At 48.9% G+C, this 118,611-nt stretch overlaps 7 protein-coding genes and 2 long non-coding RNA genes across 14 annotated transcripts; 5 read left to right on the top strand and 4 right to left on the bottom strand.

The window, feature by feature from the left end:
* Positions 1 to 35,562: 35,562 nt before the first annotated feature.
* LOC142839492 (uncharacterized) lies at positions 35,563 to 39,468 on the top strand. The gene is made up of 3 exons (XR_012908764.1): positions 35,563 to 35,768; positions 35,895 to 36,190; positions 38,738 to 39,468. It is a non-coding gene; the product is annotated as an uncharacterized LOC142839492 (long non-coding RNA).
* Positions 39,469 to 39,759: 291 nt separating this feature from the next.
* Positions 39,760 to 56,931, bottom strand: Tcf23 (transcription factor 23). Of its 2 annotated transcripts, none has more exons than XM_075955638.1 (3): positions 56,543 to 56,931; positions 55,233 to 55,475; positions 39,760 to 40,446 (listed from the first exon to the last, which is right to left on the bottom strand). In XM_075955638.1, exons 1-3 carry the CDS (start codon positions 56,759 to 56,761, stop codon positions 40,282 to 40,284), a joined length of 627 nt encoding a protein of 208 aa, XP_075811753.1. In that variant the 5' UTR covers positions 56,762 to 56,931; the 3' UTR covers positions 39,760 to 40,281. The 2 variants fall into 2 exon arrangements, with proteins under 2 accessions (XP_075811753.1, XP_075811752.1); XM_075955637.1 differs by lacking the exon at positions 39,760 to 40,446 and adding an exon at positions 46,889 to 53,063 and having other exon boundaries at positions 56,543 to 56,927.
* An 8,924-nt stretch (positions 56,932 to 65,855) lies between these two features.
* On the top strand, positions 65,856 to 67,425 carry Prr30 (proline rich 30). The gene is given in 2 exon segments (XM_075955636.1): positions 65,856 to 66,963; positions 66,966 to 67,425. Coding segments are annotated over 2 exon segments (1,182 nt in total). The 5' UTR covers positions 65,856 to 66,039; the 3' UTR covers positions 67,224 to 67,425.
* Positions 67,426 to 68,750: 1,325 nt separating this feature from the next.
* Preb (prolactin regulatory element binding) lies at positions 68,751 to 72,735 on the top strand. The gene is made up of 9 exons (XM_075955634.1): positions 68,751 to 69,078; positions 69,635 to 69,824; positions 70,112 to 70,332; positions 70,655 to 70,735; positions 70,849 to 70,976; positions 71,162 to 71,335; positions 71,459 to 71,531; positions 71,706 to 71,865; positions 72,044 to 72,735. Exons 1-9 carry the CDS (start codon positions 68,944 to 68,946, stop codon positions 72,136 to 72,138), a joined length of 1,257 nt encoding a protein of 418 aa, XP_075811749.1. The 5' UTR covers positions 68,751 to 68,943; the 3' UTR covers positions 72,139 to 72,735.
* On the bottom strand, positions 72,627 to 77,718 carry Abhd1 (abhydrolase domain containing 1). Its single transcript, XM_075955635.1, has 9 exons — positions 77,523 to 77,718; positions 74,754 to 74,914; positions 74,267 to 74,449; positions 74,084 to 74,129; positions 73,794 to 73,906; positions 73,515 to 73,688; positions 73,327 to 73,375; positions 73,071 to 73,236; positions 72,627 to 72,965 (listed from the first exon to the last, which is right to left on the bottom strand). The coding sequence occupies exons 1-9, from the start codon at positions 77,634 to 77,636 to the stop codon at positions 72,754 to 72,756; spliced, it is 1,218 nt and encodes a 405-aa protein (XP_075811750.1). The 5' UTR covers positions 77,637 to 77,718; the 3' UTR covers positions 72,627 to 72,753.
* A 94-nt stretch (positions 77,719 to 77,812) lies between these two features.
* Positions 77,813 to 79,385, top strand: LOC142839493 (uncharacterized). The gene is made up of 3 exons (XR_012908765.1): positions 77,813 to 77,911; positions 78,410 to 78,462; positions 79,274 to 79,385. It is a non-coding gene; the product is annotated as an uncharacterized LOC142839493 (long non-coding RNA).
* Positions 79,386 to 82,561: 3,176 nt separating this feature from the next.
* Cgref1 (cell growth regulator with EF-hand domain 1) lies at positions 82,562 to 95,570 on the top strand. Its single transcript, XM_075955582.1, has 6 exons — positions 82,562 to 82,811; positions 92,670 to 92,772; positions 94,107 to 94,172; positions 94,266 to 94,336; positions 94,449 to 94,570; positions 94,717 to 95,570. The coding sequence occupies exons 1-6, from the start codon at positions 82,562 to 82,564 to the stop codon at positions 95,218 to 95,220; spliced, it is 1,116 nt and encodes a 371-aa protein (XP_075811697.1). The 3' UTR covers positions 95,221 to 95,570.
* A 1,355-nt stretch (positions 95,571 to 96,925) lies between these two features.
* Positions 96,926 to 107,217, bottom strand: Khk (ketohexokinase). Of its 5 annotated transcripts, XM_075955466.1 has the most exons (9): positions 106,734 to 107,197; positions 103,739 to 103,855; positions 101,748 to 101,882; positions 101,421 to 101,555; positions 99,768 to 99,840; positions 98,603 to 98,749; positions 97,544 to 97,632; positions 97,308 to 97,465; positions 96,926 to 97,221 (listed from the first exon to the last, which is right to left on the bottom strand). In XM_075955466.1, exons 1-9 carry the CDS (start codon positions 106,823 to 106,825, stop codon positions 97,136 to 97,138), a joined length of 1,032 nt encoding a protein of 343 aa, XP_075811581.1. In that variant the 5' UTR covers positions 106,826 to 107,197; the 3' UTR covers positions 96,926 to 97,135. The 5 variants fall into 5 exon arrangements, with proteins under 5 accessions (XP_075811581.1, XP_075811578.1, XP_075811576.1 ...); XM_075955463.1 differs by lacking the exon at positions 101,421 to 101,555 and having other exon boundaries at positions 106,734 to 107,217; XM_075955461.1 differs by lacking the exon at positions 101,421 to 101,555 and having other exon boundaries at positions 101,748 to 101,964.
* A 227-nt stretch (positions 107,218 to 107,444) lies between these two features.
* On the bottom strand, positions 107,445 to 114,974 carry Emilin1 (elastin microfibril interfacer 1). Its single transcript, XM_075955252.1, has 8 exons — positions 114,352 to 114,974; positions 113,351 to 113,476; positions 112,765 to 112,985; positions 109,710 to 111,635; positions 109,207 to 109,323; positions 108,764 to 108,781; positions 108,501 to 108,638; positions 107,445 to 108,140 (listed from the first exon to the last, which is right to left on the bottom strand). Exons 1-8 carry the CDS (start codon positions 114,519 to 114,521, stop codon positions 107,803 to 107,805), a joined length of 3,054 nt encoding a protein of 1,017 aa, XP_075811367.1. The 5' UTR covers positions 114,522 to 114,974; the 3' UTR covers positions 107,445 to 107,802.
* Between the last annotated feature and the right edge of the window lie 3,637 nt (positions 114,975 to 118,611).

Here is a 118,611-nt window from a genome sequence, read left to right as displayed (position 1 = left end):
GTACTAACCTTGCTTTTTGGCTTCTGCAGTTCTGCTTCTGACCAACTGTTCTTGTTAACTGAAGTGAGTCAAACCAGAATTATTTTTTCTTTCTTTCTCTCTCTCTCTCTCTCTCTCTCTCTCTCTCTCTCTCTCTCTCTCTCTCTCTCTCTCTCTCTCTCTCTTGTGCTTACATGTTTACCCAGAGAAAGGCTCAGGGCTACACTGGGATCCTGAACATCCAGTGCAGTCACTGGCTGACTAATAAAGACTTTTTTATTGTCTCAAATCCTTGTCCATGTCCTACTCTGGTGCACACCCCATAACACCTTCGGTCTATTTTCTTTTGGAAAGGATCTTTCTTCACCTCTCCAAAGCTATGGGCCTAGAGACTTTCTACTATAATATGGCCTGGCTACAGTACCTCTCGACAACAGCTGGGCAGTGTGTTTCAGTTCCCCATTCAGATGGATTTTACATTAACACAATGGAATGTGGTCCACAGGTTTCCCGCATTCAAGCTTTACTCTTCCTCTACTTCGGCCTTGCTCCCTTGTCTTCCCTTTGTCTTCTGTCTCTCCTTCCAGGTCCTCTGCATTAAACCTCTCTCATCTGCCTCTAATCCCAGCATTCGGGAGACAGACGCAGGCGGCTCTCTGTGAGTTCGAGGCCAGCCTGGTCTACAGAGCTAGTTCCAGGACAGGCTCCAAAGCTATACAGAGAAACGCTGTCTCGAAAAACAAGCAAAACAAACAAACAAACAAAAAAAAAACTAAGAAGCCTAGCCAATCAAATAAAACTGTGAGGTCAGACCCTAGCCAATGGGGACAAGACAGTCACCATCTGAGTTAGAACAAAAACCAAGTGCACTTCTTTTTTTTTTTTTTTTGGTTTTTTTTTTTTTTTTTGGTTTTTCGAGACAGGGTTTCTCTGTGGCTTTGGAGCCTGTCCTGGAACTCGCTCTTGTAGACCAGGCTGGTCTTGAACTCACAGAGATCTGCCTGCCTCTGCCTCCCGAGTGCTGGGATTAAAGGCGCGCCACCACTGCCCGGCTTTCTTTTGTTTTTTTAAGGTTTTTCAAGACTGGGTTTCTCTGTAGCTTTGGAACCTGTCCTGGAACTCGCTCTTATAGACCAACCAGGCTGGTCTCGAACTCACAGAGACCTGCCTGCCTCTGCCTCCCAAATGCTGGGATTCCAGGTGTGCACCACCACCTCAGCTCAAGTGCACTTCTTGTCCTCCAGTCTGTGTCCTCTCATCTGAGCACACCCTCCTGGTAACGCTGTTGCTCTGTCCACAAACTTCAGCTAGGGTGGTGCTCTCTGACTTTGTGACCCTGCACTTATTCCTAACAATTTAGGGGGCTTCTCTGGGATCCTAGCTCACGAGAGGGAGTGACTCCTCCCAGGGGGCAACTCATCCTACCAGCTTGTTTTTTCCTTTGGAGGCCCAAGGGCTCGCTGGGCCTCTGGCATTCTCAAGCTCAAGATTGCAGTGTTTGGAAGTCTCTGACAACGGAGGGAGGGCTGAGCCAAGGAAATGGCTGTGATCACCAGGAATGCTCTGTGCACAAGCCAAAGGTAAGAGATGCTGTGGGAACAGCGAAGTATCCCATTGGTTGTTGAGCCACACTGGGGCTTGACTGTGTCTTGACAAGTGCAGGAAACCTCCATTCAAAGGGAGCTGAAAAGCAATAAACAAGGATGGGGAAATAGCCTATGTAAAAAGAGCTCCAAAAACAAACAACAACAAAAGCTCCATTAAAGTCTGGGGTTAGCTCTTTAGTTTAATAGAAAGGGATTACCTCACCCCTTAGGGCTTAATGGCCCCAGGGAGTTTATAGGTGTTACCATTTTGGTTTATGCCATGTTATTATATTATCTAAGATGGTGATGAAGTCAAATTTACCGTCATTATTTCATTAGCCAATATAGGGCCAAATCCTGTGTTTGCCTCGATCTTAATGATGCCACCAGCCAAGATGGAGGTGAAGCACATCCATGAGCTCAGCTTCATACATAGTAAAGCAAACCCATCCTCTATCAAGATACAAATTCCGCTGGGCAATGGTGGTGCACACCTTTAATTCCAGCAGTCAGGTGGCAGAGGCAGGTGGGTCTCTGTGAGTTCAAGAACAGCCTGGTCTACAAAGCCAGTTCCAGGACAGGACAGGCTGCATAGAGAAACCCTGTCTCAGAAAAAAAAAAAGAAAGAAAAAAAAGAGTACATTTAAAAAAAATACCAGTCCCTGTGGGATATACACACAACTTAAACATAAACAATTTTACTCATTTCTTTAAAAAAAGACACCTTAGTTAGGTTAGTATCAACATAGAAGATGGTACCTATGGCCTAGGAATGTTTACCTCAAATAGCAAAGAAACAGGAAGGAATTCGTGGTCTTAACTCAAGAAGGACGAGTCTATACGACTTGCCACACCAACTGCGGCTGCGAACAGAGTCGTCATCTGGATCTTTCTTAACCTCTCCACTGTCCCCAAGGAAACGCTGCTGCTGAGAGGAACAGATGAAGGAAGCAGAAGATTGGAGCAGTGTGCCCAGCGCCCACAGAGGGGCTCTGCCTGTGCCCAGCACCGATGGAGGAATTAAATGTTTTATGCCACCTGAGCATGGACAATGGGCTGGGATCAGATGGATCTGTGACTTTCCATGCTTCCTGGGATTTTTTTTTTTTTTTGAGACAGAGTTTCTCTGTGTAACAACCCCGGCTGTCCTGGAACTCGCTCTGTAGACCAGGCTGGCCTCAAACTCACAGAGATCCGCCTGGCTCTGCTTCCTGAGTCCTGGGATTAAAGGTGTGCACCACCACCTGGCCTGCTGACTGGGCTTTAGGATCTTTGAATACCAATTTATTTTTAATTTTTAATTTTATGTGCATTTGTGTTTTCCCTGCATGTATGTCTGTGTGAGGGTGTCATATCTTGGAGTTACAGTTGTGAGCTGCCATGTAGGTGCTGGGAATTGAACCCAGATCCTTTGGAAGAACAGCTGAGCCATCTCTTCCAGCCCTGAATACCAATTAGGATAGTTAATACTAGTTTAAAACCTCAGAAGCCTTGTGTGGAACTTTCACCTGGTTAGAAAATCGTCAAATCATCAGCCAGGTGGCATCATCCAAGGCATGTGAGACTTAACTATACTAAGAGACTGCCTTTGTCCCATCCACCAGATCAGGTCCAAGGTCTCCCAGGCTCTCTGAGGGAAGTGGGTGAAAGGGGAAAGAAGGGAGAATCCTGTGCCCAGAGAGGGAGAAGATAGATAGCTGGGCCTTGTGAGGCAAGAGGGAAATTTAATTCAACACAACTTAGTTAGCCGGTGCCGGTTCAAACTTATAGAGTCTGACCTGGGCAATTTATTTTAGACATATTTAAGAGCAGTAGAGTTAGCCGGGCGGTGGTGGCTCATGCCTTTAATCCCAGCACTTAGGAGGCAGAGGCAGGTGGATCTCTGTGAGTTCGAGGCCAACCTGGTCTACATAGAGCTAGTTCCAGGACAGGCTCCAAAGCTACAGAGAAATTCTATCTTGAAATACAAAAACAAACAAACAAACAAAAAGAGCGGTACAGTTTTTTTGTTGTTTTTTTTGTCGGGGGGGGGGGTTTCCTGGTAACAACTATCTCAATTCCATGTGCACACTAAAGCTTAGATGTGACTACATCCAAACTTCTGCAAAGTACACGTGAACTCTACCATGACAAAGTCTCTATAGCTGAGCCTGGGATCTGGTGTGGTCTTGTTCATGTAAACAGTATAGAGGTCTCCAGGCTACAAAGTACATGTGACAGCTCCCCTAAGGATGGGATTTATTGACTAAGCAACAAAGCTCAAGATAAAGGTCTAGGAAGGGAGAGTCATCTTGGATATGGGATAAACATAACGATCTGGGAGATGTGGGTGTGGCTTGGTCCTACAGATAGCACAGATCATCAGAGTGTTAGCTGCGCGTGTCCACTCCCAGCATTCTGAGTGGAAAACAAGGCATGCATCTCCCTTGCAGAGAGAAGTCTGTGAGCTCAACGTTCCTGGTTTCCCTAGTGCTTATCTGTGAGCACAAAGACCTTTTCCCTTTACACCTTGACAGGTGCCAGAGATGACCTTTGACCCAGTTTCTAAATGACTTCATGGTTATCTCTTTAGGGAGGTAGAATGGTGAAGCAGCAATGGAATTCTGTTAAGAAAAAATCATGAGTTTGAAGAAAAGAATGCTTAAAACTAAGGAGAGATTTGTATGAAGCATTAAATATGAGCTTTTTCTAACCAATACTATAAAGCTTGTGTTAGGAACAAGGAATTCGGATCTTTTATTTATTTATTTTTTTACTGAAAAAAAAAAAGTTCTGCCTCCTCCCAGCCTCCCATTTCCCTCCCTCTCCTCCCGCCCCTCTCCCCCTACCCCCACTCCTCTCTCCCTCCCTCTCCAGTCCAAAGAGCAGTCAGGGTTCCCTGCCCTGTGGAAAGTCCAAGGTCCTTCCCCCTCCATCCAGGTCTAGGAAGAATTCGGATCTTTTAATCGTCCCCCCAAAGATTTCTATGCACATGTTTTCATTCTCAGCACTTCTGCCTTTGTTTGCACAAAGACCCTCTGCTACACTCCAGGAATTTGATGTTCGAGCTCTGAACCCTTTCCTTTTCCTTCATTTCTTGAGCACCAATTATTTTAGGACTAGGCAATCAGCTGGAGGGTGGTGGCGTGCGCCTTCAATCCCAGCACTTGGGAGGCCAAGGCAGGTGGATCTCTGTGAGTGTGAGTGCAGCCTGATCTACAAGAGCTATGCAGAGAAACCCTGTCTCAAAACAAAGATTAGCCAATCAAATAAGACTGTGAAGCCAGACCCCAGCCAATGAGAAAAAGACACAGTCACCACTTCCTGTCCCTGTGCGTTTTCTGTTCTAGCAGTGTCCCAGTCAAGAGCGATGTTTGCTTTGTCCAGACATTTCAGTTGAAGTCATGCTCGCTCTCTCTCTCTCTCTCTCTCTCGTTGCCACCCCAAACTCGTTTCTATCACTTAGCCAGATCCTCCTCCTAATTTGTCCCACACTCATGTTTGTTTTCACGCCACAAACACTCCCTTCTCTGCTGACTGTTAGGAATGTTTCTTAGAGGAGCCTCTCCATAGACACACATAATTCCAATCAGACCAAATTAGACCAAATAAAAGATGCATGTTTAATGCAGTGCTCCCAGGTGGCCCGGGAAAGCATGGCAAAGGAAAGAGAGCAGGGAAGACCATGCAAAACCCGGAGACCATGTGTTCCTATTCTGGGTGGCAGCCTAAATAGCCCGTGGGAGTGGTCCTGACCCTCTCTGGGGAGGGGTCAGTGTCTGGAGAGCTTTCCTGGAGGTGGAGTCTGGACCAAGACAAGTCCCAGGGGAGGGGTCTTGAGATGGAGCTTTCTGCTCCAATCCTGCTCCATTCCAAAGATGGGTGCCAGGGCCTGGGGTGATGCTCTCCCCAAACATCCCAGGCTCCTTGAATAAAGGGGCATCAGCTCAAGTCTGGCTACTTCCTGCAGACACGGGGCGGCATTGGAGAGGAGAGAGCTGGGAGTTGGGTTGGTGCTCATGCTCAGCAAGGTGTGGCTGGAGCGGCATCCGGTTTGCTGTCACTCTGGAGTCCCTGTTTCTTGAGGGAGATGAGAGAGAAGGCAAGTGGCTAGGAGAAAAAATATTGTTATTATTGGCCTTATGAATGAGGCTAGCCATGGGATGTCATTAACTGCTAAAAAGAATGGGACAGAGACGTGCCCTGGTTGTACAGGTGAGGCTCAGGTATATAACTGGGACACAATAGCAGATAAAACCAGATTTTAGTTGGTAGGTGTCCTTGAGCCAGGAGAGTTGGTGCCAATGGTGAAGTCCCAGGACCTAGTGCAGGTGTTGGTGTTGTCTGGAGAATGCTTTATGAGCTGGTCTTGGCCCAGACAGCAGGGGTGAACTGTAAAATATGTTTGAAACTGGGTGGGGTTAAAACAGGCTCTGGGGGCTGTTAGTCTTTACCAGACCAGATTTTCTGATAGCACAGCAGAACTTTTTCCCAGAACAGATATCCAGGTATCTTAAAGACACCTGTAGGTATCTGTAAGACAACTGGAACAGATTTACTTCTTGGTGTCATAGCAAAAGGCTATTGCTTTAGATTAAAAGGTATGAACATTTTAGAAGACAATTAAAGGAAATTGGGAACTCTGAATTTTTAAGATACACCTGAAACCTGTTAATCCTGGACTATGAAGCCTTTGAAAGAGGCACACCTGTCTGTATTTTTAGCAGAAACTTAACACGTGAAGTAATGAGCTACCAGTATCTTAAGTCATCAAATGCCATTAGACAGCTCTAAGGGGATAAATAAGCAAAAATGAGACATCTTTTTTTAGCTATGCAGGCAATCCCCAGTCTCTCCTTAGTCCTTGGAAAACATCAGCCGAGAAGCAGTGCTTGCTGTTAGCTGCTGAGTACAAGAGGCCCAAAGATTTTCCTGTGGGGGGGAAGATTTAGTCTACCTGTCTTGGCAGGATGAGAAGATGGATTCCCTGGGTGCCATCCAGGGAGCTGAAGAGGTGAAAGGCTGCTTTTTACTGTGTGCCAAACCCAAAGGCAAGCCTCAAGGCAAAACATTTTCTGTAACCACGCATCTTCTTGGAGGAGCTATCGGATGCTGTGGGAGCTGGCATTTCTCTGTGGTAGAAGCTCTTTTGTTAAATGCCATACTCTCAGATCTGTAAAGGCACTTGAGAATTTGGTACTATTACCTGTTATTTTAAACTGGGCATATAAGTTAAATTTAGGCATGTATTTTAATCCAATCAGTTACAGTTTAGCAATGCTAGTAAATGTAAGAAGTTTGAAAGGAATATTTTAATAAGTCAAAGAATACTAGCACATGTGGGTACTCTTACCCAAGATGGCAGTGAGGTCAAAATGGCAACTACCCATGTGTTTGTATTTTTCCAGAGCTGTTATAGTCTGGAGTTATAAATTTTACTGATCTTAAAACAAGTACATATGCACACAGAAACATAAGTCAAGCATGCTATGAAAACACACCCACATATTCACACAGACATACTGTGGCCACATTATTCTAACAGACAAATAAAACACTTTTAGAAACCTTGTCAGCTGACCAACTTAAAAATCCTGGTGTAGACAGGTGGCAGAAGCCGGGGAAGCACGGAGGTGGTCCCGTCAAGGACCAGATTAGCAGGCGCTGCAAGGGGAAACAAAAACAAAGGATGAAAGAGGTATACAGTTTTAGAGTAAAAGGACAGGGGAAACAGATCCGTTTTAGAGAATCCCAGTGTGAGACAAACCGCAAACAGCTAGGAGCAGGTGGGGGGAGCAGTTGCTCCAACAAGAACCCATTTAAAAATCTGTGCCAAGCCGGGCGGTGGTGGCGCACGCCTTTAATCCCAGCACTCGGGAGGCAGAGGCAGGTGGATCTCTGTGAGTTCGAGACCAGCCTGGTCTACAAGAGTTAGTTCCAGGAGAGGCTCCAAAACCACAGAGAAACCCTGTCTCGAAAAACAAAAAAAAAAACAAAAAAAAAAACAAAAAAAAAAAAAAATCTGTGCCAAATTGTGGGACTCGAGTCTCTCACAGTGCATCCACCAGGACACCTCTTGGGTGTTCATGAGAAATGAGTGGCAGATGTCTCTGAACACCCAAGTCTCATCTGAGCGAGGCCTGGCTGCCGTGTGGGTTGGACTTTCACGGCACGATTGCCACTTCAACAGAAAGCTCGAAAATTGACAAAACTAAACGCGAATGGGTCCCCTAGCCCTACTGGCATAAAGCAAAAAAGGGGAACTCACCGAGAGGAAGCCGATCTGAGCCCAGCAGAGAGCAAGCGAGAAGGGCGTCTTCCAGCTGGCCCTGTGGGAAAAACAGACCCCCTTAGTGGGAACCTCCATATATTAGGACTATTTCTTAAGACAAGCCTCTCCACCGACACAAATAATTCCAATCAGACCAAATTAGACCAAATAAAAGATGCATGTTTAATGCAGTGCTCCCAGGTGGCCCAGGAAAGCAGGGCAAAGGAAAGAGAGCAGGGAAGACCATGCAAAACCCGGAGACCATGTGTTTCTTTTCTGGGCCACAGCCTAAATAGCCTGTGGGAGTGGTCCTGACCCTCTCTGGGGAGGGGTCAGCGTTTGGAGGGCTTTCCTGGAGGTGGAGTCTGGACCAAGGCAAGTCCCAGGGGAGGGGGCTTGAAATGGTGCTTCCTGCTCTATTCCTGCTCCATTGGCGTCCAAGGATGGGTGCCAGGGGCTGGGGTGACGCTTTCACCCAACTATTTACTGTTATCTAAAACCCGCCAGTAAAGACCGCTCCAGAAAAGCCTCTTTCCCCTATGAAGGAGGGCAGCTGCTGTTTTGAGCGACTTTCCTTCCCCCTAACAAACTCAGGCAGGTGCTTTGTTCTCCGACTTCTCCAGCTCTGACACGTGCTGGCTTATGGCTGCTACCCATCTGCCTTCTGACTGCTTCAATGCTAGATTGTCCTACCTAATGCTGCAGGGGCCATTGCCCTCCTTATGAGCCTGTGTGGACCTGCATCCACAGCATCCCACCAGACTTCTGCCTGGGTTCCTCTGTCCAGACTTCTTACTCAAAGCAAGTTCCACGTTTTCAGCCCTCAATCAGTAGTAAGTCTATCTTCACAGTGTGCGCCCTGAGGAACACCATCCTTGGTACTGATTGCCTGAGTTATATTGGTGGTTGCTGTTTTCTGAGACAAGATTTCTCTATGTAGCCTGGGCTGTCCCTGCACTCGTGATGTAGACCAGGCTGGTCTTGAATTTACTGAGATCTGCCTGCCTCTGCTTCCCGAGTGCTGGGATTAAAGACATGCACCACCACCGCCTGGCTAGATTCTTTTACTTTAAATATAACATAAAACAAATAAGATACATCAAGTTGTAACATTTATACTAAAATTCAAATTTTGTTTTAAAGGTCCTTCTCTTCAGTGCATTGGAGAAAGCCACCATTTACTATTTTGAGCTATACAGGGAAAGATGCCTCTTGCCTATGTAGTATATTGGTAAATTGTATGTGCTGCTCAAGCTTTCTGAGAAGCTCAGAGGCCTCTCACTTCAGACCCAGTATCTCAGTGTCCCCCAAACCACCCAGCCGTGGGTTAGACCGACTGACTCTGTAACAAGAGTAAATGAGGATAAAAGAACAGCCTAAAGTAAAAATGCTATACTTTAAACAGCTAACAGGCAAACTGTTTCTGTTTCCTATTTCCTTTTTTTTTTTTTAATAGACAGGGTCTCTTTATGCAGCCCTGGCTGGCCTGGAACTCACTGTGTAGATCAGGCTATCCCCAAACTCTAAGGTTCCTGCCCTTGCCTCCCAATTGCTGGGATTAAAGGTGCATATAGTCAGGTTGACGCCTTTGGTGGGAATGACTAACAGGAAGCTTTCTCTGGACAGGACTCTGCCTAAGAATCCTCAATCATTAACTCTTGCGCCATAGGGCTTCCTTAGTTAATCTCCACTAGAAGTTGTAAGCCTCAATTCGATAATGTTTTGCTTCTCTCTGTCTGCTACAGGTACTCATTTCAAACAAAGAGCGTGGTTGTGTGCTAGAACATTTGGGGGCCTTGCAAAACGCAAAAAGATTTTTAAGAGGTAGGAGACAAGATTTGGATATGCTAATCAAGACGTGTTTAAAAGTCCCGTAGACTTTCTCTAGATATTATGGAGTAGTTAAAAGTACTAGACTGGTGTACTAACCTGGGTGTTCAATAACCACGTTTAGAGGACTCTCCTGAGGTAGACAGAGGAATTAAAAGAGACAATGTTGCCCTTTGTCCTCCAAGGTCAACCAGGTCTCACAGAATTGTGGGGATCTCTCAAAAGTCCTATAGCCCTGGTGAGCCGCCTGTCCTTTTGTTTGTCCTTTTGTTCAGGAAGGCAATGGGCACCACACTGTGTGGGCTCTGACCAGCGCCAACCCACAAAGAGAAAGTTCAACACAGCAAATTTTCTTCTATGCTTCCAGGTAAAGCTAGAGCCAAGCAGGGCCTTTGTCTTATCCTCATGTAAAAGTGAGGTGAGAGGGGCAAGGAACTCCTCCCAATCCCAAGTGACACCCGAGGTCCAGACCCTTAACTGATGCAAGAATAAAAAGTAAAAAGACTCCATCTTCTCCTCTGGGGTCTAGCCTGATAAGTGTAGTTCGCACTCCTCATCAAGAAAACTTCTCTTTGCAATAGATGAAGACCACTGTAGAAAACCATAATCAAAACGCAGAGTTGTGGAAACCAGTCCTAGTGGCTAAATTTATAAAACATTCCTGGCACTTGGGAGGCAGAGGCAGGCAAATCTCTGTGAGTTCGAGGCCAGCCTGGTCTACAAGAGCTAGTTCCAGAACAGGCTCCAAAGTTACAGAGAAACCCTGTCTTGAAAAACTAATAATAATAATGATAATAATAATAATAAATAAAACATTCCCGTACCAAAGGCTCAAGGAACACTGAGGGAGAGGGCGTAAAAAGATTGAAAGAGCCAGAGGATCAGGAGTTGCTGTGAGAGTGTCTTCTAGGAATGTCAGAAGCTACACCCTTAAGGTCTCACTGACGAGACCACCCAAACATGAGCTGATCATGGACAGTAGACATGCCAAGGTGGATGGGAGTTGGGGACACAGAGGACAACCCCATGAGTCCTCAACCCTACACAAAGAGCTGGAGGCAGCTAAGGAAAGCTGATGGCCTTGCTGTGTGTTAGTGGGTGCCGGGGATTTGAATTCAGCTCCTCATGCTTGTGATGCCGCTCTCTTACCCTGTGCCCAGACTTAACAGCTTCAGTCTTAATGGAACCGTAGCCCAGAGGATGATCAGCGTGGCAGACCAAGAGGGGACTGGGACCCAAAGAGGTGGTGGCACACAACTTTAAAGCCAGCACTCAGGAGGCAGAGGCAGGCGGATCTCTGCGATTGAGGCCAGCCTGGTCTACAGAGTGAGTTTCAGGACAGCCAGGGCTACACAGAGAAACCCTGTCTTGAAAAACCAGAAAACCAACGTCAAAAAAAAAAAAAAAAACTACATGAAGACTTTCTTTAGAGACACGGGTGTAGGGAGAAAAAAAAATCCCTGGAAAATCATGTTTGCCTTAGTCAACAAGTTGAATGTGGTTTGAAAAGAATAGTGAAATTCATCAGCTCTGGCGAAAAAAAAAAAGGCACAAATATTTAATTCTAGAAATGAAAAGACACACAGTCACAGATATAATTGACACCAAAGTACTAATAAAATATAGACAGCTTTTGCCAATTAATTCTGAACCTTTAGATAAAATAGATTAAGTTCTAGAAAAATATCACTTGGTGAAATAAAATATAAGAAATAATAAAGTATCTGAACTCAAAGGTCAGAAGGTAAGACGAGGGAACATGATTTAAGATAGTGCAAGCATTTGTTCTGGAAAGAAGCAAGCAGAGCAGAGCTGGGGGAGGGGGGGAGATTGAAAAACGTCCCGCTTCTGGCCTGAGATTGGTCATTGCTAGGAGTAAAGAGGAATAGTGAATAAAAAAATGTCAGGTGACAGCATCTCCTGTGGCCAGCCATTAGTGAAGGCTTGCAGGGAGGGTGGGGTGGCCGGAATCTAGGCTTTAGTTCTGGAATGCTAATTACTCTGGTTTCTGGAACTGTCACCGCATAACCAACATGAAAGAGCTTTTCAAAAATGGCCTGTCATGGCGAATGTGAGCAGTTCCGGTTCCACCAAAGAAGCAGAAATAGTAGAAGATAATCTAAGCTTTCAGCCGCGGCTGCCGTCTTCCCGTAACTCGGCAAAACAGCGAACACGGTGGGAAGGAGAAAGGGTACTTGCTACATGTTCTCCAGGCCTTTTAGGAAGCACGGAGTTGTCCCTTTGACCATGTACATGCAAATCTACGAGAAGGGTGATATTGTAGACATCAAGGAAATGGGCACTGTTCAAAAAGGAACGCCTCATAAGTGTTACCATGGCAAAACCGGAAGAGGCTACCATGTTACCCAGCATGCCTTGCACATCACTGTAAACAAGCAAGTTAAGGACAGATTAATTCTAGATTTACATGTATGACATAAGAGTGAGCATGGAATAAAGCCCCTTCCTAAATGTGCTTCGTAAGTACCAGCAACATTAGCTGGGCGCGGTGGTGCACACCTGTAATCCCAGCATTTGAGAGGCAGGAGCAGAAGGATCAGGAGTTCAAAGTTATCCTCAGCTAATTCTGAGGCCAGTCAGGGCTATGTGGGACCCATGTCAAAAACCCAACCAATCAAACAAAACTAGCAACAAGTATTTAAATTATGAAAATTTAAGGTATGTTTTTGTAAGAGCATTAACCAAAGACCAGAGGGAGTATACCTGAGGACCTGACTTTGCAAACTCTGTTTTGAAGAAGAGGCTTCATGTTAATTCATATAGTGAGCTGGGAGGAGAGCAGATCTCAGCTCCAGAAATGTGCTGTGATCGCAGAATTTGAACAGATGCCCTGAAAATAGCCAATTAAGGAGCTAGGGACAGGGTCATAAAATGAAAGAGGTCCGTACGTTCCTCGGAGGCATCCTGTCCCTAAATATACCTTGTCAGTAATTAATGGCTCTTTGTTAGGGTTTTCATGCCCCAAAACTGACCAATGGCTTCAGAAACGTTTCCTCTTTGAAAGTTCTATCCTTCCAGGGCCCTGCCACACTGTCTGCACCATGCTGGGTGCTGGAAAGGTGTTGGTTCAAACTTGAGTTTGAATATTAAAACCCTCATGTAATTTGCATCAGAAATCCGGCTCTGTGAATTCATCTGGGGACCAGAAACTTGGGCATAACAAGTTTAAAGTTCAGCTGGTCTTGGTGTCACATGTTTATATCGCCAGCATTCAGGACCGGGGCAAGATGATTATGAATTTGAGGCCAGTCTAGGATAGCCAGTGGATTTCAGGCTAACCTGGGCTACATAATCAAGACTCTCAGAAAGAGCCAGTAATGAAAGTATAGGCTAATCTAACTCAGGAGCATAGATTAGAAAACATTTTTTTTTTGATACAGTGCTTTACCCTTTGTAGCCCAGGCTTGCTTAGAACTTAGTATGCAGCTCAGTCCAGCCTGAATAGCTACATGGAAATTTTCCTGCCTTAGCCTCTTAAGTGTGGGGATTACAGGTATAAACCCCAGTGCTTAACTCAAAAATCATAAAACATTAAGACAGACTATAGCACTGTATTACAAAATAAATTTACTATAATGATATATGTATTAGTTATATTCTCACTTGGTAATATCATAATAAGAAGTGAAAACTGCTTTAACAATATACATTCAAATAGTACATTACTGTCAACAGCTCTTGGGCTGGTGTCTTAGTTATTGTTCTATTGCTGTGAAGAGACACCATGACCAAGGCAACATATAGAAAAAAGAATCCAGGGGGTCTTGCTGACAGTCTAAGAGGGTTCATGATTGGCATGTGAGGAGCATGGCTGTAGGCGGGCAGGCACGGTGCTGATGAAGTGTTGGACAGCTCACATCTGATCTGAAAGTTGCAGGCAGAGAGAGAGAGAGACTGGGCCTGGCATGGGCTTTTGAAACTTCAAAAGCCAGTAACACACTGCCTCCAACAAGGAGGCCACACCTTCTCATCCTTCCCAAACAGTTCCACTAACTGGGGGCCAAACATCCAATGAGCCTATGGGGGGGGCATTCTCACTCAAACCACCATGGTTGAATTTCTTTTCTCTGTCTATTAAAGAAATAGGTAGGAGATAAATTAGAGTCACAGCAAGCAAGCAAGTTTTATTAAAAGCAAAAGTAGCCTTATAGACTCCTCAAATGGGGAGGGGACTTGGAAACCACAATCTTTCCCTCTGGAAGACTGGGAGTTCCACTTTTTTGTTGTTGTTCACTTGTTTGTTTTGGTAGCTTAGAACAGGACTACTTCCTCTTGTTTTGGATTGGTCTTCGTAAACAAAGGAGGAGCTTGATTGGTCCACAGAGTGTCCAGGGTCTGCCTATGACATGCCCAGGCGTGTCAACTGAAGTCAGGGAAGGGCATGGTACAGAGAAGAATCATACCAAGTCTTTGTTCTGAGAGAAGCTGGAAGCATGCCACCTTCTTGTTTCCCTGTGATTGCTGGTCCTAGCTGTCTGCCAGGGCCCATCTGACACCGATATTTCCTCATTGCTCTGTGTCAGAGGTCACATTAACTGCTGTTGGGACTTGGGGGCGAAGACCGCTCTGGCTGCTTCCTGCTGACAACATGGGCGATGTGGGGAGAGAAAGCAGTAAAATCGACTCTGGAGCGGATTGAACTAAGTGGCCACGGTAGCCCCTAGTTGATGGCGGATCGCCAGGGCGAAGGACAGCCACTTGACAACAGCGTACCTCCTTGGGGTCTGCTATGAGGGTGAGATAGCACCTGTAACATAGGTAAACCGAGACGATTAGCGCCACTATAAATCCCACTGAGAGAATAGTTAAGAAGAAAATCGGAGCAAGGTTGCCCTGGTTGGAGGATGACAACAGACGAGAATACCCCCCGAAGAGCCCTTCGCGCGACTTGTTATCAGCATCACCGAGGCTGATCACATGCTTTCCGCTGCTGTCCACCACCAAGCGTACGCTGTAGAGCCCCTTGGTTTGATTCAAGAGCTCAAGTAGTCTTCCATCAGCCAATTTAAGTTCAGAAGTTGGCCACTGCGTCTCTTCCAACACAACCTCCTCGTGAGGAACGCCAGGAGGTAGCGTTAGTGAGAATTCTTCTACAGCGTGATTAACGTAAGTCTTGTTTAAGAGAATGAAGTGCAATCGTGCAGTTGGCTTGACTGTGCACCAGGGTCCTGCAGAAGGGAGGGAGTGCTTAGAAACCTCACATGAGAAGTCAGTGAGAGCTACGGTGTCGTTAGCCGTGCCCTCCCAACAAAATATACCCTTTCCCATATACCAGATGGAGTTCTCGGTGGGGGTGGGTACCAAAGGCCATGCCTGTGTGAAATCTGGGACCCATTTTTGTTGAGGGCAGAGCCAGATACCATTTTTCAATTGACAATCTGATAGGGAGATGTAATCCCACTGGGTTTTGTTCCATAGAATTGCCCAGCGATGTCCCATGGGCACAATACGGGTGTTTTGGATAATTTCTCCTAGCCCTGTGAGTTTGACAACAGGGTATCTGGTTGCCCCATTCAGTCGGGGAACGTGGGCAATTAAGGCACAGGTTGTCTCATTACAGTTATGAGAGACCATTTTCCAGAGATGAGGCATACCATAGGTGGCAAAAACATTGTGAGATTTGGCCTCGGCGTTTAGGAGTGTGGGCCATTGCCCCGTGGCCAGCTCAGATCCCATTTGGATTAGGCCGTCCAGCAGACCTTGTTGAGCTTGGATACAAGCTCTTTCCCAGGTTGTGATAGAGGCACGTTCCTGGAGAATCTGCTCTATGGAAGCTATCCATTCCTTTAGACCTGCATCTTCTATCGTGTGGGGAGCCCAGCCCCTCCCTTCCTCTTGGACTAGTAAACCAACCTTATATACCATCTTTGGTCCAGAGACCTTTTCTAGCAAGTGCCTCTTCTCCAAAATGGCCCGTCCTAAGCTCTTTGCATTCCTTGGGCCTGTGTCAGTTTCCCCAAGTAGGACCTTTCTGTTGTGAGGAAGGGCCACAGTTGAGGGGAACCCTTGGCCTGCAGTTCCTGTAGGCCAAGTTTGGGATAGTTCCCAGAGGAACTGGGCTTGTTGGATGGCTGTGGCCCTAGTACAGTTAGGATAGAAATGATGGATCCAGAATCTGGAAATATCCCACTGAAGGATGAGGGTCGTTGGAACAACTCCCAGGTAGGCAAAAGTCTGGGTGTGCCAGAGAGGCTCCCAGATCTGTCCAGCCCTCAAGTTGAGGTTGCTTCGAGGGGGCTTGTGGGTCCCTCTAGTAACACCCGTTGTGGCCTGCAAGGTGAAGTTGGTCCTTTGAGGCCTGCGGGTCCACCAAGTCACTCCAAGCCACTGAGGTTGTTTATCAGGGAACTCCATGAGAATCCCACAAGAGCAGGGCAGGGAGGTCTGGGGACAGTGCTCCATGTTACAATGAACCTTACATAGTTGGTGGGGTTTGTGGACCTTACACACAGACGCCCCTGTCTGGGGGTGAGCTTTACAATCAGTTAGTCGTTCCTGGCCGGGCACACTCATCATATTGATGGTAACACACGCAGGGACCCAGCAGCTTTGGTCCTTAGCACAGGTATCAGCCAGGGAGGGGTTGAGTGGAGTGGCCTTGCTGGGGAGTGGGCCAAGATAGGAGAGTATTCCTGAGAAGGGCTCTCCTTTGTAAAGGTCTAGAGTGGTCCTGTTCCACATCAGAACAACAGGCCCACCCAAGGAGTGAGGAGGGAAGCGGCGGATCTGTGTGTGCCCCTCACCAGGTCCTGGCACTGGAACACACGCCCTGGTAGCGTCAGACTCCGTGAGGTTACAGTGAACATCATTCTCATCAGTCCATTGCCTAGAGTCCGGCTCAAAGAAATCTGGATTCCGGGGAAGGCACTGGGTTATTGTCAGGAGCCAATTTCCTCCTAAAATCATTACAGGAACCATCATCCTGGGGAGTCTGCAGAGAACCCCACACCCCTAATTGTGTTAAGAATGGTTCTATTGACAGAGCCTACCCCACACCCAAATTGGCTGTTAATGAGAGCTATCTGTTAGCGGAACCCACCCCACATTCCAAACTATCTAGGGAGCTAGGTGAGCCAGGCCTACTGTGACTTGACCGAAGATAACCTCCTGCCTACGTGACCAACGAGGACCACGTGACCAACGTGAACCACGCGGCAAGAGCCCAGAACCCTGTGCCCATCCCCCAACTCTTTACTCTATATAAAGCTGTACCCCATCTGTAATAAACGGAGGCTCTGACAAACTTTGCATGGCCTTCTTCCTGTCTCCTAGCCCATATCTTCCAGGTAGTGCCTCTCCGTGACCCTGGAATGACTGAACTGCCAGGCGGGCTACTAACCCTAGACTAAGTGGCCCGCCCGAGGCAATCAACAGTGGCGCCCGAACCAGCGACTCGGAGCACGGTCAACTATCGGACGACAACGCGCAGTCCCGGGACAACAAGAAGAAAACAGAAGGTTCTGCGGCTGTAGAACTCGGACAGATCTGCAGGACAAGGTAGGCGCAGGCTCACCGTCGTCCAAAAAGATATGGGACTTTCAAGGGAAGAGAAATTTATACAGGAATTTAATCAATCACTCAGGGAGAGAGGAGTAAGAGTCAAAAACAGAGATTCATGTGTTTGATTCATATGTTTGCTTTATGTGTTTGCTTGCGGACTCAAAAGGGAGTCCCTCGAGATGCGAGAAGTTAGGGTACAATCCATACAGCTACGCCTGCCAAGCAGGCTGGCTGCTAGGGCTAGAGAGCCTATGTCTTTAACCCCCTGCCATATGGAGCAAAAGCTGACAGGCAGGTTTGCTATAAAGGAATCTAGCCTCAAAAAGCTGCAGCTTCATTCAGGACAGTAAATATGCTTCTTTTCCATTTTAAAAATCTTGCTTCTTGGTCAAAAATCTTTAGTTTGTAGGTATAGAAGTTTATATCTAAGGTAGATTAATTTCAGTACTTTGTTTCTGTAGGAAAGTTTTAAAATCAAAGATTATGATACATTCAGAGGATTTTTAGAATTGTTTAGGCTATCCTGAGTTTTTATTTCTTTCGTATAAGGTTGGAGATTGTTCTTTTGAGTTCTATATTGTTCTTTTGAGTTCTGTAAAAAGTTTTGCTATAATTTTAATGAACATTTACATTAAATCTGTGAGTTCTGTGAGGAATGTTGCTATAATTTTTAATGGACATTTACACTGAATCTGTAAACTGCTTTCAGTGAAATTGTCATTTTTGCTGTGTTTCTTCTGCTTTCCCAAGAAAGTAGGGGATCTTTCAAGATTTAAAGTTCTTATCCTACAAGTTTTTCCATTTGTACGGCCCACTCTTGGGTGGGAGTCGTATTGTTTCAACTTGAGGTCCTTTCCTGCTGCCAGGTGTGGCTTCAAGGTGGTCTGCTGAGACTCAGGCCTCTTAATTAAATTTATCAAGGGCCAGAGTTATACTCTAACAAATGATAATGGTTAAAAATAAAAAACAATTCCGCCTTCACAGGCAGAGATGACAGGACCCAAAACTTCTGTCCTGCTTGCTTAAAGTTACTCCAAGATATTTTGTGGTATTCATGGATATTTAAAAGGATAATGTCTCATTTATCCTAGGTGTAAAAGAGGTACATCTGGGTTATTTTCAGATTCTAGGCTCTGATAAAATGGTTCTGCTATGGGCATGGCTAAACACGTGTCCTTGTGGTATGGTTAAACATCTTTGTATTTAGGCCCAAAAGAAATATTGCTAAATTTTGAGGTAGATATTTGCCTAATTTTAAAAAATAGACAAAATGAGGGTCCCTCAATGCTGGGGAGACTCTCACTTGGGTCTCTGGATGGCAAGGGCCCGGAGACCATCCTTGCTGAGGTCGCACACGTGGCCTTGGTTAGTGGGGGAGGAGTTCGACCCCCAATGACCAGGAGAAAGAATTTTTTGAGGAAAGGGGCCACACCGCAGTGGTCCGGGAGGGTCATAAATTCCAAAAATCCTGTGGTGGTTGCAGAAAGACAGCTCTCCTGCCTCGGGACCACTCCCAATAATCCGCTAGTTCCTAAAACAGTACTGTGATAATTGCAGCTGAAAAACCTGTTTTTCCGAGGTCAAGGCTTTGTCTTCAGCTGGTTCCTAGGGCACGGTCGCTGAAGTGGCTGGCCCTGGATTTTTGATTCTTCTCTTCCTGCTGGGAGAGTCAGGTTTATCCAGGATTTTCAATACTAGGTATGATCCAAAAGTGGCTGTGCCAGTATGCACTTCCAGCACCAGTTTGCACTTCCAGCAATAAAGTTTTTTCTTTACCCACATTTTCTTAAGCATAAATTGTTAACAATAATTTTTAATCTTGGTCATTTTTACAAGGATAAGATAAAATCTCAGAGTTTTGGTTTGCATTTTTCTGAGGGCTAAAGGTTGTTATGTTTGAGCATTTTTAAATCTCTCAGTCATTTTTAAGTTCGTCTGAGAGTTTTCAGTTTAGGTCTATAACAAATATTTTTTGGGATTAAAATTTTTAATAACTAATTTCCTGAGTTCTTCATATATTTTTGGAATGGATTTATGATAAGTAAAGATCTTTTCCCACTATGTAGCCTTGTTATACAAAAGTTTCTCAGTTCAGGAGATTTATGGTTTCTCCAAATGTTTATGCCACTGAGGCTGTGTTTGAGATATGGCAAAGTGTGCTTCAAAAATTTTTCTCTGTGAGATTCAACATAATTTTTATATGCTGAGGCCTTTGGCTCATTTAAACTTAAGTTTTGTACATGGAGATGGATATAGATTTATTTTCATTTTTCTACATGTTGGTGTCTAATGAGGCCAGCATTATTAGTCAAAAAAAATGCTTCATTTTTCCATTTTCCTATCTGCAAGGCAGACTTAAAACTTAAGAGGAGGATAGCTTTAAAACTTTTGGTTGGATGTCCAATGGTTAAAGCTCTAGTTATAATATTCTTATGGAAGACCTTGAGCCGCTAGGTAAAATTCTTACAAAAAACAGTTTCCAATAGAGAGCTTAAAGCTGCCTAACAGGTACTCAAGCAGGTAAAAAATATAAATCAACAGATAAAGTATACAATAATCAACAAACACAGCATATTAATTATAATTCACCTATGACAAATGCGTATATTAAATGTAAAACTTATTCTACAACAGTTTTATAAAAAATGCTGTTTATGGCTAAACCTTCTCAGTTTTGCCAGTTAAGATATTAAACTCTTAATTTAAAACAGCCTGTCTAATACAAAAGGGCAGGACAAAAGCTAAAAAATGGCTTTACAAAATGTTGACTATAATCAATGCTTCTTATACTAAATAATAGATTCATTGATAATTTTAAGATTGATTCCTGGACAATTGTCTTTGCTCAATTCAAAGGCAAAAACAATAATCTTTTCCAAGATCATTGCTACAATTCACACAACCGTATTTTGCTAATGTTATAGCAAAAAAATCCCTTAAAGGATTTTATGCTAAATTTTACAAATGGTTTTTCCAATGAAAGAGCTGCATATATGGATAATAAAAAAAAAATTGTAAAGCGTAACAAGGCTCCTTGAAAGCAACTCATAAAAGGTTGCAAGCAGATCCTAACGCAAATGGATCTGGCGTGATAACACCAAGCTATCCTTTGCTAGGGCAAGGTGGAAAAACCCTTGCAATACATTATAAAAAAAAACCCGACCTATTTATATTTGCGGTCGAGGATATGTTTATGCTTTTTTCACAGAAAGAAAAGAAAAGCTGGATCTGATGCTGTCGAGGCTGCAGACATCCCACAGAGGAGTTCCAGAGGAGACTGGGGAGAGGTCCTTGGTCCGGCCTTTCCTGCCCCCAAGGAGAGGAGTGCCTGATAACACAAGCTGCTACCCCACTCTGCAGGGTGTCAATTCTGCCCCTAGAGAGTCCAGGGAGACCCGCCTGAGATAAGTGCCAGGATGTGCTTCAGATAGCTGAATCCTGCTCACCTCACCCAGGAATCTCACCTGTCCTGAAGCACTAATGCTGAGCTCCTTCTGCAGTTTGATTTCTGGTTTGCTTTGAAACTAAGATGCAGACTAAACATCAGACAGTTTTAATCTTTGGGACACAAAACTGATTTTAATTAAAATATTAACCTCTCTTCACTTAAGAAGGGGAAAGATTAGGGTTCCTGTCACTGTTGCTCAGAGACTGGAACTGGTGGTATTTGATAACAACAATGTATATCATTGTGCTCTTACTGCAATTGATCTAATGATACTTATAACTGCTTATAGATGTTGGGAAAAGTCTGACACACGCTGTAAAATGTTTGGGTTTAATGCATATGTTAAAAAATTTTAGATTTAGATCCCTTTTACACTGCCCTAATTATTGGCAGGCAGCACACATAATTTTATGTGGAGTAGGCATTTAGGAAGGAGGATACCTAAGGCCAGATTAAAAGGTGAATACTGGGTTTGGAAAACGCCCTTTCTTCTTGTCTGGAAGATGGAGTTATTGGTGCCCAAAATTATATCATTATATTTTGTTTGAGGAGCTACTCACAGCCTTTTCATTAATGATAGACACAGGGGCCCAATGACGGGAGTTAGTGTGGATCCTCGCCTGAACAGCACACCATACAGAGGCTGTACTGGCCGGCTCAACATGGCATGGTGCCAGGCACGAGGAGTGCCCTCCACATAGCCTAAGACAGGACTCCCTGTGATCTGTTTACTTTAAATCTCGCTAGATACCTTTCATTTGAGGAGCTCCAAGGACGGGTGACTTGTGGCAGGAAATCCCCCAACCTAAGACAGGATACTGGGAATCCTAAGACGGGTAAGGGGGATAAAGATCTGGTCCCCACTCGACCTAAGAATCATAAGGCACCCCTCTGTTCCCAGGAGAGGTAAATTGCTTCACCATTCGAGAGGAGGGTCTTTCTTTGTCCCAGTCCCTTCTCCTTTAGATCTGACACCTTGGTTGGACTCTGACCTGATGCCCTTCACTTAATAGCGGCCTGTCTTTATAAAAGAAAGGGGGATCTGTCAGGAGCCAATTTCCTCCTAAAATCATTACAGGAACCATCATCCTGGGGAGTCTGCAGAGAACCCCACACCCCTAATTGTGTTAAGAATGGTTCTATTGACAGAGCCTACCCCACACCCAAATTGGCTGTTAATGAGAGCTATCTGTTAGCGGAACCCACCCCACATTCCAAACTATCTAGGGAGCTAGGTGAGCCAGGCCTACTGTGACTTGACCGAAGATAACCTCCTGCCTACGTGACCAACGAGGACCACGTGACCAACGTGAACCACGCGGCAAGAGCCCAGAACCCTGTGCCCATCCCCCAACTCTTTATATAAAGCTGTACCCCATCTGTAATAAACGGAGGCTCTGACAAACTTTGCATGGCCTTCTTCCTGTCTCCTAGCCCATATCTTCCAGGTAGTGCCTCTCCGTGACCCTGGAATGACTGAACTGCCAGGCGGGCTACTAACCCTAGACTAAGTGGCCCGCCAAGGCAATCGACAGGTTATGGAGAGTTCTATCAGAGCTACGAGACAGGTCATCACTGAGAGACACGACACCAGAGAGTATGTCACACCACACATGACAATCAGAGGACAATAACTGTGACAGGCAGGGGGAGATGGAATGCCTCAATAGATAGAACAGCCCAGTCGGGGAGACTTATCTGAGTCTGGCGCTTGAAGAGCAGCTGAGGTCCTCCAGTGGCTCACGGTGTCTCTGGAGAGAGGAGTTTCTGGGGAGTCTGGTAACCTCGGAGCAGCCAGGAGCAGTCCAGCGCTTGGCACCTGTGTGGTATAGCCTCGGAATGGCCAGGAGCAGTCCAACGCCTGACACCTGTGTGGTATAGCCTCGGAACGGCCAGGAGCAGTCCAGCGCTTGACACCTGTGTGGTATAGCCTCGGAACAGCCAGGAGCAGTCCAGCGCTTGACACCTGTGTGGTATAGGCTGGAGCAGCCAGGAGCAGTCCAGTGCGGTGGATTCATGTATCTAATCCCACAACTTGAACTGTCCTGGGTGTGGATAAGGTAACAAGGCATGAGCCCTCCCATAGTGGGTGGGCAAGGCCTTTATGACAAGTAGAATGTCCCCTGGACAGAAAAAGTCAGGTCCTTTTTGTCCCCTGGGAAGTCCTGTCTGGAGCTCTGAAGAAATCTCTTGGAATTTGACTGATTGTTTCAGGGTCATTGGTGAGGGAAGCAACTGCCTCTACAGAGCTTTGGAAGGTAGAGAAGTTTTTATTTTTCTATTTTTGTTTTGTTTTGGGTTTTTGGATTTTTTTTTTTTTTGGATTTTTCGAGACAGGGTTTCTCCGTAGCTTTTGGTTCCTGTCCTGGAACTAGCTCTTGTAGACCAGGCTGGCCTCGAACTCACAGAGATCCGCCTGCCTCTGCCTCCCGAGTGCTGGGATTAAAGGCGTGCACCACCACCGCCTGGCTTGGATTTTTTTGAGACAGATTTTTGTCTGTGTAACAGTCCTGGCTGTCCTGGAACTTGCTTTTTTTTTCTAAAATCTTTTTTTTAACTTATTTTTATTTTTTAAAAAAGAAAACAAACTATCTTTGTTCATTATATATACCAATCTAAGTTCCTATTCTTTCCCCTCTTCCCACCCCCTGGAACTTGCTTTGTAGGCCAGGCTGGCCTCGAACACATAGAGGTTCGCCTGCTTCTGCCTCCCAAGAGCTGGAATTAAAGGGATCAAAGGTGTGCACCACCACAGTACAACTTTTTTTTTTTAAATTTTGTTTTTAAGATGTATTTTTCATTTATACAGTGTTCTGCCTGCGTGTAACCCTGCAGGCCAGAAGAGGGCACCAGATCTCATTACAGATAGTTATGAGCCACCATGTGGTTGCTGGGAATAGAATTTAGGACCTCTGGAAGAGCAGTCAGTGTTCTTAACCTCTGAGCCATCTCTCCAGTCTCACCTGCTTTTTTTAAAAATTAGTTGTTTGTTTGTTTATTCACTTATTAAATTTATTTAGTATGTACACAGTGTTCTGTCTGCATGTATGCCTGCAGGCCAGAAGAGGGCACCAGATCTCACCATAGATGGATGTGAGCCACCATGTGGTTGCTGGGAATTGAACTCAGGACCTCTAGAGGAGCAGTCAGTGCTCTTAACTTCTGAGCCATCTCCCCAGACCAATTCATTTTTTATAATGATTATTTATTTTTATTTTGTTTGCATTGGTGTTTTGCCTCCATGTATGTCTGTGTGAGGATGTCAGATCTTGGAGTTACAGACAGTTGTGAGCTGCCATGTGGGTGCTGGGAATTGAACCCGGGTCCTCTGGAAGAACAGTCAGTGCTCTTAACTGCTGAGCCCTCAAGCCCCTCTTGTAATCTTTTGAGGAAAAGAATGGGGTCTCCTTTTCTTCCTGAAGCATAAGGGATAGCAGGGGACAGCTGGGGGTTACCTTCCTGAAACCCTATTTGACACAGCAAACGAAGTGTGTCCTTGTTTTTCAGAGGTATCTGGATTTCCATCTCGGTGAAGATTTGGGTAGGAACTGTTAGGAATATTGACAGGAACCAATAGCCCCACCCTCCATTGTCTTCCTTTACTCTGTGGGCAGGGAAGAAAGCATTGCCCACTTTGGACAGTGGGAGCCAACACTCTGCTCTTGTCTGAAGTGGTTAGGGTTTGTTCTGAAGATCATTTCCCGGCCCGGGTTAATTCATGTGCCCGATGTCGTTCACTTCTCAGCTCTCCCCTGATGTCGTTCAGTTCTGCCAGGGAAGTGGATGTGTGGACATCTGTGGCTGTTTTCTCCTCCCAACATTTCCTTAAGAGAAGCATCCCCCTTGGGAAGTGGAGCAGGGCGGCATGTCCTTCATTTCTCCTTAGCATTAGCGGGACAAGGCTATTCAGAGCATTGGGATTCAGGACCTTCCAGAGGTTGGGGTACATCCCCCTGTAGGGTGGGGTGTTATCTACTGATAGGATTTTCTCAGATGCGACTTTTTCTTCTACTCTGAGCCCTTTCCATTTCACCCTTCCTGGATTGGAGCACATGCTGCCTAACATTTTGCAAGTTTTGGTGAACTCTGGGTGATCTTATAGGGGGAAAAGGATTTAAAATATAGGGTATTTCAGAGGACTGTCCTTGCTGCCACATGCAAGTGTGATGGGGGATGGCGTTATAGTTGAGAGTGTTCTTTCTGGGTCATTTTCTGTCATCCACGCAGGGGTTGAGAAAAAGACCAGGCGTTCGTTCCTTCTGGGCACTTGGGGGTTAGCTTGCTCTGGATGCTCAGGTGTCCAGCTGGTGCAAAACCTGGAAGATTCTTGGAGGTTTCTAGTCCCACTTGCAAGCTGAAAGCAATAAAGAGAGAGACTGATAGAGGTTCACCTATTCCTCCTGCCATCTCTCAGCCCTAAGTCTGGAGAGGTGGCTCTGCTTTGATGGGGCAGTTGGGGTGGCCTCATCAGATAGATGCCTCTGGATTTGACCGGAGGTCCCATGAAGAGTTTTCTCTGATTTAGTTTCCCTTCGAGTCACACCAAGTTTAGGCCAGTAGGGGGAGCAAGTTAGTCTCTTTTCCCAAGCAGCTGTGGTGAACGATGAACTGATAACCAAATGGCTAATATATTTAAAGAAATTTTGTATATGTTAAGTGATTTGTTAGTGGCCCCCTTCGTTTTGGTTTAGAGAAGGGAGACAGGCACAGCGTGGAAAGACGAGATGCCGACAGAATCCCACTGCTAGTTAGAGAATCCCGCGAGCAACAGAATGAAGGAAAACTCAGTCCCTTCAGGGATGTCTGCCTGGAACCTGCTGTCAGTAACTAACTCCATGAGATCCTTGACTTAAGCCTCCTGGCGGGGGTGGGGGGTGGGGACTCGTCCCAGCAGAGAATGTGGAACTGCACTAAGTGAAAATATTATTTTGCTCTTGGAAACATAAATATGGGAACTAAAATCCTTCCAAAGGAACCCTCCTTTCCAAAGAAAAGAAACAAAATGACCAGCCTAAAGCTCGCAGTGCTAAACTTCCCCTGGGGTGTCCCCATCCCAGAATGGAGAAGAATATGGATAAATTCAACAGCCAAATTTCCACTCTTCCCACCGTGTTCCCTCCTCGTTTCAGGGTTAGTTTGGTTATATTGATCAGTCATTCTTGGGAGAAATCTCAGATGATCATCGCAGAATGCTGCCATCTACACAGCCACCTGCAGGTCTTGGGTTGGGGTTTACTCTGCTGATTAAAGAATGAACAACGGAAGCCGGGTGTGGTGCTGCAGGCCTTTAATCCTAACAATCAGGGGGACAGAGACAGGCGGATCTGAGTTTGAAGCCGGCATGGTGGCTTACGCCTTTAGTCTGAGCACTAGGGAGACAGAGTCAGGTGAATCTCTATGAGTTGAGTCTAGCCTGGGCTACCTAGTAAGACTCTGTCTAAAAAATTAAAAAAAAATCAAGCTTCTGTATTTATGATGATGAAATAAAAGTGGTAAAATAAAAACCTTTAAAAAAAAAAAGCAAAGAAGGAATTAACCACAAAGGCAGGGGAGAGATGACTTCTCCACCGAGAGGCCAGAGCACCGCCTCAGGAGAGGCTGTAAAACACCTTCTAGTTCCTGCTTGGTAGAGGTTCACTGCAACATGACCACTGCCGCAGAGTTTGATTTTGTGGTACTAGGGAGGGATTGGGTTGACCCTTGGGCTGAACACCCAGGCTAGGTAAGAGCTCTACCACTGAACTATATCCTAGGTCCTTTTACATTTTTACATCATTTTTGACTTTGAGATAGAGTCTTCATAACTCTCCCAGGCTGGTCTGATCCCTCAATTTCTTTCTTTCTTTTTAAAAATTTTTAAGGTTAGCCGGGCGATGGTGGCGCACGCCTTTAATCCCAGCACGTGGGAGGCAGAGGTAGGCGGATCTCTGTGAGTTCGAGACCAGCCTGGTCTACAAGAGCTAGTTCCAGGACAGGCTCCAAAGCCACAGAGAAACCCTGTCTCGAAAAACAAAAACAAACAAACAAAAAAAAAATTTTTAAGGTTTTATATTTTATTTCTTATTCTATGTATATGGGTGTTTTGCCTGCATTTATGTCTGTGTACCATGTGTGTGCATTACCCATGGAGGCCTGAAGAGGGTGCTGGTTTCCTTGGGTTTGGAGTTACAGATGGGTGTGTGTGTTTGTGTGTGTTTGTGTGGTGTGGCTTAGCTCTAGCACACATCTTTAGTCCAAGAGCTTTCTGTTTGAATATTGTAAACAGAATTGAATAAAATCAACCATAGGTCAAGAGGCGGAGCAAGCAACCAGAGGACAGGAAGTGAATATAGGTTAAGAAATAAAATCATAGAGAGGAAGAGGGAGTCAGGAGGATGGGAAGGGAGACACACAGGAAGTAGAAGGGAGGGACGTTGAGTTTGAGTTTTTGGGTTGAGATGGTGGGGGAGATCTTTGCAGGGATGACTGTGGAGAAGGAAGGTCACTTGGGTGCTTGCTCTGCCTTTCAGAGCTAGCAGGCTTTCACTCCAGAGTTTGGCTCCCAAGTCTTTAGTGGTGGAATCAAATAATTGGGATTTGGTTAAGCAGTAAAGGGTTGTGCGGAAGATGAGCCGGAGCTCCCGGCCACTCTCCAGCCCTGCTTGGTTTCAGGATTGCAGGCCTTTGCTTCCAGGCCCAGTTCGGCATGCCTCACCAACATTTGCAATATTGTAAATCTACTAATATCATGATGACCATGTATATAGGTCTTACCTCAATATTTTATTAAGAAAAAGTAAGCTGGATCCGATAGTTCAGACTTGCAACCCTACCTAGTTGGGAGACTGAGGCAGGAGGATCACAGATTCAAGGTCTGCCTGGGCTTCAGGGTGAGTTCAATGCCAGCCTAGGCAATTTAATGAGATCATATCTCAAAAATAAGAAAAAATAAGCCGGGCAATGGTGGCGCACGTCTTTAATCCCAGCACTCGGGAGGCAGAGGCAGGTGGATCTCTGTGAGTTCGAGACCAGCCTGGTCTACAGAGCTAGTTCCAGGACAGGCTCCAAAACCACAGAGAAACCCTGTCTCGAAAAACAAAACAAAAAAAAAAAAGAAAAATAAAAAATACATATACTTGTGGAGTATATCTGTAGTCCTGGCACCTGAGAGGCAGAGGCAAGAAGAGCGGAAGTTCAGGGTCATCCTTCACTACATAGGGAGTTTAAGGTCAGCCTGGGCTACAAGAAGAAACAATGTGAAGCTGGGCGGTGGTGGCACACGCCTTTAATCCCAGCACTCGGGAGGCAGAGGCAGGCGGATCTCTGGGAGTTCGAGGCCAGCCTGGTCTACAAGAGCTAGTTCCAGGACAGGCTCCAAAGCCACAGAGAAACCCTGTCTTGAAGAAACAAAAGAGAGGGAGAGAGAAAGACAGAGAGAGAGAGAGAGAGAGAGAGAGAGAGAGAGAGAGAGAGAGAGAGAGAGAGAATGGTACACATCTCTAATCCCAGTACTCTGGAAACTGAGGCAGGAGATTTTTAAAAACTTAGAGGCCAGGTTGGGCTACATAGTCAGTACCAGGCTAGCCAGTCAGTCTGACTCAAAACAACAAAACAGGCCTGGGGTGTTGTTCAGTTAGTATAGTGGTTACATCACATGTACAAAGGCTTGAATTTCATCCCCAGAACCACTGTCAAATAAATAAATGAAAATTACAATATAAAAAGAGCAATGAGGCTGTGACTTGATGGCCTAAAGGTTTCTTTCCTACTGATTGGCTTTCATAGTACCAGAAGGCACTGTGTAGGCTGCTGGGGAAAAATTATTACCAAATGGTGAGCATTGAATGCTAAAAACTGACTTCCTGGGCAAGATGTGCCCACTGGTGTCATAGTGGCGTGATCGTAATGGGGGTAACCAACCGCTGCTTGGATTTGAGGCCTTCTTCACGGGAGAGAATTCACAGCTGGTTTTGTAAATCTAGTCAAAAGCCTATAGCTTAGAAGGTTTTAGGCCTTGCAGGGAACCTACAACTGTTGTGGTTTTACAGAATGGACATTGTACCAAACAACCTTCTAAATACGTTCATACCCATAGACTAGTCTCGGTCTTGGCCAGAGAATCTTCTCTTTGCAGTGCGCAGAGTTAACGCATCGAGTTAGCACCTGGCATCAGTGCTGAGAGCAACGGGTGACCGTTGGGTGCTCAGCCCTAGGCGGGACCTCTGAGCTACCTAGGCAGACAGGGCCTTCCCTCTAAGGGAGAAGCTGTTTTTATCAGTTGTTTGTGTCCACACCACGCTAAAACATTCCTCAGCAGTGGCAGGCTCCCAAAACCACAGTCATCAACGTTCCAGGACTTGTTTCCCTAGATTCCCGTCGCTACCCCCTGCAGACCTCTTACGGGCTCTTACTCACTGCTTCCCAATCTTTGGTCATTCCTAGCAAGGCTGATCTAGGCCAAAGAGGAATCTTGTTTACGTGATTCTGTGTGTGCCTAAGTGAGCTTTTGTGAATCACGTGAATCACGTGCATGCAGGTGCCAGAGGGCTGCAGACCCCCTGGACCTGATGTTATGGGTAGACGTGATCTTCTGGCGTGGCTGCTGGGAATTGAACCTAGGTCCCTGGAAGGAGCAGTAGCCTCTCCTATCTGCTGAGTCATCTTTCCAGCCCTTGGCTCTGATTCTTGTAGAGACCCTCAGAGGCTTTTCCTTTAAATAAAAGCCTTCATTTTTTTTTTCTTTTTGAGACAGGGTTTTTCTGTGTAACAGCCATGGCAGTCCTGGAACTCACACTGTAGACCAGACTGGCCTCACAGAGATCCACTAGCCTCTGCCTCCCAAGTGTTCTCTTTTTAAATTTTTAAAGAATTTTATTTTATGTGGTGGTTTGAATGGACGTGACCCCCACAAGCTCACAGTGAGTGGTACTATGAGGAGGTGTGGCTTTGTGAGGAGGTGTGGCTTTGTGAGGAGGTGAGGCCCTGTGAGGAGGTGTGGCTTTGTGAGGAGGTGTGGCTTTGTGAGGAGGTGTGGCTTTGTGAGGAGGTGAGGCCCTGTGAGGAGGTGTGGCCTTGGAGGAAGCGTGTTATTGTCGAGGTGAACTTTGAGGTCTCATATATGCTCAAACTATGCCCAGTGTGGCACGCACGGACTCCTGCTGCTGCCTGCCAGTCCAGATGTAGAATTCTAAGCTCCTTTTCCAGCACCAAGTCAACCTGCACACCGCCATGTCTGCCTGCACACCACCGTGTCCTGCCATGATAATGTAGTAAACCTCTGAACTGTAAACAAGCCACCGCAATTAAATGCTTTCATTTATAAGAGTTGCCATGGTCACAGTGTCTCTTCACAGCAATAGAAACCCTAACTAAGACAATGTGTGTGGGTGTTTGCTTGCAGGTATGTCTGTGCACATGTATGCCTGCTGCTCAAGGAAGTCAGAAAAGGGCATCCGATCCTCTGGAACTAGAATTTATAGCTAGTTGTGAGCCGCCAACCAACGTGGGTGCTGGAAATCTAACAGGTCAAATTCAAGTCATCGAATTTGACGGCAAATGTCTTTACCCACAGTGCTATCTTGCTTGCCAAAGAATGAGAATTCTTACGTTCCAGTTTGTAGAATTTTGTATGAAAGGGTCTGGAGAGATGGCTCAGTGGCTAAGAGTATTTGCTTTCAGATATGGCTCCCAGCACCTATGCTGTCTCATAACTGCCCCTACCTCCAGTTCCATGAGATCCAACACACTCTTGTGGCCTTGGGCACCTGTATACATGAGGCACACACACACACATACACACACACAAATAAAAAAAATCTTTAAAAAATCTTCTAAGGATTTGGTTAGAAGTATATTATATTTATTGTCTTGAATAATGGCAATTATTCAGGGTAGGAGAGAAACTACCCCTGCACGCACGCACACACGCACGCACACACACACACACACACACACACACACAACTAGACACTGCTTTTTCTGGGTGACCCAGGACCAAGCACAAGTGGCTTTCTTTCTCCTGTGGGAACTTTGCTGGTGGGGTTCTGACAGGCTGTCTCTAAGAGCCCTTGCTCTTTCTGAATTGTCCACAAGGGGTCCCCAATACCAAAGCATGGATGGCACTTACCCTGGACTTCCTTTGTGCTGTAGCTAGGAACTTTCAAGAGGCAAGCAGGCTTAGATTCAGAACTTTTATTTAACTTGCATTATTATTATAAAATGTGTTTCTATTTCTGTGTATGTGCATTTGTGTGAGCATGTGCAGGCGCCCACAGAGGCCAGAAGAGGGCGCTGGATCCCACTGGTGCTGGAGTTAAGAGTGGTTGTGAGCAAGCGGCTACTGAGCGCAGGCCCTCTGAAGGAGAAGCCAGCACACTTGTCCAGGGGCTCCGCACTTTCCCACTTTTCTACAGCTGCTCCCTGACCGCCATCGCTGATCCTAACTCTACAGGCCTGGCTTTCCCTTCCTCTTCTCACTCCTCCCAGCAGCTGTGAACCTCTAGACTGGGTGCCGGGCACGGGTTCACAGCCTCTGAGCCTTCTCTCCAGGTCCAGTGTCCTAGCATTTTACGACACTCTACCAACTGAGCCTATCCTGGCCCTTGGCTGCAACTCTTTTTTTCTCTTTATTTATTTTTACTTTATGTGCATTAGTGTTTTGCCGGCATGTGTGTCTGTGTGAAGGTGTCAGGTCCCCTGAAGCTGCAGTCACAGACAGTTGTGAGCTGTCATGCAGATGCCGGAAATTGAACAGCTAGCTCCTAACCGCTGAGCCATCTCTCCAGCCCTCCACTGCAACACTTACTGGTGCCAGTCCCAGTGATATCTCTTGTGTAGGAACAACTCACTGTAGTCCCTGCTCCTCCAAAACCACAGGGACTGTAGCACCTTTGCCAGCAAAGTGGGGATGTGGGATGTCCTTCTGTATATGTTTTGCTTTTATTGGTTGATGAATAAAACTATTTTGGCTAATGGCTTAGCAGAGTAAAGCCAGGTGGGAAATCCAGAGAGAGAGAGAGAGAGAGAGAGAGAGAGAGAGAGAGAGAGAGAGAGAGAGAGAGAGAAGGTGGAATCAAGAAGACACCATGTAACTGCTGAAGGAGAAAGATACCAGAATATTACCGGTAAGCCATGGCCTTGTGGTGATACATAGATTAATACAAATGGGTTAATTTAAGATGTAAGACCTAGCTAGGAATATGTCTGAGTCATTGGTCATTGTGATTAGTATAGTTTCTGTGTGATTATTCATGTCTGGGCAGCCAGGAAATGAAAGTGCAGTGTCTGTTTACAAAGCGGAAACCCTACCTGGGTTCTTTCTTCCCCTGGGTTCTACTGCTGATTCCAAGAATGACACTGGGTGGAGCCTCAGTGGGAGTGAGCATTATTTGTTCCACCAACATCTGAAGTGTTCATAGCTAGGTGTGATGGTGCTCACCTTTAATCTGAGCACTCAGGAGGCAGAAGCAGACAGATCTCTGTGAGTTTAAGGTCAGCCTGGTCTACATAGTGAGTACCAGGAGAGCAAGGACTATGTAGAGAAACCCTGTCTCAACTCCACCCCCCACCAAACAAAACAAAACAAAATACAACAAAAACATTTGAAGTGTTCAAAAACGAGCAGGCCAGTCTGAAAGCATGGCTTATACCCTCTACATTGTCAATAGGAGTTGGTTAATAGGCTTTTTAAAAAAGATTTGTTTGTATTTATTTGTATGTGTGTTTATCTGTGTGTTTATATGCACTACATGTATGCAGGAGCCCATGGAGGCCAGAAGAGAGCTCCAGTTCTCCTGGGACTGGAGTTCCAGGTGGCTGTGAGGCAACATGGGAACCAAACCCAGGTCCTTTAGAAGAACAACAGAATCTTAATCACTGAGCTGTCTCTCCAGCCCTGGCTTATAGACTATGATGGATCCATTCCATGATATGCTATATATCTTGGGCTGTGGAAACAGGAGGCCTTTCAGCAGGAAAGGGAGCCTGCCAGGAAGCTGGAAAAATCTGAGTTCAGTTCCTGGAACCTACTTGATGAAAGGAGAGGACCAACTTCTGCAGGTTGTCCTCCACACATGCTCCGTGGCCTCTGTACCCACTGCACACACACACACAAACACACACACACACACACACTAAATAAATAAATAAGTAAGCAAATAAATAAATAATAAATAAATGTTTTGCTTTGTTTTTAAAGGGTACTATGCATCCATTTCTCCTCACTCAGCCCAGAAAAAAAATGGAATTATAGATGTAGAAATATAATTCACTTGCCTAGTATGTACCAGGTCCTGGGTTTCATCTTCAGCACTTAAGACAAAACAAACAACAACATTTCAAAAGAGCCATGTATATGAGCATGTTTTTCCAAGCCTACAAAACTCCAGAGCCACACACAAGAAACTGATAACTTCTTGATGCTTCAGAGAAAGAAGACAAAGATGAAGTTACCGGTATGGATTCTGCAAATGTGCGTGTAACCATGACAAACACGTTAAAGTAAAATCACCAGATACATGTCAAAACTGTCTCATTGAACACCTGATCACACCTATCTATGTTTCGAATGTTTAGGAGAAAACTCATCGAGCAGTGGGTGTTGTCCCCACTGTGATCAAAGGCACAGATGCTGTAGATGCTGATGCTATCTCGGGGCCACTGTCCCCAACACCTGGCTAAAGGCCCTTCCTCGTGCACCCACAATTGTTAAATAGCATCCATTTGTCCCATAACATCGGCTGCCTCACTAACACTTCCTGGCACAGCCAGTTCTGTGCTCTAAAGCTGTCAGCGACCTTGAAGACTCAAAACTGTTAACAAAAATAGCTAATCCCTCTGAGGAAGCCTCTCTCTCTCTTCCTCTCTCCTCTCTCGCTGTCCCTCACAGTCTGTGGAGAGTTTCTGTCATTCCTAAAGTGTGAGGAGTTGAGAAAGACCCATTGGGCAGCCGTGGGCCCAGTGGCTCTCACCACGGAACAGTGCTGTGCCTGTGACCAGGGGGCGGTCCTTCGGCAGGGTCTGAGCCCCACCACAGCCATTAGCACCTGCTGCCGGAGCTCCCATTTCCTGTCAGCTGAATCACTCAGGGTGCTGCCAGCCTCGTGAACAGAACGCCCAGCAGAAAGTGATTCCCACAGTGAGGATGTTCATTACGTCACAGAACAAAGTGTCTGGGGAAGGGAACTTCTGAACTGCTGAGTCCAGTTCTGACAGACAGACACCTGGCTTGCTCTGGCTGACTTCATCAGGATTTTCTCTTCCTCGGGACAGATGACCTCTGTTGTTCCGAAGAACACATCTTCACATGAGGTTACCGAAGGCAGGAAGACTCAGTGCTTCCCACAATGTACTAGGCCTCTTCCAGTCTGACTTTCAACAGGAGAAAAATCTTTCTCATTGGGGCTGGAGAGATGGCTCAGAGGTTAAGAGCATTGCCTGCTCTTCCAAAGGTCCTGAGTTCAATTCCAGCAACCACATGGTGATTCACAACCATCTGTAATGAGGTCTGGTGGTGCCCTCTTCTGGCCTGCAGGCATACACACAGACAGAACATCGTATACATAATAATTTTTTTTTTTTTGGCTTTTCGAGACAGGGTTTCTCTGTGGTTTTGGAGCCTGTCCTGGAACTAGCTCTTGTAAACCAGCTGGTCTCGAACTCACAGAGATTCGCCTGCCTCTGCCTCCCAAGTGCTGGGATTAAAGGCGTGCGCCACCACCGCCCGGCCATAATAAATATTTTTAAAAAAATATTTCTCAGAAGCCCCCAGTAGATTTACCCTCAGCTCCAGCTACCTAGATCTGTTACATGGCCACACCCCAGATCCATCCCTGACCAGGTGAGGGTTCTCATATTCGACTTGTTCATAGTTCATTTTTAATGCCTGAGGAATAAGGTTCTCTCCCCTCCCTCCACCTCTCCTCGTCCCTCTCCTTCCTTTCCCTTCTTTTCTTCCTTCCTCTTCTCTCCCCTTGTCTGGCAGGGTTTTGCTATGTTTCATAGGCTGATGTTGAACTCTTGATCCTCCTAAATGCTAGGATCACAGGTGTGCACCTACATGCCCAGTTTGTTTGTTTGTTTGTTTGTTTGTTTCTTCCTTCCTTCCTTTCTTTTTTTTTTTTTTGTAATCTGAAAACAAGTTTTAACTGGATATTCTGTAACCTTTCCCCCCTCTGTGCTGTACTGGGGATCAAACTCAAGGCCTTGTTCCCGCTAGGCAAACCCTCCACAACTGAACTATATCTCCACCCTGTATCCTATATTTTAATGGCTTACTCTGGCAACCCCACCAGGAGACATGTCCAGACTTTCTGAACCCATTATCAGCCCACACTTGACAGTCAGAGCTGTGCTAGCAAGAAGATTGTAGCCCCAGATAGTAATCAATACGGTCTGTCTCATTGCTTCACAAGACTTTCTAAACCATCAGTGAAGGAAGCTCTGGGGTTGGCCAGATAGCGTGGTGGGTAAAAGCACTGTCCACCAAAACTGACCATCTGAGTTCAATCCCCAGGACCCACAGGTGGAAGTAGAGAACTGGTTCCTGGGAGCTGACCTCTGACTGCCACACGTGTCATGGCAAGAGCATGCGTGCCTGCATGCATGCGTGTGCACACACACACGGACACGAGTGAATAAATAAATGTAATTTTAAGAAGGAGAAACTCTGGCCTACAGAGCCCAGCGTTTTCATGAACATAGAGGTGAGCAGAAGAGAGACAGAGAGAGTTAGAGAGAGCAAGGCGCTGAGAAGAGATCCTAAATCACATTTAAAAAAAAGGGGGGGGGGTCTCATTCTGGAGCCCAGGCTAGCCTGGGACTTTCCATGTAGACTAGGTTAACTTCAAACCCTCAGCAGTCTCCTCCTAACTCAGTCTCCCGAGTGCTGGGATCCCACGCGTGCACTGTGACATTTAGCTAAGATCACAGTTTTATATCACAGGATAAAACCCGAGTTCTCAGGGCCAGCTGGCAAGGATGCAGAGCGACAACGTTTTAAAAATAAACCGCGTGCGGTCACGGTGCATCGCAGCTCTCGCTGTGGGATCTGAAGCTTTGGAGATGGTCACTCGGGGTCCTTCAGCCTTGCCCCAGCCGCGGGAGTGAGGTACACAACCACTTCTCCAGACACTGCGAACCCCTCTCCTCTCCCAAGCCTGCTCACTAGAAGATCAAGGTACTCAAGAAATGATGAAGGGGGCAGGGGATGTTTTCTGTGGGAGCTGGTGCCGTTTCAACACTATTTTTATGCTTTTCTTTCCTTTTCATAAGGAGATAATTAGCATGCTGGCTCTGATTACAGATCGTGAATCCTCAGTACTCGGGTGCCACTCACGGACAGATGCAAACCGAGCTCCTTCGTCAAGCTGCCGTCTTTCCACTGTCAGTGAGCAGCCCTGGGAGGGGCAGGGGAAAAACCACTGGTTTGTCAGACTCCGTGAACTCTGGCCCGCAGCCCACGCGGCACTGGGAATTCTGGTTGCCAGATGGGAAACCACGTGACAGTTCTCCTTGAAACGTGTCACCCTGGGGACAGAGGAAAATCTAATGATAAACATCTTTATTTTCTGAGACAGGCCCAAGAACCTGGCTCCACAGGTAACCTTTTTTCTGTTTTCTGTGAGAAAATAGCGTCTGTTCCCTAAACCATGCTCATGACGTAGACCAAAGAAGAGCTTGCGTGAAGTAAAGTGGTGTACGGCTGCTGACCCAGTGTCTGGAGGACAGAGGCAGGAAAATCAGAAGCTCAAGGTCAGCCAGGGCTAAAACAAAACAAAACAAAAATTCGGGCAGCACAATTCGGACTCAATGGATTAGTTTAAAAAAAAAAAAAGACATGAAGTTGAGAGGGGGTGAGGAGGTGAGGGTGGACCTAGGAGGAGTGGGGGGGGATATGGTCAAATACACTGTATATATGAAATTATGAAAGAATAATATTATGTTTGTTAAAATCAGAAATGACGTGTTCTGGTAGTATAACACACATGTGTTGTGTGGTATCCGTTAGAGAAGACTAGGAGAGTGTGGATCTAAGTCTTTATTAACCTGCTGACTACTACTCTGGGTGGTCAGGATCCCAGTGTAGCTCAAGCCTTCTCAGCGTGAGTTTGTAAACACAAAAATCACCTTCTGAGTTGACACACTTCGGTTAACAAGAACAGCTAGCCAGAATCGGAACTACAGAAGCCAAAAGGCAAGGTTAGTACATTTAGAGACTTTCCAAGAACCAAGAATTTCTGACGGAATTAAGTCTTTGTTTTCATTTTGGCTGATGGTATGGGCTACCTGCTGAATCAGGTTTTTGTTGTTATTGTTGTTTTGTTTGCTTGGTTTTGTTCTTTGCTTTCGTTTTGTGTTTTTGGGACAAGGTTTCTTTGTGTAGCCCTGGCTGCTCTGGAACTTACTCTATAGACTGAATTAAACTTGAACTCACAGAGATCCTCCTGCCTCTGCCTCCTGAATGCTGGAATTAAAGATGTGTACCACCACCATCACCAGGGCTATGTGCTGAATTTTGGTACTCCCATTGTGAAGTCTGTTGTGCTAAGGTCTGGAGGCCTACAAGGTTCTGGACCCCTGTTCTACACACTATTTTGTACTTTTTATTAATCAAAAATATCTTAGACATGTTTTTATATTGATCTCACAGTAATATCTAATACCTGTTTTCCCATAGGGCATGTTGTCAAGCTTTCAGGTTTTTTTGTTTGTTTGCTTTTGTTTTTCGAGACAGGGTTTCTCTGTAGCTTTGGAGCCTGTCCTGGGAACTAGTTCTTGTAGACCAGGCTGGCCTTGAACTCACAGTGATCCACCTGCCTCTGCCTCCCAAGTGCTGGGATTAAAGGCATGTGCCACCACCGCCCATCAAGCTTTCAGTATTTTTTTAAAAAAAGATTTAAAAAAAATTACGTGTATGCATATACCACACATAAACAGCTGCCTTCAGAGGCCAGAAGAGAGTGGTGGATCCTAGGACCTTGAGTTACAGTTGTGAGTGGCGTGGTGTGGGTGCTGGGAACCAAACCTGGGCCTCTGCAAGTCCAGTAACCACTGAACCATCTCACCACCCCCAAACTTTCAGATTTTTTTAAAGATTTATTTATTATGTATACAGTATTCTCGGTATTCTTTCTGCATGTATGGCTGTGTGCCTACAGGCCAGAAAAGGGCACCAAACCTCATTACTACAGATGGTTGTGAGCCACCATGTGGTTGCTGGGAACTAAACTCAGGACCTTTGGAAGGGCAGGCAGTGCTCTTAACCACTGAGCCATCTCTCCAGCCCACATTTTTATCCATATGATAGTTCAAGTATTTCACGTATAGGTTGATAGTACTTCGGTGAGGATTTCATAAACATGTCCTGTTATTATGAATAAGCTGGCCCCTCTCTCTTAGTATTTGGAGGCAGAGGCAGAAGGCCAACCTGGTCTACGTATTGAGCTCCAGCACAGTCCTGCCTACATGAGAGCCTGTCTCAAATAGACAAAGGGGAGAAGAGAGGAGCAAACGGTCAGGAGCCATTGTGCCTGGTTCACTTTTCTCCCCTCAACATAATCTTTTTATCAGTTATTTAGAATTTCATACAGTGCACCCCGATGACCCTTGTGTCCCGTTCCTCCCAGTCCACCCTCCCACCCTTGCTCCACCCCCTCCAAAAAAAAAGTACATCAAGTCTAATTTGTGTTGCCCATATACTCACCGGAGCATGGTCGAACTCCTGGTGGCCAGTCCCTTAAAGAAGACGGAGCGGTCAAGCTGTCGTCACCACCCTGACCTCCCTTCCACCAGAGGCCATCAACTGTAAAGAGCCATCTTGAGCATGCTCTATCATGGTTTTAAAGGACTCTCCTCGGCCGGGCGGTGGTGGCGCACGCCTTTAATCCCAGCACTCGGGAGGCAGAGGCAGGCGGATCTCTGTGAGTTCGAGACCAGCCTGGTCTACAAGAGCTAATTGCAGGACAGGCTCCAAAACCACAGAGAAACCCTGTCTCGAAAAACCAAAAATAAATAAATAAATAAATAAAATAAATAAATAAATGAATAAAATAAAGGACTCTCCTTGGTAGCGTCCTGTCTGGACTGTTTCTCTATGGGGGTTAGGGGGAGGTTGTCACAGATGCTCTCGGTGTTTCTCATTCTTAGTTACGAGTCTGTCGCCATCCATATCGCTCTTCAAGAAGCTTCCTTGCCAACCCCAAGGTCCAAATCAGGAGCAGATGGAGAGAGAGCACGAGCAAGGAACTCAGGACCGCAAGGGGTGCACCCACACACTGAGACAATGGGGATGTTCTTTCGGGAACTCACCAAGGCCAGCTGGACTGGGTCTGAAAAAGCCTGGGATAAAACCGGACTCCCTGAACATAGCGGACAATGAGGACTGCTGAGAAGTCAAGAACAATGGCAATGGGTTTTGATCCTGCTGCACGTACTGGCTTTGTGGAAGCCTAGGCTGTTTGGATGCTCACCTTACTAGACCTGGATGGAGGTGGGAGGTCCTTGGACTTCCCACAGGGCAGGGAACCCGTTCTGCTCTTCAGGCTGATGAGAGAGGAGGAGTTGACTGGGGGAGGGGGAGGGATATGGGAGGCGGTGGCGGGGAAGAGACAGGAATCTCTAATAAATAAATTAATTAATTAATTAATTAAAAAAAAAGAAGCTTCCTTGCCCATGGCCGCCAGCAGCAGCAGGCATCATGGACTTCCGCACAGTTCCTGACTGCAGCACAGAACATGACCTCAACATGGCTTCTGTGGCAGCATGGACCACAGACGTCTTTTAAGGAGGGATCTGAATTTCATCCAGAAGATGGACCATTCTCCATCCTGGGAATCTCGTTATTGGTCAGAGTCAGGGTGAGCCTGTGGCTGGGCAGTGCATTGTGGACAGGACCTGTGGGAGCTCCAGGCTGCTGTACCCTCGGCATGGTACCAGCCAGGACCCAAGGCAGTGGGCAGTGCGGTAGCCCCGTGCTCTCCTCCCCCCAGCAGGACAACAGTGACGGCTTCATTGTTGGTTTATTTTTATTATTTTTATACTTATTGGATTTTTTTTTCTTAGACAAGACCTCACTATGTAACCCTGGATAGTCAGGAACTCAGGAATGTTAGACCAGACTGGCTTTGAACTCAGAGAGATTTGGCTATTTCTGCCTCCTGAGTCCTGGGAATAAAGGCATGTACCAATATACATGGCTTTATTGACTTTTTTTGAGACAGGGTCTCATGTCAAGGTTGGCCTTAGACTCACTATATAGTTGAGCTTGGCTTTGAACTCTTGGTCCTCTTGTTTCTACTCCCATGCTAAGACTAGAGGCATGTGCCCCATACCCTGGACATCCTCTGTTGGATAAGTGTGTGGTTTTCATATTTCTTTTTGTGGATATGCACACATGTATTGGGGGTGGAGCATCATACCCTGGCCATGTTCTCATGTGTGTGTGGTATATGTCTGTGTTTGTATGGGTTTGTGAATACATGTACAGGCAGGTTTTTGTGTGTATATATATACATATACATGTGTAAGTGGAGGCCAGACATCAATTCTGGGTGTTTTCCTCCAGCTCGCTCCACCTTATATGTTTGAATGTAGGGAGGAAAAAAATCAAATGATTGCCCAAAGGTGGTAAGCCTTACTTGAGATTTTTAGATTGAGAATTTCAAGGGAGCCAAATGAACAGAGTTTAGTATTCAGGTAAGGTGTGGAGAGAATGGAGCCATGGGGAAGAGACATAGGGATAAAGGTATTTTCTTTTTCTTTTTTCTTTTCCTCTTCCTCTTCCTCTTCCTCTTCCTCTTCCTCTTCCTCTTCTTCTTCTTCTTCTTCTTCTTCTTCTTTTTCGGGACAGGGTTTCCCTGCGTAATCAGGACAAAGGTATTTTCAAAGGAACAACCCCAACTGAACATGGGCTCTGAGATGGGGTCACTGCAGGAAATCCTGGACAGCAGTGCTGGCCTAAGCGAGATGGGAGGCTGAGGGTTAGCGATCAACATGACAGGTCACAACGCTTGAAACAGACATTTTGAAAATGGTGTGGCCATTGGCCATTATGAAGTAAAGGATGCCACCAGGAGAAAGAGGGGGATTGGAAGCTTCATTTCAGGGGTCAGAAGCTGAGAATTATGGTGTTGTAGAAATCAACACTTAGGTGTTGAGACTAACCCAATGGTGACAAAAATAAGGAGAGAAGGGGCAGGGGAAAGGGCTCAGTGGAGAAAGGTGATTGCTGCCAAGCCTGACAATCTGAGTTCAATCCCTGGGTCCCGTATGGTAGAAGAGGAGAACAGACTCCTGCAGGTTATCCTTTGACTGCCACATGTTCACTGTGGTATACATGTGGTGATGGAGGAAGGTCATTGGTTAATTAATAAAGAAACTGCTTGGCCCTGATAGGTTAGAATATAGGTGGGTGGAGTAAACAGAACAGAATGCTGGGAGAAAGAGGATGTGAGCTCAGATGCCAGGCCGCTGCTCTCTGAGGCAGACACGATGAAGCTCCCACCCAGGATGGACGTAGGCTAGAATCGTCCTGGTAAGCGCACCTTGGGGTGCTACACACATTATTAGAAATGGGCTAGTCCAGGTGCGAGAGTTAGCTGAGAAGAGGCTAGATATAATGGGCCAGGCAGTGTTTAAAAGAATACAATTTGTGTGTTGTTATTTCGAGGCATAAGCTAGCCAGGTGGCTGGGAGCAGGGCGGCAGGAATGCAACCCGCAGCTCCTTCAACAATGTGGTTATACACATGTGCACACACATAGACACACCAAATAAAGTGTATATGTAACAAAAGAATATGGGGTGGGAACAGCTGGAAGTCTTCAGTTAGAGACATGGGACGGCTGCTGGACGCCCACATCGTGGATCTCAGACACTCCCAGGCAAGCCAGCACTGCCCTGTTGCTGTCATCGCCTTCCCACCTGGCTGAGAAAGCCAACCCCTCCTGAACAATTGTGACCCCAAGGGACTCATACGGCGCAGCACAAATCCGTTTTGTGACTGGTAATAAAATCCAAAGGTCTTGCCCCGGAACTCCCTGAGGATTGGTACTATTTATAGAAGAAAGCAGTCATTGTCCACAAGCGTCTTGAGAGGAACGGAGAACGCTAAATTCCATCCGATTCTGAGCCGACTTCACCCATTGGCTTGTCACTGTGACACTCGTCATGTTGGGCCCTCCCACCCAGATGGGAATCCAAGTCATCCCCAGTCTCTGCTCCAGCGGCATTTGTCTTGTGTACCGAAGCAATACATCACTTTAATTAAAAGAGAAGGGGTTGATCCATGGACTAGACTAATATAAACCTCTAACAAGAGAGATTGCTGGAGGACAAATCACACAGCACAGACTTTAAAATACCCGAGAAAAAAGGAAAGTAGAGTCATGAGGCACAGGGCATCTGCTCACACCACACCCATCGGAGCTCAGGCTAGCCCCTTTGAAACCACAGAGACTCGGGGCCGGAGGACGGTGATGAGGAAAGTCTTTCTAATGTGCTAATTATCGGCACCAGCTTAGTGTGCTGTGTTGTGCTGTATTGTGCTGTGATGTATTGTGCTGTGCTGTTGTGTTGTGTTATGCTGTGCTGTATTGTGCTGTGCTGTGTTGTGCTGTATTGTGTTTTGCTGTGCTGTGCTGTGTTTTGCTGTTCTGTGTTGTGTTTTGCTATGCAGTGTTGTGTTGTATTGTTCTGTGCTGTGTTGTGTTGTGTTTTGCTGTGCTGTATTGTGTTTTGTTGTGTTGTGTTGTGTTGTGTTGAGACAAAGTTGCTCAGTCCTTCTGCCTCCACCTCCCAAGTACGAGCACAGGCACACACCACCATGCCTACAGGGAATTTTTAATTATTGTAGACATTTATTCTTCACTCCCTTTGGCTCATCTCTTTAGAAACGACTTGCATGAATCATTCAATTTTGTCTTTCTGCTTCAGAGTTAGGTTTTGTTGTTTGTTTGTTTGTTTGTTTGTTTGTTTTATGAGAGAGGGTCTCTCTACTTAGTCCTGACTGTCCTGGAACTCACTCTGTAGAGCAGGTTGGTCTTGAACTCAGAGATCTGCCCGCCTCTGCCTCCCAAGTGCTGGGATTAAAGTTTGTGCCACCACACCTGGTCTTGAGTCATCAAAACAGGCTTCTGGGGTCTCTTAGAGGCCAAGATAACACACTAGAAAACAGAAGATGGGAGCTGGGTAGATGGGAGCTGGGAAGCTCCCCAGTTGTGAGCCCCGGCTGGTTGGGAAAGGGCAGGGAAGGAGGCTTCCCAGGGCTGGGCATGCAAGACAGAGAGCCCGCGAGGTAATTCCCTCCATGTTTTATGTTTTTGCTGTTGTTGTTTTGTTTTTGTTTTTGGTCTTTCGAGACAGGGTTTCTCTGTAGCTTTGGAGCCTGTCCTGGAATTCTCTCTGTAAACCAGGCTGGCCTCGAACTCACAGAGATGCGCTTGCCTCTGCCTCCCCATGTGCGGCAATTAAAGGCGTGTGCCACCACCGCCAGACTGGTTATTACTTTTTAATCAATGTACATGTTTATTACTTACAGTTTATTGTGTGTGTGGGTGTGTGATATGTGCATGGCAGCCGTGTACTCAAGCCATGGCACACATGTGGAGGTCAGGGTAGCTTTGTGAGGCCGGTTCTCTCATTCCATCTTTATGTAAGAGGAGGGGCTCCAGGCTTTCTCTACAAGTGCCTCTATCTGCTGAACCATCTCATTGGCCCTCTTTATTTATTTATTTTTGAAACAAGGTTTCATGTAGCTGACATGGCATTGAGCTCACTGTATAGTCAAAGAGGACTTTCTGATCCTCCTGCCTCTACCTCCTGGGTGCTTATATTATAGGTGTGCACTGCTATGCTTGGTGCATGTGGTACTGAGGAATTGAACCCAGGGCTTTACAGTTTACAGGGCAAGCAGTTTACCACCTGAGCTCCAACTCAAACCCTGTTCATCTGTTTAGAGACTGTGTCTCGCTATGTAGCATAGGCAGGCCCTAATCCCACCATCCCTCTGCCTCGGGCTCCCCAGTGCTATCACACTCATGGTGCTAGCATCTTGAAGGAACGCAATAAAAGCTGATTCTGAGAGTGAGAAAAGACTGGAAACTTGAGCCAAGCGCAGCTGCTGAGGATAAACACCTGTCAGCACTATGACAGTTTGGCGCACCTGCCTTTCTCTTCTAGGTTGCTGGCTTCCTGTAGCGCCCTCTGCTGGTGAAGCCTAACAAAGCGCTCACTGTTCAACCTGAAACCTCCAGAGCTTCTGCAGAGGAACAACCAGTCCATCAATACCTCTAACCAAGCAACAACAAAAGCGCTTGTGGGATCCCACAGCTCCAGAAACCTAGAAAACCAACAGTTTCCAGTCTGGGGCTTTTCCCAGTTTCATTCTGTGATTGAAAAAAAAAAACCTGAGCCGGGCGATGGTGGCGCACGCCTTTAATCCCAGCACTCGGGAGGCAGAGGCAGGCGGATCTCTGTGAGTTCGAGACCAGCCTGGTCTACAGAGCTAGTTCCAGGACAGGCTCCAAAGCCACAGAGAAACCCTGTCTCGAAAAACCAAAAAAAAAAAAAACCTGACAAAAAGCAACTTAGGGGAGAGAGAGGGTTTGTGTTATCTTACAATCCCAGATTGCAGTCCATCGATCGGGAGAAGAAATCAAGGCAGGACCTTCCAACATCTGGTCACATCACATCCACATCACGGTCAGAGAGAAATGAACGTCTAAGGCTCGCTTGCCGGCAGGCTTGCACTCTTTTACAGTCCAGTGCTCCCTGCCTAGGGAATGGTGCTCCCCACAGGAGGCTGAGTCTTCCCATGTCAACTAACTTAAGACAATATGGCGTGCATGCCTTTAACCCCAGCACTCAGGGGCAGAGGAAGGCAGATCTCTGCGAATTTGAGGGCAGCCTGGTCTACAAATCATTGTGTTCTAGGCCAGTCAAGGATACAAAATGAAACTGTCTCAAAATAAACACTTATATTCCCCCATAAACACGCTTACCGGCCAAGCCAGTGTAGACAATCCCTCATTAAGGCTTTCCAGGTGACTCTAGGTTGTGTCCAGGTGATGACTGAAGCCGTCCATCACAGTGAGGTTACAAATAATACCACTAGGAATATTCCTGTAGGTATTTTTTATTAATTTTATTTATTTATTATGTATACAATATTCTGTCTGTGTGTATACCTGCGGGCCAGAAGAGGGCACCAAACCTCATTACAGATGGTTGTGAGCCACCATGTGGTTGCTGGGAATTGAATTCAAGACCTTTGGAAGAGCAGGCAATGCTCTTAACCTCTGAGCCATCTCTCCAGCCCCCTCCTGTAGGTATTTTTAATAACTGGTGAAATCACTTTTGGATTAATAGATACAGATTGTGCTGCATAGTTTTATATCAACCTGACACAGGTTGTAGTCATCTAAAAGGAGGGAACCTCAACTGAGAAAATGTCTCCCTAAGGATGTACTCTGGGCGATGGTGGTGCACGCCTTTAATCCCAGCACTCGGGAGGCAGAGGCAGGCTGATCTCTGTGAGTTTGAGGCCAGCCTGATCTACAGAGTGAGTTCCAGGGCAGGCTCCAAAGCTACAGAGAAACCCTGTCTCAGGAAAAAAAAGGGGGGGGGGGACACAATATTATGATGGAGGGATTTAGGCCTTTGTATGATTCCACAATGAATGATTTGAAAACTGAACAATTTAAAGGATAATCAACTTAGTTGGGATTGGTAGCAATTATTATTTTGGTAATTCTTGTTTTATGCCTAAAAAAGTTGTTTGACATCAGTGCCAAATATGGAAAATTGACTGATAAAATAAAATCCTTAGACAGACTAATGGAACTAAGAAAAATATTCACATACACAGACAGAAGAGTTTAGAGCAGAAGTTTCCACACCATTGCATTATAAACTGGAGAGGAATAGCCCAAGGTTATTAGATAACCAACCTTAAATTCTCCAGTTACCATTCAAATACGACCACCAGATGATAGGCATCCCCAAGGCTATTCAGAAGTTAACTGGAATCCTATAGGAATGTTAGATTTGAAGTGATTTAAGGAAGCAAGAGTTTCATATGGAATGTATTCACCTCTTTATGGGCCACTAAGAACAGAATTATTCCCCAAGACTGGAAAGATTTAGTTACAGCAGCATTGGAAGCTGGTCCTCAGTTACAGTGGAAAGCATGGCAGAGAGACGAAGCTAGGGTCATAGAACAATGAGGTAGGGCTAGAGGTTATGAGACTTCCCAAGATCAAATCCTCGGTGAGGACCATTATGCTGGTTGCAAAGACAGATTACGTCTGATGATCACACCTTGGTTCTACGCCATACAGCAGCTATGAATGCTTGGGACAAGACAGAAGAGTCAGGATCGAGGACTGAGCCATTTACTAAAATTATACAAGGCCCAAAAGAAGCCTTCACTGTTTATATATATATATATGTGTGTGTATATATATATATTTTAACAAAGATTGACTTCAGCTGTAAATAGATCCAGAAATTAGACAAATAGTAATTGAATCTTTGGCTTTTGAAAATGTTAATTCAGAATTCAAAGGCATGATTAGGTCTTTAAAGGCAAGATCAGCACTCATAGATGAATGGATTATAAAACTAATAAGTCTAAGAAATACTTTTCACTTGATCAGATATAACCAGCCAAAAAGAAAAGTCCCCGAAGTTAGGGTTGGGGAAGTATTTTGTTTTTGTCCTTTCAGGAGAATGAAGGCAGCCAACTAAGGAATCTGAAGACAGCTGGACAAAAGAGACATCTGAAGAAAAGGACAAATCATCCGGAGAAAATGCCCCCAAGAAAAAGAGCAAATTGGCCTATTGGTATATTACATTTCCAACAGGATAAAATTTCATAAATCTTCCCTAACATTCGTTTCTGCTGCTCTCTACAGACATATGAGGCAAATGGTCTTTTTGTAGTCCCAGTTCAATTAAAAATATAAGCTGTCTTTGGAGTTGGAGCATGGCTCTCTCCTCTAAACCTAAGCATGCGTGTTAAAGAAAAATCTAAAGTCTCTGTCTCAGGTCAGAAGAACCACCTGGTATGGAACAGAGCTAAAAACAAAATTAAGGGACTGTTCTACAGCCACTAAGCTCATCATCCTTTAGTTTCATCTGCCTCCTCAAAACTTTTCTTAAGGTATCAGTATTATCTCAGGGCTGGACAGGTGGCTCAGTGGTTAAGAGCACTGCCTGCTCTTCCAAAGGTCCTGAGTTCAATTCCCAGCAACCACATGGTGGCTCACAACCATCTGTAATGGGGTCTGGTGCCCTCTTCTGGATAGCAGGCATATATTCAGGCAGAACACTATATACATAGTAAATAAATAACATCTTTTAATAAATAATAAATATTGTTTCAAACTTTATAAGATTAATTACACTTTCTGCTGTGATATTAATGGTCATATAGAGTACTAATTCTAGAAAAAAGCTTAATCTATCCTCCTGTACATGATTTTTGGGCTTGAGCCTCTATCAGGTAACTAGGAATTAAATTTGTGTACCCGGGATGTACTTAACAAATTGTGGTCCTTTAAACTCTCTGAGATCTGCTGCATATGACATTTAAACTATTTAAATTTTCCACAGTGAACTGTGACCATTCCTAGGAGTGCAGATACCTGTAGCTCTTGAGTCAGTCAGGATAGTCATGTGGTTGAACTCCAAGTTCAATGAGAGACTCTCTACTGGGGCTGGAAAGATGGCTCAGTGGTTAAGAGCACTGACTGCTCTTCCTAAGGACCCTAGTTCAGTTCCCAACACCCATATGGCAGCTTACAATGGTCTGTAACTCCAGTTCCAAGGGATCCAATACTTCTTCTGGCCCTGCAGACACTGCACCCTCTTTGTGCACAGACATACACGCAAGCAAAATGCATAAAATTGAAAAAATAATGTGGAAAACAACTGAAAGAGCCACCTGATAGCAACGCCCTGCCTTCACGAACACATGCACTCACATGCTCATGCATGTGTGCATTCATACATTAACATGCACACACATTCACCGCTCTGAGACACATTTGCACAAATATAACAAATCAAAACGTGTTAATCTAGGCACGGTGACAAAGAAGGTATAAGGAGGAAGACCCAGACTTTAAGGCTGTCTTTGGCTACATAGTGATTTGAAGGTCAGCCTGGGCTTCGTGAGACCCTGTCTTAGAAAAAAAAATAGAAAGAAAGAGGGCTGAGGAGATAGCTCACTCTAAAAAGTGCTTACATTATATGCGTAGAGACCCAGGTTCAACTCCGCAGAACCCGTGTAACGAGGTCAACTGTGTAGTGGTGCAAACTTGCATTTCCAATGCTAGGGTTGTCCAGACAGACGCTGGGAGCCAGCAGGTCTAGCCTAGGTTTGGAGAGACCCTGTGGTGGATGGCATTCCTGAGGATGAAGTCCAAGAGCATCCTCTGGCTTTAACATACCACGCGCGCACGTACACACACACACACACACACACACAACACTAACTTTAAGGATAACTTTAACTAGCTAGATAGGGCAAACAGACCGAGGCCAGAGCACGCTGCTGAGCTGGTGAAGGGGCTCAATGGGGAAAGGCTCTTTGCCGCCATGCTCACCTGAGTTCAATCCCGGAGCTCATGTGCCTTTGGTGAGCTGTCTGCTGAGCTCCTGTGTGCCCCAGGGCATGCACAGAAACAAATGTGAAAACCCGCAGGTAAAGAGGGGAGAGAGGGGGATGGGAAGGAAGAGAGGAACAAGGCCTATAGCATCTTGTATTCTTTATTTTCTTTAATGCTAATTTATTTCCCCTTTAATTTTCTTTCTTTTTTTGTTGTTGTTTGTTGTCATTGTTGTTGTTGTTTTTAGAGACAGAGTTTTTGTTGTTGTCTAGAGACAGGGTTTCTCTGTGGCTTCGGAGCCCATACTGGAACTAGCCTTTGTAGACCAGGCTGGCTACGAACTCATAGAGATCCTCCTGCCTCTGCCTCCCGAATGCTGAGATTAAAGGCGTGCGCCACCACCACCAGGCCCCCTTTAATTTTGTATTTTTCTTTGTTTAGGATTTTTTATTTTTATTAATTTTTACGAAATTTTATGTGCATGGGTGTTTTGCCCGTAAGTATGTCTGTGTAGCAGATATACGCCAGCACCCAGAGAGACCAGAAAACGGTGTCGGATCCCCTGAACCCGCAGTTACAGCTGGTTGGGAGCCACTGTGTAGGTGCTGAGATCAAACCTGGATCCTTTGAAAGAACAGCCAGTGCTCTTAAAATGATGAGCCCTGCATCTTGTATTCTTATATTATGAGAATAATTTTAGTCATTTAGACTACTCAGGGTTCCCAGAAACACTTGGAGTACCTATGATGTTTTTGAATTACAAGATGAACAAAGGTCAGAAATGTCCTATACAGTCTGGATAGCCAATGCTCTGGGATCCTCAGTGACTGTCTGAGTTCTTTTCCTTGGCATGAGAAAGACAACCATAATGTTAACAAATGTACAGGCCTGTCCCCAAAAAACTTTATTTATACAAACACACGGAAGCTGGATTTGGCCCACTGGCTCTGGTTTGCCCAGCCTTGAACTAGAACAGAATAAACTTCCAGGGCTTATACTAGGAAAGGGAGAAACGGGTGTTATCTCACTCATCCTAGCCGGCCTCTTCCCAGAAGAGGAAGAAGGATTTACTTCTTAGAAAACATCTTGATCTTACTCTCCACTAATGTTCACACTGATGTGACCGAATTCCGGAGAGAGGCAACGCAATGTAGGAAAGGTTTACTGTGGTCCAAAGTTCCAGAGAATTCAGTCCGTGGACGACATATCCCCAAGCACACAACCCCAGTGAGCAACGTCCTCCAGCCTGTCCACAATTCCATCACTACCCTACAGTCTAATTTTTGTTTTTCTTTTTTTTTTCAATATTTATTTATTATGTATACAGTATTCTGTCTGCATGTATGCCTGCAGGCCAGAAGAGGGCACCAGACCTCATTACAGATGGTTGTGAGCCACCATGTGGTTGCTGGGAATTGAACTCAGGACCTTTGGAAGAGCAGGCAATGCTCTTAACCACTGAGCCATCTCTCCAGCCCCCTAATTTTTGTTTTTCAAGACAAGGTTTCTCTGCATAGCCTTGGCCATTCTGAAACTCGCGCTCTAGACCAAGCTGGCCTTGAATTCATAGATCCGCCTGCCTCTGCCTTCCAAGTGTTGGGATTAAGGACATGCATCTCTACTGCTGCCTGACTCAGTAGTCTAATTTTGTTTTTGAGACAGGATCTCACTGGCTGGCTTCACTGATCTCCAACTCACAGAGATCGGCCTGCCTCTACCTCCCAAGTGCTAGGATTAAAGGTTGTGTGCCACCTTGCCGGGTTTATCAATGCTCTATTTTGAATCTATAAAGGGACTAAGCCATTCAGTTGGTAAAAGTTCTCACAGATAAAGCCAGAGGTACTCCTGACTAGCCCTCAGGCATCTCTCAATCCAGTCAAACTGACAGTCAAGAGTTCCTATCATTCATTCCCAGTTTGGTGAACTCCACGGCCACCGTCATCCTTAACTGTGCCCTTCCAAAGCTCCATCGGAGCCTCAGCCATGGGCTCTTGGAGCACATCCAGCTGGGTGGAGGGAGGCAACAGCGAGGTCTTCCTTCTCACTCTGCCTGCACCTCACCCTGAGAAGGACTGGAAGAAAGCAGAATGGACTAGTTTCACTGGGTGCAGCCGTGCAACTGACGCCTGAACCAGGGAATCTTCACACCGCATGTCACCTTCAATTAGGCATATTCTTCCCTGCGCATGCTTGGTCCTAGGGAATTGCTGTTGATGGAGACAGATTTCAGCTCCTTCTACGGCCTCTAACTGCCCTTATCTGCCATGTCCCCAGCACTGGAGAGCATAGGTCTCCCAGTCAGCAGGTGCTTTTCTTCCTCTGCTGTGGGAACAAAGGGGCTCATTCCTGCTTCTGCTTGGCTTACAGACTCCAGTCCCCAGAGTGCTATTTCCCAAGGGCAGTATTGGGCTCCTTAGAGAGGGTGGAGTCCCAGTCATGCCCTGGGTCTTCCTTTGGCTTTGGCTCCTTTCCCCACTGCAGGGGTGACTGGACCAGATGACTGTCTTAGTCGCCAAGAAAACCATATTCCCTGGAAGCAGCCTTAGAAACATATCCTAGTTGGGCAGAGAGGTAAAGGCCTGTGAGCCCATCATCCCTGCTGAGGCAGAAGAATTTCAAGTTCAAAGCCAGCCTGGGCTACACAGTGAACTATGTAAAAAACAAAACAAATAAAAACAAAAAGTATCTCCTCTTTGATGGGCTTGTTCTTCTTAACCCAATCCTCTACCATCTTCATCCTCTTTGTCTTCTCCACCAGGGCACTGGGAAGTGTTCAGTCCTGAGGGAGTTGTCAAAATGAGGCAAAAGCTTGAGTCTGGGCAGGGTGGACACTCCAGGCTCTAAATCTAACTCTACCCGATCACTGGGAGATGTTCTAGGCTGTGAGGGGACTTCCAGTACATACCCAAAACCAGTCCCTTGCCCTCCCAGAGACCAATTTTATGTCACTGACTGGGAGGAAATCATGGACACATCTTTTTACCACCCTCCAACAACTCAACCAGGGAGATGCTGTATTTGGTTTTAAAAATAGAACCCCCCAGGCTGGACTTTTATGGTCTTGTGAAGAATACTGCTTTTGCCCTCCCACACCTGGTCACTGCCCCTGCCTGGCCCCGTCCAGCTGCCCGCATCAGCTCTGGACAAGTTCTCAGGGTCTCTTAGCAGAAATGCGGGACCGGGCAGATTTATGCGTTTGGCCTTGGCTAAGGCCTTCTGCGATGGCTCCCAGCCACAGCCCAGCTGCTCTCCCACAGCCCATGCAGCTCTGGCTGGGACGTTCTGTGTCTTCTAGCTACACCCCAGCTTGCTGAGTCACCCCCTCAACCCCCTTTCCCCAAATGCCCTGGTCAGCCCAGGAGGAGCAGACCCATCCCTTCCAGCCTGCCTAAGCCTCACTCGGCTCACGATCATCCAGTTAGGACTCTAGTTGGCCTTGGTTACTAAAATTTGACAGGAAGGCTGTTCTTCTGTGTCTAGGCTTCAGGAGCCTTTCTGAAACTCTACTTGACTTGGAAGGCTCGTTGCATTGCGTGCTTTGTCCTCCAATTATTTCTTCAGGGTCAAGGACTAGTGTCACTAAAGCTATAGCAAAATATTGGCACTCTGTCCCACGACTTGGAGCAGGCCTGGGATGTCAATGTCTGTGGGGAGAAGTTGGCCTTGGGAGCTGATTTCTAGAACTGTATAGATTATACCCAAACCAACAAAGCCCCAGTTAGTGATGGCACAGAGGACATGCTTGTCTTGTGTTTTCTTGAGACGAGGTTTCTAATATAACAGAAATGAAGACCATAGTTGTCACCCCCCCGAGAAAGATACACATGCCTTGTCTTAGTCTCTTCCAGGAGACAGCTGAGTGCATGGTGCCAACCTTTTGGAGGCAGGGCTGTGATTGGCTGCCTCATTGAGTGAAAGTAGAGATGCCTTTGGGATAAAACCATCTCCCCCTAGACAGCTGGGAGTTCCCCTGGAATGTAAGCCGTGTAAGTGTGGTGGCTTCATCTCTAGACAGAGCCCGTGCTAAGAAAGTGTGAAAGGATGCAGGGCCTTGGTGGGGGAATGTGGTGATGGGGGCAGCTGGAGAGACCATATCCAGGGACAAGAACCCTAAACTTTTCACTTCCTCTTTGATGTTAGATAAGTATCTTGTAGGGCAATTTAAAAAAAAATCACACTTTATTCTTCAGTTTCCTCTCTGGCTTTGTGACCTTGTGACCTAGAGGTCACACGTACAGCTACCAAAAGCCCTTCCTGTTCCCTGTGTGGCCAAGAGCGCCTGGGGCTAACGCCACCCTAGCCTCCTCCACCTGAGCCTGCAGAGTCATTTCTGTTTTCTCGCAGTGGGAAGAAGCCTAGGGAAGTAAGGGGAGGGTGATTCCCTAGCTTGACTTTAAACCACGTCAAACACTTTGCTCTTTCACTTCCTGCCACTACCCTAGAAGTGCCAGGAATGTCCCCTCCTAAGAGCCAAAGGTGAAGATCTTCATCCTGGGTCCCCTCAGAACTCTCCACCATTGACGTCACCATTGCTTCTTCTGCCTGCCGGAAGCCGAGCCTGAACTTGAAAGTTGAGCCTGAGTCAATTCCAAAGGCTGAGAGTCAGGGGGAAAGACAGGGAGAGCTGTAGAAAATCCGGGTCCTTACGTGAGAGTCACAGTCTGAGAGAAGAGGATGAGGGGCTGGTCATTTGTTACCAAGAGCTGGAGATACTGGATCGGCGACAAGAACATCTGTGGCTACAGAGACTTGGGACCCCACCTCTTCGTCCCTGGTTCTCTGGCTGGCAGCGGTGGCTGTGGTGGAATTGAGGCCAGAGCATCCTAAGCCTCCTGCGTAAAGACGAGATCGCATGGGCCACTTCTGAGAAGACAGAAGACGGGGAATGATTAACACAGCTACTGTGTGGTCCTGAATAGCCTGGAAACAATTAAGACCTTAAGTCTGGCATCCTCTGACATGTCCTCTGGATGTCACAGCTTTAGAGGGTCTCCCTGCTGCCTGGCAGCGGCACAGGAGCCCACTGAGGGCAGTAAGGACCTCAAGAAGAGCAAGACTTGGTTGGAGGAAGGTAGACAGGTGCCCTGGGCAGAGCAGTGCCAGAGGTAGAAGAGGGTGAGGATGGGGCTCAAGGATTTCAAGGCCTTCCTCTCAGGAATAAGGGTGGTTTAAGAAAATGCAAGGATCGCTGGGCCATAGTGGAACACACCTTTAATCCCAGCACTCGGGAGACAGAGGCAGGTGGATCTCTGGGAGTTTGCGGCCAGCCTGGTCTACAAGAGCTAGTTCCAAGACAGCCAAGGACTACACAGAGAGAAATCTTGTCTCGAAAAACAAACGAACAAACAAGGATCACGCCGCTTGGAGCCTGTCCTCTCCATCGCTCCCCCGTCGTTCAGTATCTCTTCACTAATCTGTCAGAGTTCTAGACTAGGCTTTCCTCTCCCTTCCCCTCCTCTTCTCCTCTTCTCTCCCCGCCCCTCCTCTGTTCACTCACCAACATATTTATTTCTCATTTGCTACTCACAGGGCTTTATATTCACCACCATTTTACAGATAAGAACCTTGCTGCTGCTCCATGGCCCTGTATCCAGTGCTACCTTTAGCATTTTAGACTGAACCCCATTTAATCTCGGAAGCCTGCATTTCAGCTATATTCTCAAGAAACAACAAACAAACATTTCAGGACATTTCAGAAGAACAGCATGTACAAGAAAGAGACAATAAAAAGAAGCCATTATAAAAAATAAAGGCGACAGCTAGAGACGTGGTTCAGTTGGTAGAGCACCTGACTAGGATGCTCGAAATCCTGGGTTCAACTCCCAGCCTAGTGTAAACCAAGTGCGGTATGCAGCCTATAATCTGAGCACTGGAAAGGTGAAGGCAGGAGGCCATCACTGGCTACATTTGAGTTTTAGGCCAGCTTGGAATATATGACATCTCGGGGGGGGGGAGGAGATTTTTTAGAGGGCAAAGGTCACCCTTCCTTTATGATATTGCAAACTCTTTTTTGTTTGTTTGTTTTAATTTTAAGATAGAGTCTTGCTACCTTGCCAGACTGACCTGGAACTTGGAACCTCCTGCCTCTGTTTCTTGAGACTGGGACTGAGTGTGGCCCACTATACCTGGCTCACAGCATACTCTCTGCACAGGTTCCTGTGAAGCGCCTGGGGGCCTTTGGTGGAGAGGTCTGTGGCCAGACGCCTGGGTTCGAACTGAACCTGGCCCCTTGCCCTCCCTGCCCTCAGGTCTCCATCTGTAAATCTTCCCTTGCTTGGTTCTCATGAGTCAACAGATGACACTGCCCTAAGTGTGTGTGGGGGCGGGGGGACTGCCCTAAGTGGGGGGGGGCAGGGGGATTGCCCTAAGTGTGGGGGGACGGGGGACTGCCCTAAGTGGGGGGGAGGGGGGACTGCCCTAAGCGGGGGGGCGGGGGGACGGCCCTAAGTGTGGGGGGACTGCCCTAAGTGGGGGGGGGGACTGCCCTAAGTGGGGGTGCAGGGGGACTGCCCTAAGGTTCTCAGCTTGGCCTACAGCTTATCTTCAGCATCCAGTCTTAGTGCATTCTCAAGCTAAGGTTCAGGAAACTGGGTAATGGTTTGCCATGGTGCTTGCTGGAAGACCTCTGACCTACACCGGGTGGCTTGCCTTCCAATGGGTGTTTCCAGAGCACTGGGGAGGGTTTTAGGATGTTGTCCTCCCAGAGACGACCAGATGTCTGCAGCAACAGTAGTCAGAGACCAGAAAGGCAGGCGCCACTCGCTACTCAAGGAGGTGAAATTGCTTGGAAATGGGTGACTCTCCTGGGTCCTGGGCCTTAGAACAGGAACCCACTCCTCTCTTCCCCAGACACTAAGAATCTCAGAGCGTTTCTCTCCTCCTGGAGCAATCCACTCATGCAGACAACACCCAGTCACCGCTCCACCCCAAGAGCCAGCCTCTGTCCCCCTCCTGAGAGAACAGGAGGAAAATGCCCCCAATTCCATTTCCCTCCCCAAGGTTTCCTACCAAGACCCTAGGCCAGCGACCTACCTTGAGGGGGTGTAAGTACCGGAGTCCACGCAGGAAGGGTGGCCAGGCAGGGCCAGGCAACTCGTGGCCGAGCGTTCGGGTGAGGTGGGCTATGTAGCTTGTGGCCAGCACCAGCACATCCAGCTTGGAAAGCTTTGTGTCAGGTGGTACGGCAGGCAAAGCAGCCTGCAGGGCCAAAAAGGCCTGGCGCAGTGTCCTCACCCGGGTCCGCTCCCGTGCTGCGTTCTCAGGGCAGGCTTCACTCTGCAGAGAGGTCCCCCTTGAGTACATCTCACCCTGCCCTCTTGTCAGAGTTCCTATTGTTGGGACGGGGTTTCCTGTAGCCCAGGCTAGACTTGAACTCTCTGCATAGCCCAGGATGACCTGGAATTTGGGATCCTCCTGCTTCTACGTCTCAAGTGCTGGGGCTATAGGAGTTCACCACCACGCCTGGTTGGTCCTGACTTCTAAGGACCCTATTAGTGCCATGTCATCTTATGGAGCTAATGGGCCTCACTGGTTTGAAGCCAGGCTTCATAATAAAATGAAGGAAGGCCTAGACTGGGATCAGATGACAGGAAGGTGACAACACTTGGCTCAGAACCCAAGAGTCCCTTATTCTTTCTATTATGCCATTAACATCTGTTCTACTCCCAATCTAGAGCCTGCTTACCAGGGTACCCTGGGGGCTATAGGAAGCATAGAGCCATGCCCCTGCTCAGCTGACCCTTGACCCAACTAGGTAAAGAGGAAAGGACTCTGCACAAGAGTCAGAACATACAGTCCTGGGCTGCGGATGTAGCTCAGTTGGGGGAATGTTTGCCTAACATGTGTGAGGCCCTGTGCCCGATCCCTATCGCGGCATAAACTGGGTGTTTATGCACATACTCTCAGCGCTTGGAATGTGGGGGCAAAAGGATCAGAAGTCCAGGTTCTAAGCTACAGAGGATGTTTGAGGCTAGCCTGGACTACATGAGTCTCTGACTGGAAGACAGACAGATAGATAGATAGATGAATAAATAAATACAAATAAATAACATATACTCAGTCTAGGTCCGCCACCACTGGCTGCTGTTCAGGGACCTTAGATAGCTCACATCCTCTGGGCCTGAGTTTCTCAGCAGACAGTAGTTAGGTAACCTCTCTGAGCTGTGCTCTCATGGAGTTCTGACCTGTCCTGCCCACCTCCAGCGTGGCACCATGGGCCTAAGGATGCTGCCCTTGGGCGGAGCCATCAAATACCGATTGAGGCTCTGCCCTCAGAAGTGGCATCTCATTGCCCTCAAACCCTGCCTTCCCCAGCTCCCTCCTCTAGTCCAAAGAGTCCTTACCCTGCCATGAGCTGTTCCCTTAGCTCTGGTCCCTCGAGGGGCAGAGGTGGCTCTGCTCAGTCTGTGATTACTCCAGCTAGTGCTGTCCCGTAGGTCCTGCCTTGTCTTGCTGAGGCGGCTCCTCTTCCTGTCAGCACCTAGAAGCAACCGTGCTTTGGCCTTAGTCTGGCCATGCCCTGCTCTTGGCATTGCTGGTGCCCCTGAGGCCTCCTGTGACATGTCACTCTCCTGGGGTATGGAGCTATAGCCTCTAGAGCAGTCACACAGAGCCCGAGGGAGCCCTTAGGCTCAAGTTAGCCTGGACAGGCTGGCCATCCAGCCAGCAGAGTCTGTATCTGAGGAAGCCGGCGCCAACTCAATCCTTCACTCCTCACTCTGGGAAAACTGCCCACCCAGCACAGCCCCCGCAGATAGCCTCCGCCTGCCTCCCATCCCAGCTGAGTGGTGGGGGTGCCGCATGCTGGGAGTGGCCAAGCCCTAGGACAAGGCCCATGCTAAGAAGGCCTGGAGATGGGTAAGAGGAGAGTGCCCTTCCACGCCCTGACTGACCTTACCAGGGTCATCCTCTGATGGACCTACTGCTTCAGGTTTGGGGCTCAAATCCATAGTTTGGGGCTCTGGATCTCCAGCCCTTGTGTCAGAGACTATCAGCACCTATCTCACACGGTCCTTTCCTCCTCCCACCAAAAGCACATGACGAGGTGCTACTCCCCACTCCTCAGACATGCTTCCCAATTCCAACTTGGTGGTTTATTCCCAAGATTCCAGGGGAATGATGCCATCCTTAGGGCTCTGCCCTTCACTTATGAGGACTTTAGCCCTGCCCCGCCACCAGCCTGTATCCCCGTTTGACGGGCAGGACCACAACCTGGCTAGGATCCTAATAACACTTTGATGTTCCTAGCTCTTGTAGATGCCCTGCATTGTGCCTCTACGCTTTATATGAATATCTTATTCTCCAGAGCAACCATAAAGAGATCGTGTGTGTGTGTGTGTGTGTGTGTGTGTATGTGTGTGCACGTGCACGCGCACATGTGTGTGTACCTGTGTGCACGTGCATGTGGAGACAAGAAGTCAACATCAAGCGTCTTTCCTCAGGTGTTGTCCACCTCATTTAAAATCTTTTAATTAAAATATAATCACATGACTTTCCCACATGCACTTTCAGACAGTATCTCACTGGGATCTGGACTTGCTGCTCAGGCTGGGCCAGCCGGCCAGCACTGCTCCCGAAAGCCTTCTGAAAATGATACTCGTTTCAGATGTGGGGAACTGTACTGTGCGGAGATGAAACAACCTGCCCGGAGGATTTTGTTTTGAGATAATGTTATGCTGTGTAGTCTTGGATAGCTGGAAACTTGTTACGTAGCCCAGGCTGGCCTTTGAACACACAGCAGTCCTCCTGCCTCAGTTTCCCAGGTGCTGCTGGGATTACAGAACAATGTAAAATCTTGGAAGTAGTGAGGCTAGAGATGCCCGTGGGATGAAGGGATTCCAGCTCTTAGATTCTAGTGCTATCTTCTTTTTCTCAGAGAGGCCTTTTCCAGAAGCATCCATCCAGGACCCTTTAGAAGTTGAATCCGACCAGAGCTGAGGTGAGATTTACAGAGATGCCACAAGAGCACTGCGCACACAGGAGTTCTTTCTCTCTGCAGGAAGTCACCCAGCAGGGAAGGAGAGGGCTCTCGCCCTGGCTCTGCCAATCCTGGTAGGATCCACTGACTTTAAGGACACAGGGTAGGGAGAAAAAAGTATTAAAGCCACACGATAGCTGCACGGAAAGAGACTCTGTACCTAAGTATGCTCTCTGAGTCAGGTAGCCGGGACACCTCCAGAGGGCTCCTCTGCTGTCAGTGCTCAGTCCTTGGGAGGGTGTGAGGTCAACGTCATGTGGACCCGGGTCTCAGAGACACGCCCTCTGTGGGGGAGTCACCCCAGTGAGAAGCAGTGTCACTGGTCAACAAGACAAAACGGCAGCCTACAGAGTGGGAAAAGATCTTCACCAACCCCACATCAGACAGAGGCCTGATCTCCAAAATAAACAAAGAACTCAAGAAATTGGTCATCAAAACATCACATAATCCAATAAAAAAAAAATGGGGTAGAGACCTAAACAGAGAACTCTCAACAGAGGAATCTAAAATGGCTGAAGGACACTTAAAGAAATGCTCAACATCATTAGCTATCAGAGAAATGCAAATCAGAACAACTCTGAGATTCCGTCTTACACCTGTAAGAATGGCCAAGATCAAAAACAGTGATGACAACTTATGCTGGAAAGGTTGTGGGGTAAAGGGAACACTTCTGCATTTCTGGTGGGAATGCAAGCTGGTACAACCCCTATGGATATCAGTGTGGCGATTTCTCAGAAAATTAGGAAACAACCTTCCTCAAGACACAGCAATACCACTTTTGGGTATATATCCAAAGGATGCTCAATCATACCACAAGGAGATGTGCTCAACTATGTTCATAGCAGCATTGTTTGTCATAGCCAGAACCTAGAAACAACTAAATGCCCCTCTACCAAAGAATGGATAAGGAAAATATGGTACATTTATACAATGGAGTACTACACAACAGGAAAAAAGACATTTTGAAATTTGTAGGCAAATGGATGGATCTAGAAAACATCATATTGAGTGAGGTAACCCAGACTCAGAAAGACAAGTATCATTTGTACTCACTCATAAGTGGCTTTTAGACATAAAGAAAAAAAAAACCAGCATAAATTCGCAATCCCAGAGAACCTAGACAGCAATGAGGACCCTAAGAGAGACTTACATGAATCTAATCTACATGGGAAGTAGAAAAGGATAAGATCTCCTGAGTAAATTGGGAGTGTGGGGACCATAGGAGAGGGTTGAAGGGGAGGGGTGAAAAAGGGAGAGGAGCAGAGAAAAATGTAGAGCTCAATAAAATCAATTTAAAAAGAAGAAAAGTAGTGTCACAGGCTGAGGAGATGCGCAGTGTGACAGTGTTTAGAGGACATGAGGCCTTGAGTATGATCCCAGTATATACACAAACACACAGAGAGAGCATGCGGCCACGCATCCAACAGAGAGAGAGAGAGAGAGAGAGAGAGGGAAATCACATATACACAAACACACAGAGAGAGCGTGCGGGCACACATCCAACAGAGAGAGAGAACACTCAGAGAGAGAGAGAGAGAGAGAGAGAGAGAGAGAGAGAGAGAAATCACATATACACAAACACACAGAGAGAGCGTGCGGGCACGCATCCAACAGAGAGAGAGAACACTCACAGAAAGAGAGAGAGAAATCACATATACACACACACACACACACACAGAGCGTGTAGGCATGCATACAACAGAGAGAGAGAACACTCAGAGAGAGAGAGAGAGAGAGAGAGAGAGAGAGAAATCACATATACACACACAGAGAATACACACAGAACACACACACAGAGAGTGTGTGTGGGCACGCGCACAACAGAGAGAGAGAGATCACATATACACACATAGAGAGAGAACACACAGAGCGTGCGGGCACACATACAATAGAGAGAGAGAGAACACACAGAGAGAAATCACATATACACACATAGAGAGAGAACACACACAGAACACTCAGAGAGAGAGAGAAATTACATATGCACACAGAGAGAACACAGAGAGAGAGAACACACACAGAGAGAGAAACAGAGAGAATACACAGAGAGAGAAAACACACATACACACACATATAGAGAGAATACACACACATGAACACACACAAAGAGAGAGAGAAAAACAGAGACACAGGCAGGCAGAGACAAAGAGACAGGCAGAGACAGAGAGACAGAGACAGGGGGCACTTGGGAGGCTAAGACAGGATCACCTCAACTTTAGGCCAGCCTGGGCTATAGAGTGTGAGGCTCTGTTTGAAGAAATGAAAGAAGGAAGGCAGGCAAACCGAAAGAGCAAGCAGAAGATTGCCTCAATTTTGGTGCTAACGTGGTCTATACAGTGTGTTTCAGGACAGCCTAGGAGTTTCTTCCCCACAAAAAAGAAGGAGGAGGAGAAGAAAAAGAAACAAAGAGCAAGGAAGGATGGAAAGTCAAAGAAAAGAATACAGGGATACAGCATCTACAAAGATGCAGGGACTAAGAGCAGGGTGGAACCAATGGACAGAGTTGTGGGTCCCATGCTAGCAAGAGCAGGAGCCATTTCTAGCACCCCAATATTTTGTACAAATGTTCCCGCAGCCAGCAGAGAAGGCACCAGGACTCTTGGAGAGCTGGTCTTGAAGGGCTTTACATGTTGAACATCCTCTAAGGGGGTAGGTAGCTCAGGCCATGCTGGGCTTGGTTCTCTCTGCCGAGGTAGCAGCAGCCATGGGGCAGGCTCTTGGAGAATGTTCTCTGTGACAACTTGGTCTCAGTCCTGTCCTTCAGCCTGCTCTCCAGGAGATGGACACAGCAGGGAAGACTCTGTCATGACGCTCCCAGGTGGTTTCATACCGGCAGCAGCCAGGCAAGAACATGGGATGAGAGGCTACTCCCCACGCCTCAAACATGCTTCTACCAGGTTGGTACTGGTCCAGCTCCTGAACGCTGGGCTTCGTGGCTTCCACTGTAGCTTCCAGGGAGTAAAAGCAAGTTTACTTCTGGGTTCCGCTTCAGCTGGGTGTGACGAGCCCCCATGATAGTTCTCTGAACTGTAAGAGGCTGTCGCGCTGTCCCGTCTGCATGGGACTGACTCTCTGAGAAGGTGAAGACAAAACCTGTCAGACACGTTGCCCTCTGTGTCTGGTACAATTTGGATATTCTATTCTCATCGATGGGTTGTTTGATTGGGATGGCCAAGTGCACATTTCTAATGCTGAAATGGGACAGTTCAGACCCCACCACCACCGTGGACTGAATTCATCCCCCAAAGTTTATGAACCTTAATCTCCAGCACAACAGTATTACACGGTAGTATGTGTGGGTGCTGGTTAGGTCATGGGGTTCTGTCCTTACACAAGGAAGAATGCCGAGATCGGGACATAGCTTAGTGGGTAGGATGCTTGCCTAAAACACGTGGAGCCCTGGGATTGGTCTCCAGCACATCACAGATGGGGAGCTGTGGTGTATTCCTGTAACCTCAGCTGTCAGAACAGGGGGCTGGAGGATCTAAAGTTCAAGGCCAGCTTCAGCCACCTTAGGAGTTCAAGGCCAGCTTGATCTGGTACAAACAACGACAAAGACTTTAAGGTGATTTCTCTTGGAGATGTCCACACGCTCTTGGCTGTGGCTTTCTCCTGAGTGCCTCTCTTTCTCTTAACCTTTGTTCTTAAGGGCTAGGTTAAAAAGGTCTTCTTCTGCCAGGCGGTGGTGGCGCACACCTTTAATCCCAACACTTGGGAGGCAGAGGTAGGCGGATCTCTGAGTTCGGGCCAATCTAGTCTACAAAGTGAGTTCCAGGACTGTTACACAGAGAAACCCTGTCTCGAAAAACAAAAACAAACAAAAACAAAAGAAGAACCTGCGTTGGTGTTTATCTGCTTTACAGGAGTAAGCTGATTGGGCTCAGAAACAAATTCACAGCTTTGTGAGGGGAAGGGGTGGAAGTGGTTACCCACTCCTGACAGCTGTCCTTTGAACACACACACACACACACACACACACACACACACACACACACACACACACGCCGCATCCCATGAGTGCCTCACTCTCCCTCTCACACATAAAAACAAGATATAAAAGGGAAGGAAAGGCGACAGGGTCAAACTCTCTTGGCTAGCTACAATTAGCTTGTTCACCCATCCTCCTCGCTATTTGTAGGTTTCAGAGTAGAATGTTTAAAAGAAATAGAACATGGTGTTCTTAAGCCTGGAGCTGGAGGAATTTGGGTGGGAAGAGTATGTGGCAGATAATATCTACAACAGGAAACAACCAGCAAACCAAAACAACTGCATTACAACCTGGATGACAAAGGCTTAGAGGACTTCTCTTTTCTTGTATTTATTTTATGTGCATTGGTGATTTGCCATGGATATCAGGTCCCCTGGAACTGGAATTACAGACAGTTGTGAGCTGCCATGTGGGTGCTGAAAATTGAACCCGGGTCAGTCAGTGCTCTTAACCACTGAACCCTTCTACAGCCCAAGGGCTTCCTTTCACTTGATCAACAATTTTTTTTTCCAAGACAGGGTTTCTCTGTGTAACAGTCCTGGAACTCACTTTGTAGGCCAGACTGGCCACAAACTCACAGAGATCCACCTGCCACTGCCTCCCAAGTGCTGGGATTAAAGGCATGTGCCACCACCGCCTGGCATGCTTAACAGTATTTTACTGACAGTAATTAACACAAAATAAAAGAAGCGGGGTCAGTGTGAACTGTAGTTTCCCTAGTCATTCTTCATTCTCACAGCGAGAAATGCTGCTTCTTCTGATGGTTCTGAAGCCAAACGTAGGGTATTTTCTGTCACACCTCCTCCAAATTCTCCAGACACCCACCAGGTGTTCAACAATTCAAGGAAATTCTAGCACTATACACTCAGAGATGTTCACATGGGCTCCCACAGCTCAAAGGGACAGACCCCAAAGCATTGACAGATTATAGTTTTGAGTCCTGGGTCACCTGTGAGTCAGACGTTCCCATGACTTCCTCTGTCTGATAATCACTAGAGCAGCTCACAGAGTGCAGGCTCACACCTTTCCTAGCCTTTCTCTGTTGTCATAAAAGCTGGAACTCAGGAATAGCCAAGGGGAAGAGATGCCGAGGACAAGGGAATGTAGAGGGTGAAGGGTGAGGGGTGCGGAGCTTCCTTGCCCTCTCTGGGCACACCATCCACCTAGCACCTCCATGAGATCACCAACCCAGAAGGTCACTGAACCCTATTATTTAGGGTGGTTTTTATTTTAAATGAAGAGTTCATCATATGAGCACAGTGATTACACTATTGGACACTGGTGACTTAATTCAGTATCAACTTCCTCTCTCCTCCTTCAAGGTCAGTAAATAGGGTTAAAATTTGCATCCTTCTAATCACCTGGTTTGTTCTTCTGACTACAAGCTCCCATTGTTATGGTGACTGGGTCTACCGAGAGATATCACGGTAGCATAGATGCATGTGTGGTTGACTAGGGCTCATTATGACTAGCAAAAGACAGCAAATATTATAATACGAACAATCTTCAAATTCTGGTCCTCGTATCCCTAGGACATAGACACTTTCCAAAAAGACTCAAATAGTAGGGTAACCTAATAGCCAGGTTTATCTGGCATTTTGTGGGTCTTTGTGCTAAAATTCAAGTCAGTCCTGGTGATGAGGCCTCAACCTCTATATTCCTTCTTAAAACTGATATGACTGAAGTTTTTTACTAGATTGTCATTTCTACTACATACCCTTTTATAAGTGCCCTTCCCCCATTGTGTGCGTGTGTCTGGGGAAGAAGTATGGAGTTGGTGTGTTGCCCTTGTGCGGGTGCAGAGGTCAGTGTCGGGTGTTTGCTTCCACTGCAATCCACCTTATTAAGTTTCTTACTAAACCTGGAGTTCACCGTTTCAGCTTGGGTGGCTGGCCAGTAAGCCTCCAGAATCCACCTGTCTCTGCTCCCTGGTGCTGGGGGCGCAGAACTGTGAGTCTCCACGCCCAGCTTTTCTGTGGGTGCTGGGGATCCCAGTGCAGGTCTTCGTGCTTGTACCACAAGCACTTTACCATCTGCCCAGCCTTCCTTTCCCCAAGTTTACATAAGCCATGCCTCTTATTCATTCTTAATTTTATTCTGGTGCATTATTTGGGGTGAAAATGCTTCAGGGCACCAAAGAGAGAGAGAGAGAGAGAGAGAGAGAGAGAGAGAGAGAGAGAGAGAGAGAGAGAGAGAGAATAAAAAAATATCAGGGCAGGCAAGATGGCTCAGCAGTTAGATGCATTTGCTGCAAGTCTTGATGCCTTGAGTTTGACTCCCAAGACCTACATGGTGGAAGGAGGGAACCCAACTTGTCCTTTGACTGCCACATATGTGCTGTGTCATGTGAGTGCCCATGCACATACAATGACTAAATTAATAAAAGCAAGGGCTGGAGAGATGTCTCAGGAGTACTGGCTGCTCTTCCAGAGGACAAAAGTTCAATTCCCAGCACCCACGTGGCAGCTCACACCTGTCTGTAACTCCAGTTCCAGGAAATCTGACACCCTCACACAGAAATACCTGTAGACAAAATATCAATGCACATAAAATATAAAATAAGCAAATAAATAAACAAACCATTTAACACAAATAATAAAAAAGAAAATAGCTATTGGGCTGAAAAGATGCTTAGCAGTTAAGAACACTGGCTGCTCTTGCAGAGGACTGGAATTCAGTTCCCAGTACCATTATCAGGCAACTCATAACTGTCTAAATTCTCCAGGGGTCCAACACCCACTCCAAGGCCTTCGTGAGCACGTGGACATATATGATACATACTTACACAGACAGAAAGAAATGCATCTAAGTAAACAAAATCTTAAAAACAGCTATTAAAACATATAGTAATATTCCAAAAATAAAAGGGTATGGAATGCAGCTACTTTCCTCGAGAAGCAAGCCAAGGAGGAAGCTAGAAGGCTCAGCCACCTGAGAAGTGATCAGAGCAGAAGGGGAAGAGCTGGGTTTGTGGGTGTGCCTCCAACAATTCTGTCTACTTGGCAATTTTACAAAAACAGCCTTTGCATGGTCCCTGAGAGAAAGATCCAGCCAGGCAGTGGTGGTGCACGCCTTTAACCCCAGCACTTGGGAGGCAAAGACAGACGGATCTTTGTGAGTTTAAGGCCAGCCTGGTCTACAGAGCGAGTTCTAGGATAGCCAAGGCTTCACAAAGAAACCCTGTCTTAGAGAGAGAGGAGAGGAGGAGAGGAGGAGGAGAGGAGAGGAGAAGAGGAGAGGAGGAGAGAGGAGAGGAGAGGAGAAGGAGAGAGAGAGAGAGAGAGAGAGAGAGAGAGAGAGAGAGAGAGAGAGATCTGGAGCATGGGAGGAGAGGGGGGACAGAATCTATGATGTCATTATCTGACCTCTGTGACATAGGCTTTTGATCCAGAGAAAGCCGCTTCCAGGGAATGAGCCCTTCAGCTCCCACTGGGGGCAGCAATGCCGCCCCTTAGGCAAAGCTTCAAAACCCTGCACCACAGAAGAGCTCTGCCTGACAGAGGCCTTGAGGCACCACTAGGAGTGGAATTCAGGGTAAGAGTCTGTGTAGGGGTCAGAGGCTGGAGGCAGAGGAGACTGTTTTGTGACTCTGCTTTCTCTTCCCTTTTTGAGGAAGTGTCTTGGAAACAGCAGAAGGAATCCACATTGGTAAAACTGCCTATTATCTCCATTCCTTTCCCATCTTAGATGCAGGCTCCGGACTGAGCACACGCGAGAGACAAGCAGAAGAGGCTTCGTGTTCCCTTGGCCTGCTGCTGACAGCTGCAGTGAAACTAGGCAGAGGCCACACTGCTGTGGCAGAAGGCAGTCACCAACTAGGAAGGTCTCTAATTAGCCTTGTGGCCCCGCCCACTTTTTGTCCTGGATTCAAGGCAATGTTGCCTCAAAACGAGGACCAGGTGCTGCTACAGAACACAGTACCCCCAGGGTGTTCCCCTCAGGTCCTCTCACAGTTTGCTGACTCCCCTCCATCCAACTTAGCATCTCTCCCTCCTCCCCACCTACCTTTGCCATCTCACAGGCCAGCCTATTTTTCCTTCTCTTCTCCGCCACAGCCCCACTCTCCTGGGCCTCACTTCTCTTCTGACTCAAATTCTGACCGTGTTCCCCTCCCATTCTCTTCCTCCCTCCCGAGTTCCCCCACTTTCTTTCACCAGAACTACCCTTGTCTTCCTTCACAACACTCATCCCCTCCCCTCAACTACCAGCTGGGCGCCTCCCCTCCTCTTTCCCATCACTCTTCTCTTTCCCAGGTACAAAATTCCTCTCCTCACTCTTGCCAGTCTCCTCCTCACCTCCAGGGCATCCATAGTTCCCCAGCCACGTCCCCCAGCCCCAGCCCCACTTCTGGAGGGATTTCCAGTAACAAACAAACATGGCAGTGTCCTCAATCCAAAAACACCAGGTCCCTTGGGGTGGCAGGGGGATGCAAGGCAAGCAAGGTGGACCCTTGCTTGGACCGAATGGCCCTGGCCCAAACCCTAGTCGTCCGTGTGGGGCTCCGCAGAATTGCAACAGATCTCCAGCTACTGCTTCTGCGGCACATGTTGCTCGGCACATCCACACCCGGCCAGGCCCCAGTCGTGGAGTATCCCATTTGTCTACAGTGCCTCCAGCCCCGCACCCGGTCTTGCCCCACCCCCAAGTACAAGATGGGGGCAAGGCTTCTTGCCTTCCCTCAACTACTGCCCTGTGCTCAGGGCCAGGAGTCTGGGCCTCTCCGCGTAGGTATTGGCTACAGCCTCCACATGTCTCGGGGCCAGGCCAAAGCCTTGCATTTGCTACCACCAAAAAAAACCGGCAGGAAGCAAGTCCTCAAGGAGAGGTCGTCCTGAGGCAACCGCCTACAACCCAGACCCCAGAAGCTCAAGTTATGGACACACTCTCCCAGGCCGGGCCCCTCAAGTTTGCAGGCCTCCAATCACTAAAATCCAGCCAATGTTCCGTGCCTCCAGCTCAGGCACCAAGATGGGTCACTGCCTCCCTAAGGCCCAGATTGTCTACAGCCCCAAAGAGGTTGGCGTCCTCAGAATCTAGTCTCCAAAAGTTACCACCTTAATTCCAGAGCAGCGGAGACCCTATGGAACACCCTCTCCAAACCCCACCCTCCCTACCAGGACTTCTCAGACCTTAGGAAGCCACAGCAACACCTCCAGCTGGCTGGCTGGAGGCCAAGTGTGTTCTTCTGCCCTGAACCCTGGAAACCCCTTGTGGAATCTGCTCTCCCCTGGTTGAAGACCAGAAGCACCCAAGGCCCCATTCAGCCATCCTTCCATTTCACTGTATCCAATAAAGTCTAACCCTGAGACTTGTGTCTGTGTCCTACTGTGCCCACAGGGTGGATTCAAGGGCTATAGGATACGGTCTCTCAACAAGGTTGGAGGGAAAGGAAGGTCAAGGACAGAAAGTGCCACACATCCCAGTATCTGAGCTGCTTAGAGACCTCTGCAAGGCCCTTTTCTGGTTTAATTCTAGTCTGTGGACACATAATTGGAATCAAAGAAGTCGTCACTGGGCCCATTTCTCAGGGCATGCCTGGGTGGACACACAGCAGCCCATTTTCCTCATTGGGAAAGACATGGCGAACAACTCATTCACAGGCAAACAAAGAAATCCCATGTACAGACCAGAAGGCTCCAGGACTGGAGAGATGGCTGAGTGGTTCGCTAGCTGCTGCTCCTGCGAGTTCAGGTTCAATTCTCAGCACCCATATGGCAGCTCACAACTGCAACCCTAGTTCCAGGAGACCTAACACCCTCCTCTGGCTTCTGTGGGCACACTACACACGCCAGAGAGAGAGAGAGGGAGGGAGGGAGGGGAGGGAAGGAGGGAGGGAAGGAGGGGGAGAAAGAGAGAAGAGAGAACAACTTTAAAAGGGGTAGCAGTAGCCCCACAGTGGTGGTGCATGCCTTTAATCCCAGCACTCAGGAGGCAGAGGCACAGGGATCTTTGTGAGTTCTAGGCCAGCTAGTCTACAGAGTGAGTTCCAGGACAGGAAGGGCTACACAGACAAATCCTGGCTCGAGAAAAAAAAAACAAAAGGTGGGCGTGGGGGGTTGGCAGTGGTGAGGTACCAGGTACAGAATACAGAAAACACCTGTCAGAGAGCAACCGCCACCCGTAACTTCTCTGTTCCAGAACTGGGTGTCAAGCCGTGAGAAAGGTCCCAATCAACTGCGGAGGATGCCGTCAAAGTGGGGAGTGATTTCTTCATATTTAGGAAGCAGTGAATATGATTTGAAGCCAGCTTTGTTTTGGGGTCCCTGCCTTCGCTGTGCCCTGGGAGAAATCCCTTCCTCTCCGAAGCGATAAAGGTCCCGGCTTCTAAGAGTCCGTGTACCTACCTCTACTGAAGTGGATTGGAGAGCGTCCCAATTCGGTAACTTTTTAATTTAATGTTTACTGATCTTCAGTAATCTCGTCCAGCCCCAAGCCCCACACAAAGATGGCAGATCCGCCGTCACTCCGGGCTAGGAACCGGATCCGAAGCCAGGGTTCCGTGGCAGCGCGTCCAGCTAGTGCTGACGCGGATTGGCGTACTGCGCTTGCGCGGAGAGAGGCCCGGAGCGCGGCGCGTGCGCACTGCGCGTCTGCGAGCCCCAGTCAGACAGCCGCGCGAGCGCAGATCGGAGACCTGCGGTGGTTTGAGTGGTGGCGAGCCCGCCTTGCTGAGCCGGGTCCTCGGTCTTCCCGGCGACGGCGTTACCGAGTTCGGCATCAGTCGAAGGGGCACGGCATGTCGTGGGTTCCGCGGGGCTGACAGTGAACGCGCTTGCGGGATGGGCCGGCGCCGGGGTCTGGAGCTCTACCGGGCCCCGTTCCCGTTGTACGCGCTCCGGGTGGACCCCAAGAACGGGCTGCTCATAGCTGCGGGCGGAGGAGGCGCCGCCAAGACCGGCATAAAGAATGGCGTGGTGAGAACGCAAGGCTACTGGGAACTGGTCTTGCCGTGACCGAGGGCGATTCCGGGGTGGCCAGGGGGCGGGGTCGGGATGCAGGGGTGGACTGTACCCCTGCTTTAGGCCTTGCCGGCTTCTAGCAGGAAAACCCGGCGTAGACGCCTGGGTGCTGCTTTTACCTAAGAAGAACTGTTGAGTCGTCCAAAACAGACGGAAAGATGTGCGGGTCTGTGAAAGCTGGGCTGCCCACCCACGCAGGGCCGCGGGAGCTCTTAGGCTGGCCTTTTCCAGGAAGGCACATTGACTTGTCTGCCTTCAAGTAGCTCGAGCCTGGATTCCTTTCTTCCTGTAATTGGACCTAGTAATCTAAGCCCTGTTTGCTGTTTGAATTGGGGAGCTCCAGCAAGAAAATAAAGCTTCAAAAGCAAAACCAAAAAAAACCCCCAAAACCCGTGAGCTAGAGGTGTGGGAAGCAAAGGAATACAACTAAGACCAGGATTAAATGGCTAAGACTAGGACTGATGTGACTTCCGGGCTCGCCTGAACTTTGCCCACCTTGGTTCCCTCCCAGCACTTTCTGCAGCTCGAGCAGATCAATGGGTGCCTGAGCGCCTCCTTGCTGCACTCTCATGACACAGAGACGCGGGCCACTATGAACTTGGCACTGGCTGGTGACATCCTTGCTGCCGGGCAGGATGCCCGCTGTCAGCTCCTGCGTTTCCAGGTCCATCAAGTGAAGAGCAATAAAGCGGAGAAGTCAGGTGAGGAGCTTTGGAAAAATCCTTCTAATCTTGGTCTCTAAAGAAGAGAGATTAGATGTGGGGTCATGGTAGCGCTCTCTCCCTGTCAGTAAAGAAGGACTGGTCCTTAGTACAGAAGCCTGGATTCAGCTAGGTTGTGGTGCAGCCTCAGTACTTAGGAGTGATATTTATTAAGAGGATATTTAAGGCTAGCCTGGGCTACATAGCAAGTCCCTGCCTTAAAAACAAAGACAAAGCAAAACAAAAACCCAAAGAAATCTGGACCCTGGCAAATGTGTGTGCTGCAGGCTCCAAGGAGCAGGGACCTCGACAAAGGAAGCGGGCAGCTTCAGCAGAGAAGAAGTCAGGAGGGGAGGTTCAACATGAAGGGGTTGAACTCAGAGTGAAGAATTTGGAGGCTGTACAGACAGACTTCAGCGCTGAACCACTGCAGAAAGTGGTACGCTTCAACCATGATAATACCTTGCTTGCCACCGGAGGGACTGATGGCCATGTTCGTGTCTGGAAGGTATGGTTCGAGGGGCTTAAAGGACGTGAACTGTGAGGATTCAAACACACTTTCTGGGAAACTTGTTTTTTGGTTTTTTTTTTCTTCGAGACAGGGTTTCTCTGTAGCTTTGGAGCCTGTCCTGGCACTAGCTCTTGTAGACCAGGCTGGCCTCGAACTCACAGAGATCCGCCTGCCTCTGCCTCCCAAGTGCTGGGATTAAAGGCGTGCGCCACTACCGCCCGGCTCTGGGAAACTTGTGAGTGCCGTTAGGACAAGAGAGATGGGGGTCATAGTGTTCTCGCTGTGTCTGGTCTGAACCATGATACTGGCTTGGCTGTAGGTACCTAGTCTGGAGAAAGTTCTGGATTTCAAAGCACATGAAGGGGAGATTGGAGATTTGGCTCTCGGTCCTGATGGCAAGGTAAGGAGGTGGGAATGTGGGGTGCTGGTGCAGAAGAGGGGAGGCTCTTAGGCTGCTTGCCTAGTAAGTAGATGTCCTAACTATCCATCTTTGGACTCTTTACTCCTGCCCAGTTGGTTACTGTGGGCTGGGACTTCAAGGCCTCCGTGTGGCAGAAGGATCAGCTAGTGGCACAGCTTCAGTGGCAAGAGAATGGATCCACCACCTCTTCTAACACACCATACCGCTACCAGGCCTGCAGGTGTGAAGAGCTCAGGGCGGCTAAACGAGGCACACTTCAGCAGTATTGGTGAAGCAGAAAGAGATCAGGAGGGGCTGGGGATGACTGTAGCCTTGTTGGAGGTGGTTTCAGATGTGACCAGGATACAGGAAGGCACAAACCTGAGGGCTAGCAGCAACTGAAAAAGCCTTTTGCCCGGCTTCCAGGTTTGGGAAGGTTCCAGATCAGCCCGGGGGGCTGCGGCTCTTCACAGTACAGATCCCCCACAAGCGCCTGCGTCAGCCTGCACCCTGCTACCTCACAGCCTGGGACAGTTCCACCTTCCTGCCGCTCCGGACCAGGCCCTGTGGCCATGAAGTCATCTCCTGCCTCAGTGTCAGGTATGAGAGACTGCTGCTCAGCTGGAAAGGGGAGTGAGTCCTGACTCACTCTCTAGGACGCTTTCGGGGGAGAGGGTGTCACACACGCTTTCAGAACAACGAATGCTTTGTTGTATGTTACAGTGAATCGGGTACCTTCCTAGGCCTAGGCACGGTCACTGGCTCTGTCGCCATCTACATAGCTTTCTCTCTCCAGGTAATGGGGAGAGGTTGGCACAACCCTCTGGGAGGGCTACAGGCTTACTCTACCCTGAGTGTACAGGAAAGAGTCTGGCCCAGTTCATAGGGGAAGCCTGCTGGGGCTGTGGAACATGTTTCCCAGAAAGGAGCCTCCAATTAGGCTTTCCTCGCTTGTCTTCTCCTTCCACAGCGTCTCTACTATGTGAAGGAGGCCCATGGCATTGTGGTGACAGATGTCACCTTTCTACCTGAGAAGGGCTGTGGTCCACAGCTCCTTGGATCCCATGAAACTGCTCTTTTCTCTGTGGCTGTGGATAGTCGTTGCCAGCTGCACCTGCTGCCCTCACGGCGTGAGTGAACGTTCTGTCGTGTGTATCGGGGATAACCGCTTCATCTTTAGTTATAGCAAAAATTGATCCCTGTTTTTGTCCACCCCTTTCCCCTCCTTGAATGCAGGGGGTTCAGGGTTCTGGCCTTAAGCTCTGAGGCTCCCTTGCCCACTCACTTCTTCCCTTGTCCCACCCTCAGGGAGTGTTCCTGTATGGCTTCTGCTCCTGATGTGTGTTGGCCTTATCATTGTGACCATCCTGCTGCTCCAGAGTGCCTTTCCAGGTTTTCTTTAGCCTCCATGACCAATGGGAATCGGGCTTGGACACTGCCACCTCCCAGAGCAGAGTTGTTGCGGTCCACAGCTGAGGCTGCCTCTGCTGAGACTGATGGGTACTGCTCGTCCCTCAGCTAAAGCTTGCCTGTGGCCCCATTATCACTCTGGATCCTGGGAGCCCTGTACTCATCACCTGTGGATCCATTTAGGACAGTGTGGTCTGAAGCCCAGGGCACACTACCTGCCTCATTCCCTCTGCTTCCCAGGGCTCCAGAGTTGCTCTTCCTTCTCTAGAAATATGTGATGGTGACCAAGAGCCTGGAGGCATTGCCATCCTTCCTCCAGAAACTGCTTCTCCTCCTCCCCTTACAGCCATTACACGAGGTCCTTGGCTTTTGTTGAGAAAAAGTCTGGGCTAGCACTTGCTGTTAGGGCAGGAAGAGGCAAAGGAAGACTCAGGTAGCAGTGGTCTATGGGCTCAGTTGGGTAGCAGCAAACCAGCCAGGCCAGTAAGCTCCTGGATGGTTTACTCCGGCCTGAGGGAAGGGAAAGTGAACCTCAGCTCATTAGGCAGGAAGAGTTGATATTTAATAAACAAAGAAAGATTGCACCAAGACCCCAAACAGCTCTCTTGTCAGCTCTTTCCATCTTCAGAAGGAGTGAGTGCCCCAAGGTCAGGCAGCTCCCCAGAGTGCTGGAAGACGGCTCGGGCATACTGATGCAGGACACGGTTCATGTAGCAGTGCTGCTGGGGAAGCAGCCCTTCCAGGAAGCCAATGTGGCCACCCCGAGCTGTGATGAGCAGTGCAACGTAGGGAGACTTCTGAGCAGCCTGCAGAGGGAAGGCTGGGAGGGAGTGAAAGAAGAGGTCAGGAAGCTGCCCGGCAGTGAGAACCCACATGTGTGGCTTACTAGCCTTGGGATCAGGTCCGCAATGTTGAAGCCACTCACCATGGGCTGGGGAGAAGGGATCGTCTGCTGCGTTGAGGCAAAGAACAGGGGTATGAATGGCATCTACCTTGGTTCTTGGGCTTGAGGCTTGGTAATAGGCTGCACAATCTTTATACCCAAAAGCCACAGACGTGTAACGCTCATCCAGCTGGCGGATTGTGCGGGCCTGTATGGTGGAGGTATGGAATAGGCTATGATATTAGAAAACAGGAGACAACAGGAGACCGACCCTGGGTAAGGGATGGTTGAAAAATACCTTTATGGCAAAGTCTACATCCAGCACCTTTCTAATTGTCTTTCTGTTTCTGGAAAAGAATACATGAGGGTTTGTCTGGACTCCTGCCCCTCTCAGAGCTCCCAGCTTCTGTTTTCTTACCTCACCAAGAAGACCCCACGTGGAACTGACCCAGGCACTAGCAGAGCCGGGTGTGTCTGCTGTCCTACCTGGCGATGAGCCGGCAGAGTCCAGCAGTGAGGGGCCGGTTGAAGAGCAGTGAGTTGAGAGGGGTCTCCAGAGAGTCAACAGTTTGAAAGGAGTCCCAGCACGCAGATATTGTCAGTCCTGCTGACAGGCCTCCAGCCTTCTTGGTCCGTGCCAGGTAGTTCAGCACCAGTATCCTGTAAAATTGGACGAAAAGGCCATGGAAAGTGTTGGTGTGAGTTAACTGGAGCAGAAGAAAAGGAAAAGACAGAAGATCTGGAGTAAATCCAGTCAACTATTACCCTCCAAAGGAGATGCCCACAGCCAGCAGCGGAGCTTGCGAGTAGCGGCGCTTTATGTGCTTCACAGCTGTTTCTAGGTCTTCAGTGTGGCTGGCACAGTAAGCCCTGTGAGTCTGGGGGCAGAGTGGGGCGTCGGCTAGGGAGAGCGGCTCTTGCCAGAAGGCAGCCAAATGGGAGGACTCAGGAGGTAGTGCCGAAGGGTAGGGGGGACGGTAAGTAGGCAAAGCCTTAGGGCCAGTGATCTCTAAAGGGAGCAGGTGCAGGGCCACCACAAGAAGGAGAGTACTCACCAGCAGCTCTTCCCCTCTGCAGCCACGGTTATTAAATACAACAGCCCTGGGGCAACACAGGTAGGTGAGCCAAGCCCTCCCAAGAAGACCCTCCCTTGTGGTTGTCTGCAGAAAGGCCCCTGCCAAAAGTACTGTATCAGGGTCAGATCCACTTCCCCTTCCCAAGCTCTACCCCATCCTTACCTGTAGCCATCTTTCAAAGCTTGGTCAACTAGGTGTAAGATGTATGGCTCCTGGCTACTGCCACTGATGCCTGGAAGCAGCAATACTATGGGCTGGGTGGTGGGGTCTGGGTAGTGACTGTTCTTAGGCTGCTCAGCCCAGTCTAGAAGGAATTGGCCTCCATCGGCGGTCTTGAGGACTTCACTGGGATTCAAGAGAGATGGGTATACAACGATACTATCAGGAATTGGACTCCAAAGTCTACCCTCTGGCTCACCCACAAACTCTGCAGGTTGTCATGGGTATTATTTGAAGGCATGCTTTATATAAAACAATAAGGCTGCCCATATAAAATGGATAGATGAACTATTACGCTTGTGTAGGTGCCAAGTAAAGAGCCTTTCTGTTTGCCCAGTTCACACCACACTCTAGGGCAAAGATTGCCTTCATTTAAAGAGGTGGACCGATAGCCCTAAAACTGGCAGCTCTGTGTTCTGACTGTCCTTACCTCTGGTAAGAGACTTTAGGCTGAGACTGCAGGAGGACTCGAAAGATGGTTTGTAGCCGTCCCTCAAAACACCACAATGTGGGGTAGAAAGTCTCCACAGTGACTGGACAGTGTTGTTCCAGGAAGGCCAGAAACTGAGGCCCAGCCACCAGACGAGGCCTCTGTAATCACACAACACAGTTGGCTTCATTTTTCTCTTGTCCCAGACAAGGGAGAATGAGTGATTTCTTCCCCAGAGTCCAGCCTTAAGGACATGGCTTTGCCATAGTGAAGGGTACAGCATAATTCAGACTAGAATGGCCAGGTCACCATCAATAATACAGTCATCTAGTGCCAAAGAACCCCAGTCATAAAGGGTCACCTCCAGCACTGACCCAGAAGGGGTACTGACTTCCTCACTCCGCCTGTCACCTCAAGTTCACTTGTGGGAGAGCAGATAATATAAACTGCTCAGGTGATCCCCTACAATAAGGGCTGTGGTCCTCTGGTTGGTTAGTTGGAGTCTGGGCCTTTTTTTTATGTTTTGATTTTATTTTAATGATGTGCCTCTGTTTGTGGGTAATGTACACAGGTGCAGATCTTGCCTGTGGGGTTCAGAAGAGCTGGAGTTACAGGCAGTTGAGTACCACAACATGGATGCTAGACACAAACTGATCCGCAGGGGCAGTACATGCTCTTCAGGGCTGAGACAGCTCTAGCCCAGGGTGGCTGGTTTGAGACAAAGTTGTACTATACCCACACTGGCCTTGAACTCATCATAATCCTCCTGTCTCTGTGCTGGGCTTGTGTCAGCATGCTCTGCTGGTTGGGATTCTCGACCAGGCAAAGAAATGTCAACGCCGTGCAATCTGTGACCTTTTGCATTACCATTGAATTGTCCAGATGCATCTCCCGAAGCTTCCTCTGGTCAGTCTGGCTCTTCCTGGGCCCCAGTGTTTTTAGCACACCCTTGTCTACATTCTTTCTGCCTTTCTCTAATGTGTGTGCTCAGTGCTGAAGGGCTGCTTTTACAAGAGTACCTCATACTGTCTTGTGGAGCCCCAGTTCTTAGGCTGTGCTGTATAGGAGGAAGCATCCATAATGTGAACAAATATTTCCTTTTTTCATGCCAACTAGGGGAAAGGGAACAGAGATGGAATAATAGGGATAAATGAGGTCAATGGGCACGAAGCCCTGACTCAGCCTCTGCTTGGTTCTGCATAGCCACGAAGTAAATGAGAAGGAGGGCCTAGCCTTACGGACTTAAGAAGAGTATGCCGAACAAAATTGGGGGACTCTACAGACTGGAATTGAAGGGTTGAGGTGTAGCAGCTCAGTGGTAGGCTCTACATTCAATCTCCAGTATTGAGGAAGTAATTTTTTTTTTTTAACCATAAGTGGCTTTTCTAAGTAACTTAATCAGATCCTGTTTATCCACAGTCCTGCTACTCAAGAGGACTAAGGAAATGATACTCTGAAGAGGCCCAATTGATACTGTGACTTGGACCCTGGTCCTTAACCCTGGAATAGCAACCATGAAGTCACTGCTATAATGCAGATTAATCACAACCTTATTTGATAAGAAATCATGACTCTCATAGGTTAATTGGTCTGCCCCAAGGAAGAGCAAACAAGGGGAAAGCAGAATTAATAGGTATGAGAGCAACAATAATAAATTGTAGGTAAAATTGTTAAATGCTCCATTGCATCCCCAGTATTGTGCTAATGAATAATCATGTGATTTTTAAACATTTTTATTTTTTACCATTTATATTTTAGATTTATTTAACATGTGTGAGTGTTTGCCTACATGAATATTTGTGCATCACCTATATGCCTGGTGCCCCTGGAAGCCAGAGAGGGTTATAGACCATTGTGAGCTAGAAGTGCTGTGTAGGTGTCAGGAACTGAACCCAGGTGCCCTTAACCACCGGAACACCTCTTTACTTCTGATTTACATTACTTCCATTTGCCAGTGGCCGCAACAGTTCTCTGTTCTCTGAGACAGGCCCCTTGGCCTCACCGTATGGGCACAGGACCTTGCTGTGTTGCCCAGGATGGCTCAAAACTCTTGGGTTCAAGTGATCTTCCTGTCTTAACCTTCCCATGAGCCAGGACTAATTTAAAGATGTTGAATCGATAGGTTTCTTGTTAAACTCATTTACCTCGATAGATTTTAATGAGATCAAAAATGTTAGCTTTCCCGGATATGTAGATTATACATTTTATCTACATTTCAGTTGAGGAAATATCCAAATTGATCAAAAACAACCTGCTAAGACTTCCTCAGCATGGTATACACAAAGTGTCTAGAACTTAAAACAGGGCTAAGTGTGTAGGGGTAGAATTATCCAGTTGTCCTAAGCTTGGCAGAAACCTCAGCCAGTCCTCAAAGGAAAGGAGGCCTTGCCAAACTGATGGACTGGTGCCAGAACCACACAGGCATTCGTTCCATTATTCTGTGCAGCTAGCAAACATAATCTGCACGTTAGGCCACCTAAAAAAGGAAAGCAGAAAGCACAGATCTATGACACTCTACCTTCCACCCCCACCTTTATCAGTCAACAGTACAGGGGGTGCGCCCTTTCTGTGCCTAAAAGACCCAGCTAGCAGGGAAGATTCCGAGAATCTAAAGAGCAGAACCGGCTCTCTGTTCATAATAGCAAAATTCACTGGGCGCAGGAGAGCCAACTATCCAAGCTTTCAAAAAGGGCTGGAGCCCAGGCTGAAGACTACCCCCATACATTCTAGAACCCCACGCGCAGCGGCCAGAGCTCAGCCCTCACCCACCTGGGGCACACATGCCCAGTAGTAGCCCAAGTAGAGAGGAATGCCAAGAGCCAAGAGCAGAGAGACGGTGTCTGACCAGGTGGCGTTCTGCGGGCTCAGGGAGGTACTCAGCATCTTGGTTAAGAAGGGGTATTGCAATTCCCAAGCTCCCTGCGGGCTCTAGCTCCTGAACTTTGACTCTTCCGCTTGCGGTTGCCGTGGACCCGCCTCTTGCACGCCATTGGCCGACCTCTGCAGGTCCCACCCTCCATCGGCCCCGCCCGTCACCAGTACTCAGGCGAGGGGCGGTGTTTGGCTGTCAGGCGAACCTCACAAACCCTAGCGGACCTGACCCGGTCGCCCACATCCCTCCCTTCCTCCTTCCTGGTGAAAAGCACTGGAGCCCCAGGGTAAGCAGCGCCCCCGCAGCTGCCATCTTGGTGCGTGCCTTCCCTGGAGGGTGAAAGCTGAATTAGGCAGCCTGGGAAGGTTCCGCAGCCAGTCCTGTGAGAATATTCTGCTCACTCACAGAGCGCAGCCATTCACCGTGACCCTCACACACTGGGCACGAGCACTGCCCAACAAATTGTTACAGACTCAGGTTTCAGCCGCTCAGTGGTGATATTCTACTCCCTTGGTCGAGTGTCTCTACGTTGTCTCTTACGATACCCGCCAATAGGAAGGGTGCAACAGATGATTCGCTCATCAACTCTGTTTCAGGCGTCGAATATGAACGACCCGGGGATCCTGTCCCTGTTTGAATAGGGGGTGCTGCTGTAGAACCTTGGCTTCCCACTGGAATCATTCGCGACTTGTACCACTCCCAGTCTAGGGAAGAGCCAAAGCGTGGATATATCAATGTATGTAATGCAAAATCTCTCTGTGAGATTTAAATGTTGAATTCTTAGGACAGGAAACGGTACTAGAAAAAGAAGTACTCCCCGCCACTGTGTGGGAGCAGGTAAGAACGATGCCCAAACTTCAATGGGGAAAGGCAGGAAAATGGGTAAGGGTTTCCCAGAGTGGGAGGCAAGAGTGTTAGCTCCAGAAGTAAAACTCTGGAGCCAAAAGAAAAGTGTAGCTGAGCGCGTGGGTGATCAAGGGACCAGGTATTGAGAGCTTCCTGAGGGCAGAGGAAACCCATCAAAGGACTCAGGAACTGAGAGTGGTCAGAGAGATGTGTTTTAGATGAAACCCTCAGGTTACTTAGAGAAGGAGGGGGATAAAGACAGAAGAAGCAAACGGGCCACCTGGGTGCTGTTAAGAGCCCTCGGGGCACTGGAGCACAGAAAATAGGTGCCCACACTGGGACCTGGGCAGGAAGAAGAATGAGGATCGTCAGCACAGAAGGCAGAGTTGGCAGGATTCTAGCGTGGTGGAGCTGAGGATGGTTCTCAGATACAGGCGTGTCTATCCCCAGGGTGGAAAAGAATAGAAGAGGAAGACAATGCATTCACGTGCGTTGGGTTAGAATGCAGGAGTATGTTCTATTTTCTTAGACTCTGCCTTCCTACCTGCATCCATCCATTACTCAGAAGCCAAGCTCAGGTTATGGAGCTCTCCCCTGAAACCCAGAGCCCATTCCCCCAAGCAGCTAAGGACAGCCTGTGTGCTCCAGAGGCCTCTCCAATTATTGGAACTGGTTAATCCTAGCCCTGCCTCTGCCTGTCTTCCCTCAGAAAAAAACTGGATTGTGCCTGCCCTTTGCTCCAAGGACATTGGTGCTTCCCCCTTGGGACTGAGCATGACTCGTCTTGTCTTTTGTCTCCAAGGTAACTGAAGACCATTTTCTTTAAAAAGCATCGACCCCTTCAGTGCCAGCACCAGCCACCAAACCCAGACCCAGGTACAAATCAGTAGGATGTTGACTTCCTGAGGACTGGGCCCTTGTAAGCTACAGTTAGAGATCTTGGAGTCATTTCCATTTAGTTGGAGTGGGGTGGCTTTTTGTCTTTTTTATTTTGCTTTTGAGACAGGGTCTCACTGTGTATCCCTGACTGGCTCAGGAACTGCTGACCTTGATTGAACGTGAAGCGATTCTCCTGTCTCTGCCTAAACCCTGGGTTTCAAGGGTAAACCACCATGCTCGTCTCATCAGCATTTAGATGATGGGTTCATTGTTTGAGTTGATTTTAAAAAGCACTGCAAAATGAATGTTCTAGCAGAAATGTATGCCCCCAGTCTGAACACAAGATCAAGATGTCATCAGGGTGGGTTCCGTGGGGATCTGTGTGGGCGTCTCCCACCGCTCCTGAGGACTGGTTGGTAAGCTTCAGTCCATGGGCAGTCTGCTCTGTGTTTATCTTCTCACGGCGATCCCATAACAAAATACTACAGACTGGAAACTTTTTAAAGATTTATTTTTTTACTTTGTGTTTGTCCATGTGTGTTTGTGTGTGTGTGGGGGGGGGTGAGCACAGGTTCCCAAAGATGTTAAAGGAGGGCATTCGAGCTGGAATTTCAGAGATTCGTGAGCCACTTGGCATGGGTGCTGGGAACCAAGCCTGCGTCCTCTGCAAGAACACACTATGCTGTCTTAACCATGAAGCAGTAACCTCTCCAGGCCTATGCTGGACTATTTATAAGCAATAAAAATATGTTGCTCACAGTTTTGGAGTGTGACAAGTCCAAGATCGGATGCTAACAGGGTTTAGTGTCTGGTCATGACCTGTTCTTCATAAATGATGCCATTCATGTGTCCTAGCATGGTGGCGACAACAGGAAGACAAGACAGCAAAAGGCATAAACACTGCAGCTTCTCCCACAATGCCATTAATCTACCTTTGGACTTAATCATGTTTCAAAAGTCCCCACCTTATGTTCATAGCAGCTTTGTTTGTCACAGCCAGAACCTGGAAACAACCTAAACACCCCTCGACTGAAGAATGGATAAGGAAAATGTGGTGCATTTACACAATGGAGTACTACACAGCAGAAACAAATAACGATATCTTGAAATTTGCAGGAAAATGGATGGAGCTAGAAAACATTATTTTGAGTGAGGTAACCCAGACACAGAAAGACAATTATCACATGTACTCACTCATAGATGGTTTTTAAACATGAATCAAAGAAAGCCAGCCTACAAACCACAATCCCAGAGAACCTAGACAACAATGAGGACACTAAGAGAGACTTACATGGATCTAATCTACATGGGAAGTAGAAAGTAGAAAAAGACAAGCTCTCCTGAGTAAATTGGGTCCATGGGGACCTTAGAGGATGGCTGAAGGGGTAGGGGAGAGGCATTGAGGGGAGCAGAGAAAAATGTGGAGCTCAATAAATTTTAATTTAAAAAAATTTTTTAAAAAGTCCCCACCACTTAGCACCACAACAAAGGGTAAGTCTCGAGACGTTAATTTTGGGAGACACTTCAGCCCATGGCAGCATTATTCCTGTATGTTACGTGTTCAAATTTCCTTTTTAGCTATGAACACCAGTCATACGGAATATATATACTCCAGTATGACTTCATCTAAGCTAATCACATCTGCCATTATATTATTTCCAAATATGATAAAATCCGGAAGCTCTGGTGGTTACAGCTTCAACAGTTGAGCATTTGGATAACACAGCCAAACCCTTGACTGTTATGGAATAATCTTTTTGTACACTGTGAAGCTGTGTCTTTGCCAAAGCATCTTCTGATTGGTTAATAAAAGAGCTGACTGGCTGGTAGCTAGGCAGGAGGTATAGACTAGACACCTAGACACAGAGGATGCTGGGAAGAAGGGTGGAGTCTGGGAAGTCACAAGGAGACTTGGAAGAATGCAAGATGAATTTGAAAAAAGGTATCACCATGTGGCAGAGCGTAATTAAGAAATATGGGTTCATTTAAAATGTAAGAGCTAGTTAGTGACAAGCCTGAGCTATCGACTGGGCATTCGTAATCAATAAGTCTCAGTGTGGTTATTTGGGAGTGGCTGCTAGGGCACAAAGAGACTCCACCTGCATCTCACGGATAATGATGGAAGTTACAAGAACACATGAGAAACTGGAGAGTGAGAAGGGAATCCCAAGGAACACCAGTGCATGCGGAGAACTGAGACCAACTGACCAGACAGAGAGGAGTAGCATAGGGATCCAAGCCAACCTTGCCCAACAGCACCCCCCACAGGAAGGATAAGGTCCTTCCTTTCACAGGAAGGAAAGGTTGTCTTATGGCTGTGATGGCTGCTGACTGAAGGCTCTGATGGAATTGAAGGAGGCTGAAGATTCTGAGGCATAAGATTATTCAAAAACCTAAGTCCATGGACCAGTGGGTGAGATGCAGCCCAGGGCTGAGGTAGAAGGACTCACCGCTCAGATAAAAGCAGGCGACACTCCATTTTGACAGCTTTAAGAGCTGCACCGTCTGTATTGGCAAACTGCTGCTCCTGTGGCAATGGTTTCTCCCGATACACAGCCCCATCTGCCTCTCCCCTCACGTGGAACCTCTCCATAATGCACGTGGTCACAGGGACGCATGGACACCTTCCTTGGAACCTCAGCTTTAACAACTTAAGAAGAGCTTGTTAGGATGCCTTGATACATAAAACCTGTTCACACCCATACTGTCGCACCCCTAGATAATTGGCCATGTATTGGCCACACTGCTCCTTTCAGTGCCGGCCACAGTCACACATACTAACAGTAAGTCATGTTCTCCTCAATCACAAACAAGTTTCTCAGATAAAGTCAGTGGCACCCACAGCATAATCATAGTTAAAGAGGGTTTAAATGAACCCCAGCCTCGTATCTGTCCAGTTGTATCTATTTCTCTCACGCAACACCCCCTGCTTCACCACTGTTTCTCGGTGTCTGTCTTAGACACACCAATCTCACTGTTCCGTGACTCTGCCTTATACACACAAGCCAGACTCACCACTTTGACTCGGGCTCATCTATACCATATGCCTCCCCAGCCAGCCACACAAACACCCTCATAAATCCTTTCTAGTCTGTCATACACGCAGACTCCACCTCACCAGTCTGTCACACTCACAAACGCAATCCAGTCTGCCTCCGTCTCCCAGAGACACACACTGAGGACCCCATCCATCTCCCCCCACACACACCGCATGGAACAAGGCCAGGTGGAGGCGCTGCAAGACAGGTCTGGGCAGGGCGGGGCGGTGGCCCTCCCGTGCTGTCTCTCGCATAGGACTCTGCCCGGGCCTGGGCGGCGGCTGCAGCCTGGAGGGCGACGTGGAAAGGCCACGTGGAGCCGCCCGGGGGAGGGCCGGCTGCGGGCAGCCAGGCGAGGGCGGCGCGGTGCCTACAGTGCGCACGAAGCCGGAGCCCCAGTAGCGCGCAGCGCCACCGCAGCAGGTGGGTCGGACTCGGGCAGGGTCTGGGGCCCAGCGGGCGGCGGCGGTACCCGGCTCCTTGGGGTTGAGGGTGGAGACCTTCTGCCTGCGGTCAGGATGCCGAGAGCGCAGTCCTCCGCATCCCCTGCAGCTTGGACTCGGGCTGGGGAGGTGGCCCTGGCCTCCAAGTACCACTGGGGAAGAGATCATCCCTGAGAGCAGATAGAGGAAGGGAGCAAAGCACCCCCGAAGCCCCTGGGTTTGAAGACAGGTTCAATAGCCCTGCCCTGGGGTTTCGAGTAGCTAACTAGGGTTCACCCTCATTCAGTAGATGGAGATGATTTAAAGGACGCTGTCCATCGTCATCCAACTGCAGGTGGCTAGTCTACATCCAGCTCAGGTGTGCGCCCCTTAGACTGCATAGCCGCAGCCATTTAGGACTCCGCCTCCCTAGACCCGGACACCAACGGGCTAAATCAAGGGAGATGTCTAGATTCAGACAAGTTCTCCACGGTCAGACTTGTTCAGAAATGACGTGGATGCCCTTCACGATGCCAGCTCCTGTTCTGGAAAGGTTCGGGAGAGGCATTGTGGCTATTTGACAGGGATACTGTAAACGAAAAGTATCCACGAGATGGGAAGCCATGCAAGCTATGTCTCAAAGGCCACGGCCCATCGTGGGGCATCTGCTAGAACTAGCTTAAGTCTATATTATCTCACTGTACCCTCCCGAAGTCCCTAAGAAACGCCTTCATCTTAATAGTGAAGATCCCAGGGCTAAGAGGGATTAAGACACCCTCCTGGACCACGTAACAGTGTAGAGGCAGGATCTGACCAAAGGTCCAACTTCAAGGCCAAAGTTTCCTCCTGTGATCTAGGGCAAAGGCCTAAAGAAACTGGAGGCAGAAGGTTCTTGTGTGTGTGTGTGTGTGTGTGTGTGTGTGTGTGTGTGTGTGTGACTTAAGTAACTTCTCTGAGATATATCACAACTGTTATCTTGCAGTTACAGTGGCTTTCAAGTATTTATTAGGATGGTTACATTTATGCATGTTATAGTAATAGGAAGTGGGGCTACGATCATTTTTATTTTACAAGCAATTGTGTGTGTGACTTAAGTAACTTCTCTGAGATATATCACAACTGTTGTCTTGCAGTTACGGTGGCTTTCAAGTATTTATTAGGATGGTTACATTTATGCATGTTATAGTTATAGGAAGTGGCTACTATCATTTTTATTTTACAAGCAAGTGTGTGTATGTGAGAGAGAGACTTAAGTAACTTCTCTGAGATATATCACAACTGTTAACTTGCAGTTACAGTGGCTTTCAAGTATTTATTAGGATGGTTGCATTTATGCATGTTATAATTATAGGAAGAGGCTATGATCATTTTTATTTTACAAGCAATCGTTCAATGACCACTCTATTTCTGTTACTTACATGGGCTTCAAACTATGTAAAGATGAACAAGTCATATTGCATCGTCCTCATTACACCTCACATGGAATGTCGTTTTGATTCCCTTAAACAATGGCTGAAAGCATCAAGAGAATATTAGCCTCAAAGTCCTCATGCAGTGCTTTTCATTTCTGAGGTAGACTGCAATTGAATGCCAAGATTATCAGGAGGGTCCAGATGGAAGGTGGAACAGGTTTGGACAAAAACACTAAAAAATAAAAATAAGAAAATCTAGTATGCCGTTGTCTAAAGCAGTGCTTGTTATAATGGAGCCCTGGAGGATGAGGTAAAGATGGTGTGGTACCTGAGCACCCAAGTGAGGACTGGACTGTGAGGAAAACAAGGAGCCATTAAAGGCCTTGTGGGATTGTCAGGTGTGGTGGTGCACACCAGTAATCCTAGTGTGTGGATCAGGAGTTCAGGGTTATCCTCAGCTACATGATAAGTTGCAGGCCAGCCTGGGGTACATAAGACCCTGTGGGATTTTTTTTTAATTAATTGATTATTTTGAAACAGAGTCTCTCTGTAAGCCTAGATGTTCTGAAACTCCCTTTGTAGGCCAAACTGGCCTGGAACTCACAGAGATCCTCCTGTCTCTGCCTTTGAAGTATGGGGGTTAAAGTTGTATGTCAAAACCCCTGGCCTTTATTGTTTTTATTTTATGTGTGTGGTTGTTTGGCCCGCATGTATGTATACCATTTGTGTGCAGCGCCCTCAGAGGATAAAGGAAGACAGAAGAGGACATCAGGCCTCCTGGAACTGGATTACAGATAGCTGTTAGCGGATCTATGGGTGCTGGGAACTGAGCCAATGCTCTTAACAGCTGAGCCATCTTTCTAGCTCCTGTTTTTTTTGTTTGTTTGTTTGCTTGCTTGCTTGCTTGTTTTTGTTTTGCTTTAAAGAAAAGGTTTTGAATGGATCAGCAAAATGGGTTGAAATACTTGCAAGAGAGGACCTGAGTTCAAACTCCATATCCCACAAGGTGGCAGGAGAGAGCCAACTCCCAAGAGTTGGCCTCTGACCTCCACAGGTGTATCCTGACACACACCAGCTGATACTCATGCACACATATACGCAGTAATGAAATAAGCAGTAAAACATGATTTTTGAGCAATGGGGTTCTAGGAAAGGGAAGTGTATCTGATGTGGGTGTAAAGACAGTCCCACAAGCTGGGACAACAGTAAAAGACTGTGTGAGAAGGAGCTCACTATTCACTGTTTACTGCAAGCCCATGAAAGTGGTTCTGGGTTCTGTCCACTGCACACACTAAATAGTTACATATACAAGGGACTCAGAGGACAGCGAAGGGGACGGTGACACTGATGCACATGGGGAAGGCTCAGTATCAGCACGTGATTTATAGAGTCCAGTGCACACGTGGCTGAGACTTTCAGGAGAGCTGCAGCAGAGCGGCAGACAGCCAAGCCTGTATGTAGGCTCTGTATGCTAAGCAGATCCCACACCTAGGAAGCCAGCTCTCTGAGACTGGTGTTTGGATTACTATGATTACTTAACAGGCCACTCAAAACCTAAACGGTTTGGATTTGAAGATAGAGGAGCGCCCCTGAGTCCTTCAGAACCCCTCCCGGCCTTCAGAAGGGGCTCCAAACGTGGCAGTATGGAGTGCTCCCAAGTAGTCTCAGGCTTCCCAGAGTTAGGCATGCAGCTTGTACAGCTTGGGCCGAAAGCAGCTCCAGAGCTTGCCTTGCTCCTAGGCAGACTAGATTATCACACTGATGCTTCAGTACCAGCTAGGCTATAGGAATCCTCTGTAGGCTAAAACGCAGGATATAACAGCCAGATATGGGGGCACACTCCTGTAATCAGCACTTGGCAGGAAGCTACATAGGGAGAGCCTGTTTCATAAAAGTAACCAGAGTTAGGTGTGGTGGAGCATGAACTCTCTGTTCTCGGGAGGCTGAGACAAGAGGATGTCAGTGAGTTTAAGGCAAGTCTGAGCTAAATGAGTTCAAATCCCACCTGGATTGTATAGTGAGACCTCGCTTCATAAAACCAACCAAACGAAACAACTTAGTAGCTTCAGATGATAACCTTAACTTTACTCCGGATGCCGTCTAGGCCAAGGCAGTGGGGACCAGCTTTCTTCCACGCATACTGTTGGCTAGGCCAATTGAAATGGATTCATTCTCTCGCTTCTCTGGATAGGAGATAGCTGGGCCCCAAGAGCTCTATCCCTATGTAGTCTTTTAGGGGTTTGCGGGCAGACAGAGAGAGGCAGAGGCGCTACGTGGACCTGGCAACCTTTTCAGCTATCTCAGTCACCCGGAAGCCAGTCACTAAGTCCAAATATGTAAGAAGAAGTGAATTAAACTCCAGGTTTAGTGGGGAAAAAAGATAAAAACAAATTGAAGACATGGACCAGCAAGACAGGTAGTAAAGGTGTTTGACTTTAGTTTGATCCCCAGGGCCTACATGTTAGAAAGAAAGGACTCCTAAATGTTCTTCTCTGACCTCCATATGTTTACCGACACACCGGCACATGTGTGTATACGCGCGCGCACGCACACACACACACACACAAAGGTTTTTCTTTTCTTTCTTTCTTTCTTTCTTTCTTTCTTTTTTTTTTTTTTTTTTGGTTTTTTGAGACAGGGTTTCTCTGTAGCTTTGGAGCCTGTATTGGAACTTGTTCTGTAGAGCAGGTTGGCCTCGAACTCAGAGATCAGCTTGCCTCTGCCTCCCGAGTGCTGGAATTAAAGGCGTGGAACACCACTGCCCTGCAAGAAGGACAATTTTAAATTAAACAAAAACAATTGTAGTCATGTTTTTGGGGTCCCTGCAGTCAGTCTAATGAATGAATGGATTGGTGGGTGGAAGGGCACTTCCTGCTGGGCCCAAACTGCCACCACCAGGGTTTTCTTTGGAGTTCAAATAGCCTCTTCTTAAAAGTGACCTGAGTGGATGACAACAGATTCAGTCCAGCTCTCAGGAATTTAAATTATGTGAGTCCCCTGCAGCCCAGATCCTGGCAGGGAACTGATGGGGAGGAGAAAGTAATTTGAAGGACTCAGGTGAGAAGACCAGAAGGGAAAGTGTGTGCCAAGACACTGCAGAGCAGCCAGGACAACTTCTGGAAGGAAAAGACCTCATCTCATTTAGCTACCCCCGAGCCTGCATTGCCGATGGAGACGGGAGATAGAGAGGGTACACAGTGCAAGGCAGAGCCCGTGCTGGGACCATGTTCGAACATTGGGTTCGTCCTCGTTCTCCTAGCAATTTTGTATTTCTGTGTCCCTCCTTTCCTCTCTGTCACGATCTACATTGCCTAGACTGGCCTCGAACTCACAACCGTCCTACCTCAGCCTCCCAAGGAGCTGCAATTGCAGGCAGGTGCCACTCACTTCTGTTCATCTGTTCATTCTTTAAACGTGTGTGCCTTTCCCTGATTGTGTAATTTTGCAAGCCTTAAGCAGGAAAAGTCGTTTGATCTTATCCCTTCAACTTACTGCTAAGAGAGTACCTCGGTTATAAGAAGGGAACTCGAGACAGTAAGGAAATGGGCTGGGGAGATGACTCAATGGTTAAAAGCACAGTTGTGGCTCTTACAGAGGACCCAGGTTCAGTTCTCAGTCTCCACATGGTGGCCCACAACCTTCTGTCATTCCAATTCTAGGGATCTGATGCCCTCTTCCGATCTCTTTGGGCACCAGGCATTCACAGGGTACACATACATATGTGCAGACAAAACACTCATATACATACATACACACATACATACGTAAGTCTAATATATATTTGAAAAATAGTCTAACAGTACGCTTCAGTGGTAGGGCACATGACTTGCATATGTGAAGATTTGGGCTTGACTTTCCAGCACTGAAAAACAAAGAAACGAACAGCTGGACACCATGGCACACATCTGTAATCCCAGCACTTGGGAGGCAGAGGCAGGGGAACAAAGGTGACACGTGCTACTAAAGGGAAATCTGTGTTTGTATTCTACAAATTATACAGTTGCTGTCCTCAAATTCCGGCCCTGCTAGTCCTGTCATTTGACAGTCGCTTTCTGCTACTGTAACAAACATCCGAGACCATCGACTTAAAAAGCGAAAAGGTTTACTTTTAACTCAGTTTCGGAGGTTTTAGCTTGGAGCCAGTTGGCCTGGCTGCTTCTGTACCTGTGGAGAGGCAGCCCATCATGGCTGGGTGGGAGACAGAGCTGCTCACCTCATGGCTAGGACGGGAAAGGGAAGGAAGACAAGGCTGGAGTCCTTTATTGCATGCATCCCTAGAGAGATGGAGATCTTCCACTAGCCAGCGTTTTTCCCTTTTCTCCCCTCCCCTGTCTGTCTCTCTCCTCCCTGTCCTTTCCCCTTCCCTCTCCTGTGATGTATGTTTGTGTAGGCATTCATGAGGATGTGTATACATATGAGGAGTGTACATGTATGTTTGTGCATGTGACTGTGGAGGCCAGAGGCAGACATTGGATGTAGTCCTCAATCACTCTCTCTTAATTCTTAAGACAAGGTCTCCCTGAACCTTGGCTCACTAACCAACTAAACTGACTTGCCAGTGAGCTGCAGAGATCCACCTGGCTCTATCCTCCCTCCAGCCCCCACCCCTATGCCCTCTAAGTTGGCTGGAGATGGGATCTCCAGTCTTCATGCGTGTCCAGTAAGCACTTTACGGATGGAGCCACCTTCCCAGCCCAGGATCAACCTCTTAAAAGTTCTACCCTCTCCCAGTGGTGCTGGGTTAGATTCACGCCTTCACCTCTAATACAGGGGTCGTCAGAGGACCACGCAGATCCATGCTGCTGCCTCATGGTGTCCTCTTTCTTATCTAGCCCAGGGTCCACACATCCTGGCATTCTTCTGACCTCTCTGGCAGCTGGCTCTCTCAATCTTTATGGACCCCTTCTTTTCATATTGGAAACTGGACCCCAATTGGCCCTTCCTTATTCCAGAGACTTGGCATACAAAGAGCTTTTAAGGTTGCCTAGTTCCCCAACCCTTTGCTGCCTACCACACAGGTCTCTGGAGCAGGGTCTCCTCTCTATCTGCCCCTCCCCCGAAAGGAAACAAGGGATCAATCTGCAGAGCTTGGATTTCCTTCTGTTGATGTTTCTGCCTTCCGCTTCCTTTTGAGGCACCCAGGTGGCCTCCAGACTCTGCTGTCAATTCCTTGAACTTCATGATTGCAGAAATTTAGACTTTTGAAATTCTCAAATCTGTCCTTTTTTCTCCTTAAATTTTATAAGTTTAGGAAGCTGGAAAGATGGTTTAGCAGTTAAGAACTCTGCTCTTCAGAGAAAATGTATATATCAATTAAAAACAGCCAAAACAAAACAAACAAAAATCTCTGTTCTTCCAGAGGATCCAGATTCAATTCGTAGCACCCACATGTGGTTCACATCTGTAACTTGGGTCACAGGGGATCTGATGCCATCTTCTGGCTTCTGTAGGCATGAGGCACATGTGTGGTACACAGACATACATGCAGACAAAGCCATCTACATATATAAAATACATAAGAATTCTGAAATTTAATTAACAACTGGTAAGTTTAGACATTTTCTTTTATCGTTCTTGTTGTAGTTGGTGGTGATGGTTTTTATAGGACAGGGTCTCACTCCGTAGCCTTGACTGGCCTGGAACCAGCTGATGCTTGAAGCTAGAGTTCCACCTGGCTGTGAGCTGCTTGACACGACTGTTGGAACCCAAACTCAGGTCCTCTGGAAGAGCCACAAGTGCTCTTAGTCTCTGAGATGTCTTTTCAGCCCCCTTTTGTTCACGTGCACGGAGTATAGCTGTTGGAACCTCAGCTGGATGTATGGAGCCTCTTCTTAGTCTGTTCCTATAGGCCAGCCCCTGCTTTATCTCTGGTCTGCTCTGCTGCATGGACCACTCAGATGGGTGACTCTGGTTCACATGGACTGAGTCTGACAGACACTCCTGACGAGGGTGATGTCACCCCCCATGACTGGTTCCACTGTGCTTTGGTAGACTGAGAATGTCTTGCCTCCCAGTGCTCCTGGAGGAATATGTTCTACTTGTATCCAGCCCTGTACCTATTTTCCTGGGGACATTTGCTACCATACTCTCAGGTGTGGCAGTCTAGCTCCCCCCTATGACTGGGCTATGTCCCTTTGGGGGTTTGATGTTAACATGGAGAACTCAGTTCTAGTTGCCTACCTTAAATGACCACGTTACACCATCATCTCTCCTTGGTACAACTAGACCCCAAGGCTCTCCAGTCTCAGCTAACGCTACAAATACCTTTCTGGCAGTAGTGGCTTCAACGTCTCTTCGGCCATTGGGGCTTAGAGAGATCAGCAAGCTACATGTACTCAATGTAGCTGTCAGGACCAATCATACGCATAGACATATGAATATAGCAATGAGGGTAGGAGGGTAGGGGGTGCAGAGACAGCTTAGCTGGTCAAACACAGGCATGAGAACCTGATTTCAATCTTCAGCACCCATGTAAAAAGTCAGACTCAGGGCTGGGAGGTGTTCACTTGGTAACATGCCTACTGTGGATCTGAGTTCAGACCCCCAGAATTCATGTAAAAAGCCAGGCACAGTAGTGTGTGCCCATAACCCCAGTGATGGGGGGAGTGTTGGGGGGATTGAAACAGGTGGATCCTTGAAGCTTATTGGGCAACCAGTTTAGCCGAACTGATAAACCGGAAGTTGAGTGAGAGAGTCTGTCTCAAAAAATGAAAGTGCTTTGGCAGCTAAAGATACCTACCCTGCAGGCCTGGGGACCCGAGTTTAATCTGGGGAATCTATGGAAATGCAGTCTCCGTAAAGTTGTCACCTGACCTCCACACGCACACCGTGGCACACACGCCCACCGCCACGTCACTCACAGCAATAATACGTTTCTGAATCAATCAGTTTCTCATGATCAAGGATAGTGATCAAAGAAAGATATTTGATGTTAGCTTCTGACCCCCACATGCGTGTGCACAACTATATATTAACACACACACACACACACACACACACACACACACACACACAGGCACAGCAGTGTGACCTGGAATCGCAGTGCTAGGGAGGCAGAGACAGGAACTAGGACTTGGTGAGCCGCAGGTTCTGTGAGAGACTTGTCTCAAAGCAGTAAGGCGGACAGTGATCAATGATTGAGGAAGATTCCCAGTGTTGACCCCTGACCCCTACACGTTTACACGTATGCAAGCTCACACGTGTGCACTCACACACGCACATAAAGGGAAAATGAACACAGGTCCTATGCTGTGATGGCTCCATCTTTTTCTGGACTTCCACCCTTTGGTCTCCCTACTCAAGGCAGCTCCAAACAGTAAACAGGCTTATCTCCCTGTGAGCCAGGCGCTTGCCCGCTCCACCCCTAGACTCTCAGGGAACTGAGATCCATCTTGAACGTGGTTCTGGACCTTGTTAGGATCATGGACCTTTCAGAGAATCCACTGAAAGCTATGGAATGTCCTTTAGGAAAATCTAGTGCTTGCCTGAATTTTAGGTTCTGTATACGAGCGGTCCCGACCCTTTGCTTGGACCATCACACATCTGATTATTTTTCTGCACGAAGATGGCTTTTGGGGGGGGAGGGGTGTCTCAGTTTAGGTGGGTGTCTGCCTCCTTGGAAATTCATATTATATGTGCATCCCCGGGATGAGCCAGAAAGCTTAATGCTCCGAGTTTTTAACAGGCTCATTTTATTTTTGACCATTTTCATATAATCAAGTCCGCATAATGTAGAGACAGCCAGACTGGCTTTGAACTCACAATCCTCCTGCCTCAGACTCCTGCATGCTGGGTTTGTTTGTTTGTTTATTAGGTTTTTCGAGACAGGGTTTCTTTACATAGCTTTGGCTGTCTTAGAAACTAGCTCTGTAGACCAGGCTGGCCTCAAACTCACAGAGATCTATCTGCCTGCCTCTGTCTCCTGAGTGCTGGGATTAAAGGTGTCTGCCACCATCGCTGGCTGAGTGCTGGGATTATAGGGCATGTACCACCACACCAAGCCTCAGTAGGTTTTTCCTAAGTGCAGACTCCCTGGTTGTCTCCCTCTTTGTCTCTCTGCATGTTTTGGTCTTTGGGGAGCCCCAGCATTCTCATTCTGATCTATCCCCATCTGTAAATGAAGTGGGCGCTCTAGAGCAAACATACATAAGCAGCACTTAAGGCCAATGGGACACAGGGAGGAGCCCTCACCCCCAGAGCTGCCTCCCACCATGCAGCTCTGCTTCTATGCACTTAAACACTGGAGCAGGATTTATGTGTTTTCTATAATCGGGATTTATGTCGAGCAAAGTTCCTGGAGGTTGCCCGTGTGCATATAGAGTCCTCCCAGGTGTCCTTCTATGCCACATGCTTCCACATGCAAGGAGGGAAGTCATTTCTGTCTGATCCGTCTGACCCCCAACGCTGCGGCAGATACCCCTCCCCTGACTCTCTGATTCTGTTCCTAGCTCCAGTGTCCAGAAGGATGTTCCATTGGTTGATGCAAGCGTTGATGCTGCCACTGTTGCTGCTACCTTTAGGTCACACTGCTCCCAAGGATGGAGCCGCAAGGTAAGAGGATTGGGAGGGCAGGGCCCTGAGCTGCGGTAGGGAAAGTCTCTAAAAAGATGTCAGAACTCCTCTGAGGAGCCAGGAGCCCACTGAAGTATAGCCTCCTTCATTTCTGTGCTCACACACAGACCTCCGGTGTGATTGTCAGAATGTCACAAGTAGGGATTTAGTGCGTGCATGGAGACCCCTTTGCAGCCAGGAGTCCAGCTCCAGTCCTGTGTAAGGCATGAGGAGGAGGCTGGGACAGGGGCTGTGGTCTATGAATCAAGACCTGACATTGGGAATACCAAAGGAACAGGGATCGTTAGCTAACATTTCTGGCTTCCTAGACCTGCTCTCGTATACTCAGCATGTGCAGTAGAAGAGCAATGCTGGAACAACCTTGGCAACAGTGACCAAAGGAGCTGCAACAACTCCTGTTGATTCTGCCATTCCAGGCTGATGTGGGCACAGTCACCCCGTGCAGAAGTAGGAACACTTCTGAGACCCCAGGCAGACTTAAAGTCCAGGCTGACATCCATGCCCTCTGCTTGAAAAAGGAAGAGGCAATGATGTGTCGTAGGGCAGACTGGGAAACCTGGGCATCGCTACCAGCCTTAGCTTGAGGTCTACTCCTTGGGTCCTGGCATTGAAGAAGCAAGACCACCATCAGCCACTGTGTCTCGACACTCTTGACTGTCTTGACACTGGACTGACTATCTTATTGGGCCACCACTGTGTCTACTATGGTGGCCTAGATCTCACCAGGCATTTTCTTCTTTCTTTTCAATTTTGTATTTATTTGCATGTATGTGTCTGTGTGTGCATGAGTGTAGGGGTGTCTGCATAGTCTAGAAGAAGGGGTTAGGTCCCCTGAAGTTGAAGTTATAGGTAGCTGTGAGCCACCCAAAATGGGTACTGGGTGAACTTGGTTCTTCTGGAAGAGCAGTAAGTGCTTTTTGTTTGTTTGTTTGTTTGTTTGTTTGTTTTGACTTTTTGAGACAGGATTTCTCTGTGTAACAGACCTAGCTGTCTTGGAACTAGATCTTGTAGACCTGGCTGGCCTCAAACTCACAGAGATTCACTTTCCTCTGCTTCCCGAGTGCTGGGATTAAACGTGCAGCAAGTGTTCTTAACCACTGAGCCATCACTCCCTTTTGTGGGTTTTCTAGAACTAACTAAGGTACCTAAAAACAGTCTTGGGGGGTAAGGTTCTGTTTCTAGTGACACCCGAAGAGTTTTTTCCCTACAGCCTTTTCTGGGAAGTTAAAGGGACAAGTCCTTTTGGATCTGGGGAAATCTGCCAAGTGGCTGCTAAGCTAGGCCCTGGGCTGACACCTCTCTGCCTGTTCTAGGCTGGACCCTGAAGTGCAACAGCAGTTCACGCCCAACCCCTTCAAGCCAGGCCCTGACCAGCTCCAGTGAGTAAACTGGGGGCTTTCAGTAGGTATTACCTGGTCAAGCCTTGGGTCACAGACAGGACTCTCCTGACCAGTTCACCACTTTCTCGACAGACGGCTGCGGAATTACCTCAAGGGACTAGAGAAGATGGAAGAGGACCCAGAGCAAATGGACCGGGAGCGCGGTGAGGGGCTGGCGCTTGCACCAGCCTAGGAGGCTCTGGGGGCCAGAGCTGGGGCTGAGCGCTGGCTGCCCTGTGGGTTCCCACCTCTTCTAACCCAGATTCTCTTCTCTAGTCCTGCTCTACCTCTTCGCTCTTCACGACTATGACCAGAACGGACAGCTGGACGGCCTGGAGCTGTTGTCCATGCTGACGGCAGCTCTGGCTCCTGAAGCTGCACACTTTCCCATCAACCCGGTAAGCACTGCTGGAAACTGAGGGAGCTGGAGCTTTGGTCCTTTGGTAGATCCCTGGAAAAGGAAGTTCAGACCCAAGGCAGCAGGGATGAGGCTGTTGGGGAGGGGCTGGGCTCCTAAAAATATCTATGGTAACTTTTTCCACAGGTTATCCTGGTAGTGGACCAGGTGCTTGAGACCCAGGACCTGGATGGAGATGGGCTCATGACTCCTGCGGAGCTAATCAACTTCCCAGGAGAAGCCCCCAAGCACGCGGAGTCCCTTCCCCCAGCTCTCCAGGAGCCACAACCTGCTGGAAGGCCACTGCATTTAGCTAACAGTCCACTGCAGCCAGAACCCCAGCAATCCCTGGAGACTAGAGAAGAAACTAGGGGCCAGGTGGAGGCCAAAAGGGAGTCTTTGGAAGCTGTACAGGAGGCTGGACATCAGACAGGGGCTAAAGTAGATAGCCTTAATCATGAAGGGGAGACTGGGAGACAGGCGGAGGCTGAAGGAGAAGTTCCAAGTCCCAGAGAGGATGCTGAGGGGCAGGGCGGGAGCAAGGGTAATGAAGGGGAAGCCAAAGAAATGCCAGTGGAAACATCAGATACCATAAACACCCCAAATGCGGTTGAGGCTCACAGTATTCAACTGGAGAATGATGAGATATAAACTAAACAACACAGGCTCCTGTCCCTTAAAATCTCAGTGCAGAGCAGAAGCGTGAAGAGTGGGGCATATATGCTGGGAAAAGACACGGGTACGGTGGCACTAGCTAGTAACCCTAGAGCTTGGAAGACAATAGCAGATTGAGGGCTCCAGGCTAGCCCAGGCGACATAGCTAGCTGGGCTGATTAATAAAACCCTGTCTTGATGAGGAGAAAGGAAAAAAAAAAGCAACTCCTACATTTCTTCTCTGGCCTCAGGAGGAAGCAGGACTTTCTGTGTGGCTCGAGGGGGGGGAGACCCTAGTTGAGAGGCAGCTTTCAGGCCCCAAACAACCAATAAAGAACAGAATGAATTCATCTCCATAGTTATGTGTCCTTGATCCAGCCCGCCCAGCTCCGTCTCTCAGAACACAAGGGTTGGGGACTGGACCAACTTATTGTGGGGATGAAGACTCAGCTTTCTCAGCATTTCTGGCCAGGGATGCTGAGACAGTAAACACAGTCAGCTGCAGACAAGCCCGGGAAGAGAGCTCAATCCACCCTAGGAGTCAAACTCTCTCCCAAAGTTCCCTCTTGACTTGCTATTCAGACCCCTGTGATCCCTGTAGCTCAAGGCCAACAGATGGTCCCCACTCCCTGCTACCATCCCCACTACCCCCCTTCTCTTCCTCCTCCTCCTCCTTTTCTTCCAGGCCCTAAAGCTATGTAATGGCCGCAGTGGTGAGGGAGCCTGCTTTCTGGGTCCATGGGGCTTCTGTGTCCAAAACTACCTTCGTTTCATGGGCTTCCCAAGAGCTTAAGTGTCCTCAGAGCTTACCTTGAGTCAGGTTAGGACTTCAACCACAAATGTAGCCTGACACAGGACGCTGCTGTCCCTTGAAAAGGTTAGATCCAGGTGACATATTGAGATCAAATTCTATTATAAGATTCTGGACAGTTGGACAAAAATGTAGACTTCCTTGTCAGACAGATGCGAATTTAAATAATATTTGTGTACCACCTTAGCACCCATTGCTTAATCCATTGTCTTTAACTTCCCATCTGTCAAATGGAGCTGATTTTTGCCTGGATAAAAATCAGATAAAATGCTGTATTACAATGTCAGCCTGGCACCTGGCGTATACAAGGTTCTCAGAAGACGGAGGAGTAAGGAAGCCTATGTTTTTGTCCAACTGTCCGGAATCTCATCTTAGAATCCGATCTTGACATGTCACCTGGAACGAAGGTAGTTTTGGACACAGAAGCCCCACGGACCCAGAAAGCAGGCTCCCTCACCACTACGGCCATTACATAGCTTTAAGGCCTGGAGAAATTTTTTTCTATTGTTTTGTTCTAGAGAGGGATGGGCTGTCCTCCATGGAGTGGATGGTTCAAGGCCCCTACCTTTCCTGAAACTCCTCTGGGGACAGCTGAGGAGCTGGTGAGGCCGGAGCATGCCTGCTACTTTAGCCAGTGTAGCCTCTCCTCTGGGTCTGGGTGGGTGGGGCTAATTTGAAGAATGAATTAAAAAAAAAAAAAAGATGGAGGACTGTGGTGTAAAAGGCTCCGGAATCTCAACCAGAGCAGTCTGAACATCAAGAAGGACAAATGAGCCGGGCCTGTGATTCCAGCACAGGGAGGCTGAAACGTCAAGTTCATGACCAACCCTGGGCTGCATGAGCAGACAGAAAACAAAAATAGACCAATAACAAAAATCAGACAGACAAAGCTGGCTTGGGGAAGGTTTATTTGCTCCGAGCATCTACAGATGGAGTTGGAGGTATCCAGAAACATGAACACAGACAGAGTTCTCTCCGCAGACGCCACCTGCCCAGGAAACGGGGCAGCTGGATGCCAGGATGGCTGAAGTGGAAAAGGCAATGGCAGGCAATGGTGCCAGCCTCTGAGGTGTTGAGCTGGTGCCTCTTACTGCCCACCTCTCACACAATGCCCTCAAAGCCCTGCAGGCCGCACTTCCTGCCAGCCACTTGGCAGCCGAATCTCAGGGCCTCCTGCATGCTGTTTCCTGGCGAGGAGACAAGTGGCAGGTTCAGCCTGGCATTCAGAGAGGGACGGGCCCAGCCTGCCCTGTTCCCATGCTGAGGGACTCACCCTTCGAAAGGCTGAAGATAACAGAGGCGTTGAAGGTGTCTCCAGCCCCCAGGGTGTCTACTACTCGGGGCGGTGGGAAGGCATCCGAGTGCAGCAGTTGGCCATCAGGGCCCAGGGCATCGGCGCCCTCCTCAGCCCAGGCGCAGACCAGTGTAGCCCTGTAAGACCCACTCAGTGGGTGTTGATCCCCTTCATCCCCCAGCCCCCTCAGGCTCCTCCCTGGCCTTCCCACTCACCCTTTCTTCACACGACCATACAAGCCTCTGAGGGCCTCTGCGGCTGACTGGAACCCCAGGTGCTTGGCCACATCTTTGCTGACAAACACCTGTGGGCAGTCACTCTAATGAGTCACTCGCTACAGCCGGTCAGTGTTCCCTCCAGGTTATAACCTCTTCTGGCACAGCACTTCCGACTTAAGTCACGTAAATGCCTCGCGTGGCATCCCACAGGGACACAGCCCACAGGGACGCATTTTATGCTTGCTTAAGCTGTGCTAAAATACAGTCTGTGAATTGTGACACCGTGGGCCTGCTATTTTTATTATGGGCTGAGGTAATTCAAAACCCAGAAAGAGCCTGGAGCGCCATCTTGGGGTGAAATCAAACCAGACTGGCTCTCAAGTGTGGGTTCTGTTTTGTCTGCTCCCTGCACAGCCTAACCCTTCAGGGAGAGTTTCTTCATCAGTAAAATAAGGCATCCGGGGCTCTAGAGCCCTCTCCACAGTGGCTTCATATTAGAGTCCCTAGAGACAGTTCTGGGGGAGGGAGGATCAGCCTGACATATTTTAAACTGTGCACCAAGGCCAATGAACAGCGTCCAGACAGTGTCCAACTAGCTTTAGCTGTGATCCCGGGATTATCGCCTAAGTTCCCTTACACACAGTCCTGTCTAAATCTTCTTTGTACCAGGCTCCTCCTCACCCTCCTCTCATTGCTATGGCTCTCACAACCTGCCACCTATGGGGGGGGGGGGGGAGGGACACAAAACAACTGGGAACCTCAGAGCACAGAGGTTCCCTTCTTCATTTTGCAGAGGGAAAGACTGGGGGTGGAGGATGGGGTGCAAGGAGATGCCCATGGCTGTCTGCGTTCTGTCCATCCTCACTCCTATGTATTTACCTAAGTAGGAACGCTCTACTTTTGAGCTACTTCCAGCTACCATAACCGAGGAGCTGTGACCTGCTGGGAGCTGCCAAGCTGATACTCAGAGCCTGGTAGGCAGGACCAGGGTCCTCTCTAGTTCTCTTAAGAATCCAGTCAGCTAGAGGTGACCAAGAGAAGCTGCAGGGCACTTACCACCTCACCATAGCAAAACAGCTGGAAGAGCTCTTCCCGGGGTTTCTCGATCTCCACGGACACCCGAACTCTCTGGGACAGAGGCTGCTTGGCATTGTACTGTTCGATCCGCTGCAGCATCTTCACCTGTTCTGATGCATTCCGGCCCTGGGGCAGGACGAGGCAGATCAGAGCCTGGCTGCTAAGAGTTCCTTCTTCCCTCCCTGTTATCAGGAACTCTGGGTGAGGAGGGAGAGGGGTAGGAGGAACATGGGCTAGAATTCCACTGGAGAAGCATAATTCTAGGACTGTCATGGGCCTGGCAGACCTGATCAGCCTAATTTTCCATTTTGAAATTGAGACTGAAGAATAAAAGAGGCTGGACTTTGCACGCCTGTGACCAAAGCACTTGGGAGATTGAGGCAGGAAGGACTGTGAATTCTGGATCAAGCTGACCTACATACTAAGACCCTGGAAAGGCCGTGGTGGAGAAAGAAACAAGAAAGCAAAGGGCAACTGGGTGTGGTGGCGCACACCTCTAATCCAGCATACAGAAACTGAGTCGGTCCGATCGCTGTGAGTTCAAAGTCTGCCTGGCCTACAGTCAGACCGTGTCTCAAAAAACAAAACAAAACAAAAACCAAAACAAACAAACAACAAAAATCCCAAAGGGACAAACAGAGGGAGAGTGAGAGGAGAGGGAGAGAGAGAGAGAACAAAGAGAGAAGAGAGAAAAGAGGTGAGAAAGTGAAGAGGAGATGGAGATAGGAAGAGATAGGAGGTGGAGAGACACGAGAAGAAACTACATTAAGTCAAATGACAAGCCTGGACTTCTCAAGGCTTCCTCCCATCTGGATCCTAAAACTTCTCCCTTCAAAAGAAGGTTCTAGTTCCCTTCAGGCCCTCTCCTTCATGTCTCCTCAGAAGTGAAAGAAGTCAACTCCTAAGCAGCCAGCAGAGGCCAATATCAGGAGGGAGCCAGCCTTGACCTTTGCCTGGTGCCTATATGATGTATCCCCTGTCTTTCTGCACCTCAGTTTCCTCAGAGGAAAACATAAGAAAGGGTGGAGAGGAAGGGGGGAGGGCTATTCATTATCCTGATAGTACTCCATGGTTCAAAGAAATCATGGAAGAGGCTGGCCATGGCAGGCTAAGCCCCTAGTAACACAGGTGGGGCAGGGCTTGCCTCAATGTGGATCCACTTGAACCGGGTCAGATCAACCTTCTCAAAGTCCTTGGCAGACACATCTGGCAGGTTCCTACATCACCAGACAGGAAGGAAAGAGAAGCGTGGTGAGGTCAACCATGGCTAGGTTCTCTGACCGGACCCTGTGCCTGGTAGCCGATACCTGCAGCATGGAAGGAAGCTGGGAAGCACAGGGCTGGGCCCTGTCCCACTTTGCTACGGGATTTTTGTTTGTTTGTTTGTTTTGGAATTTAGGTGTTTAACGTTATCTAAGGATAAACACAACTGCGACCTGTGACAGTCCCCCTCAGCGTTCCTCGGAAATCACAGCCCCTAGAGTGCAAGAAACTACGTTTCCCAGAAGGCCCTTCGCTGGAGCACACAGCTCCCAGCGTGCAATGGCCCCGCGAATTACAAAGCCCAAGGCAGCCCAGCCCGAACTTTCCTTAGTGACAGTGTCCAGCTGGGAACTTGCCAGTGAGGGAACACGTTGTCCCGAGCTGCGCTTTACACTTCATCCCTAAGGTCAAAGTTGGCACTCTGAGGAAGAGTTCATGTTTGGCTGGTCTAGGTGTGGAAACCCAGGAAAGCGTTGGCCTCGACACGCCTTGATCGCACAGCCTGCGACCTCTGTAGTGCGCGCACGGCACCTTCCATCCACTTCGCTAGTGGCGTGGACCTTTCTGAGACTGCTTTCTCATCGGTACACAGGACTGAAAGTCCTTAGCCTCCGGGGCCTGCTGCAGTTGGAGCGATGTACGAGAATATACCTGGACCCAGGCCAGAGGCAATGAACACTTCTCCCGGGCTCCTCCTGTTTCTGCTGTACCACGTGCGTCCTTGATCAGAGTTGCTGCTGATCAACACTTGCTTATCAAGCAGATGACAAAGATCAACTAATCTGAAAGTCACCTTTAATATGTGAATGCTCACTTTTGAGATGTACTTAGCTTACCTAGGCCCAGGGGGCATGCTCGGTAGTAAGGAAGGCGTGAACCCTGGGCCCTTAGCCTTGTCCCCCTACCAGCCTTTGTCTAGTATCTGCCATGTACTGGGGTTCTTGCTAAACTGAATTTCTGGGTTTGTCCAGGAGGCACCTGGGAGTGGGACTCGGAAGGAATGCTCGTCTGTGTATTATTAGACAGTCCTGACCCGCTGATCTGGCGTTCCCTTTCCCCTTCCTTCAGCCGTGCATACCAGTGGTGTGTGCGGTTTGGTTTCATCCTACCAGGACCTTTGGAGGGGCCCAAACCTCAGCTCCTTGATGCCATGCTGCAGGCCCTAGAAATCCCAGTGGGTCCCTTAGCCCTTCAAGGCTTTATTTATATGGGTTGTCTCCATCTCCCACACCCAGACCCAAGCTGCTGATTGACTAATTTTGAAGCAATCATATCATCAATTACAGTTTTACAGGTCTGCCTGCTTGCCCACCCTTGTGCTGGGCAAGAACAAATTACCAAGCAGGGCAGAGCTGACCCCTTCCCACCTCTCTTTTCCCCTAATTGAAAACAATTAAAAAAATTTCCCAACAGTTTGTCATGGGGACAATTTCTGGTGTAGAGAAGCCATGGGCGTTAAGCCATTGGTTTGCCCAGTGGTCAGAGTGGGCACTGATTGGTGGGTTGTGGTAGGGCAAGGCCAAGGGGCCCTTACGTGTCGTAGAGTATTATGGTACGGGAGCCATTGGAGTTGTTGACGATGCAGCAAGAGCAAGGGGTATCTCCCTGGCTCTGCCAGGCCACTTGAGACACATCCACGCCCCTCTGCTTGAAGTCAGCCACCAGGAAGCTTTTGGGGGAGGGACCCGAGCCAGGGAGAGGGCAAGGAGACACAGGTTAGAGCTACACATAGCCTAGACCTCCCCCAGGAGTGGGAAGGGTGCACTGGCGCACACGGGCCTGTGAAAGAAGAAAGGTCCTGTCCTACGAGCATAGCGACAGCAGCGACAGCAGCTCGCGAAGCGCAGACAGCTGTACAAACCTGTAGGCGTGCAGGATGGTGCGGCTACCGCTGGCCTCGTTGATGATGACGGTCGAGGTGGGGATGGAGCCCTCCGTCTGAAGGACCGCGTATTGTAGGTCCACAGAATGTCGGCGGAGGTCATCCAGGACAAAACTGCCGGGGTGGAGTAACCCCCCCCCCCGAAGGGCAGTTTGGCAAGAGTTTAGGGAACTAGAAGGGAGGGCCACCAGGGACCCTGAAAGGCAAGAGGATGAACAGAGGAAGTAGGAGGGGACTGGCAATCTCAGTCTTGCCACACAGGTCATGATGGCAGGGGGCAGAAGAGGCAGGGTGCAGAGCCTGGGTAGCAGAAAAGTAGGAACACCAACATTCCAGGTCAGTCTCAGTCCAGTTCAAGCTTCGCCCCCACCCTTAAAGCTAGAAGGGGTAGAGGTAGAGTTGGGGCCCAGAGCCTGTATTGAACTCATTGTGTGTGAGTCGTGTGGCCTGGTTCTTGTGAGACCCAGGCAGAATTAATAATTAAATGTCAAGGCGATACTTTGCACCCCTCCCAGCTGCCCTCTGCGTGTTCATCCTTTTGGCATGATGCTTTCTGGGGTCCCTTCCAATCTTGCCATGGTACCTCATCTTACATTTCCTCCCAGCTGACCATCCTGGAAGTGGCGCTGCCTAAAGGGACCTGTTCAGTACTGGCTTCTCAGATGTGAACTAGCCCCTATGGGCAATGGACTGGTGCACTTGTGGGAGGCCTGTAAATATGCACCTGGTCCAGGATGAGTTCACACAATGCCCTCTCCTTAGAATGAGCCTAGGGACATCACTTCAAGATTAGCCCATCAGGACAGCAGGGAGGCTGGTGCCACTCCTCCCAGGAAACCCCAGAGCAAGCAACTGTGCCCAGCGGCCCAGCTGCCCTATGAGCAGACTCCCTTTCAGCAGCACCTAACCTGGACCGAGCTGTAGGACCCACACAGTGCATCATCCCTTGACTTGACTATTCTAAGGTCCCTTTTGAGTTTCCCCCCAAAGCATTAGAAATACGGTTTGGCTTGCTAACTGACTTTTTGCACCCACCATGCCTGGCCCATGGTAGGTGCTCATTAAATGTTTGCTGAATGTGTAGAGAGAACTCTGACTAGCTCACACACCAATATGATTGGTCCATGAAGGAGAGTCCACCATCTAAACAAGATCCAGTAGGAAGGAACTACTGTCCCATCTGCAGGACAGGGTCTCTCACTCTCTTCGCTTTGTTCCAGTTCACCAAGACTGGGAATTTGACTGGCAACATCCCCCTCAAACTAGGGATCAAAGGGCTCTGCTTTACAGTCCAGAAACCTGGCAGTCCGCCCCAGTGCCCGCAGTGGGCAAAGTATGGGCCACTCCTCCCGATAAGTGTGTGCTGAGTTGACAGTGCCAGGAGTCAAAGGGCTCTTGAGTCCTTGCTTGTAGTTGACATGGAGAAGGCGCGTGGGTCACTTGTGGACCGCGGCCTCCACCATAACTGGGTTTTGGGCCCAATGCTAACACGTGACCTCAGGATGTCCTGAGCAGTGTGCTCTTTGTACTTACTTACAGTGAGGACATGGGCAGTGGCCCTAATCCTCAGCTGTGGGCCCTCATCCTGTGACCATGGATGCTGGATGCCCCAAGGCAGAGAAGGGTACAGCATGTCCCCTAATTGCCTCTTACATCAAACACAGCAAGGATAAGGGTCGTGAGAAGGGCAAAGGCAGATTCTACAGAAAGCAAGGAAGGAGGTGGGAGGTGGTGGGCAGTCTAAGCAGGCTCTGCATCAGGCTGTGGAAACGGAACCCTTACAGGAATGGGGTTAGCACCCGACCAGCAGATGGATCACCCCAGAAGGATTAAGGAATCTGGGACTCCCCTGTGGGTCACCACCCACCATTCTTCTACCCTGCCCACCCAGGGTTCAGGCAACTCTCCTCTCTCACCCTACCCTGCAGGCAAGCATCCCCTCAACAGCTACTCCCTCCTCCCCAACTTACTCGGCAACATGGCCAGGGGCCAATGAGCCCATGAAGGCGCAGCGGGCTCCGAGCAAAGAAAGAACAGTGCAGGAGTTGGACGCGTTGCCTCCACGTTGCCATCTCTGGGATAGGCACCTGGAAAGCACAAGGCACATCCCCGCAGCCTCAGCAGACCGGTCCTGGGGGAAGCAGGACCAACCCCGGTCCCCGGTGTAGGAGTCCACAGAGTGCAAGAGCCGTGATGAATCTGTTTCAGCTCAGTTTCTAAACGGAGCTGCTGAGACTCAGTCATGGGACAGGGCTGGGCTGCGGGTCTGCCCCCACCCTATCTTGGGCTGTATTCAAGTGTGTAACTGTGTCCACCTGTTTTTAGTGAACCAGGAAACCTGCTGGGGCCCTCTCAATTCTAGGACATCTTTTCCTCAGTGGCAATGAGATGTCACAGTGAAACCCTTCAAGGTCCTGATGAAGCTTCAAGCTGTGCAGAAGTGCTCAGCGTGGGGATTTTTTTCCCTCCTCAGCATGCACTCTGGGAAACAGGAGTCACCTCTCAGGTCAGTTCAGGTCTCCGACTGTGAACCCCACCCAAGCTCTGAGAGTCCTTGGGTCAGGTAGGGTGGAGATGTCAGGAAGGATTGGGTCCTATTCAGTCTTGCTCTTCTGGGTGGCTCAACAGAACCCAGAGATAGACATGCTACACAGCCACAGGTCTGCAGAGGGGGGTACACCCTGAGGGCAGGAACCTGACAAACAAGGGGGGGCTCTTCCAGAGGCACCTCTGACAGTATCTACCTTCCACATGGAACCTGTCCTATCAGCAGGGGATAAAGGGTCCCCCTTCTCTTAGCCTTCAGGCAAACAAGCTCAAGGGAATGTGGTGTTTGGTTCTAGCAGAGTGTGGTGCTACATGTCTTCTGATTCAAATACAATCCCTGGAGAACTGGGAGGCAGAAACACACAAGTTCTCCTGGAATAAGAAAAAGCCTAGGGCTGGGGAGATGGTTCAGTGGTTCAGAGCATTTGCAGAGGACCAGGATTCAGTTCCCGGCACCCACACAGTGACTCACAACCATCCATGCTTCCAGTCCAGGGCATCCAAAGTCCTCTTCTCCCCTCTGCAGGCATCGGGGACACAAGTGGTGCAAATACATACATGCAGACAAAATGCTCATACACATAAAGTCAATAAATCTGAACTACAGGGCCAGAGAGATGGCTCAGTAGTTAAGAGCACAGAGCACTGTCTGCTCTTCCAGAGGACTGGGTTCGATTCCTAGCACCTGCTTGTCAGCTCACAACCATCTGTAGCTCCAGCCCAGGGGATCTGACACCCTCACACAGACATACATGCAGGCAAAACACCAGTGCATATAAAATAAAAACAGATACGTCAATTAAAGAGAGAGAGGAGGGCTGGAGAGGGCTCCTCAGCAGTTAGGAGCACTTGTTGCTCTTGCAGAGGATCCAGGTTCAACTCCCTGCACCCACACTGTGCACACAACCATCTGTAACTCTAGTTCCAGGGGATTCAGTGCCCTCTTTTGACCTCTTCAGGCACCAAGATTACATGTGGTGCACACACATGTAGGCAGAACACTCACATACATAAAAATAATAAACCTTTTGTTTTTAAAGAGAGAGAAGAAAACCTTATCTCCCTACCAAGCACCAAGTTGTAGGGGTGGCTCTATTTCAGTAAGTAGGTTGGATCTCCCCCTTCACCACTATCCCTGCACCCCTGGCAAGGGCTCTAACCTCGGGCAAATAAAGCAACTCAAAGCAAAGGCTAAACTCCATGGGCCAGGTGGTGACAGAGACTGAACTGGAGACGTGCGCTGTAGTCACTGCCCTGACACTTGTTTGGTATGTGGCCTGATAAACACGGTTCGGCTCCTCCAAATCTTCAGCTTCCTCATCTAAGGAAAGGATCGGAATGGTGCTTTCACAGTTCCCAGGGAGCCCGAGACAGCACAGGGGACAATACTCTGAATCCAAAATGTCAAGAGCACCCAGCCTCCCCACCTCTGTAAGTTCATTGCTTTCAGCGCTCAGTGTCTTGCCAGAGGTCAGCCTTGAACTTGCTTTCGCCCAGTTCTTCGCTGAGGCAAGTAATAGCCAAGAGACAATCTGAGAAAGCCAATGTTCCACCCCGTAGCCATGCCTTCACAGCCTGGCAGCACAATGGAGTGGCCCTTATCAGGAGTAAAGATAAAATCTGTCAAAGGACACTTCAGCTTCCACCGGACAACTGGTGGATGTTCAGAGTACATTCACTAAGATGTTCGCCCGTATTTGTAAAAAGACTTCTGGTAGACTTCTTTTGGCACTTAGTGCCAGGAAAAAACTCGAGCCAAGTTTCTCCCTATCTAACCCTGAGAGGCTCCAGGTTTGCTTACGCTGCCAGCCAGCCCTGAGCTAGGCCAGGCTCAAACGCCAGGCTCTTAAATGTTTGTGAGCGATTTAATTTAATCACTCATTGTTAGCTACCCCGTGTTTTATTTTAGCAGTAGGCGGTAAATTGGAAGTGCATAGGCTTGCGGTTGGCGGGGAGGGGGAACTGAAGAAAGTATGGCACCTTATTAGCTGTTGTGCCCTTGGGAGGGAAGAATCATTTCAGCCCAGTCTCTAGAGCGGGGATTCTGACAGTCCACTAGGTCCTAGGGTTGAGATGGGAACCAGCTAACAGAGTCATGTCCCAGCCCAGTGCAGCACTATAGTTAATTCCAGACGCTGAAGGAGGAGTTTAGGACAGCTTGAGCTACATAGCAAGACCCCGTCAAAAGAAAACAACAAAACCCCTGGGTCTTATTTTTAATGTCTTCCAAGTCTCCTGTCTTCACTTCCGCTAAGAGCCCCTAGGCTCCCCTGGCAGAGAACACCTGCACTCCAGCTGGACTCATGCCTCACTGCATGGGGATGGGAACATCCCTGGCTTAGCAGCCAGTTAGCAATGACAGGCACAAAGACAGGGCTATGAGGCCCTGGTGTCTCCGAGGGGCCTGGGCGCCCCTACCTGCGATCCGTGTCCTCCTCGGGGTACTTGTCCACCACATTGATGATGTCCAGCACCACCAGCCCCACGCACAGGATCTGCTTCTCTTCCATGAGGGTGCTCCCCAAGCTTCCTACCAGCAAGCGGAGGGAATTCCTACTGGGCTCTGCCTCTTATCAACTGGAGGCGTCCCAGCTTCTCAGGGGCTGTCCTGGCTCCTCCTCCGCCTGCGGAGCTCCTCCCGGAGTTACCTAATCCGGCCAATGGCAGAACCTCTTACTTCTCCGCCTCGGTTGTCAGACAGAGTCCGGCTAGTCCCACTAATGCAAAGCGAAAACGCACTACTAATGCATCAACTTTCCGGTCCCTCTGCACCTGCGGCTGACTCCAGACCCTGGACCACCCAGACGAGCTGGCTCAGGCAACTGAAACCCCTCCTTCGCAGTAGAAGCACCGAAGCACACGCTCCCCGCGTCCCCGCCGCTGTGACCCACCCTTCCCAGCCGAAGCCCCGCCCCAGCCAGGTCAGCGAGCCTCACGTGACTGGGAACGCTGCCAGCCGGCGAGGTGGTGCTGGCCCTGCGCCCCCTGGCGGCCGCTGGAGGACCGGCTGCCATGACCCGCCTTAGCGGAGAGCGAGACCACCAGCTAGGGTTCCCACCATAGAACTCCGTCTCCTCCCGTCCTGTCCCTTATCTACCCCCGAACAAGTACCGGAGCAGAATAGCTATGTTTTGTAGAAAAAAATTAAGTGTCTTTATTCCTGAATAGATTAGTACGGTGGTGCGGGCTCGGGAAAGCCCTGGACCCCGAGGATTGCGGAAACAAAAGGTGCGAGGGACGATTCCTCTTCCGCAGCCTGGGTCCTGGAGAGGGTACTGGTGGGGACGGCAGTAAGGCCAAAAGTCAAGAGGAGACACCTAGGTCCCAGAGACCACGAAGTCGCTGCGTGCTGAGCGGCCGCTCTGGACGCCTGAACCGCAGCGGGGCGTGGTCCCCGGACTTGCCTCGCCCCAGCCTTGGTGGGGAGCCGCGACCCAGGTGGCTCTGCGGCCTCTGCGGATAAGTTTGGTGGTCTGGCCGACCCTGTCTACACCTGTTCAAGCTCTGTGTCCTCGTAGAGCAGGGCTCCACTGAAGATAGTGAGCGGCTCCTCCGAGTGCGCCAGCTGCCCCATGACCAGGTCAATGCAGACAGTGTCTCCGACCTGCAGCGGCAGGATGAGGCTGAAGACACCCAGAGCACCCGGGCTGGGCTGACTTTCGGCCACAGGCTTATTCTCCAGTCCCTCGGGCTCGTAGCCTCCCGAGTCTATGCGGGCCACACCCAGGTTGGAGCGCGACAGTACTGCCTCCACTTTCTCGTGCCGGTGCCCAGTTAGTACAGCGCTCAGCAAGTAGCGTCCAGACAGTGGTGCAGTGAAAACACCTGGGGACAAGAATGACAGTCAGGAGGGGAGACCGTGTCTGGGAAGGTTTCTCGGGGAAGGAGTGGGCACAGCACCTCTGGACTGTGGAGAGGCCCGCTGGTCCTTTCATAGCTATTCCACTGGACTGCATCTCCAGCACTTACTGCTGGACGCGGGAGAGCCTGTCCCTATAAAAACCTGTGGCCCGTCAGTCCCCTTCCCTCCCCACTCTCTCGGTGTCCAGCTGTGGTGAAAGCGCATGGAGAGGAATAAAGGTCTTTCTAACTCACAACATGAAAAGATGTACTTGTCTACAGCGGCATGAGCTGGGCATTAGCACTGCCCAACCTCACTCATTTCCTCAGCTGCTCCCAGGTTACCTGTCTCTGGGTCATAGTAGCCTCCATCATTGAGCAGGACTCTGTCGAAGGGGACTGTGCCAGGTTCCGACCGAGGTAAACTCAGGGCAGCTGAAAATGCCACCCTCGGTACCGGGGCCGCTGGAGCTCCCTCCACACCTGAATAGGGGTAGAAAGAGTTAGTTCATAATCTCAGCCCCCTTCCCTGCTGTCCAGGTTGCTCGAGGACTAGCCTCCTCCAGTCCCAAGCTCATTTCCTCCTTCGGAGTCTAGTGAGAACTTACCCTGTTCACCTTGAGGACCTGTGAGAAGGAAAGGAGACAACAATGAGTCGGGCATCTCTCCCTATGCCACTCTTCAAACGTTGCTGTCTTGCAGGACTCTGAGTGTAGGTGTGTTTCCCAGCAGGAGTGAGGTGCCAAGCACAGTATAAGTAGGGTCGAATCTGTGCAGCTGCTGGGCCATAGCCTTAGCCCTGGGCTGTGCATACCCCAGATGGCCCTTGTAGGCTAAGCATTAATCTGCAATATGGCAACAAGATACCCGGCAGCCAAATGGCCATCTCAGCTGCTAGTCACTTTCTTCTCTACTCACTGTTAGACACTAGGAACCCCCATTTCCTTGTCCCTTTCCCCTTCTTAGCCAAGCTCCGCCCATGTGGAGCGTTATGCCTGGGCTGCCGGGAGAGAGGCAACCCTGGTTGAAGCAAGTGTCTCAGCCACTATACCTGGTGGTCCAATGGGCCCCTCCTGTCCATCCTTGCCAGGAAGTCCTGGGGGTCCTGCAGGGCCTGGAGGCCCCTGTAGCCCAGGAGGTCCAGGGGGCCCAGCCTCGCCCGAAGGCCCTGTGGTGACAAAAGCTAGTTGAAGGACAACTGTACAGGGAGTTTCCAATTGATAGGAGAGGTGGTGGTTCCCATTAGAGAGGCAGGTGAGACACAGGGGCCTGGAAGACTGTGGACACATGGAGCCCCCTGGGCTGCAGGCAAGGCACCTGACTGACAGAGCCACAGCCCAGCTCTAAGCAACCAGAGGAAGGCAGCTTCCCTGGCAGCTTCTCTGCAGGCACACTTCAGCCTCCCAGAGACACAGTAAGGGCTATAACTGGGGCAGGGCAAAGAGGAGGCGCGGGGATGGGGGGTGAAGATCAGGCCTCCTTGCTGTTTATTGTAGAGTGGAAGGGAACAAGGAAGGGCTTGAAAGGGGACCCTCTCACGCCTTCCGTCCTCACCAGTGAAGTCCTTCAGGCTAAACTGCTGCAGACGGTCTTCCAGGAGTAGCAGGGAACTGTTGAGGGCACCAAGTCGTCTGCCCAGGCCTTCCTGGCCCCCCAGCAGCTTCTCCAGCAGGGCTGCATGTGTGATGCTGGTGCTGTTGCTTTCCCGTAGGGCAGCCCAAAGCCCAGCCACATGTCTAGAAAGGCCTTCACGCAGGCCCTGTAGTCCCCCTGCCACGGTATCCAGTCGTTCACAGACTCCCTCAAGACGGCCTAATCGCCCTTCTAAGCTAGGGCACTGGCCCGCCTGTGCCTGGCCCTCCTCCAGGCTTCGGAAGCGCTCCTCACTCTCTGTAACGTGCTCTGTGGCCTCCTGCTGAAGCCTGTTGATCTCAGAGATGATGCTGTCCTTGGTGGCCCCCAGGTCGGCCAGATCAGCACCCTGGCCCTCCACAGTGGTTTGGAGCTCATGCAGTGTGTCATTGAGGGAGCTAAAGGTGAGGATGACCTCGGAGAGTTCTCCCTGCAGGGCCTGGAGGGCTGAGCCCGAGCTGCCCCCAAACACGCTGAAGCCATCCAGAGGCCCGCGGCTTGGTCCTCCAACACCTGGGCCAGCTCCAGGGCCCCGTGGAGGTAAGAGTGGACAGGAGCAACGTTCCACGCCATCCCGAAGGCGGCCCAGCTCCTCCTGGACACCGCCACAGGCCCCACAGCCCTCGTCCCCGCGGGCTTGCAGCAGGCCCTCCAGTTGGCTTAGCCGGGTTGCTGTAAGATTGAGGCGCAGCAGGAGCTCCGCTGCTGTCTCCTCCTGTGCGTCCATGCGCTCCTGCAGGCGACCCACAGTCCCTTGCAGTCCCTCCAACATGGCCTGCTGGGCCTCCCCTGCTGCTCTAACTTTGTGCAAGTCTGAGCCCAGCAGCCGTAGCTGGCCCTCGCTGTCCAGCACCCTGTGCTCCAAGGCACTGAGGGTCTCACTGACCCGAGAATCCTGTTCCCCAGATCCCCTAGAGCAGAGCTGTCCGCAAGCCTGCACTGCCCCTGGCACCTGCTCTTCCAGCAGATCCAGGCGGCCACCCAGCTCCCTGCTCACATTGGTCATGAGCGCCTCCAGCTTTTCTAGCCGTCCTAAAGCATCAGGCAACCAGTGGCCCACCCTCCCTGGTCTCCCAGGCCAGTCCTTCTCTTGCTCCTCTGAGGGACTGAGGGTAGAGTTGAACCGGTCTTCCAGGCGGGAAAGGCGGGAGGCCAAGCTGGTGTAGCCTGGGGGGTAGCCCCCCTGCCCAGCTGCTCCTCCCAGCTCAGAACCTCGGCGCCCGCTGAGCACTGTCACTGAGCCGGCCACCACATCCAGCCTCCGCTCCAGCTCTGACAGTCGCCGGCCCAGGTCTGGGGGACAGCATTCCTGAAGAGGTCTCCTGGCCATGGCAGGTCCCAGGTGCTGCTGCTGACGCTCCTCCATGGAGGACAGTAGCTTCTCCAGTGTGCGCAGCCGCTCCCTATCCTCCTGCTGCTGCTGGCGGAAGTCATCCAGCCCTGCCAGGCACACGGAGCAAGACTCCTGCAGCTGCCGGTCCAGCTGCCGCAACACCTCCTCACTAAGGCCAGAAGGGACTGGGACAGGGGCTGGGGACCTGCCGCCTTCACCGGTGCCTCCATTATGATGGTTGTTAAGGTGGCCCAGCTCCTGGTCATGGGTGGAGACGCGGTTGTCAAGGAGCTGCAGCTGATGTTGGATCTCATTGAGGGTTTCATGCACACCCGGACGGGCAGCCGCATCTGCCGGCTGCTGCCTCCCATTAAAGGCCGTCTCCACAGCTCTCTGTACGTCTTCTGCCAGGCGCCCGTTTATTCCCTGCAGGACACCTCGAAGGCCTTGCAAATCTTTGGTCAGGCTCTGTACCTGCTGCTCCAGCTGCTGTACTTTTTCTGATTCCCCAGGACCTGAAGACAGAGGACAGCAAATGACTGAGGGCCCAGGCCCTGCTCCCCCAACTCCAGCAAGAGTCAGGGGCTCTCCTTTGCACGATTTGGGCGAGAGAAAAAAAAGAAAGGAAACACTGTTCACCGAATGCCCTGAGCCCAGCTTTGAATCACAGCTCTTAAAACTTCTACTAGGCAGATACTCTTGCCATTTGATGACATGGGAAGCCAAGAACCAGAGGAATTAGGCTGGTAGTCCCAGCAAGAGTCAGGCATTCCTTTGGATGATTTGGGCAAGAGAAAAAAAGTTTGACAAGGGGGCCGTGTCAAATTTCAAATCCAGACCATCTGGCCACCAAACCTACCCACATCATTTCCACTTGTCCTTAAGACCTCTTGACTTCTTGGAAACTGTTTCCTTATCTGGGAAATGAGAATGACACCATGTGTCCTCCCTCTTAGGGCTGTCAAACAGTACAAAACGGGAAGGCGAAGTACTTCACATGCCACTGTAGCAATGACAGGGCATTTCCCTATAGCACCACAGGGACAAACAAGAAGCCTTTGCAGCAAGCCTGCCAGGGTGCTGACTGGCTAGCCAGTCAGCCAGAAGTTCCTGTTTCCATAATTATAGTTCAGTTATCTCTTTGGCAGGAAAAGAGCGCGCATCCGGTGTGCCTGTCCTAGCACATACACATAGGAAAGAAAAATGCAACAGGGACTATTGCATTCTGGGACCTGCAGTCTCCAGGGGCCAGAAAGGGACCTGGGACCTGTAGTCAGGTGCAATGCATGCTAGGATTTGTAGTCTTAACTGTCTTCAATGGGGAGCTTCTCAAAGGAATTCCCCTGCTTCTCCCATAACCTTTCCCGACTAGGAAGGACTAGAAAGGCCGCTTGAGGGCGTATGTGAGCAAATCCTCTTTAGGCCTTCTTATTCAGCTCTACGTTTTCAGGTCTTTCAATCAATCTACCCCCACTCCTGGCCCCCCACCACACAACACACTCAACCCTCGCAGGCATAAACACACGCAGAATCTCAGTGACGTCATTACCTCCTTCCTGTCCACCTCCCTCCAAGTTGGAGCACAGCGGGGCCCCACATTTTACCACCCGGGGTCTCCCCATCCCTAGTAACATGGGGACTCACCTTCTCCCCCTAGCCCACTGAGGTGGCTGCCCGCACTGGAGCCAGATAGGTTGGGGCGCCCAGGCCTGGGCCGGGGGTGTGGCGTGGCGGGTGCAGGGCCCAGAGCAGAAGAAGGACCCTCTCCGCAGTCATCGCCCCCATACCCCTGACAGCACCTCCACTCCATGTCTGTCACTGTCTTGTAGGCCACCCGGTAGCGAGGGCGAAGGAAGCTCCGGTACCTGGCCAGAGGAGAGGGAGACTTTGTATTCTCTCGGTTCTGCCAGGTTGTATCCCTCACTGGCCAGTCCGTGTGTGGCCTTGCTCACTTGACAGCAGATTTTTAGCCAAGGGCTAAATCCCAGCTCTTCCTCCCCTTCCCCTGTGCTAGAACCCTGAGCTCCTGGCTATGAGGCTGGCCTGACCAACAGGCCTAAAGATTGGAGACAAGGGAAGTATGATTGCAGCAGCTCCCCAACTAAGCCAGGACCCTAATCTTTTCTCAAAAAGTCTTGTCCTGCCCCCTACTCCCTGCTTTGCACAGTACCCACCAGCTGTCTGCCCTTGCCCAGCTCGCACTAAGTACCCAATGTGTGGGGGGACTCACATGATGCTTCGGGGACACTGGGGCTGGCCCCAGCCACAGGGCTGATAGTCTGGCTTGACGATGGTCTCCACTCCATCCTCAAGGACGCAGCTCACTGTCCGAGTCACCACGTAGGCACACCAGTTCCTGTAGGTACAACCCTACCTGGGCCAAAGGACCAAAGACACAAGCCCCAGCGGGCCCAGAGGCTGAAGGAGGGTCAAAAGATGAAGGGGTTTTGAGGACCAGTGAAAGGTAGGGGGTTTGCAAGGGCGGCCCCCGTCCCATATCTTAGTCATCATAGTAGATAAAGACTTTTCAAGACAGGGAGGACTGAAGAAAAAATAGACACAAAGTGAGGTCAGGTCTCATGACTGTGGGGTCCTGGGCACCCTGGAGTTCACGCTCCCTTGTGCCCTTCCTTGGGCCTGTCTCAAGTCCCAGCTGTGTAAGCCAACCACCGGGGATACTGGAGATAATCCCCTGCGCATGGTGCTTCCACCCAGCCCTTGCGGAGGAGAGCAGGGGCAGGCAGATGTCCGGCCTATGGTTAAGTAGAGAATAAGCCACTGATGGTTTCCGTCCCCCTGGGGCTTGTGGTGCTGCACTCTTGGCCCCGTTCACACTGACTTCTAATCTGTGGGCTGCTGTGGAGCCAGACGGAGGAGCAGAGCAGAGGGGGTCATACATTAGTGGAGGAAGCCCTAGAGAGGGACAAAAGATCTGCCTGATCCCGAGCTGGCTGGTACACAGTTGGCAGGAGGGTCTGATTCATGCCCCTCAGTGTAGTTTCCCTGGGCACCCAACTGCAGGCCTTCGTAGGGAGATGGGGTGTGAGCTGATCCCCCTTAGGCCACCAAAGTCCTGGGAAAAGTCCCACAGGAAGGTGCACGTGGGAGGGTCATTGATGGATGGGTGTCCTCTCTCCTCTTCATCGCATTAGGGAGATAGCCTGTTGCCCACCTTCTGAGAACCTTCCCCAAACACAGCCTCCAGCCCTGGCCGGGGATACAGACTCTTACCTGTGGCGGCTGGTAGGCCGCGGTGAGTTCTGGGCCTGGGGTCCCCCAGGACTGAGGGCAGAATTGCCCCCTGTGTAGAGGCTGTAACCTCGAGGAGAGTAGCTGGCAGCCTCCGTGGCTATGGTCAGCAGGTAGCAGAGATAGCAGCTCCAGAGGGTGCTGGGGGCCATGGTGAGGTGTTCCTTGCCGCCTTTAGAGACACATCCCGGCTTGACCACTGGTGCCTAGACCCGTGCCTCCAGGGGATGTCGCTGCTCCTCTTCAGGGGACAGCCAGCTAAACCAGCTCCGACCCCCGCTTCCTGCCTGCAGCCCCCAGCCACACGCCTCCTCCTTGGCTGCTAGGCCTGACCCCTCTCTCTCTCTCTCTCCCTCCTCTTTCCTCCTCGGGCTCCTGTCTATCCCTCCCTCAGTTCCTTCCGCTCTCCTCTTCTGCACTTCTGAGGGGAGTCTGTTCTCTGGGCCCCTGGCCTCCCGTGCCTGGTCCCTGCCCCTCTCAGAGACTGTTTCCTGAGCCTCCACCCCCTGGCTCCAGCTGGCCCTCTTCTGGTCTCCCTGTTCTGTTCCCTGGTGACTGGATCCTAAGGATGACAGAGCTTTGCCCCTGTGGCTGTTGAGAGGCACAAGAGTGACCACGGGGCGGGCCAGCCTCCTCCCTCCCTTCTTTCCCCTCCCTTCCCCCTGTCTGGCTGGCGGTCCAACCTCCCCCTTCCTCCCCCACCTCTCCAACCATCGGGCGCCACATCTGCTTCTTGTTAACTCCGGGAAAGAGGGGGGCAAAAAAAAAAAAAAAAAGGAAAAACAGAAATGTGGAGTTGCCGCCGGGCTTGAGGCCAGCCTCTCAGACAGGCCACATGGAGCTGGGACCAAATCTGGACAGGAGACACAGAGCTGGTGGCTAGGACCACTGCCAGAGTCCCAGCTCCCCTGGGTCAGTCAGAACAGAACCGGTGGGAGAAGATGAAGAGAGAGGGAACCCTGAGGACAGCAAGAAGGCAGGACTGTGCAGGGGATAGCACATATGGGGGCTCGGCAGCCCCTCATCATCACTGGGTCCTTCTGCCTCCTTTTAGCGGCTCACGGTGGGAAAGTAAGTCATCTGTCCAAGGTGACACAGCAAGTCAGTAACATGGCTGAGATTAGATTCCAAGTGATTCTAACGACTCGGGAGAAAAAAGGGGGGGGCAGGGGCACTCCATGGAGACAGATGGGAAACCCGAGAGAGAGAGAGAAGACGAAGGAATCAGAAGACAAAGGGCAGTCTTTCTCTAATGGAGGAGACAAGAGGAGAGGCCATCACCTTCCTGCCTGCCATTGGGGAAGGTCAGGCTATAGCCAGGATGGGTGATTATGGTGAAGGTAGAGGTGAGACCTGGTTGCTCTCTGGTTTTGGGGACCAGTCACCTCTCTGCCGTCTACAGAGAATCCTCAGCATAACCTGAGAGATCTTGGTGAGGGGCCTGCTGCCTCTTGCCTTTGCATTGTCTGTAGTATGCTCTTGGCCTCTGTCTCCCAGGGGACACTAGAAGGACTAAGCTGAAGTATATGGCTGTGAGAGGCTGCTGCCGCCAGGCACTGGATAGGTGCCGACGTCGCAAAGGCAAGTCTAAAGCTCTGTCACTGTCAGTTAAGGAACAACGTGGGCTGTTGGGGGAATGGAACAGGGCCCCCAAACAGACAACCACAGAAGCAGGACAGACCAATTGCCAAGAGGCCAGGACAAAGGGATGATGTGTGTGCTGGCGAAGAGCAGGGGAGAGACAGCTGGCTGTTGGGGGTAGGAGGAAGAGCTGCTGGGAAAGGCAGACTTGGACAGTGTGGGCAGGATAAGAGGAGGAGGAGGAGGAAAGGATGGGGACAAGGGAAGGGAAGAGAGTTCAGGCTCAGGGAAGAGTTAAAATGAAGTTTCTACCTCAAACGCAGGGATAATATAACTTCTTCCATCTTGGGTTTGTGAGGATTAATACAATTTAAAAATTCCAGAATAGTGCCAATCATCATCATCATCATCATCATCAAGGCTTACTTGCTCTATTTTAGGGCTTTTTCTTTTAGACTAGAACTTGTGGGAATCCTCCTGCCTCAGCCTCCTGAGTGCTGATACTACTATACTCAGCCTCTGCCAGCTGTTAATTGCTAGGAAGGAGCAGGGCAGGAGTCAAAAGAGGTAGATTATGGGCCAATGAGAGCAAGGCTTCCCATGACTGGCCGGTCTGTTAGATCGCAAGGTTTGGAGTGAGTAAGTGCAGTGAACCCAGATAGAGTGAGGTTACAAGGACTTCAGCCTCAATTTCTGGAGCTTGTAAGTCTGGATGCATCCCATAGCACCCCTGGAGGTCTGTCTGCTCTCCAGGATCTCCTCCAAACTCTTCACTGGAAAGTGATGCTGAGGGTTGTGCTGGTGATCGTGACCGTGGAAGAAAGAAAGGTTATGCCTGCTCGGTGACTGAAGATAAAGGAAACATCACAGAATGTTCCAGAGCTTGAGCTAAAAGGAGGAGGTTGGAAAGAGTAGGCTTAGCCTCCACATACTGAAAAAAATATAGAGTATTTATTCTAGTAGAAATAAATGTCTAGAAAATAGTTAAATGAGAACCATTTACAGAATGCTAATTGGAAGCCATGAGAATGAATGTCACCAACTTCTGTCCATGACTGAGAGCCACAGACCTAGAATATGACCTTGGTGGCTAGAAGAAATACTGATGCCAGTCAAGGTGTCGGGGAAAAAAAATCAAAAACCAGTGGAAGCAGCAATGTATTTGCTCTTCAGGGACCTGGGAACTGGCACACGGGAAGACTTAAAGACGTTCCTGGGGGCCCTGCCAGTGGGAGGTGGGAGCCTTGACTCTTGGTCTTTGCATCAGCTGCAGGCTCTGGCCCTGGCAGAAACCAACCCACTTCCCCTTCAGATTGCCCTGACTGCCACTATGAGTTTTCTAATTTTCTTCTTCTCCTTTCCTTCAGGCAACCTTAAAAAAAAATCACTCTACAAAAAATAAAAAATCAGCTAGGCTGGGCAGTGGTGGCACACACCTTTAATCCTAGCACTTAGGAGGCAGAGTCAGGCTGGTCGACAGAGCGAGTTCCAGGATAGCCAGGACTGTTAGACAAGAAACTGTCTTGAAAAACCATACCAAACAAAAAAATCAGCCTAGCCTTCTTGGGTTTTGTTGTTGTTGTTTTGGGTTTTTTTGAGACAGGGTTTCTCTGCAGCTTTGGAGCTTATCCTGGAACTCACTCTGTAGACCAGGCTGGCCTTGAATTCACAGAGATCCTCCTGTCTCTTGCTGCTGCCCAGCTGCCACCCAGTCCCTCCCCTGAGCTCTTATGTCATCCATTCTGCTATACAGTGCAAATGTGTCACGTGGAAGAGTGCTGGCTTTGAGAAGTCAGTGCAGGAGGTCGCATTTCACTTTGCCTTGTAATTAGGAGCCAAGACCTAGGGTCTGACATGAATGTGAAATCTCCAGATCATCCTTCACTGGCAAGGAAAATGCCAATTGCTGGCCTCGGGGTGAGCAAGCAAGTTGCAATGGGGACCAGTGTTGGCTAGGATAAAGTAGTGGTGGTAATGGTGGCAGTCGCATTGCTGCGGTAGTATTGGCAGGTGGCCACAAATTTCCAACGTAATTGGCCAGAATTGCTGTCTCTCTCTCTTTCTCACACACACACACATACACACAAAATGCTAAATCCCTGTAGTAAGAGAGAGTCTGTTTTTATACCAACTGTAAGGTGGGGGATTTCCGGTGACCTAGTGCCTGTGGGAAATCTTGGCCATACTAGGCAATTAATTCATTTCAGCCATCACTGACTTAGCAACGAACTGAAGTTCTCAGAGCCAGGATAGCAAGGAGCTTCAGAAACAAGGAACATTTTACAACTAAGGTCTCCTGTTAAAGGACTAAATGATGGACGGGAAGAAGGAGAATCGTGTGAATTGTGTCTTGTGTCATGCCAACATAGATGGGGAATTCAAGCTCACGAGAAGTTTAAGACAAACTCATGGCTGCCCAAATGCAAGCACGTGTGTGCGCGTGCGCACGTGTGTGTATACACACACACACACACACACACACACATGCATGCGCATGTCTTCTAGGCCTTTCTCCAGGTATAATGCTTTAGGATCTGACCATCCTGGGACTCAAGAGACCAGTATCCCTCCTTTCCCAAGGATTTCTCACTCCTAAACCTGACCCTGGACTCTTGTTCTGTCCTTGCTCACACCAGTAATCCCAACAAAGGCAGGAGAATC

Source organism: Microtus pennsylvanicus, chromosome 21 (genome assembly GCF_037038515.1).
Source record: "Microtus pennsylvanicus isolate mMicPen1 chromosome 21, mMicPen1.hap1, whole genome shotgun sequence".
In the NCBI taxonomy this organism is placed as follows: Eukaryota; Metazoa; Chordata; class Mammalia; order Rodentia; family Cricetidae; genus Microtus; species Microtus pennsylvanicus.
The sequence above is the reverse complement of the archived record's forward strand: the minus strand, read 5'-3'. Positions and strand labels throughout refer to the sequence as shown.

Excerpts from the sequence above, each read along its gene's own strand:
- Tcf23 (XM_075955637.1), bottom strand. The coding sequence starts at position 56,761 with ATGTCACAGGAGGCCTCAGGGGCACCAGCAATGCCAAGAGCAGGGCAT. Across the intron at positions 55,476-56,542 it reads AGGGAACAGCTCATGGCAGG|AGTGAAGCCTGCCCTGAGAA; the intron begins GTAAGGACTCTT and ends ACCTCTCTGCAG. Across the intron at positions 53,064-55,232 it reads GGTACTTACACCCCCTCAAG|AAGTGGCCCATGCGATCTCG; the intron begins GTAGGTCGCTGG and ends CTGTCTTCTCAG.
- Preb (XM_075955634.1), top strand. The coding sequence starts at position 68,944 with ATGGGCCGGCGCCGGGGTCTGGAGCTCTACCGGGCCCCGTTCCCGTTG. Across the intron at positions 71,336-71,458 it reads ATCTCCTGCCTCAGTGTCAG|TGAATCGGGTACCTTCCTAG; the intron begins GTATGAGAGACT and ends TGTATGTTACAG. Across the intron at positions 71,866-72,043 it reads GCACCTGCTGCCCTCACGGC|GGAGTGTTCCTGTATGGCTT; the intron begins GTGAGTGAACGT and ends TCCCACCCTCAG.
- Abhd1 (XM_075955635.1), bottom strand. The coding sequence starts at position 77,636 with ATGCTGAGTACCTCCCTGAGCCCGCAGAACGCCACCTGGTCAGACACC. Across the intron at positions 74,130-74,266 it reads GCTTTGAAAGATGGCTACAG|GGCTGTTGTATTTAATAACC; the intron begins GTAAGGATGGGG and ends GTGTTGCCCCAG. Across the intron at positions 73,376-73,514 it reads CTCTGCCGGCTCATCGCCAG|AAACAGAAAGACAATTAGAA; the intron begins GTAGGACAGCAG and ends ATTCTTTTCCAG.
- Cgref1 (XM_075955582.1), top strand. The coding sequence starts at position 82,562 with ATGGAACAAGGCCAGGTGGAGGCGCTGCAAGACAGGTCTGGGCAGGGC. Across the intron at positions 94,173-94,265 it reads CCAGGCCCTGACCAGCTCCA|ACGGCTGCGGAATTACCTCA; the intron begins GTGAGTAAACTG and ends CTTTCTCGACAG. Across the intron at positions 94,571-94,716 it reads CACACTTTCCCATCAACCCG|GTTATCCTGGTAGTGGACCA; the intron begins GTAAGCACTGCT and ends CTTTTTCCACAG.
- Khk (XM_075955466.1), bottom strand. The coding sequence starts at position 106,825 with ATGGAAGAGAAGCAGATCCTGTGCGTGGGGCTGGTGGTGCTGGACATC. Across the intron at positions 103,856-106,733 it reads GAGGAGGACACGGATCGCAG|GTGCCTATCCCAGAGATGGC; the intron begins GTAGGGGCGCCC and ends TGTGCTTTCCAG. Across the intron at positions 101,883-103,738 it reads GCCCCTGGCCATGTTGCCGA|TTTTGTCCTGGATGACCTCC; the intron begins GTAAGTTGGGGA and ends CCACCCCGGCAG.
- Emilin1 (XM_075955252.1), bottom strand. The coding sequence starts at position 114,521 with ATGGCCCCCAGCACCCTCTGGAGCTGCTATCTCTGCTACCTGCTGACC. Across the intron at positions 109,324-109,709 it reads TAGCCTGAAGGACTTCACTG|GGCCTTCGGGCGAGGCTGGG; the intron begins GTGAGGACGGAA and ends TTGTCACCACAG. Across the intron at positions 108,141-108,500 it reads CTACTATGACCCAGAGACAG|GTGTTTTCACTGCACCACTG; the intron begins GTAACCTGGGAG and ends TCTTGTCCCCAG.